This window comes from Taudactylus pleione, unplaced genomic scaffold, assembly GCF_031769625.1.
Source record: "Taudactylus pleione unplaced genomic scaffold, aTauple2 ptg000039l, whole genome shotgun sequence".
Taxonomy (NCBI): domain Eukaryota; kingdom Metazoa; phylum Chordata; class Amphibia; order Anura; family Myobatrachidae; genus Taudactylus; species Taudactylus pleione.
In genome coordinates this window covers 5,933,574-6,077,752 of record NW_028284441.1, presented here as the reverse complement: position 1 = coordinate 6,077,752, position 144,179 = coordinate 5,933,574, and the positions used below count along the sequence as shown (strand labels likewise).

Sequence of the window (144,179 nt, the reverse complement as noted above, 5' to 3'; positions counted from 1 at the left end):
GCACAGGAACTGTCTTGATGTGTATAGAAGTTAAATAGCTGTGCGGTTCTAATAAGTTTTATTGTGGGCTGACTGTGCTGTAATTAGCAGACACAGAGATAGTTTGTGAGTATGGCACAAGAATGGCGTGTCCTAAAAATTAAGACTTGGGGACATATTTAACAAGCTATTTTTTTCCCCTTGGACCCGTGCTGCAAAAATAATGATAACTGTATGCTAATGCACGGATTAGACACACAGTTCTAATCAGATCACATATTGTAAATCACATTTGAAAGAGCTGAAACACTGACTCGCTTTTGCTATTTAGCTTTTACGAGGCTAAACAAAGTCAGCAAACCTGAAATCCTTTTAAATGATCTCAGGTCTATTTACTAAGCCTTGGATGGAGATAAATAGGGGTATTCAATATGGGAGCAAAAACATCGTTTTTGCGTTAATATCGCACCTATGACGTCATTATCGCAGGTTTTAGTTTTACACTGTATTAAATTTCAAAGACTTTTCGCAGGTTCGAAAAGTCTTTGAAAAAAAACGGGGATAACTTTTCACCACTGAATAGGTGGCGAAAAAAAGTGCAGAATTGGGGTTTAGGGGTGCAGGCTTAAAAAAAATAGCCTGCACCCCTGGGAATGACATTTAAAAGATAACTGTGTCAAAAAAAGTTGAAAAAAAATAGGGACACCCCAAAAAATTATTAAAAAAATTGGGGTGAAAAAAAAAATGGGAAAAAATTGTTTAACAATAGGGAAATAGGTTCAGGGCTATTCTGCAAGTATGCGGCAGGTGTTTTCTAGAATAGATTTATAGCGGCAGGTGCACAAGTGCAGAATTTTTAAAAACTTACTTTAGGGACAAAAATAGCCTGCACCCCTGGGAATGACATTTAAGAGATCACTATGTCAAAAAAAAGTTTTAAAAAAAATAGGGACACCCCAAAAAATTATTTTAAAAATTGGGGTGAAAAAAAAAAAATGGGAAAAATTTGTTTAACAATAGGGAAATAGGTTCAGGGCTATTCTGCAAGTATGCGGCAGGTGTTTTCTAGAATAGATTTATAGCGGCAGGTGTACAAATGCAGAATTTTTAAAAACTTACTTTAGGGACATCAAAATATGCTAGTACCCATTTTCATGTACCCCAATTTGATGGGACCACTTAAAAAAATAAAAAAATAACCTAAGTGCTCTTCTGCATCACTTATTCAATGTTGGAAAAAAACACCTGCTGCGGCTATTTAATCCCCGACTTTCATTTACAGGCTAAAACGGGGGTACCCATAGTGATCCCCCATGTTTTTACAACTTTAGGGGGGTCCTACAATTTTTTTAAGGAAAATTTCATAACTTTACGCAAATCCCACTTCGCAGGCTCCCGTTTTCGTTAGTTTTATATGGGGATAAGCGGGCACGCGCACGATACTTTATCCGAGGTAAAAACTCTGATATGAAACGTAAACTTCGACAGCGAAGTTTACGTTTCATATTGAATTCCCCTCATAGTGAATGGAGATAAATTCCCAGCCAATCAGCTCTTAACTATCATTTTTCAAACACAGCCTGTGACATGGCAGTTAGGAGCTGATTGGTTGGGACTTTATCTCCATCCAAAGCTTAGTAAATGGACCCCCTAGTAGCCAAATAACATGTGTTGCATCATAGGGATGGACACCTAGATGTCCAGCCGGCTGTGACACTAGTAAGGTACAGTATGTATTGGTTAGAAATGTCTGTTGGGAACTCTAATGCCTCGGGATTGTATAATAGATTCATGGAAATATGGGACATGGAATTTCTTTTTAAGGATCCAAAGAGGACAAACTCATATTTCTTATTTATAACATACAATAAAATATCACTGTGATATCATGTGTGATAAACAGTATTAAACAGACCAACGCAAAAGGCTATACAAATCTATAAATATAAAGAAAAACGCAAGTTATATAATACTCAAGAGTATGGGGTTACTATGGGTCTTCAAATGGTTTTTTGTCTACTGCTTAATTCATTCACTGAATTGGATGCATCTGCTCAGTGGTAAATCTGTTTCATTCACCTCTAAAGGACACTAGATAGCAGCAGTGGTAACATACAAGCAGGGCCATATCTAGGGGTTATGTCAGCCTGTCATAGTCAAGGACTTGACTAATACCCCTTTCACACCAAACTAATAACCATTATTGCCGGGGCAATTTGGGTCCTGGCTTATTGTGAAAGGGTCAACCCGAGTTGTCCCAGTAATCCAACCCTGGTCGCACTGACCCCAGGTATGGTGAGTAAGGCGCGACCCAGGTCAATTGATCCGGGTCATGTCTAATATGAGCTGTTTGGCAGCTGTGGAGCAGTCACTACCCATTGTTTTATGACCTCATCTTTCTGAGCCTGAAAAAAGTCCATTTGGAATGTCACACACAGGTTGTGCAGGGCTTAAACGAGTTCAGTGTGAATGGGGTCTACTCGGGAATAACCCTGTCCAAGTACAATGTGAAATTGGTCTGACCTGCTTGTGACATGAGTTGATAAAAATCCAGGTCAGACCCAGCATTTTTGTGTGAAAGTGGTATAAGTGAAAATTTTACTTAGCTGCGTTTCAACGTCATGACATCTGGGCTACAACATCATGGTGACTCCATGTCAAAGTCCAGAACCAGGAGCTTGGTGCAAAAGGTGAGGTTGTGTAATTTACAGCGATCCTTCTCTGAAGTTGGCCGGCTCGACCGGCATATGTACAAGGCAGCCATATATGTGTTTGGTGGCATTTGTGCTAGAGACCATATACTCACTGATAGATCAATGTAAAATATCATAGCTATGAGAATAGCTCATAAACTTACCCCTGTACACACCTGCAACATGTATAAGATACACAGGATCAATTAGGTCAGTTGCAAGCAGTCTTGGTACATGCCTACAGACATGCTTGCTCTGTGCCTTACTATATGATCCTAACATGTCCTTCAATGCAGTGTGAGAGCTGTACAATCCACAATACATTCACGTACGGGATGGGTACCGGATGCTGTCGGTCAGGATCCCGGCGGTCAGAATCCTGACAGGGTTAGGATACCGACACCTGTTGGTCGGTATCCTAACCCTCCCTCTCCCTTCCCGCACCCTAACTTAATCCTTCCCCCCTTAGTACCTAACCCTCCCCCTGTGCCTAACCCCTAACCCTCCCCCTAACCCCGCTATTTCCCTTCATGATTCCGGCGGTCGGGATTCCGGCGCCGGCATTCTGAGCAATGGGATCCCCTGCGCCGGTATATTGAACATATCCCTCATGTAATGCTAGATGGCCATGTAATGTCTAGAAAGTGTTTTGTCTCCAAAAGTTTTGACATAAGTAGCAAGGAGCTATAGTTATCAAACCAAACACTATCCGCCTTCTGGATAACCATCATACTTACTCCCAATACTGTTTGCTTGGTAGCTCTGTGGTGTTGTCGTTGGAGCAGGTGAGGTTGTTTTCATGTAGCAATGACACATTCATTATTGCTGTAGTGTTATCCAATGTTACATTGCATAAACCTGGAAAGGAAATGTTATTTTGGTTTCAATATATAAATAGGAATTGGTATGATTTACCGCTGGACGCTTGGCTGTGGTTCGACTCCTGACAGCAGTATCCAGGCAGCAGTGAAAATCCTGATCATCCTAAGGTAAGTATTTGCTAACCTATTGTACCCCCTAACCCTCCCTTAGGGGTGCCTAACCCTAATCTCCCCTCTAAGTGCCTAAACCTAACCCCCCTTCCCCGCTGCCTAAACCTGGGGGTGCCTAACCCTAACCTCCCCGCGGGGGTGCCTAACCCTAACCCCCCCTTCCCCTAGCCTAACCCTAACCTCCCGGGGGGTGCCTAACCCTAAGTCCCCCCGGGGAACCCTAAACCTAACTCTCCCCCCCGCGGCTATCTTTGCCCGGCGTCCCTTCGATCGGGATGCAAGGCGCCGGTCTCCCGGTGTAGGTCTAAAGACAGGCGTCAGCATCTCAATGTCTGTCTTTAGACCCGTGCCAGGATTAGACAGTCGGGAAGCCGGCGGTCGGGATTAGGTCCGTCGGATTCCCGACTACATACATCATAATAGATTTATTTCAATTTGACATATGAAAGAAAAGGGACATTAATTTATATATGTACAATATGTTTCTTCAACTACAGTCACTTTCTTCCATGATACAGAAAATAGGTACTCCCAAAATATAGTCAGCACTATGACAATCACAATGTCGACACCATAATGTAACATATAATAATGTTGACATGGAACACCCTCATCCCACAATAAGCTAATATTTACCTATGATATTATAGCATATAAAACTGTGAGCAAGACTACATCAGAAATTAATTCTGTTTATTTCACAACTTTGCAAATTGTATTGCTTCATGTTATCTTTAATATGAATTATTGTTTTTAATATTTCAATGGTACGGTACACAATTTTAATGAATGAAATAAAGGTTATATTTTACATATCAACTTCTATAGCGAGCCAAACAAAGAGACAATCCTTTTCCTTTTTTCCTCTGCATATATTGTCTTTGGCAGCACCCCCGCATGAACAAGACACATTATGTGTCATAAGTAATAATTTGGGGTTACATATGAATTTTTAGAGATACCTACTAATGCAGAAGTTCTCAAAATATCCCCTTCCCTCATTTACATTACTTTAGCATTAGGCTTAAAATTGGCTGCTGTTAAGGGGAGGGAGCTGGGAACACAATAACAGCAGCGGCAGCAGCAGCACACAATGCCGGCCAGGGAGAGAGCAGAGACCGCTACTGCTATTATTATGTTCACACCTCCCTCCCCTTAGGAGTAGCCCAGCTGTGAACTATACACAGGAGCTGCCACCTGCACTGTGACCTGCAGCTGGCGCTGGCCAATCACCAGGGATTGCTCTCCATGGATCCACCACTGTTTATTGGAGTTTGAGCTTTATGTCCCAAAAGTAGCTGCTGTTACTGCGATCATGGAACAGTAATAGAGCGCGAGCGCTGTGTGGGGCTAATCATGCTGTGACTACTCAGTATCATAGTGGAGGAACGAGCCAGTGAAATTATGTGATGTCAGTGATTTGCTTTGGTAGGATACATAAATGTTCAGCAGTGGTTTAGCAGCAGGGATCCCAATGGTAGCAGCTGTACAAACCTTAGAGCTCCTGGGAGTCCAGTCTTGACAGATATTTATAATATGGGTGTTGGGCTACTTGTTTCTTTGGGTTGGGTATGGGATGCAGGAGCTCAAGATAAAAAACAATTGCTTGTAAGAGTGATTGATCCACAGAATAAAAAATGGACAGTTTTTGTCCATCTAGACAAAACCATTGTGTCTGAAATAGCCCTAACTCTCCCTCCGCATTGCCCAAATCTAACCATAACCCCTAGTGCCTAAACCTAACCCAGCCACACACACCATAAGCCTAACCCTCCACCCTTATTGCCTAACTCTATCTCTCCCCTTTGTGTCTAACCCTAACCCCAGTACTGACTGTCAGGAAGCCGGTGGTCGGGACTCTGACAGGTGTCATCCTAAGTGCCGGCATCCCGACTGTCGGTATTATGACTACATCCAGGTTCTTTAATCTCTTTGCCACCAGTGAAGCAGTAAGTCTTGTAGGAAAATTTATTTTGAGAGATGTGCAACACTGCAATGGTTTCCTGTGACAACAAAGGGCTTCTGTGTTTTGTAAAAAGGCATTTCTAGGAAATACATACGATTTACCGTCGGCTGCATTGCCGGCAGTTCTAATCCCGACAGCAGCATCCCGGCAGAGGAGGAAATCCCAATCGTCAAAGGTAATGTCAGCGCCCGGCTTACCTTCGATTGGTAAGCCGGGTGTCGGGCTCCCGGCATAGGTAAAATCACAGGCGTCGGGATATCGACGCCTGTCATTTAACCCTTTGCCGGGATTAGACAGTCGGGAAGCCGACGGTCGGGATTCCGTCCATTGGCTTCCCGACCGCTTCCCATTTCTAGCAATGTAACAGGTAACAAGGTGGAGGAAGGGGAAATCGGCTTGGATAAGGGTGACCAGGCAGAGAAAAGGCACAAGAGTGGATAACAAATTGTAGACAAGCATTGTGTACAAGACAGGAGACAAAGGAGGTGACATTGTTTTGCATTCTCTCGTTGAACGCGAGGATGAATGAGGGTGTCCTTTGCTGATTGTGGGTTAGATACAGGATGCACCCCAGTAACGTACGTGGGTTAGACATAAGTTTAGTTGTGTGAGACTGATCTATGTAATTGAGATTCAAGGGGTGAGAAGAATATTTTTACCCCCCCAAAAAACTACTTTTTACATGTCCTTAGATGTGGAGTAAAGTGCTGATCTATATATTTGTATATTGCAGGTTCATGTTATACACACTCAGATCTTCTCTCATAGCCATGATTAAATTAAGCTATAAATGAGGATAATCCAAATAAACCCTTCTTAAAGTGGTGTCGGCTAGCTCTGACACTTTTACTCTGCAAAACAGACACATTTCCAGCTGGATCAAGACTTCGGCAGCTCCAAAGTTCAGAATGAGGGTGTGCCGTGGGTATGCTCTTTGTTATATGAGCATACAGTATAGTTGATCTTACAATAGAAATGTAACCATAATACTGATGGATTAAATGGTGCTTCACCCCTTCTCCCCGACACAAGAGTCATCCCATTCCCATGTGCTCCCTTCTCATTCATCCATGACTAAAGTTATCAATAAGACTAAGCCTACTTACCACTTAATCCGCTGCGACAATTACTATCTGCCCACTCAAAGCAGTCAGACCAGGGCAGGTAACTTCGAAACGATGCAAATAAATAAAACAGGCTGTAGGCAATAATCACATTGTAGTAAATAGATACTAGTGTTGATATCAGCACCATAGTAACTCCAACACCTGGAATCGAAAAACAAATAGTACTGTTACTGAAGACAACAAGACAAAAAACTGTAGCTGCATAGTGAGTTTGAAGACTTGTCCATTGTTCAGAAAGTGATTGGTGAGTGTAAGTAAGTAACATATATGGTAATATGACATTAATTAGTAAAGGGTACTGGCAAATCACCACCATCCATCACCCCCTGGCCTCATCTAGCCCCCTCCCAGCTCAGTCCCTCCCATCCCCATACCTCCCCCTCCCCACTCCGTCCTGCCCCGTCCTTGCTGTATACTTGCCCCGGCCTGTGCCTGGTGCAGAGTGCTCCTCCTCTGTCCTCACCAGCTGGTCTGTCCCATCGCTGCAGGGATCGAGTGCCGGTCCCACTGCACATGTCAGAGACTGGACAGACCTTAGCCAATGATTATATAGATAATGTAGGCAGTGGAGTGGTTCAGTACAGGTTATAGGTGAGGAGTACTAACAAAGTTGGTACAGCGGGGGTGAGGATAAACAGCATTGTGCATTAGTTACTGGAGAATACGGGAAATCATGTATTGCATTTACTTAATTACACTACTTTCATATATTTGCCAGTAACTAATAAGTAAGTAATCAATTACTCGCTGGCAGAAGTGTTCAATGTATAGATTTGCTATTTATGAAGGAGTCGGAGCCGGACTGTAATAAAAAAGAGAAGTCAGAGTTGAAAGTTTAATGTGCTGACTCCACAGCCCTGCAAGACAGTGTGTCAGCCATGCAGAAGTGGCTGCCAAACATAGATGTAACTAGGGTGGTGCGACCAGTGCCATGGGCACTGTTTGGGCTGTCAATTTTCCTGTTTATTATCATTGTCACTTGTAGCTTCCTCTTCTTTTATCCCCAGCATCTTCCCTCACCCTTCCCCATGAGGTCTTGGCCCTTTTTCAGGTGCACTATCTTATGTCCCTATCTTATAAATTGGGGCGGGGGGGGGTCACCAATGCTCTCTCTGGCACAGGGCACAAAAAAATCTAGTTACGGCTCTGCTGCCAAACATCACTTTCACCATCAGGTCATATTATGCACCAGGGGTCAGGCACCACAAGTGGTATGTCTCTTGACAGGCTGGTGTGCACTACCTGGGATGCGTTTGCATAAACACACCCATTATGTACAAGACACGCCCCTTCCATCCTCTTTCTGCATCTCTAAGCATACGAAGGTTTTATCTAAAAATGCGTATGAAGCTACATAGGCAAAGATGCCAATACGTTTGTTGTGCTCATGCTCAACACAAAGGAGCATAATCTGCACCCAATAAATGAGTTTATTGTCAACTGAACAGTATATGAGGCCCAAAATGTGTTACGGACAAGTGTGTGCATGTGTGTGGGACAAGCGTCCCATCCTGTGATACATTCCCTCTTTGGTCTGCCTTAGCTCTGCTGTGATGCCTGTCCTGTGCTTACAGTCACAGTATATGACAAATTTTCATTATTTATATAGATTCCAGTATAAGATCTAAGCATGAGAAATGTCATTAAGTGGCTGCCAATGGCCCGTGTTGTAACATGATGCTTGTCAGTGTTACTATTTAAGGACAATTATGACTGCCGTTAACTTGTTGATCCAGTCTGGTAAGGTTGCTCAGTAAGAAGATTCAGATTGTTAACCAAATATAGTCCCTGTAACCATCTATGAGATACTAGATTTATATGAAGATATAGTACACTCTAGTAGAACGTAGCATGATACCAAGATAGGACACGTATAGCTCAGGGGTCGGCAGTACAACTGTCATTCAGTACTGACAAACTAACTACATACAGAGGAGGAGGTGCCATGTACATTTACAAGTACAGTTTAGCAAATAGAACAAAACATGTGATTGGTTGTTATGGGGTACAGCCACATTTTATTCATAGTCACCTGCAGGACATTTTGTGGTCGAGCAGCCAATGAGAAGATGGGGGGAGGGGTGTCACTGTTACTGTTACGGTTAATTGATTATGACAGCCAAATCAACCATCACTACATGCACAGCCTCTGGTCCCAGGGATTTTTAAAAAGGTGGAATGGTGGAAACAAGACGAGTCTGAAGTTTTTACCCTTAGACCCTGCAGACCCTGCAGTCAAGTCAAGAAAATAAAGAGAATGGGCTAGCAGGATCATTATGTTTAGTGTTAGAGCAGAAATGGCATGCTGCTGTTTAATATTATATTATACATGCGACCCTCCCCGGCTTCACACGGGAGCTATTTCATCTCAGCAAAGCCCCCTGAATCTCATTGCAACCTACACCATGTCACCACAATCCCCTGCATCTCACCACAACCCCATGCATCTCACTTCTGCCCCCCTGCATCTCACCAGTGTCACCACAACCCCCAGTGCTGCTGTCCTGAAGCTGGCTGGGGTCTGGCCACTGGGATAAGCAGGAGAATCATGGATTAGACATTTGTATTGCAGCTACCATAAGCATTATCAGCAGCATGTCCACTGGGCTGGGGCAAGGCTGTAACTAGGGTGGTGCAACCGGAACGACGGCACAGAGCGCATAGGCTCTGTGGGTGTAACCGGCCGCATCCACCCGCTATCATCTTTGTCTGTACCGCCCGCTGCAATGTATAATAGTAGCGGTGCGTCCGGCTCCATCTCTGCCGGGGGTACAGCTACTATTACATATGGCATCGTGCTGGGCAGCGCAGCAGCTGCCAGCCCCTTTTGGTCCACCCCTACCCTATCTCCTGCAGTGTCTCTTGGGACTGGGAGCTATGTCATGACGTCTCTAACAGTCCATTCCCACAGTTCCCTGCGCCGAAGAGCTGTTAGGACGGGCGGGGGTGATGGGGCTGACTCTGACAGCTAAGCAGGAGTCAGGACTCAGGAGGTCAGATAAGACGGCAAAGGCAGAGCGAGCTCAGCTGAGTGACGGAGAGCCTACAGTACAGAACCAGAGAACAGCAGTGAAGCAACAGTGCAGCACCCAGTGACAGTGGGGATAAGTGCTGTACAATAGCCACAAAACTTAAAAACCAAGCGCTTAAAAAGAACCACATAGGTTCGAAATGCGTTGGAGAGTGAAGGAGGATCGAAGGAACTTCAGCAGCAAGCGTGTCACCAGATCCTCAAAGCCGCCCAAACGCCTGACGTCATCATCCTGTGCCGCGGGCTCCACACAGCACGAGAGTATTGCCGCGAAGAACTAATCCCTGGAGGGAGCAAGTACTTAGCGGTCCCCCATTAGTGCGGGCCCAACCACGTGACAGTCGTTATCGTCATCAGGTACCGTGGCTACCAACATACAAAAGGAAACCCCGGAGGGAGAAGCCCGTTACGATGCAGTAAGGTAGGGAAAGTTGGAGGCTGGCCATATGGACTTTTTACATCGGGACATTGCTGTTTGAATTTTCTACTCCACAAATTGGTCTGAAAAGACTATAAACATCACTAATTTAATGAATATATGATCATTTGAATAGTACATACAGGGCTTAGAGCCCGTTGTTTAAGTAAAGTCAATGCTATGCTATGATTGATATCCAGAGAAACAGCTATATCTATAGACTTAATGTTGGATATTTTTAAAGTCTGTCTTTTCTAGGAATTTTGTACAAGCGCTTGGTTTTTAAGTTTTGTGGCTATGAATAGTGTATACTGAGCAGCTATATACATATATTAAGCGCAGCACACACATATTGTATTTAAGTGCTGTACAATGTTATTTAATATTACAAATATAAATTGTACTGTCAGTAATATTCACATCTTCATTGAATCATGAGGGGAATTATTAAGGAAGGTTATTTCACAAATGAAATAGAGGCACAGGGAGGAAGTTTGGGTGGTTATTAATGGGCAGGTAAAATTGTTTTAGACAGAGTGAGGCATATAGAGGGGTTTTGGGGGGGAAATAACAACTGAGATTTAGTCACGACCAAGAGGCCATGGCCCCTCCAGTTTTAAAATAAGTGTGGGGCGGCACCAATGTGCTTTTTTGCACAGGGCACTACAATGTCTAGTTACAGCTCTGGGCTGGGGCACCTGTGCATATTTCTGCAGCCTCCATGTGTACCCCTTCCCGGTTGCCGAATATGGCGATGAGCATTCTCCTCTTTGCACAATGTACCCTGTATTTCCTAGGTTTCCTGTTGAGCTTCCTTTCTGTGATGCCCCTGTCTAAAAACAGCGCTGACTTCCATGGGAGGTACCTCCTTTTCAACGAGGGCATGTGGCTGAGCGGGAACTTCACTCTGAAATGGGAGCACTGTGAAGGAGTGGTGGCCGGAGTCTGCCTGCAGGTTCAACGTATGGATAGATGTCAAATCCGATGGTTACTAACCATAGATGTTTTATGTTCCGATGGTAGTGTATTTTCCATTTGATGGTGGTGGTCTGATGTTTTCCACCATCAAATGGAAACCATGTAATGGTGTTCCGATGGTTGTTTTTTTTAAATAAATTCCTGATAGCTATGCATTTCCTGTCTCCTTCCGGGTTACTGTGTCTGCATCAGAGCGTCTTCATGGGTCTCTCATTCTCTGTCTGCTGCAGATGTGACACTGCTCAGTCCCTTACTCACTCTCCTCTCCAGGCTACTGCTAAGCAACAGGGTACATTGCTATCGCTGATTGGCTCAGTTTCAGATGCTCTCTTGCTGCTTCAGCACCATGGCCAGCTCCTATACAGGTATGGTGCAAGATGTGTTTCTGTGACTTGCTTCACTAAAATCGTCACTGCTTGGCTACCTTTTGTCCCAGATGAACAAACCCTTCCTCGAACAATGCTGTATAGAATTGTGAAAACCCCATCAAGATCCATATGGTGGTTCAAGAGATTAGCCCGAATGAACAGGCAGACCCCTAATCTAAAGACTTTATTAAAAGTATATATGCTGTGTGTGTATATATATAAAATAAGAGAAATATGAAACAAATCACCACTGTGGTCAAGCACTTCTACCATCAACGTCATGATCCTAATCACAAATTGAAAGTGTTCTGTTTAGAAAAAATTAAATTGGGTATAAGAGGAGGAGATTATATGAGCGAATTTTTGAGGAAAGAGAGTGAGTGGACCTTTAAATTAGGTTCCCTCTCACCTAATGGTCTCAATGAACACATAAACTACAGTGTGTTTTTATAATGCATATATGCCCTGTATCCTCATTATCTCTCCCTTTTTTTGGTACAAGTCAGTATTATTTAATATTAATGTAAGACTTCTGTTATCAATTTTATTATTTTTGTTGATCACGAGTGTGATCTGACCTATGATAGACCATCTTTTGCCCTTTGCCAATCCACCACAATTATACACTTTATATATTAAGTATTTATCATGCACACATTTTTGCACATATAAGGGTTTTTTTCTGGGATTTTGACGTGTCTTTCATAGCAACATTTATCATTATTATTATTTTTTCACTTTTTTACTTTTTTGCTTTTTCAGTATTATCCATTTACTTTTGTGGTTATATTTGTGGTTATTTTTTTTAGTGTTTGGTTTCACGTCTTATTTTTCACCATTTCTATCACTATTCACATAGTTTTTCAAATTGTAACAACAACGTTTTCATAATTCGACACCTTACACTATTTAGACATATGGATTTATTTACCTATGTCTATAATCAACATACCCTTTAATTGGAGATTCACACTATAGCACTTGGTATTTGTGATTTCACCTTATATGTGTTATGCATGTTGGTATGTGTATACATAATATGCATTGTACTTGTACTAGGTTATATATATTTACATATAGTCACCCTTTCACAAAAAAATGTAATCATTTTTTTTTCACTATATATACGAATAATTTTGATTAATTTTTACATTGATAAATATTGAATTATTTTTATCATTAGAACTCAGCAAATTGAGATAAGTAGAATTAAACTCTATGCCAATTATACCTATCAATTTAATATAAAAGTTATATATTTTAATATATATATATATAGTTTATTATTTCTTATTTTTATTCATATTCTTATATTTACATTTTTTCTAGTATATTGTTTAGTCATTTATAGGATTAATAATATATGGAACATTGTTTCATCTTACTTAACATATGGTATATCAAACATGTGAAATTTAAATTTATGTTGATATATCAATGGTCTGACGTTCATGTATGATTCTGGTTTCAATGGGATTCAAACTGATTATCATTATTACTGTTATTCTTATTTATTTATTTTTATATTTATTTAACATTTTTAATTTTATATATATTTTTATTTATCAGCTGCTGTATAATTGGTGTGTCCTCTCCATTATAGGGTAGATTCTGCATGTACTTTGTTTAAATTTGGCAGTTAAATGATATTTGGTTCTTTCACAATATTAATTAATTCGTTTTTTTTCCCCTTGTGACCTATAACAGAAAGTAAGATTGCATTAGATGCAAATTATATAGTATGTCCAAGAACAGGATACCATTGCAAAACCCTCTACTTGTACCCATGTTTTTGCTTATTTAAACACCTTTTGATCTTCATCGTTGTGAGTGCCGCCTCCTTCTTTTATTTATCAGTGTGATGCTATCAAGCACCACCGTAGGAGAAGTCCTGTGTTTTATATATATATATATATATATATATTTAAAAATGATTCCGAGGTAACATACTTTTATAGGTATACAATCGGGAAGCCGGCTGCCTTAATACCGGCAGCCGGCTTCCCGACTGTCATATCCCGGCGAGGGTGAAATGCCGGGCGTCCCCAGCATCCCCATTGAAGGGATGTCAGGCGCCGCGAGCGGACAGCCGCGGGGGGGGGGAGGGTTAGGTTTAGGGCACCCCGGGGGGGACTTAGGGTTAGGCACCCCCCCGGGAGGGTTAGGGTTAGGCTAGGGGGAGGAAGGGTTAGTGTTAGGCACCCCCGGGGGGGACTTAGGGTTAGGCACCCCCCTGGGGGACTTAGGTTTCGGCAGCGGGAAAGGGGGGGGTAGGGTTAGGCACTTAGAGGGGGGATTAGGGTTAGGCACTTGGGGGGGGGGTTAGGGTTAGGCATCCCTAAGGAGGGTTAGGGGGGTTAGGTTAGTAGATACTTACTTTAGGACGATCGGGATTTCCAGCGCTGTCGGGCTTCCGCTGCTGGGCTCTGCTGGTTTGTCGGGCTGCTGCTGCTGGGATTCGAACTCCCAGCAAAGCGGCCGCCGGCATATCATACCGATACCCTTTTATATGAAGATAGAGTGCACTCTACTAGAACATAGCATGATACCAAGATAGGACGTGTATAGCTCAGGGTGCGATCCAGTGCTGACAAGCTAAGTACATAGTAGCGCAGAGAAGGAAGTGCTTTGTACAATTACTTCTACAGTTTAGTGAATAGAACAAAACATTTAATTTCAAAGCAGAATTGGAATGTTGCTGTTTATATTTATATATAACACATTATTCCAAAGTAACGTAAGTGCATGCTACAGCCACTAGGTATGATATTGCATTGTATTTTAGCTCAGGTTACCAATTGCTGGATGCAATAGCACGGCCTGGCTCCGCTACTGTACTATTTTATTTACTCTGGGTGATGGGAGTGTTAGGAGGTTCTGTGCATTCATAAAGAATATGATATAATATGACTGATTGTTGAAAGCCCGATAATTACATTTTGTCATATATGTAGTATATTAATATGAGTTATGAGGTGTGGCGATAGAGAAAACTATAGTTCCCAGATTTGTAATATGTCACACTGGTTTTTTCAGAATTTAAAATGACCTCAGAGTTGCTACATAGAAGTGGAAAGTTCTACAAATACAGACATCTATCTCTTGAGTGAATTAGACCAAAATGAAATGCTCCAACCAAAATGCAGCTTGAGACATAAAAGAACCAATGAATATCACCAGACTTCACAAAAAACATGGGTTAAAAATAGAAGGCAGTTCAATCAAATAGCGCAAATGGTACAAACATTCAGACATAACAATAAAGAAGCAGTTTGTGGAAAATTCAACCAGCGATAGAGTTTTCAAGTAAAAACTCAAAAACAGTCTTAAAAAGAAAAAAGAAAAAGGAACTTGCTCTCTCTCTCTCTTTTACATTCTTGACTCTTTCAAATGATGCTTGGTGGAATGGGTAGGATCCAGACCAAACAAAACACTGGATAGGAAATAGGATTTCTCCCATCTGTTTTATATTCTCTAGTGTCCCTCATCTTGGATGAGATATTGGCTGGATTTCTGTTTGCAAGAAATGGGTGTTTCTGGGCGCAACATTGTGGTCGCACACAAGAGATCCTTCTTGTGGGAGTGTCGTGGGCGTGTATCTAGGGCTCTTTGCTATTCCTAGTCATGCCTATGGGAAAGGGAAGCCCATTTCTGACGGATCTCTTGCACCCAGCATGGGGCAGGTGCAAGTGCCGATACTAATGATGACGGTTGCAGCTGTGGATAAAAACATGGCCAGTGAGCATGGGCGTAGCTATAGTGGGTGCAGGGGGTGCCATTGCTCTGGGGCCCTGGACTCATTTTCCCAGAGACCTGTGCATGCGCAGTAGATTCTGGCAAAAAGACAGAATCGACTGCGCTAACAGAGAGGATGGGGCCTAAACGGAGGCTGCAAATCGGCCCCCTCCTCTCTTAAAACGCCCCTGCTTCATAATAATCCTAGACCTTGGAGCAGCCCTTAATACAGTAATTACTCTCTTTCTTTACACTATTCAATCTTTAGGCCTCCTTTCATTTTATTGGATTCCCTCACACATCTTGACTCAAACATTTAGGAGCTAATTTAGAGCTGAACATACGAGTATGTCTGTATATTTGTGTAAGATACACATTCTAATACTTTGCATGAACACTACAAATGTGTATGCATGTGTCTTTTTAGCTCAAAGGCGTGGGCGTGAAGTCTCCCAGTAGTAACCTCCCTTCAGGAGGGGAGGTGCACTTACAAAACAGGTCTCCTCAAACCTAGGAACAATGTATAAACCCACGCCAGTGAATTGTAAAGTCAAAACATGCTCATTAAGATTTATTTTATTAAAGCAGAGCAGTCAAACTGGATAATATTTTGAAAGAAGCAAATGTGTTATCTTGTTAGTCTGCCTTGCTTGAATACATTAGGGGGTCTATTTATCAAGCAGTGAAAAGTGTGGAGAAGTGGACCAGTGGAGAAGTTGCCCATAGCAACCAATCAGCTCCTACCTATTATTTTATAGACTGTACTTGATAAATGCTACTTCAAAGCTGATTGGTTGCTATGGGCAACTTCTCCACTGGTTCACTTCACCACACTTTTCACTGCTTGATAAATAGACCCCTAGCTCTTAATGAGCATGTTTTGATTTCACAATTCACTGGCGTGTAGCCAATCTTCTTTTTGGATTTACACACTGCTTATGTCTGTACAACTTACGTATAGCAGACTTGTACCTCCCTATGCCTGAAGAGGCAGAAAGGGGGCAGTCATGGGCAGGCAAATTTAGGGGTGAGTACAGGAAGGACATGTTCATACAATGCAATTATATGTCAATGTATCCCCAGATATTGGACACTTCTTGGATCTCTTGTGGGAGCTGAAGGACTAGTTCAGTATTAAGTGATTATGGCCCTCATTCAGAGCCGCACGTTACCAACAGTACGCTCGTTGCGTTCCGATGTTTGACTAACCGCGCATGCGTCGGTGTTACACTGCGCATGTGCGTACGGCAGATTGCGAGCTTTTTTTCTCTCGTTCCTAAAATAGCATACAGGAAGTGACATGTCAAATGTGATTGACAGAACAGGGCGTTTTTGGGTGTTGACGGGGGTGGAGATGGAAAAACGCAGGCGTGGCGAGGCGTTTTTGGGGCGTACATACATTAGCAGATGCGAACGTCAAATGTGTTCGGACCGTCACATACGTCACTGGAACATCCTCTTTCCCTTCAAAATTCTCGCACAGTTTAGGGTCTGGATTACTCGACCACATTGGCGATGGCCTTCTCCTCCGTCCCGGGACTCCATGATGTTGCAGCGATTAATCGCGGGTGGTCACAAAAGCAATTAGTGTTGTATTGAAAACCGGCTTGGTATGTGTTTGGCAAGCAGTTTATTGGGATAGCACAAAACCGTACGCAGGTGGAAATCATACCTGCTAATGTCAGGATTACACAATCAATTGGCGTACATTTTTTGGGGGTTTTTTTGGCCTCAATTTGTTGTTTATGGCCTATTGTGACAATAATGTCATCATGTTTTAATTAGCTCCCCTTTTTTTTTTAATGTGGAATTTGCATCGTTATGTGATTTTTTAAACGTTCCATCTGTGGGGAAAAATGGAAGCCATTATCCTTTGGTTTAAAATGGGGTTTGTTTTTAGGGGGGGCAAGGGTTTACTTACCGCCGTTTGACATCCCGGGCTAGACGGACATAATCACCCACTCTATTGACAGCAACGGCTACCTCTTCCCACATTCTCCACTTCTGGCTTAGACTCATATTCCTGTCTGCCTGTGGCAGGATGTCCACACACTTCTGGATTAAAACCTCCATCTCCTTTCTTGTGAAATGTGGCTGCCTTTTTTTTTTGGCCGCTTTGGCCGGAATACTGGGCCCAGCAGCCTCTTCCATGTCATCCTCCTCACCTATTTGTGTAAATTTACAGAATTCACAAAATCACAACTTGCCTAATCTTATGTTTCAAATTAATCGTTGATAGAAAATGCATGAAAGACTTACCGCCTGACTCTTGGGCATTTTTTCCCTGGTCTGTCGCCATGTCTGAGGTCCAAACAAGAAATACACCAGAATTTGAATGTGTTTTCGTGACGTATTTATACATGCGTCCTTATTTTGCGGCCGCATCATTGATTGTGCGGCCCTATGATCCCTCCTTAATTTGTGCGGGAAACGAAACATTATTTATGGCTTGGTGTGTCTCAAGTCGAGGTGGCGTTTTTGGATTGTTGGAGGTTATCTTGGCTGGAGTTTATTGATTGCGTAGAAAGGAGTTGGAGGTTGGAGATTCGTTTGTTGGCTAGATTTGCGTTTTTTTTTCCGTTATCTTTGTTGGTTTATATTTTTGGGACCTCGTTTCTTGATTTGGTAAGTTTTGTGAAGTCTAACTTTTGTTCAATTGTTGTTTCATTGTGTTTCGTATATTTTGTAATTTTTGGATCCCTAATTTCTTCTATTTTAGATTTTGTTTATTTTCGACCCCAAAGACCTTTTGATTTTGCATCTTAGATATTTGCTCTTGGTAAGTCCATTTTTTATCTTGTATTTGCAAACTAATTAGCGCATTTTTAGTAGTTACTCTTGTGACTTGTATTAGCGAACTAATTAGCGCATTTTTAGTAGTTACTCTTGTGACTTGTATTAGCGAACTAATTAGCGCATTTTTAGTAGTTACTCTTGTGACTTGTATTAGCGAACTAATTAGCGCATTTTTAGTAGTTACTCTTGTGACTTGTATTAGCGAACTAATTAGCGCATTTTAAACCGCTTAATAATCATTCTAACTTTTTGGTGGTTTATCTTTCGCTTTTTGAGCCAACATTTCGACCCGTTTTGATGTACTGTGTTAAATGTCGCTTTGCGGTTTTGCTAAATGGGTGTTTGGCATATTTTAACTTTGGTCTAGCACAAAATTTATAAACAAAAATGCACAGAGTGAAATGTGTCAAGTAATTTTGGTGTTTATTTTCAGTTTGGACGTATCATGACAATACCCCGGCATGTAAGCAGCAATGGATGGTATCATCAAGCTAAGTTGTTTTAATATAGTTTTGGGGTGGGTCAAAAGCCTTAGTTTGAAATCTTTGAATTTCAGGTTGATCTGGGGCGGATTGTTCTGGCCATGCTCCCGGAAGCCGACCAACCTCAATCTCATCCCAGGCGTAGGCATCGTAGGCATGCAAGGCCCCAGATATTTCGAACACGTGTCACCCTTTTTGGAATGCCCGATGATGAGGTTTTAAGACGCTACCGTCTACCTCCCAAAATCATCATAGACACTCTCTCAATAATAGAAAGTGATCTTGAGCGGCAAATTGACAGTCCAACAGCAATACCACCACTGACGCAATTTATGGTGGTGTTACATTTCTGTGCCTCAGGATCGTTTCAAACAACGGTGGGAATAGTGGCAGGCATCTCCCAATCCTCCTTTTCCCGGATCCTGAGGGCAGTGATGGAGGCACTTTTCAAGCACCTCCATCATTTTATCCAAATGCCTTTGGATATGGGTGCCCTTAGTGTGGCCAAGGCCAATTTTTACCAAATAGCTGGCTTCCCACACATCATAGGGGTTGTGGATGGTACTCACATACCACTTCAGCCTCCAGCACGGCTGGAGGCAATATTTAGAAACAGGAAACACTATCACTCCCTGAATATAATGGTGGTATGTGATGCCTCCCTCCAGATCCTGTCCCTGAATGCTAAATTACCAGGAAGTGCACATGACTCCTTCGTCATCCGGCAATCAGGGATATGGCAGAAATTAACCAACCTACAAGCTGGTGATGCGTGGCTTCTGGGTAAGTGGAGACCTTTAGTACATAACAATGTTAAGCTTGATACACAGTGTTCCTGATGTTGTCTCTTATTTTTCACAGGAGACAGTGAATACCCTTGCATGTCCTGGCTGCTCACTCCTTATTTGGCTCCCACACCAGGCCCACAAAGTGAGTATAATTCCGCACTTACAGCCACCAGGCAAGTGGTGGAGCGCTGTATCAGCCTTTTAAAAGGCCGATTCAGATGCCTCCACCGCTCTGGTGGCGAGCTCATGTATTTGCCGGATATGGTGTCGAAAATTGTGGTCCTGTGTGGGATATTTCACAACATCGCCATAAGGAGTGGTGTCCCAATGCAGCCAGAGGATGCCTTACCTGAGGATGCCCCCCCCGAGGTTGGCCGGAGGTCAGTATGTGGGGGGGCCATACGCGATGATGTGGTGGCCAGATTTTTTAGGTAAGTTTGACCAAAACTACAGTGTTTATACCTAATGTGTTTGTGTTTGTTTGCGAACATCTAATTTATTTTTATTTTTTTCACCATCTTCTGTTTGTTCACATAATCTTTGCCACTCCAACGCTCACTACTTCCTGCTACCCTTACCAAACCTGGATCTGGTGATTTTGGGCATATATTCTGGAACCCATATCGCAACGCCATGTTTGTGGAATCATGTTGGCATGGTCCTTCGTCAACCAGTTCTTGATTGTTTTTTTTATTTAAATATTTTATTTGTATGTGTTGTATTTGAGATTATCACTGTTTTTTTTTTTGGGAGTGACCACTTTGATTTCTCATTTATGTTGTGAATAAATGTTTGGAGAGTGAAATGGTCTTCCTTTTTTTGGACGTTAACAGCAAGTGTAACCAGGTTAACACACCTTACATTTGACTAAGGGGTAATCCAGTACTGACACCAGTTGATGTAAACTGAAATATGTTTTCAGGTTCCCAACCCACACCAAAAGGAAGCCTGTCCAAACCTTTGGATTTTGAAGATTGGCCTAAGCAGCTTGCACACCAACTAGGAACCTGTAAAATGTCGAAATATCTAATTGACACTACAGCCAAAAAGGGAAATGACATTGTTACTGTTATGTGTTTCTTGTGGCTGTTTAACATACAAATACAAAACACAATCTAACTTTTAAAAAAGGGAAATCCTTGCAGGAACAGTCTACTTATGTCAGGGAAAACTATTTTTGTTTTGGAAAAAAAGAATGAGCCAGAACGTATATTAGAACTAAAAAATGTATTTAGAAAACGAAAATAAACAAAAAAAACTACTGGCGAAGGATGCCAGACAGCCGGTCAAGGCCCACAAGAATGCCAATGACATGTTGGCGCATCTGGCCAACACATTCGTCCACCTCTTGTCGACGCCTCTGTTCCTCTGTGGGTGAGAAAAGTGTGTGGATTAATAAAACAATAGGGAATCCACATTAAAAAAACAAAAACACAACGAAATCACTCCTAAACCTAAAAAAAAACAAAAAAAACAAAAAGGGGGTGCTGCCAAAAATACAAGGCCTATGTACAAATTCCCACAGGTGTGATATGTGTATGTTGAAATCAGCAGGAAGGGGTAAAGGCAAACTGCTAAATCACCAAAAGTAAACCAAACAAGCACGAATAAAGGCACGACACATGATTACATACAAACAGTTTGTGGTTAAAAAAAATGTGAAAGAAAAACATACTGGGAGCCAAAACGGGAGCTCCGGAAGTCCCTCCATGTTCTTCCTCGGAGGAGCCTTCATTCCCCAAAGAACGGGGAGGGGTAATGACGGACTCCGGGGAGGGGCTAATTGGAAGAGGGGTGGGTGGAGGAGAGGGGGAAGTGGGACGGAGGGGAAGGAGGCCCGACAGTTCCGGGAGAGGGTCTTGGAAGGCTGGGGAGGAGTGGGGTATAGGGGAAATATTTGGGGTGGAGTGTTGGCTGGGGGTTGGGGATAGTGGCCGGGAACGCCGTCTGGCCGGACGGTGACGGCGTAGTCTTGGCTGTCCTCCTAAAATATGTCAAACAAATTGAGGTTAGTTTCTGGGCAAATCCCGGGGCCCAAATAAAAAAAAAAAAAACACCTACAAAAAACATGCAAATAGGAGTAGAATGAAAAAAACAGAAATAGAGGGAAAACATGCACACGCAGATATGAGGACAAATAATAAATAGGACAGACAGGAAAACATGCACACGCAGATATGACGACAAATACTAAATAGGACAGACAGGAAAACATGCACACGCAGATATGAGGACAAATAATAAATAGGACAGACAGGAAAACATGCACACGCAGTTTGCCCCACAAACACAAACATGAAAACCACAATACATAACACTTACTTTCCAGGATCTGCATGCGAAAGCATGCCAGCAAGCGGGGCGTTCGCCGTTGCAGGTCTGACCACCTGCGCTCCAGCTGCCCGATGTTGCGGCGTGAACCCAAGGACCGCAGGCGGGACCGTGCCTCCGCATACGCGGAGCGCTTCTGCCGGTTGGTGATGGGTGGAGTCTGGCTGGTGATACGGCGATCCATCACCTCCGTAAGCACCAGCAGCTCGCACCTGGTGAATGCGGAGGCTCTCATGATGGCAATGGAGTTTTTCATACAAAACATTTTTGATAAAGTGTGCAAAAAATTTCTGATTGGCTAATGTATTTTGGAAATTAACAGGAGCAATTTTATTGGTTAGTGTATGAGTCATGTGTTCAACAGGGCCAGAAATCTCTGGAGAGTTATGATAGGCTTGATGCAGTGACATGCGTTTGCAAATTTAAATAAAGAAATGAACCCCGGAAAATATGCGGGAATCCACAGCAATAGAACAATTGTTTAATTGTGGTTCACATGTTTTTTGAACAATAAAAGCGAATGTTCCATCCGTACGTATTCTGCGGGTAAACACAAACACGGCCAAGAGTAAAGTTTCTTGCATTGTGTTGAAAAAAAACAAACAATTAAGCTAATTGATACATTGATTGGCATGATACGATTGAGGGAGGTAGGCAGAATAAAGGAGCAGGTAATCGACATCTGACAAGGCCACTTCCGGTTTCACTTGTGCGTGCGTTCCCTTCAAGCCATTTCGGGGATGTACGCTCGCTATTTCGCACGCTCGTTAGTTAGAGGAGGGGTCGCCTGAGTTTAGGGAGGAATTTTAGATGCGAACGAAAATACGAGCGAGCCATTGAATTTAAATAATTTTGTACGTACGCCTAACGTACGTGCGCCCGCTTGCGAGTGGGTCTGAATGAGGGCCTATGATAATAACTATTGGAGGCATTATCTAGATACCGTACTTCTGATTGACTGATGATGTACTGACTGGTCCAGCTGAAAGTATTTAGCTCACTACCTTTTCCACTTTATTATATGAGGTTACACCTGTCTATTCATATTTCTTAATTGACATTTCTATTTGTTTTTTAAAGGGCTAACGCACAGATGTTTGTATTTAATTTAATTTAATTTAACTTCACTGTGTGTTGTGTGTTAGTACTGTATGTAATTATAATTTATATAGGGCATGCAATTTTTGAATTTGTAAATAACTTTAAGACTCGTTCTTGTGTATATGACACATCATTACACTATTACATTGTGCACAAATAGGGTAATGTGACTTTAACACTTACTACTAACACTGTCAAGATACATATATGAGCTATTTGTACCCTTTTTCTAGGCCATAAGCAGTGGTTATTTGAAAGGTGAAACACAGCTCAGAGGCAGGTCAAAGAAGCATGATAGAGTACTTTCAGATTAGGTTGGAGATGTATGAAGGAGTGGTGTTGTTGCAAGCTTTTTAGTGTAACACCCTCTAGGGAATGTTAATAGGATAACACCCCTTTCAGCATTAAATACTGCATGCCTGAGTCCTTGGGAGGGTTTTGCAGAATAAAGGGACATGGCCAAGTAGGAAACGTCATTAAATGGGGAGTGGAACTTTAGCCTCTAAAGGGGAGATGTTTGCCTGTCTTTGTGGAGAGATATCTTAGAGATTTAGAGCACGGAGGGAGCTCCTGTGCTCCTCTGGTGGGGAAGAAGGAAGGGGCCTTTGGCATGCGCACAGGGGTACTGCCAGGGCTGCTTAGCAGCCTGATTCTGTCCCTTGTCTGGAGAGTGAGCACAGAAATAAAGCCTCGAGGGCAGGGAGTCTTATTGAGGATAGGGTGTGCTAGAGGTATAGACACTGAGAGTAGTGGGAAGTGAATTTCTGGTAGCTTATCTACTACATGAATAAGTAAGTTTCACAGTGACGACAGTAGCTTATGCTTAGCCGGGAGATCTAAGATGTTCTGTTAACCTTCCTTCAGATGGGTAAATGTGACTTTTATGGTCTACACCATCTGTAGAAGCTCCCAACTACAAGAGTATGGAATTGCTATCCTTCCTTCTTTTCCAATCATGAAGAAGTAGGGGGTAAAGACCAATATGTCAGGTGTAGTGGTAAGCATGCACCAAGTTCCCAACTTACAGTATCTAGCAAGGTATTGAATAACATATACCAAGTTTTTCTCTGGGTTTATGGAGTAATGCCTCTCTTTCTGAGCAAGTAGATCCAGTAATCCTTTGATGAGTTAACTTTCAAAGTTCCTGTCTTTATCAGAATGTTTACAACAGTGCCTGTAATGCACAAGGAACTTCTACCAAAGTACTCTGGCCACAGTAACAGTCATATGATCCATTGTTAGGTAGGTGAGAGCATAAGAACAAAGCATAATGATTTGCTGCTAACAAAATATTTCTTATTGTACTAGAGTTATTTTCTATGCGGAGAAAGGCCCTGATTCAGAGCCGGACGCTCTGACAGAGCGCTCGCTCTGAATCAGGGCCGTCCCTGCTTCTTTTTGGCTCTATCAGAGCCAAAAGCACTCCCACTGACATCACTAGTTCCCATGGGAACGCCTCCATCTGGGCAGCCACGCCCCTGGCACACCCACCAAAGGGGGCGTGCTGTCAATCACCATCGACAGCACGCCCCCTTTGGTGCTAGACCCTTAACGATGGCTTGGCCGTCGTTATTCGGGTCTCGTGCATGCACACGACGGAGGTGCCTCCGTCTTGCGCATGCGCACTTGGGCACCATCGACCCGCTTGCGAGCGCTCAGCGCTCGCGAGTGGGTCTGAATCAGGCCCAAAGTCCATACACACAAGATCCATTGGATTAGTACTCATGAAAGACTACTCAGGGAGTATAGTGTGTGGTAATGGCTGTAAACCCACCCCACATATCAACTGCATTATAACTGATATCCCCCATTGCCTTGGCAGATGCATTTCATATCATGTGCTTCCTCAGTGACTAGTAGGAGCATTCATACTTAGGGTTTTTTAGATCCCAATATGGTGCAATGTTTCAATTTAAATCATGCTGATACTTAATAACAAGTAAAACTTATTTATTAAAAAACAAATATGTATACAAAAATGTATCCGATGATCACTTTTTGTTGTATTATATAAAAATTAAGCTTATTAAATGCCAGTATATAAATCACAGCCTTAACTCAATGGGGGCAAATCAATTGTTTTGTGGGCAGCAATAATTAAGCGATCAGTGTTGCAATTCTATTGTTCTGGCCGCCTATTAGTTATCGCAGTCTTCACACCCAAATAGACCGGGTTTAGCCGCATAAAATGGCTAAACCCATCTAAAGTCCATGTTGGGACTGCTGTTTGGGCGCCCTAACCACAGGTTTATTGCACATTTTTGATTGCATTCCTGCTTTTGGTGCTGGCAGCTATTGTGCCCGAATGGAGCAACATTTGAATTGCTCCATTGGGTGCCAAAAATAAATAACCGCCTTACAAACAATTGAATCGCCCTCCACCATGTATTTCATAAAACTTTACTAGAACAAGAATGCTGTATACTTATATGGAAAATCTGTATCTGCTGAAAATACCAGAAAATTGCACTGCATGAAATATACTGTATTGGATGGGTATGAAATACCAGCGGCTCAATAGTCGCTGGTTCAAATTCTGACGCCAGAACTCCGCACAGTCAAGATCCCGTCCGCTGGCATTTTAGCTACATCCCAGTGAGGAGTCCTCCCAAAAACTTACCCGGGAATGACTCCAGCATCAAATCAGCAGTAACCAGCTTCTGTACTGTCAATGTGGGTGCAATTTGCACACTGAGACATATATCTTGAACACAAAATTGTGCTTTGTTTTCAAGTAATCCAAAAATTGTCTACAGCACTTTAAAGAATATGGTCCAATAAATTATACAATAACAATACTGTACATTAAAGGTAAAATTAGGGTCAGAACAACATATCGCTGTGTCTCTTAGCAAAATATAATGATGTTCTATCCTCTAGAGGCCCGACCCTGCTCTTCTGATCATGCGCAGTGCCTGACTAGTGTCCAGTAGTGTCCAAATTAGGTTTCACTGTGCATGCTTGGTGCTAATAGTGAGTACAAGCAACAGTTGAACTATCCGTATTGCGGGGGTGCGATGGCTACTCAACCGTCCTCACCTCTGGGCCCTATCACCACTGCATTGCTTGAAACAGCAGTACTGCCACTGGGATAAACATAAAGTAGAGTTACTCAAACTTAGAAAGCCCTCCCAGGTCTCCGATTGCCAGCACAAAGTTTATAATCACAGTTTCAAGTGCTCCTTCAAGGCAGAGATCATGCCTGTCACCCTGCTCTCAGCAGGCATACACAAGAGAAAGCTTAGACGTAAAAGGTTCAGAGATGTATCTTTGGATTAATGTCTCCCATCCAACAGTCATTACTTCCACATTGACCAGTAAAAACCTTTGTGCCCAGCCAGTCCTGACATAACCATATATCTCCTCTCCTGAGCATTGATTTTTATGCCCCCTCCACCTCCAATGATTTTGGTGTCTGGCAATGAGAGGAAGTCACTATTTATAGACCTTATCTCAACTAAAATTTCAGGGCTCGGTCCCCATCCCTCATTTACCCAGATACCCTGCTGAATCTGGGTCCCTGAAGTAAGGTGTGCCCACAATGGTCACTCAGCTTGTTTCACAATTGGGCTTGTTAATGCCAGATAGGAATTTGTTGTGGCCACCTCACAGTACAAGTAATAGTAGCAGTTGGAGACAGTCAGGCAGGGAGGAAAGAGAGATCCATGACAGTTCTTGGGGAAAACCTACCCAGAATAAAGCTGTTTATGGGCATAAGTACATATTTGACCGGAACATGTCTTCTGAAATATACACATATAAGTGCCACATTTAAGAAGTATGGGGAAAGTACCACTGGCATGTTTCCCAATGAAAGGTTTGATCCAGAAGCTTAATCTCTATTAACAATACCTGGTATACCACTCTCATGACAAATAACTGTATACTGTCTTCCTAATATCAGTGACTTTCAATGTCATCACTTACTGTAAATATTTAAATGTGTGTATTACATGGAAAAACCTATCCCAACTATGATTCATTAATATTATTTAAAGTTAACTCCTTGACCTGTAAAAGTAAAAAGTACACAGCATGCAACATTTTCTTTCCAGAGTTATACAGGTCCACCAGAACTTTTTAATGATCAAAAAAATAAACAGCTAAATGACATGACATGAGGAATCAATGACTAAATTGAGCCTTACCTTGGAACAGAGGCACAATCCTCCATATTTCTATAGGGCCCAGACTAGCAAATTGCCCCAGTGAGCATTCCAGAAACAATAATGGTAGGCCTGCCAGAGCCAGCATAATTATGTAAGGGATCAGAAATGCACCTAAAAAAGGGAACACGATTTAAGTTGCTTTAATGTAAAACAATTGCATTATATTTCTGAACACATTTTTAAGCAATTTAATTAGCCATTTTGGAAAGCTCTTTCCTCAATACTGTATCTCAAACCTACCAGACTTCAGTAGGGAACATGAACACATTTCCTTTCTGAAAATAATGCAGGAGACACAGCTGCCCACATCATGCTCTGATACGTCTATATTGCTTTCCATAACATGGGATAACTACTATGGTATCACAGACCAATCACTGTAATGAACCAACTGATATTCCCAAAACTAATCTGCTTCCTTGTGCAGGGCCGTAACTGGGGTGATGGGACATGAGCCTTGGCACAGGGCACCACTGGTCAGGGGGCACTGTTTGGGCCTGTCAATTTTCTGTTTATATTCATTCTCACTTGTAGCTTCCTCTTACTTTATCCCTGGAATCTCCCGCCCGCCCCTATCTCCTCCCTGGCTGACTCCCCTTCCATCTGGCCACCTCCTCAAGCACCTTCAGTCACATCCTCTTTTATCACGCTGTATTTGGCAGTGACACCTGGATAACAGTGGTACAATGGGATCGGTACCCCTTCATCATCATACGGGGCAGATCAGATTTGTCATGGCCTTTACCCATGAGGCCACACCTTTTTTTGGGCATACATCTTATGTCCCTGTTTGAAAAATAGGGGGGTGCCAATGCTCTTTCTGGCCCAGGGCACCAAAAAGTTTAGTTACGGCTCTGTCCTTGTGGATTAAAGTTTAATTACTTGGTTTTAATTTTTTCAGTGCAGCTTTAAAGTAGGCTACATGAGGAGAAGGCAAACAGGGTGGGTACACACTAGAGTGATATAAGAATCATATGTCAAATTGCCACAACATATTTTGCGGATTGAAAAGTGTGCACGCTCTATCGCACACTCCCGCGTGGTGACATTGGGTTTGCTCCATCTGACGTGCTGCATATCAGATAGAAAGACTCAGATGACAACGCCATGCAGGTAAGCTGAGTGGAGGAACTATATATTGGGTGGTCAAATACCATATCGTGCAGTGTGTATGGTCAACCACTAAATCATTAGATTGGGCGGTGGGTCGGCTACGATACACATCGTTCTAATGTGTCACAGAGCTTTTACACATCAAAATATATTGAGTTGGTGACACTGATTGACATGAATGAGATTCTGAGTACATACAGTATGATCAGCAAGCACACGGCCCGTTTCAAGTAAATGTGAGCAAATCCATAAAGATTATTATTCTTAAAATGAAAGCAGCATGTCTCCTTATCTTTCCTTATCTTTGCCATGTTTATAATATTGTAGTTGTACAAGAATCAGATGAAGCAGCACATTGTAAATGAGAAATTGGTGAAGTAACACATTTACAGTTACATTTCATGCTTAAGGGCTCATACCCACTGTTGTTTTAAGATGGAGAACACTAGTAATACTTATGTAAATGACAGGGATGGCCATCTACAGGTCTCCATCAATTATACTATTGGTAGTTTACATTGATAGCAGGAAACCATAAATTAAAAAAAAAACAATCAGTGGAGGCGACTGGAGGCAGGTCTCAGTGTGCTAGGCCAATCAGGGAAGGGGGTGGAGCTTCAGGAATCACATTGGTGGATGGAGTTAAGTTTGCTATTAGCAGAAGTAAGTGTGAAGCTACTGCCTGTGCATGCATTAGGGGACTGGGGGTCACTAGGGGTAGTGGATTTTACTAAAGTGGATGCAGCCCTGCAGATTGTTGGTAAAATCAGCAACTGATATTAAACCAATGTTTCCTAACCTTAGTATGCTGATGTACCAAGGAAGATATGGTTTACCACATTTTTATTTTTTTATATTATTCAATTATCTATGCATATTTAAAAACTAAAAGAGTTTGGAACATTTTTAGATCACAAAGTATTTGTTCACAAATACATAATTCACACTACATTGTTTTAATAGAGACCATCATCCTATTGCTGAAAATTAAAAACCATAAATAGGCTAGCATTGTAATTACTCATCCATTGTCTCTACTTTCCTTTCTACTCTATTCCATGTTTCATGGGACTATCCATTTATTTACTACTGACTATACATCGATGAATGACTAATGATTGGGGGAGGAGCTACTTGCATAGCCATCCTCAATGGTTAATAGAGCACTTAAATTTCTTACAAGAGTTGATCACAGCACTGTACCTCCTCCATGTTTGAAAGCAAGGTATGGAAATCTCCAAACATTTCCGAGTCCCACAGCGTAGCCCACCAAAGATAGGAGGTAGTCCGTTTTACTAGCCCAAAACTCACGTTCTCCGTCTCCATTATTGCTCGTCACACTCACATTGTCCTGAAATACAGTATACATTCATTGCAGCTTGAAACAAACATTTTCATGATATCCCCCTCTAATACTGAAGTCTGCCAGAGATTATGGACCTTATTCAGAGACGGCCGTACAGTCTACGACCGCACGGCCGCCTCAATGTTTTGCCAGTGCGCATGGTCACGAGGGAGCCAGCTCCCTCGTGCGCATGCGTGAGACCCGCTACGACCGACAGCGCCGGTCGTAGCGGGTCTCTTTCCAAAGGGGGCGAGCTGTCGATGTTGATTGACAGCTCTCCCCGTTTGAAAGGCGAGCCGGGGGGGTGGCAGCCCAAACGGAGGCGTTCCCATGGGAACGCCTGCCGTTTGGGGGAGGCCCCACTGACATCACTAGTGATGTCAGTGGAGAGCTTCCGGTTCTGACAGAGCCAGAAGCTCTCCGGGGCTTACGACAAGTGAGACCCTACCCTAGGGTCTCGTCGTAAGCCCCGATGGTCGCGATGGTCTCTGACCATCGCGACCATCACCCGAGCGGTCGTTAGAACTGTGGGTGTTAACCCACAGCCTAAGGACCGCAACAGAGGCGGGCGGTCAGGATGCAAGTGGCCGCCCAGTTTCTGAGCGACCGCTTGCATCCTCCGACCGCCTCTGAATGAGGCCCTAAGTACCTACGCTATAAATGAGTACACATATGCAGCACAGTTTTCAGACGTACAGGGCCAAATGTAATAGGGTGAGAGTTTAGAAAATGTGAGAGTTTTCTCGTACTTTTTAAACTCGGCCAATGTAATAGAGTCCGAGAACAAAGCAACAAAGCAAACTCGCATGTTTTTCAGACTCAAAAAACTCTCATGATTTAAAATCTCATCCGGATGTTTTCCCATTTTGAAGATAAAATTCCACCAATGTTAGAGCTTACTGCTAAACTCTCACATTTTCTATACACTCACCCTATTACATTTGGCCCACAGTGTTTGATTCAGAGATGGACACAATGCTGAAGTTATGCAATTCAGGGATTATCTGTTATATGCATATGCGTCAAGGGAGCGTTTGTGGGTGCTAATGGGGGTTGGCGACTCAATTGCAGGCCTGTCACAACCATTTTAAGGGCATGTCTACAGCCTGCAACTGAGGGCATGTCTCAGAGATGTACGCCATTTCCTCGGCATGTATAAATGAGCTATTGTCATCTGCTTCCCAGCATGAGAGCTCTCTGTGTGTTAGGGGAGACGCTGTGTCTGATACAGGTGAGCCTTTCTGCATATGCTGCGTGGCTGCCCGATCTGCGTCAATGTTACCGATGTTTATACTGGTGCGCAGGGCCGTATATGCTAGGGGTGAGCGGGTTCGGATTTCTGAAATCCGAACCCCCCCGAGCCCCCCCGATCCGAGGCCGATCCGAGTCAGGCTCGACTTTTCCCGCCTGACTCGGATCTGAAATCGAGGCAAAACGTCATCATCCCGCCTTCCTGGTCTCGCGGGTTTTGGATCCTATATAAGGTACCCGCGTCGGCGCCATTTTCTCACTCGGCTGTGGACAGTGAAGAGGGAGGGTGGGAGTTAGGGCTGGCTGGGCTGTGTAGTGTAGTGTAGTGTAGTGCAGAGTAGTGTTGTGCTGTGCTGTGCTGCGCTGTGCTGCTGTTGTCCACTACTTCAAAGTCCATAGGGGCTGACTATGTTGTGCTGTGCTGTTGTTGTTAATAGGGGCTGTGTCCACTACTTCAAAGTCCATAGGGGCTGGCTGTGTTGTGCTGTGCTGTTGTTGTTAATAGGGGCTGTGTCCACTACTTCAAAGTCCATAGGGGCTGCCTGGACTGTGTTGTGCAGTCAGTTCTCCATAGGGGCTGTATCCACTCCAAAGTCCTGTGCAGTGTCCCAGTCCTAAATGGGTGCTGTAGTGTTGTCCAGGGGGTGCTCTGTCCATCAGGGGTGCTCCCCCCAAGTGCTAAAAAAATTATATTTTTTCTGTGTTTGTGAATTGTGTGCGCAGTAGACGCACGTGCATCAACAAAGTAGTGCCAAGCGTGCGCCTGTGTCATAAGTAAAGGGCCGGCTGGCTTGACCTTTAAAGGGTGCTGTAACCCCCAAAGTACACTCCAGTCCAAACCAAAAAAAAAAATATTTTCTGTGTTTGTGAATTGTGTGCGCAGTAGCCGCACGTGCATCAACAAAGTAGTGCCAATCGTGCGCCTGTGTCATAAGTAAAGGGCCGGCTGGCTTGACCGTTAAAGGGTGCTATAACCCCCAAAGTACACTCCAAACCAAATAACAAAATATTTTTTCTGTGTTTGTGAATTGTGTGCGCAGTAGCCGCACGTGCATCAACAAAGTAGTGCCAAGCGTGCGCCTGTGTCATAAGTAAAGGGCCGGCTGGCTTGACCTTTAAAGGATGCTGTAACCCCCAAAGTACACTCCAAACCAAATAAAAAAATATTATCTGTGTTTGTGAATTGTGTGCGCAGTAGCCGCACGTGCATCAACAAAGTAGTGCCAAGCGTGCGCCTGTGTCATAAGTAAAGGGCCGGCTGGCTTGACCGTTAAAGGGTGCTGTAACCCCCAAAGTACACTCCAAACCAAATAACAAAATATTTTTTCTGTGTTTGTGAATTGTGTGCGCAGTAGCCGCACGTGCATCAACAAAGTAGTGCCAAGCGTGCGCCTGTGTCATAAGTAAAGGGCCGGCTGGCTTGACCTTTAAAGGGTGCTGTAACCCCCAAAGTACACTCCAAACCAAATAAAAAAATATTTTCTGTGTTTGTGAATTGTGTGCGCAGTAGCCGCACGTGCATCAACAAAGTAGTGCCAAGCGTGCGCCTGTGTCATAAGTAAAGGGCCGGCTGGCTTGACCGTTAAAGGGTGCTGTAACCCCCAAAGTACACTCCAGTCCAAACCAAAAAAAAAAATATTTTCTGTGTTTGTGAATTGTGTGCACTGTGGCTGCACGTGCATCAACAAAGGAGCAGCGCCAAGCGTGCGCCTGTGTCCCATAAGTAAAGAGCCGGCTGGCTCATTTCTTAAAGGGTGGTGTAACCCACAAAGTGCACTACTCTCCTGCAAAAATAAAAAAATATTTTCTGTGTTTGTGTGCGCTTTAGCCGCACGTATATATCAATATAACATAAATGGAGGACCAAACTTTCTCCGATAAAAATAAAATAGGGAAAGATCAAGAACCACTTCCTCCTAGTGCTGTTGCTGCTGCTGGAGTTGTTCATCATCCCAGAGAGGAAGTAGGAACACCACCACTTTTACTAAACAATTGACCCTCCAACAGTCCCTAGCGATGAGGATGAAGTACGACAGCAGTCATCCTGAAGCAAAACGTATACCTGAGGCCTTGACTGCTATGTTGGTGTTAGACGTGGGTCTGGTATCCGCCATTAATGCAGTGGGATTTAGACAATTGATGGAGGTAGTGTGTCCCCGGTTCCAAATCCCGTCTAGATTCCACCTGCATCCTCAAAGCAGCAGCGACAAGCGTGCGTCTGTCAGTTAAAGGGTGGTGACACCCTCAAAGTGCGCTCCACAAACAATAAAAATATTCTTCTTTTTTTTTCTGTCTTTGTGAAATGTGTGGGCTGTAGCCGCACCTGCATCCTTAAAGCAGCAGCGACAAGCATGCGTCTGTCTGTTAAAGGATCACATCGGTGACAGCATCCAAGTAGGCATGTCAGACAGTCCGTACCTGTACTGGCAGGAAAAAGAAGCAATTTGGAGGTCCCTGTACAAACTGGCTCTATTTTACCTGAGTTGCCCCCCCTCCAGTGTGTACTCCGAAAGAGTGTTTAGTGCAGCCGGGAACCTTGTCAGCAAAAGGCGTAGGAGGTTGCTTCCACAAAATGTGGAGAAGATGATGTTCATAAAATGAATTATCAACTCTTCCAGGGAGACCAGCCTCCAAAACGTACAGAGGGACCTGTGGTTGTGGATTCCAGCGGGGACGAATTAATACTCTGTGAGGATGAGGATGTACACAACACTGAAGAGGGTGAGGAATCGGAGGATGAGGACGACATCTTGCCTCCGTAGAGCCAGTGTGTGCAGGGACAGATTAATTGCCAGCTTGTTTTGTGGGGGCCCAAACGAACCAATCATTTCAGCCACAGTCGTGTGGCAGACCCTGGCGCTGAAATGTTTGGTTTGTTAAAGTGTGCATGTCCTGTTTATACAACATAAGGGTGGGTGGGAGGACAATTCCATCTTGCACCTCTTTTTTTTCTTTGCATTATGTACTGTTTGGGGCCTAGTTTTTCAAACTGCCATCCTGTCTGCCACTGCAGTGTCACTCCTAGATGGGCCACGTGTTTGTGCCGCCCACTCGTGTCTCTTAGCATAGTCATCCAGCTACCTCGGTGCAACCTTTTGGACATAAAAACACTATTGTGAGGTGTGAGGTGTTCAGAATAGACTGGAAATGAGTGGAAATTAAGGTTATTGAGGTTAATAATAGCATAGGAGCAGAAAAACCTACAAATTCTGTGATTTTAGCTGTTTTTATGCTTTTTAAAAAAAAATACAGATCCAAAACACAAAACCCAGAACCCAAAACACGGAAGGGTGGTTTTTGCAAAACCAATCCAGATCCAAAACACGAAGAAAGTTCCAGATCCAAAACACAAAACACGAAAAGTGGCCGGTGCACACCCCTAGTATATACCCATTGGCCAGAATGGCACTCGCCAGGGGCGCCGATCAAAGGGGGGGTGCCATCCGGCAGTGTCTCCAGCAGCCAAGGGGTGGACTACCCCCGCTAGTCTCCTGGCCCCACAAGTGTAGGGCAGACCGCAGTGAGAGCGGTCTGCCATACACAGTTTACAAACACACAGCCGCCAGCTTGTTTGTTATAGCAGCCAGCCAATGAGAGTCAGACAGACTCTCATTGGCTGCTGCGTCGTCCATAGAGGGAGCCGGCTGGTGCTCACTCGTAAGCTCCGTCTTCCAGCTCCCCCTGCAGCGGGTGATGGGAGAGACTTCATGACGTCTCTCCCATAGTGCAAGAGAAGAACCGGGACTCGGAGCAGCCAGCGGCGGTCGTGTCAGGAGCAGGGATCAGGTAAGTTGTTTTTTTTTTTCTTCTGTGTGTGTGTAAGCCTGGCACAGCAGGGGGGGGGCACTGTATAGGGGGTACCCGCTACTGGGGGCACTGTAACATAGGGGGGACCACTACTGGGGGTACTGTATAGGGGGGACTACTACTGGGGGCAAAGAATCATAGGGGGGGACTACTACTGGGGACACTGTATAGAAGGGGGGCGCCAGTCCATTACATTGCCAGGGGCGCTTGGATCCCTAGATACACCCCTGCTGGTGCGTGACGTTAAGAAGGCAGCAGTCAGTCTATGCTCAGGTAATCTTTGAAAATCATATTAGCAGGCCTGAGTTACCAAATGAGGTAAAAATAGCTCCAGCGTCTCAGTTCCCGCGGCCATTCTGCGTGACCATAAGGTTACTCAAAAGTCCGATAATCGACTGATCTGTGACTGATGCTGCGTTTTTGTACACAGTTGCTTGAATTTGCGAAGCCGCCAATGGCCGTCTCAGTACAAATCCAGGCAGCTGCGACATTTGCATATTTCCGCACAGCTGATGTGTATAACATACATCTCTTACCAGGCCCAAAGTGCAATCCTCCCCCCTGGACTGTGGTTAGACAGCACCAGTCACACTCCTGGTTTCGTGCTGCAGAGGGGGATCTAGGACTGGTGCTTCTATCATTCAAGATATTACAGTGTAGTTGTTTTTTTGAATATTGCAAAGAGTATTTCCCCCCACGGGATGCAATCGGGAAGCCGGCTGACATTATACCGACAGCCGGCTTCCCGACTATCATATCCCGGCGAGGGTGAAATGCCCGGCATCTAGATGTAGACGACGCACATTTCACCGACGCCGAAAGACAGGCGCCCAGCATCCCAATTGAAGGGATGCCGGGCGCCGCGAGCGGACAGCAGCGGGGGGGGAGGGTTAGATTTAGGGCTTCCGGGGGGACTTAGGGCTAGGCACCCCCCGTGAGGTTAGGGTTAGGCTAGGGGGAGGGAGGGTTAGGGTTAGGGTTAGGCACCCCTAAGGGAGGTTAGGGTTAGGCACCCCCACGGGGGACTTAGGTTTAGGCAGCGGGGAGGGGGAGGTTAGGGTTAGGCACTTAGAGGGGGGATTAGGGTTAGGCACTTGGGGGGAGGTTAGGGTTAGGCACCCCTAAGGGAGGGATAGGTTTTGGGGGGTAGGTTATTTTAGTTAATACTTACCTAGGGATGATCAGGATTTCCAGCGCTGTCGGGCTGCCGCTGCCTGTTCCAGTGTTGGGCTGCTGCTGCCGGGAATCGATTCCTTCCCCACTAAGCAATAATGTTTTTGGAACATTATATTGCTTAGTAAAGAAAAATAATTGCACTTTAAGTATAATGACAACTGGAGCATTATCTGCTGAAGTCTATGGACTATGAGCCTGATTCAGCAAGGATCGCTATTGCGACCGCAGCTGCGATTACGCACACAGTTCAGCTGCTAATGCTAATCCATTGCAATCACTATGCTGTCGCAGCCCACTTTACCTTACACACATCCGTAATGTTTAGCAAGACTGCGAAACCATCGGTACAATCGAGTACCATCGCAGCCTTGCACACTTGTACAAGGTCAGACCTTACACAGAAATTGCTAACTTCGTCACACGCTATGAAACCTCAGGCTGTGTAGGGCATCACAGTGGATAATTTATGCATGCCCCTGCAACGGTGTTGAAACGCACTGGAACGGCTGCGTTTCGCCGACCACTCCCCTTGTCACCACCCACAAACAAAACTTCCTATCAATCACTCTGCGATGGGTCTGCATAGTCACTGCGATCGCAGTCCCAATGGCAGTGGCCAGTTCGCGCATGCAACTGCAATGCATCCGCATCTGCAGAATGCAACAATCGGCCGATTGCGTGCATTTTAGCAATTGCGATCCTTGCAGTGTAAGTGATGCTCTGAACTCCATTGCCAGTGATATAACTTTACCAGTGTACTGTGTATTACCACATGGCTGTATGTGCTACTGAAAGCTCTCAAAACATAAAAGTAAAATAGAGACTAATGTGGTATAATGTCATCTAAGCCAAATGTGCATTTTCTTCAGTAATCTTTGCTTTATGCTGTAGCCCTTTCATGAAATGAAGACATATAGGGGCTGATTCAGAGATGGGTGCAGATGAGGCCATTGCAGCGTCTTGTGCCACAGTTATGGCTGTGGGGGTCATTCAGACCCACTCGCGAGCGGCAGTACGCTCGCAAGTGGGTCGATGTTCCCCACTGCGCATGTGCACGACGTGACGCCCCTGTTCGACCACACTGGTTGAACATGCCTCATGCCGGTGCCGGCCCTGCCTGCATCTTTATGCTAATCCTGCTTCAAAGTCCTTCCCTGGTGTAGATCTGTGTCCAAGGGGGAGATGTACTAAGCCTTGAGGAGTGATGCATTGGAGAGAGATAAAGTACCAGCCAATCAGCTCCTAACTGTCATGTTACAGGCTATGGGCCATATTTCTCAATGAGTTTTATCACTCTTGTTGCGTATGATAATGGTGCTCCAGCCAATCTGTTTGAAAAATGACAGTTGGGAGCTGATCGGCCGGAGCAACATTTATCATGCACAGTGGGTTTTATCACTCACTGTGAGTGATAAAACTCATTGATAAATAAGGCCCATAGCCTGTAACATGAAAGATAGGAGCTGATAGGTTGGTACTTTTTCTCTATCCACTTTATCACTCTCCAGTGCTTAGTACATCTCCCCCAAATGTGCAAGGACTGAGACGCCCACTGTCACTGTCACCGTAGACGCTGAAATACCACTTACAGTATTACAGTACACCTGCCACGGTGCAGTATCTCTGTCTGAGTGTGGCTTCCTATGTGTGTGGTTTAGCATCTTTCTACACAACAGCTTTCAGTGATGTGCCCACGACACACCGCCGACACTCTCATAACACGCAACATCTCTGTGCGTCTTTCAGCTGGGTTGGGTATGAAATCCCGGCTGTCAGAATTGCCGCTGGTCAGAATACCGACAGTGGAATCCCGAGAGCCAGAATCCCAACACCCATAGGGAAGATAGGTAAGTATTTTTCTAACCCCTACCCACCCCTATCATAACCCTAACCCTCCCTCCCCAGTGCCTAACCCTAACCTCCCCCTCCCCGTACCCTAATCCTAACACTCTCTACTCGGTGCCTAACCCTCCCCCTAATGCATAACCCTAACCCCACTACCTAACCCTAACCTCACTCTAACAACCAGATACCTACCTATGGGAGCCGACAATCGGGATACTGGTGACGGGATCTTGACCTGTCAGGATTCCGGCGCCGGTATTCATGCCAATCACATCCCTTTCAGCCAACCCCCCCCTGTTACCTCCCACTCAGCATCCCGGAACACCCCTTACACTACTGATACTGCACGTCCAAATCTGTACTGCGACTCTGTACGTACAAAATGAAGATGCATGCACAGTGTGACTCAGAAGCATGCTCAGACACTGCGTCCACCTCTGAATCATGGGCCCAAATTTTATAGTATACAAGATTTGCAAAGTGATACCTGTTTGTGCATTGTAAGAAATTCCTGCTTTGATTCTTATTGCTAAATAACCAAAATCTTAGCACTTTGAAATCTTGCACTCAGTTGGGCCATAATGAGTAAAGAAGAGTTTGGAGTTGATTAACAAAGCAAAAAGTTTCCAGTTGAAGGAAAACATAAAAAAACATAAATTTTTTGTGTTTTTATGTTTTTATAATCCATGGAAATGCACAACACGGAAATATACAAATCATCACCCACATGAGATAAAGGGAATTTAAGAAAGTGCTGACAGTAAAATCACTTTTAGAAAAGATACATTATATATAAATAACTTACATTAGTTTGTGTCGATTTTTTCCTACAGCATCTCATAAATCCTGGTAAGGCTATATTTCCCATGTCTTGTATCAGATAATGTTCTTAGTAAATCGCTCCTTGTATTCTCTGTCTTACGCTGTCTTTGAATGAAGTGAGATGTAAGCAGACACCGTAGTCCTGTCTGCAATAAAGGAGAGCAACAATTGACTCCCTGTGATTACTCAATGAGACTATCACAGTCTGCACAGAGTGTCTTGGTAATATAATTAACTATGCTAATATTGAACCTGTATGACTTTGTGGAAATGTACAAACCTGTAAAACAGCATGATAGCAGAGTATTTATTAAATTATTTATCCTAAATATAGAATGTATCATTTGTCACAAGAGGTCCCTCCTGCACCAGGACCCCATAAGGCTTTAAATAACATATTGACAGAGCTGGAATGAAAATGGGGGTGAGAGCACAGGGGACAAGCACCTCTGGACCCCCCTCTATCGCAGGGCCTCCCCGCCTGTTGCCCACTGCCTTTAATAAATGAAACAATAATAATGGGAGAAGAGGGTGTGGCGGTTCATCCCTACAGCTCTATGACACTACGGAAGTGGATAGATCCCCTTCAGTATCTGAACCCTGACGTCACCAGTTACTGTTCAACGTCATTCCCTACTATCCACGTTGGCATAGAGGGGGAATATAATCCTGTGGCGAGTGAAGTGAGCTACCGTGCCTGAAGCGTGGCAAGCAAAGCAAGCCAACGACGGGACAAATTTCTTCTTTTGGTGGCCTGTATGGGCATGGAACCACACTTCCGCCCTCAGGAGCCCTGATTGGATGAGCCCATCACATGCTCCTCTGACCCCCCTGGTGCTCAGCATCATGGGACTGATTAATAAAAATAAAGTTGCTGGCATGTAAAGGGTAAGTATGGATGGATTGAGGGGAGGGGGCCAAAAACTGGTACTTTACCTAGGGACCAATGGAATTTTAAACCAGGTAAGCCACCACTACAGGAGTGCACGTAGGACCTGCGCTGCTACTGCCTCATAGAGGTGTGGGGGGAGGAGGCACACACATGGCAGGCACAGTTAGTGGGGTGGTGCTGACCAGAAAGGAAGGGTCCCCCTGTCTTATATGCCCCAGGCTCCATAATCCATATCCTCTGCATTAGTAAAATTCCATCAAAAAAAGAAAAAAGCATTAGGCTAACTAACCCCTTTGCGACTGCCACTCTTTCCAACCGTGAGCCAAACCTATTTTGTGGGCTGTCACCTTCAACATCAGTATCTGTAATTTTTTTGGGTTGGTTACGCTATCCGGCACCAATAATGCTGGCATCAGAATCCCGGCAGTATAATCTGTCCGGTGGAAATCCTGCCACATGTGGGTAAGTATTCTGATCCTAACCATACCCCTAACCATAACCCACCTTTCCTGCAGCCTAATCCTAACCCTCCCCTTCCGCAGCCTAACCCTAGCCAACCCCCCCCAGCCTGATCCTAACCCTCCCCTCCCGCAACCTAACTTTACCCCTAACCATAACCCACCTTTCCCGCAGCCTAATCCTAACCCTCCCCGCCTACAGCCTAACCTTAACCAACCCCCCTCCCACAGCCTGACCCTAACCCTCCCCTCCCGCAACCTATATCTCCCCTTAATGCCTAACCCTAACTCTATATCTAACCCTAATACTCAACGTTGGACTCACAGCCGTCGGGATTCTGACTGTCGGCATTGTGTGCGCCGGGATGCCGACTACATCCCATTTATGCAATACCCCCACCCATAATACCTAAATAACTATCAAGTAAATTCCCAACTCCAGTTAGCTAGTCACAAATAATCCCCAAAGCAATTAAGCATATGCACGTAATCCAATCTATTACAAAAAATAAATTAAAATAACATTGTTTACACATTTTTGTCTGTTTTATTTTAATAATATTATGAAATATAAATAAGGGTTAAATAATGAGGAGGAGCGCTGAGGGTATGGTGATTACCTTCAGTTTCTACATTTGAAGCTGTGATGATAATGTAGATAGACAATGGACTTTCTCAATAGAATGGAGTCTGGATGGTGAAACTCTTCTGCTAATAACTCCCACTGACTATATAGACGGAATGTAGACCAAGCATTAGCATGTGGGCAGCAGTAGCAGGGGAAGCTGCTTGTTGAATCTGTGACAATATGACAATATGCAGAGGAAATAGCTCATTGTAGGGATTTGGATAGATTAGACGGATGGGCTAGTAAATGACAGGTAGCATTATATGAAAACAAAGGAAACATTATATACTTGTGGATTAAGGACAATCATTCTACTTACCCATACAATGTATAACATCACTTTAGGTTTCTTATTGTGAATGAGGGTTAGAGAGGACTCATTGATAGACCTCTATCAATAAAGCTTTGTGTTAATCAGCATCTAATAAGTTTTTATTTCATGTAAAAAGTATATTCATCTAGAGCCGGCCTGGTCAACCTGTGGCTCTCCAGCTGTTGTGAAACTACAAGTCCCAGCATACCCTGTCATAGTTTTGCTTTTAGTAAATGCTGAAACTGTGGCAGGGCATGCTGGGACTTTGTGTATCACAACAGCTGGAGAGCTATAGGTTGGCCAGGCCTGATGTAGGGGCTCACGCAGTTGGCGCCATGGGTTTTTTATTTTTTTTTATTTTAAATACACATTTCTGTACTGTACATACTCACCAAAAACATACATCTACATTACATACAGTATCCAGGCTGTGTGCTCCTTACACTCATGGCTTCTTACACCCTACAGAGGTGGGACGGGGTAGGGAAGGGCAGGCAAGCATAGGAGAAGTGGATGCAGATTTGCATGCCTGGAGGTGTATCTCTTGTGGGTGCAGTAGTCCTCTCCTACCATACACCATGATGATTATTAATTTTAGCAGCAATGTTACTTCTTCTCTAGTAGATATCTGATAGTACTTACAGTAAGTCATTCACTTGGAGACTATATTGTAGGAAGTTTTGGCTATCTATTACTGGAATGACTCCCATTTGAGCTACTGTACTGCAGATAAGAAGATTCCTATACAATTGTTAAAAGTTTGTATTTGCATGTGTATCCTCTTACACTTTTGTGGAACTTGCAACATTCGTATTTATTAATAGCACTACATACAGTATTATATTATGTACACATACAGTACTGTGCTTACTATTTACACTGGTTATGTTAGTATTGTACAGCTGGATGCATGTTGAGATGCAACTGACTGAACATACTTTATGTAAATGTGTCTTCTCCTACCTATGTTAGGCACAAATATATTCAGTTCTACATGTGCTCCTCAATGTGGATGGAGATACTTCTGCCTCTAACAATCTCTGGGTAAATTGCAAACTCATCTTGCATTTTGTATAAACAAGGGTTTATGGACCACAGGGCCTGATTCAGAGATGGGTGGATTTGCAGAGCTGCATACAAGCACCTGTGCAATTCCGTCCATCTCAGATGCAATTGCAGAACGAGGTTTCAGACACTGCATTTGTGATCCCAGCACTGCGACAAACTTCGTAGGCTGGCATCACCAGGGCCGGCTCTAGGGGTGTTCAACCAGTGCGGTCGCCTCCCGTAGAGGGCAGCACCCCTCCCCAGCCTCCCGATGACATCGAAGTGGCCTGCGGGTGGTCAAATCAGGAGGCTGGGGACCCCCATCGCCGCAGCTGTGCGGTAGTGCCGGACCTCCAGAGAGTGATTGGATGCCGCACACATGCGCACGGCAACCATTCACTGACAAAAGAGGGCTGGTGGAAGCCCAGCCAGTGACGGAGTGCTGGGCTTTATCCCCAGCCTGACGTTATTTGGAGGTGTGCCATTGCATATGACAGTGTTCGGCACAGGAACAGTGCTTATTGCAGCCATAAGCAGAGGTTGGTATTTATCTCAATGAGACTACACAACCCATATAAGGATAACTATAAAAATGTCTTGGGGAAACATTTCATGACATGAGCCGTCCTTGAGACTTTATAAAAAGTAAACAACACATCTTTAGACCAGTGTTCAAGTTATGAATTCCCTCGAGTGTTGACTGCGCTCATGGTCAGAGGTAATTGTTGGGCGAATGTAGCAATACATTTTACATTACTTTTATCTTTACTAGTATCAATTGATTGTTTGTTTGCTTTTTTTTATTATCAAATTGATCAGAACATAATTAGCTCCTATGACTCTTACATAATATGGTCTTACATCCTCCAGGGATTTCACATTTGAAGTTACTTCATGATTTCATTTTTACTGGTATAAGTTCTCTCTCCATAGGAAAGCTGGTGACCCTTAGAGCCATGGGCGTAACTACAATAGGTGCAAGGGGTGTAACAAGGTATTTGAAGGCCCCATAGCAAAAAGTTTGTAAGGGCCCCTATGTACCACCCAGTGGTGAAAAATGTATGTAACACATTTAACTTTGACAGTTCTGGGCCCCATAACAGCTGCACCCTTTGCACCTATGGTAGTTACACCAATGGGTGCAGCTGCTATGGGGCCAAGAGCTGAAGGGGGGGGGGCATCTTCCTTGTCAAAGTTACATGTGTTACATACATTTTTCTCTATAAGCACACAAGAAGGTGCTTATAGTGTAGTATAGGAAGTGATAATGTATCCAATCAAAGTAATGTGCTTCCTTTATAGTAAATATTTGAGGATTATCTGTTAGATTCTTGTTGGAATATAGGGCATGATTCATTATGGATCGCAACTGCGATTGCAATAGCGATTATGCATGCAGTCTCACTGCGATGATATGCTAATCCATTGTGATCGTTATTCCACCTCAGCACTACATAGGGACGCCCTCTTTACCTTACACACATCCATTTAGCAAGACTGCAAAACCATTGGTGACATCGAGTACAATCGGGGCATCACTCACACTTGCACAAGGTCTGACCTTACTCAGAAATTGCTAACCTCATTGCACACAGTGAAAGGCCAAGTTGTGTACGGCATCGCAGTGCCTAATTTATGCACTCCCCTGCAACGGTGCTCAAACGCACTGGCATAGCTGCATTTCACCAACCACCCCCCCTGCGATGGGCCTGCTAGTCTCTGTGATCGCAGTCCCAATTGCAGTGGCCGGTTCGCGCACACGCATTGCGATGTATACGCATGCAAAGATCGCAACAATCGGACAATTGCGTGCGTAATCGCAGTTGCGATCCTTGCTGAATCAGGCCCATAGTCCTCTTCTTAATCCAAATCTGGACATGATTGATCTTCCCTCTCAATCTGCAATCTGGTCTGCTTATCTCTGAACACCTTTTAGATCCTAATCATCGGCTGGGAGCTCACACTCTTCTAGAATGCTCCTGTGAACGGAGTCAGTATGTATTACCACCGGCCGTATGGTAAGTAATACTAACCCTACCCCCCCTAACCCTCCCTTAGGGGTGCCTAACCCTAACCTTCCCCCCTGGTGCCTAACCCCCCCTAAGTGACTAAACCTAACCCCCCCTCCATTCCCACAGCCTAATCCTAAATCTCCCGGGGGGGTGCCTAACCCTAACCTCCCGTGCCTAGCCCTAAGTCCCCCCCGGGAGCCCCTTACCTAACCCTAACTGCCCGCAGCTGTCCGCGCCCACCGCCCTGCTTACCTTCGTTCGGTATGCCGAACGTCGGGCTCCCAGCGTAGGGATAATGATAGGCGTTGGGATTTTGACGCCTATCATTAGACCCCTGCCAGGATTAGACAGTCGGGAAGCCAGCGGTCGGCATTTCAACCGTCGGCTTCCTGACTGCATCCTCTGTGAACATTGGATGATTTAATATTCCAAGGCTTGTTGTGTTCTATTGTATAAGGATTTTATGTATGTGTTTTTAATCTTGTGTTATTTATGTTAAGTACCAAATTGACTGTACTATGAGAAGCTTTAGGCCATTTTTGGGGTATTTTGGTGCTGGGCTATGATTACAGATTGAAGCCACACAGAAGCCTCCTATCCTCTTACCTTTAGTGAGTGGTAATTTTACTCTTAGTAAGTGAAAATCTCACACTTGTATGTTATACCTGATACAATATTTACATATCCTATGTCCCCTCTTACCTTAATTTGCATTTAGAGATATTGTTATTTGATTACACAGGTTTTCACAAAATCAGTACCCTGATACATGTTGACATATGGTGATTGATATTTATTTATAATATATTGTACAGATTGTAACATCTAAGATATTTGTTATGTTATGAACTTATATATTATGCCCTTCATTCTGGGCAACTGATATCTTATGTTGAGGTGGACTTTTGATGGTAAATATCAATTCTGTTTAAATACCATCTATATGTTTTTGCTGCGGACTGATGTTCCAGTGTTAATTCAAGAAGTATATCTGTTTATTAATATATCTACTTACTGAGATATTTCACCTAGAGTTTTCACTATATAGAGCTATGATAGCGCATACACTTTTGATGTGATTCAATCACATGTGATCACAAATATATGCTTGAGTGACTATATGATTCACTAATAGATTACTACTAGATGGTGACACTCACCATTTTAGTTTTTATATCAGTAGGGCAATAAATGTTTTTCTTTTGTTGTCACTATATGTTGTCTAGTGTCTTTGTCCTCCTTTTTACATGTATTCATTCCATTTGTTTTTAAAGAATACTTAATAAAAAGTTATATTTTATAGAAATAAAGGTAGAATTTGTGCCCCAAACAAAAGAGAATACTTTCCCTCCCCCTTTTTTGCTGCATATTTTACTCTCCAGGGTGCGCCTCCAATTGACATTAGATCTGGTATATCTCACCCAATTATGGTATTTCCCTATCATTTTGGAGTCTTTTCTGCCTTATTATCTGAATAATTGAAACAATCTTTGGCACCAGTGCCTGTGGTCTCCCCTTAACCCTATTCCCTCTATTTGTAAACTACCATATACGTAAGGTGTATTTTTATTTAGTACATACAAAAAAAATGTATAAATTTTTTCTCCCTGTACTCTATGTTGTTTAGTATCGGCCCTGCAAGTTGTGATGCACTTGTATGACAAGCAGCTCACTGGCGTCTCATAGCAAGCAGAGCAACCTGTGGAGGATCTCTTAGCATCAAGAGATGAAGCCATCCTTGTCAGGGCCGGCTCAAGATACATTCTGCCAGTGCATCCTCACAAGGGCACCACAACCACAAACTGGCCGGCTACATTAAAACCCGTCCTTCACCCACCCACTGGCGTTATTGGTATACGTTCAGGGGGATGGAAGGAGCGACAGTGCACCACAGGACAGGGCTGTAGGCTTAGAAACCTAGCGACGGCACTAATCCTTGTCTTGTGAGACAGCGCTCCCCCCCTCGTGGGGGATTGGGAAGTCCCCTCTCACTTGCTGCTCTGTTTAGCAGAGCAAGCTGTATATACTGTAGATGGAGTGCACATGCACTTTGTGTCTATTCACTGGAGAGAGGGACTGCCCCTTGTCACAAGGCCACAGTCCCTTTTACTTAGGAACATGCAAAGTTCCCAATCTCCAATGTACACTTTGTCCATTGAAGAGTGTGACAGACTAGTACTCTTGTGTACTTTACGGACTCATTGCAGAAAGAACCCAATGAATGTTTTATATGGTACTTGAGTACTTTACGTACACAAGTACCGAAAGTTGTCCTCACCTAAAGAAGAAAGTTGTTCCCACCTAAAGAAGAAAGTTGTTCCCACCTAAAGAAGAAAGTTGTCCACACCTAAAAGAAGAAAGATGTCCCCTCGCGTGCAGGCTGCGCTCACCACGCTTAGGGCTCGGTGGCTTGCTGCGCTCGCAAAAAGGTTATATTCCCCCTCGATCCCCACTTGGATGGTAGGGAATGACACTGGCTAATGACGTCAGGGTCTTCTCCGTGAAGGGGATTTAGACATTACCATGATTGATAATAATAAGAATGAATGTAGGACACTTGGGTTCTCTCTACAATGAGTTTGTAAAGTACACAAATACCAAGTGGCCTAACATTTGCGTCTCAGTTGGTGTCAGAAGTGCAGAAAATGCCTCTAAACTTAATTTCACACAATCTTCTACTGTAAATTTACATTCTGTACCAGCACTTCTACTTACTAACTTCAGTCACTGAGCTGCTCGAAATATAAGTGGGATGTTAATTTGCTTTACCATTTGGCACAACAACTTTAGGTGGATGTATGAACAGCAGGTGTGTGGGGCCACATCCCCACTCCGTCTCCCCCGCCTGGCCAAACCCCACAACCATGCTTCCCCTATCACAGTGCCCACAGTGGTGGAGATAAAAATACTAAGCAAAGTCCTTACATAATCACTAGAATGATGCATTGTTCATTCTATACAATAGAGTACCAGGCAAGGAAGTGTACAAAGATAAAATCAACAGTAATCAACAGAATACCCACTGCATAAATATACCAATTTCGACCAAAATCCCAGGTCCAACCTGGGTTTTCGGATATGGTTCCAACCCAGGTTAGACCCCGTTTATACTGCACCTTTGATCCGGTTTATTCCTGGGTCAGCCCCATTCACACTGAACCTGGGTCTGTCCTGCTAAACTTGTGAGATCATAAAAAGTGGGAGATGACTGCTCCACAAGCACCAATCAGATCATTTTAGGCATGTCCAAGTTTAACAGATTTAACAGTGTTATTTTCACTGGATACATTATTTACTTGGCTTTGATAATATCTATCTTTTTACTGTGATGTTTTGTATAATATTTAAATTTTATTGTTATTAAACTATTTTTTTTTGCTCATCTACTGTTCTTGACCTAGCTAACAACTCTTTTGGCACTTTTAGTGGATTGCAGAGCCCACTTTGTGAGCTGCTGGCCAAATACAGGGTAATATAGGGGGTTGCGCCATTGTGTTTGTAATTTGTCAATATGGATCTACCTTTGTATTCGGAGTTGGCCGCATCTATACATCCACTTGTGAAAGTAGCTGCCATCAGCATATATTTGCAACAGCCCTATACTTTTGGTGCTAAAGATAGATTGGAAATGATCAATATCGCTGCATGCATTCATCTCTGAGTAGGTGTGGCTTGCCTCTGAATAGCCTGCAATTCCGTCTATACACCCATGACACCCACAGCACACTTGTCCTATGTGAGAACACCCTGAAGCCCCGTTACACGCAGTTGGTGACATTTGTAAGATCAGACCACGGAGCCAACTTGTGCACAACTAGGAAACATTCCCTGTTTATTGTTATTTTCTATTTTTGGATGTGGAGAGCATCTAAAGAGAGAGACCCTTGTAGTTTCTGATTTTATGAACACTGCAGGTGAGCACACTAATAATACTATATATTGCTGATATACTCTAAACAAACATAATATACCCTTAATAATCACACAGGGCCTGATCCAGAGGTGCATGCAATGTCGATGCCGAACGCAAGTGGCTGATGTTTTCAGTCTGCGCATGTGTCCAAATCACACTGCACATGTGTCCTGATGGTTACCGCTCTAAGCAGCAACGTGATTGAGTCGTGGTCAGTGACTACCTCCAAAGATGCCGCTGCTCTGACCCCTGTGGCTGTGTTCAGATGGAGAAATTGCATCTGCCGTAAGGTAGGTGTAATCTCCGATGCTGCAACCGATGCATCTGATGGTGCGTCCGATGGTGCATCTTAATAAGCACAGTGGCCAATTAGTGCTGCAGCCAGTCTGTGTCTCAGTATGGACATCATTAGCAGAAAGACTCAGCCGCAGCTGTAATAACGTCCACCTCTGAATCAGGCTGACAGTGTGTACTGTTTTGTTATTTTTCTTTATAAATATCGGTAATGAGCAACTGGGTTGGGCCACACAAAAACATCTAATCACCAGATACAAGAAACTCGGTGACCACGACACAGTTATTCTGAGATTTATTTATTTTTTTCATATTAAGTAGGATGAGCATTTACACATTTTCATTTTCTGATTACCGAACACCTTCCTTTTGCTGCTGATCTGCACCAATGTAACCGGTTACTGTAGGAAGATTTTGAATGATCAGAAAACATACAAATTGTAAAAAATATAGGGAAGAAGGTAATTGAAATTGTAAGAAAAATAACTAAAAGAAAATGTTTTTTTTTCCAACCATTTCCAAGAAATATTTTGTAGCTCTTGATTCAGCATTACTCCTCCTTTCAGAATTCTATTTATAGGTTTTCATAACGAAATCTGCAATTACAAATCAAACATGTAAAGTGTTTATGAAAAACAGGTCAACCCAACAAGGGTGCCCCCCGACCAAGTGTCTTCCCAACTCCTGTTGTTGCTGTGGAGATACACCAGGGTCCCCTTTCCATATTTGGTGGACTTGTCCTAAGCTATGGGAGTTCTGGAAAACGATTATTCAGATCACTAAGGTGGTTGTCGGAGACTGAGCGCTATCTGACCCTGGGTCCTTAACCTAATGGACTTACCTATTTCAAGTTATAAGAAGTCTCTACTTAAACTTTTTGTCAATGCAGCAAAAAGCTATAATCCCAGATTTTTGAAAGGCCCCTCACCCCCCTCTGATAACTGCTTGGTTTCTGAGAATAGACATGTATATGGATATGGAAGATCTATCCCTTTCCAGCCGGGACAGACAACAGGAGTTACCACCATGTGGTTTGTCTGGCTGGAATATAAAGAATCTATTGAGCATCGGACCCATCTGTCCAGGTAGACTGGGCAGATAAAGGTACAGTACTACTTTCTTTTTTCTTGGTGCTATATTTTCTACCTAACTGTTCTTATATATAGGTTATGCAATTGAACTCTTTCCCATTTCCCCCTTGGGCCTCTTTCCCTTGATGTGTTTTCCTACAACCCCTGTGCTAACCTCTCCCTCTCGGTTTCAGATTTTCTTTTTTAGGTTATTTTTGAAAACTACATTCACACTGTAATTGATTTTATGCAACTTTTTATTGTAGTCATTGATTGGCTGTATTTGTGATTGTTAATAAATATTAATAATGCAAAAAAAGGGGTGTCCCCCAAATGTGTAGGTGCCTGGATGGGGGAAATTGGGCATATTTACCTGTTCTGCGCCCCTCCCTCCGGGTTGGGTATGCGTTCCCAGCGCTGATAATGCCGAAGGTCAGGATGCCGGCAGTGTAATCTCAATGGCGGAAATCCAGATACATGGTAAGTATTCTAACCCTTCCCCTAACCCTACCCCACCTTTCCTGTGTCTACAGTGACTACATCCCCTCCCTCCATCTCCTGCATCTGCAAGTGTTTCTGCAGTGCTGGGTGATATTGTCTGGTGATCACAGTTGATCACCAATCACAAACGTCTAATGATTTCTGCAGTGTAGTGGTTATTCTCTGGTGACCACAAATAGCCACCAGAAAAAAAACTCATGCTCCCCATCATATAAAAAAGAAGCCAAACCCTCATCCAAATGAGGGTACCCATGAGTCTGTTAGTGTTTTTAATGTCCCCCGTTGAAAGGAGTGCTCTCCCCCACTGCCTCCCTCCAACACTATCCAGGTAGAAGAGAGCTGGTGGTCACTAGGACACACCAGTACTCAGCTGGGAGATGTCTGACATCTGACATGTGCTACAGTGCATGCGGAGCATCTCTGCACATTACTCCCTAGCGTCCATGAGGACCAGTTGGTCGAGGAGACTCTCACCACCAAAGAGCCCTACAGTGCCCTAATCTATGCCTGCAAGTACATTATACCACCACTGTTGTGCACTAGACCATCAGTGCTGGTACTGGTGTTAGAACAACAATCACGCCTGGCACACTATAACGCCCATCAATACACTGAGCTTCAGGCTGACGCAAATAGTGCATTACATCTACCGCTGTTACACCTGTGTAATTCACTGTGTCACATGCTACTTTTTGTTCTACCTGATGTATACTGTAATCTAAGAACTGGTTAAGCTGTAATCGCCACCAGCACCAACTACTGCATTATACATTTAATCTTCCCTCACACTCTAGAGAGTTATATATTTCTCTGTTGTATCAATTCATCTTCAAAACTAATGCTCCCTGCAAATTCCGCATGTGCATCATTGTGACAATTTATTCTATCACCTACTGCCACCACCATCTCTGCTAATACCCCTCCTGCCATTTCCCTACACATTGAGTTCAAAAGTAATGTGTTGGTTCGAGCTTAATGTTAATAATCACTTCCCCCTGTCACACGGAGTTATCAAGCCCTGACTCCGACATGGCTATAACAGTAACAAGCACAGAAACAGACAAATCTCAGGTGCATAACTCCAAATTATTAATAATATATATAAATGCAATAAAATTTTGCAATCAATAGAGGTTTTTAGCATAATCATGGCCTGGATATGGCGGGTGGGCCCATAACCTTGGCCATGATTATGCTAAAAACCTCTATTGATTGCAAAATTTTATTGCATTTATATATATTATTAATAATTTGGAGTTGTGCACCTGAGATTTGTCTGTTTCTGTGCCTGCAATTAGTCTCATCAGGTAGCACCTCCCATTATATATATATAGTCAGGTTGTGCAGTCCAGAAATCTTTCCCATATGCTCCATTTAATGTGCTTTATTGCACTTCTGAGGGAAAAGAGACGCCCTCATTCTGGACTAGCACCCTTCCTTATTGGTTTAATGGTAATGTATATGCACACTGTATTAGGCACAATTCTAGATAAGTCCTACAAGTTATATACTGTAGTGCAACTTCGGTTCATTTTTGGGGTGTGGGTCCCCCTGGATTGCATTGGTTAATCTGTCTCAGGGCACCGCATTATAACACATTTTCCTTTATAACACATTTTAACCCTTCACTGTGTGTGTTTAATATATATGTACTTCACTTTTTTATTTTCATTCTTTATATGCAGCTGCTCTTAACTATCTCTTTACACTGCACTTTTCTTACTATGGTGGTGCCCTGGGGCAGCTTGGCTGGGCCAGTTTTGGGGGGTCCTGCGCCCTGGATTTGAACCCTAGTATGTTAGGGACCTACCCGAAAGAGGTTACCTGGATATGGTGGGTGGGCCCATAACCTTGGCCATGATTATGCTAAAAACCTCTATTGATTGCAAAATTTTATTGCATTTATATATATTATTAATAATTTGGAGTTGTGCACCTGAGATTTGTCTGTTTCTGTGCCTGCAATTAGTCTCATCAGGTAGCACCTCCCATCATATATATATATAGTCAGGTTGTGCAGTCCAGAAATCTTTCCCATATATAACAGTAACAAGAAAGAATAGAAGGATATCTAGGTACATGTTGTCACCAGTTGTACTCCTGCACTGCTTGCAATTCGAGGGGATAGTCATTAGCAATTTGAATGTACATTTGAAGGATTTTTGAGTCCTACTCGTCCTTAGCACTGAAGAGGTTAATATACAGAATATTATACATTATGAGGCCTTTTGAAATTTGGAAGCATTTACAGTACAAACATAAAATAAGTATAGATGTGCAGGCTTGTTTCGATTTGGATTTTCCCGACACATTCCGATTTTTTTCCACCAAAAATCGGGTCTCAGAAAGAGGGAAAACGTCATCTTTCATGGACAAACATCATCTTTCGTGGACAAAAGTCCATGAAAGATGATGTTTGTCCATGAAAGATGACGTTTTGCTACTTTCTGAGACCCCATTTTTGGTGGGAAAAATCCGAACTTGGCGGGAAAATCCGGACCAAACCGAGCCTGCAAACTCTTTTTAGGGGGCACTCTTATTTATCATGTAAAACATAGTTCTTATTAGATATGCGTTAAAAAAGTACTATATTGTTATCTTTCTGGTGAAGAATAGATACACCGAGAGGCCCTATCAGTATTATCCTTATTATACAGAAAAATCAAACAACATATACAGTAATTTTAACAAAGTATGTAGAGCGCTTAATTCTACTGTGTAATTCAATATATGGGCGAGAATATCTCTATGGTAGCACCAATGCTTTGAATGCAAGTGCTATGTCAGAATCATTTTTAGGTGTATATAAATAAATAAATAAATAAATTGATCAAATTTGTCAAAACCCACCCTTTAAGTTGAGTTACAAGCCCTGGGGAGCACCACCACATATTGTATATTTTTGGATATTATCCTAATAAATATTCCCATTACTGTTGGTATACTACATTGTAATACTGCTAATTGTGTCATGTTAGATCTTGTGCAGGATCACTCGTTCCTCTTTTTTTACATGTTTACACATTATACTATTTCTTAAAATACACCGAAACAAACACACTTTCCTAAAGAATGGCTTCTTGCTTATATAAAGGTATTTATTGATTTTTTTAAAAACAGAAAACAAAAAAACAAAAAACAGATTTATGCACAAACATTTTTAGGCACAGTTTGATGAGACAAAGGGCCTGATTCAGACCCGGTTGCAAGCGCTGTGCGCTCACAAGCAGCCCGATGGTCTGCGTACGCGCATGCGCACGCATCATTCTGCGCGTGCACAAACTACTCTGTGCGACCGCAAACCGCTCGCTCGGCCAGCAAAGCCAGCTCAGTGTAATGAGTGACAGGATAGGCCATTTGTGGGTTGTAACAGGGGCAGTCCAGTAATAACGGGGGGTTGGAGATGCGAACACAGGCGTGCCTGAGTGTTTCAATGTCGATTCAGAGGCATGCATAATTAAGAGGCAGCGTCATAGTACACGTCACTTGCCATTTTTTTACACTGATGTCCTTGCAAAGCTTGCGGGAGGGAAAAGGCTACCACAAGCACTGCATTCACATCTGATGGTGCTCGATGTACCAATGTTTTAATACACTTCCTGGAGATAACGTGTGCTGGTGGGCGCCTCTGCCTATGCGATTGGGCGTACGCTTACACAAAGTGGCCGCTCGCTAATACATGGTGGGCGTGCTTATGCCTTGGCGAGCGATCGCTTCCAATGCCGTCACTTTGAAAAATTTGCATATGCATCTAGCAAGCATACGCAGATAGCAGCCGGGTCTGAATCAGGCCCAAAGTGACATGTGCATAGCTGCACTTGGCTGACAATAGGCTTTGAACCAGGGTCTTTAGTATGTTTCTCTAACCTTAATCTATACCATAGATTTTCAAGGATAGAACCACAGATGTAACTCAGGGTACAAATAAATAACTTTATTTTCATTCTGCCTGAAAGGAAGTGTTATCAAAGCCTTTAATGTCTGTAATTTCCACCCCTTTGGAATCCTCCTTTACAGCGGTGTCTTTCATATTTTGGTACCTCTCACCACGATTTTTCGGCAGAGCAGGACCCCAGTTTTCAGTTGGTCTACAACAACTTGCTATTCGCTGTAAAGGCAAAACATGAACATTTCAATATTTTTTTACACTTTGAAATTATTATCCATTCTTGGCCTGATGCTTTCTACACAACCATCAAGAAAGGCAAAGAAAACTACGTGTAAAATTTTAATTTACATAAACAGAAGAAACTGCTCTCATAAAATGAAAGTGCAGGCAGTAAATTATCATGGTGACAGATTGGTAAAGATGCAATTCATTTGTTGTAGTGTTGGGTACTGTTTTGGGGTGGAGCAGATTTCCGTCTGTAAAAGTGAACTTGGAATAGTAAAATCATATTAACATTTTTCAAGTTATGCTCCAGACTTTCTATATTAGAGCGTATTATCACAAAACAGCATTTAAAAGTCATAGAGCCTCAGCTGATATGTTTAACTCCCTACTTAAATGAAAACACTTTCATTTAAAGTAAATTATCCCAGAATTATGGATATTTTTTAACTCCAAAATTAAATTTTCTTACCATACAATGGGATGCCTGATAAATTATGTATATGATAAAATCAACTGCTGATAAAAAAATTATGTCATCACGTTGGCATGCAATGACAGTTTGTAGGAACTCTGACACCTCTCACCAGGGTCAGTGATGCTACTTCCAGAGAGTTACAGTATAACACATATCTAGAGTCGCCAAACACTTCTGTTATTTCCCATACTTACTCAGCACATGCCTGAAAATCATCCAATAACAACATTACAACATTATCCACAACCAAAAAATACAACAGTATAGAAAGAAAAAAAGCTGAGGATGTCCCAAAAAGTACCAAAGTAAAGATGAAATGAAAAAAAAGGTTATACTAAAGATAATCTATAAAATAATTCTAGAGACAATAAAATTATGTAATCACGTTGGTGCGCACATTGCACCTAATGTGCAGGTCTCGCACCTACCGCCGAGTCTTTAAAAAAAAAAAAAAAATCACACATTGAGCACCCAGTAACCCTACATCCTCTCCCCCATAAACTAATACAAAATAATTACGCTAGCCCACTGTAAAGATTAAAAACACAATACAGGCACTCTAGTGTGCATGTTAGGTCCGCAGTGCACACACATCTGGGTCAAAACAGTGCAACAACAACTGGAAGACCTGAAGAAGGAGGTATTGAAGTCTAAGAGAAGAGAGATGTGGGAGAGAAGAGTAAGAAACAGAGTGGCAAGAAAGAAACATAAACAGACACAGAAAGGCAGGAGAGGGAGAAAATAGAGAAAAAAAGAGCAAGACAGAGGAGGGGTGAAGAGAGGGAGGATCCAAGAGAGAGAGAGAGAGAGAGAGCGTGAGCGAGAGTGTAGTAAGAAAGAAAGAAAAAGAGAAAAAGGGGAAATTAATATTGAAAGAGTGTCAGAAGGAGAAAGAGTAATAGACAGAAGTTGAGAGAGGGGGTAGAAAGAGGAGGAGATAAAGAGGGAGGCAGCACTGAGAGTGGAACAGAAAGAGACAGCAGGAAAAAGAGAGAGTGAGAAAAAAGGAAAAAAAATTGCAGGCAGCAAGGGACAACAGGTAGTACAAAATAAGACTCATGATATTATTGCAGATTTTATTTCTTTACTATGACCATGATTTACATAATATAACAGTATAAACATTACTATAACTATATTAAAGCCAATTACAGCTATATATAATTTAAAAAAAGTGTCATTGACCAATTGCAAAATACAGTTACCTGCAAAATGTTTCCTGGGGCTTGAATGATCTTTACAACAGCAATAACAGGAATCCATATCAAGCAGAACACAACCATAAAAAATCCAAGTGTTATAGACCATTTAGGGTACACCACACCACCATATGTAGAGGCTTCATATGTGACCAAAGACCAAATTAAAATGACCTGCAAAAAACAAGAGCTAAAATAAAATAAAAACATACAAAAACATATGCAAAAATAGAATATAATCTATATAAAATTGAGAATGGCAAGTCTTAAGATGGAGATGCTTATTTTGAGTGCTGCACTCCTCCCTCCCCACCAATGGATCTCACTGCCACAATGCAAAGTGAATTGCGAAGCAGACAAGAACCCTGCACAGGCAATGGAGGGAAACATTACAGGGGGTGGAGCAGGGTCAAAGGACCATTCTGCTAGTTAGGTACAACCATACTTACCAACTCGCCAGAAATTTCTGTGAGGCTCACAAATTTGGGGGACCTCTCCTGGGTCCCAGGAGAGTAGACCAGCCTCTTGGATCCAGCCACTTCCCTAGTGAAGTTGGCGTCTAGGGGCACGATGACGGGATTCACATCGAATCGCGTCATTGTGGCACCACCCCCTCCGGCACAATGTTGAAAATTTCAAAATAGCACATTACTTTAAACTAGACATTATGATTTATATCAGATTTTTTTTTTATATATAGAACATAGCACAGCAATAGCACTTACTGCTAGTAATACAGGAGATACAAAATACCAGCATGCTCTCCACCACAGCCAAAAAATCCAGTGCTTCTTTCCAATCATCATCTCTATATCCATGATTACCCTATTGCCCCCTGTTGAGATTAAACATCGGTGATATTATTCATTTAAGGATGTATCCACAGAACATTCTAATACAGATAATAATTTAATAATAATAATAATAATAATTTTATTTATATAGCGCTTTTCTAATAAAGGACTCAAAGTGCTTTACATTTGCCTTTACAGTACAAAACACAAAATAAGCTCAAACAATGGACATTAGTGAAATGCTTGGGTGAAGAGGTCAGTCTTGAGTCTATTTTTGAAGGATTCTAGAGTGGAGGCCTCTCTAACTGTGCGGGGAAGTGAGTTCCATAAGGTTGGAGCCACAAAACTGAAAGCTCAACCCCCAGATGAATTCCGGTAGATTCTAGGTACTGTTAATAGCCCTTCGTCAACGGATCGCAGTAATCGAGTGGGACAGTAAGGAATCAGAAGCTTTTATAGGTACCTTGGGCCATGGTCATGTAGGGCTTTGTAAGTTAGTAATCCAATCTTGAAAACAATTCGCCATCTGACAGGCAGCCAGTGAAGGGAGTAGAGAGTGGGTGTTATGTGGCTGGAACGGGGCTGGTTGACTAATAGCCTGGCAGCTACGTTTTGTACCATTTGCAAGCGGTGCAATTCTTTTGATGGGAGTCCAAGGTAGAAGGCGTTGCAGTAGTCTAGGCGTGATGATATAAATGCATGTATGACTTTAGGCAGATCTTCTGAGGGAATTAAGTGCTTGATTCTGGCAATGTTCCTCAGATGAAAGAATGAGGATTTGATTGTGGCTGATACCTGATGTTTAAGTGTCAAGCCACTATCCAGGACAACACCAAGATTCCACACATGTTCAGCGTTTTGTAATTTTGATCCCCAAAGCGTAAGTCCTGTTGGTTGGCTATGCTGTAGCCCTGACTTGTGACCTATCATAAGGACCTCTGTTTTATCAGGGTTCAGTCGCAGCCAACTGGTACTCATCCACTCCTGAAGCTCTGCTAGGCAGCCATTTAGGGTTGTTATGGGGTCCTTTGTACCTGGAGCAAAGGACAGGTACAGTTGTGTATCATCTGCATAGCAGTGATACACCAGGCCATGACATCTGATTATTTGACCCAATGGTAGCATGTATACTGCAAAAAGCATGGGAGAGTTTACTCCAGAAGAAACTCTCTGTGACCTGCCGGTCAGAAATTATTTGAACCAGCTAAGGACTGTGCCATCCAGTCCACAGAAATTTTTCAGGCACTCAATTAGAATCCCGTGATCCACATGTATGTTATACTAAGGGTACACAGTTACCTTACTGCATAATTTCACTGTACACTATGAGCTGACCCCCTCTTTTTTATTTTTTATTTTAAAAAGTGAGGTGTTAAATAATAACATGCCAAGTAGGTGGGTAATGTGCGCTATTATCCTAAGCTTACCAATAGGAAAGTGTTGCCAGACAGAATACTAGTTAGTAGAGATGTGCTTTTCGGTTCCCCAGAAAACTGAATCCGCCCGGATTTCGTGAAACTGGGTAAATCCGAGTCGCGGTTCTATTCTCCTGAGGAGATCTTGGTAAATCCGTGTCACGGTTCTGATCCTTTTGTGGTTCGGAATTCGGATTTTAAATTCGAATTTCGGGTTTTGGATTGCATAAATTACATGATTTTAGCTGTTTTTAACACTTTTTATTTAAAAAATCCAGATTCAAAACCCAAACCAAAACACTTGAGGGTGGTTTGCAAAACCAAATTCAGATCCAAAACCTTGCAGGAGATACAGATCCAAAACCAAAACCAAAACATGGGGGTTGGTGCTAGAGATGTGCGCGGAGCCGCTGACCCCCGTGTTTTGGTTTTGGACCTGGATCTCCCCTGGTTTTGGATCTGGATTGGTTTTGACAAAACCTTATCTGCGTGTTTTGTTTTTCGGTTTTGGTTTTGGTTTTGGATCTGCTAAAATCACATAAAATGGGCCTGTTTTTGTTCCTACAGTATTATTAACCTCAATAACATTTATTTCCACTCATTTCCAGTCAATTTTGACCACCTCACAGCTCACTATATTGTTTTCATCCAGTTTAGGCCCAAAATTTGCACCAAGCTAGCTGGCTGACTATGTTAAGCGGCAGCAGCGGGCGGCACAAACATGTGGCAGTTCAATTTCCAACATGGCACATCAGGAAACAAATGTTTTTTTTATTCAAGAGAGGCCTGGGGGAGTTGGAGTATGTAGTTGGAGTATGTAGTTGAAGGCAGGGCAGGGACAGGAAGGGTTGATTGGAAGTACATTTCATTTAATTTTTGAATTCAAAGAAAATTTATGAGGGAGAAGGGGAGGGAAGGAGGCATTTACAAAATAAATTTGACATATTCACATCAGTCCTTGCCCCAGAAGAATCCTTGAGCGCCATGCCTGCTACTGCTGGGAGTGGATTTTCTCATCCCAGAAGGGGACCAGGAAGGCTTCTAGTAGTGCTTTCCACATGAAAAAGCATTTCCCAACCTGTACAGGGACATTAAAAAACATAGTTAGTTAGTGGCCTCAAAGTGCCACTTAACCAGCATAGATATGTGGACATAATCTACGATTTAAGGCAGGGGTAGCCAACCCTGGTCCTTGAGAGCTACCAACAGTGCATGTTTTCCAGGTCTCCTCACAGAATATAGTAATAAATAATTAAATGTGTTGGTGAGTAATGAATACACCTGTGCACCAGCAAGGTGGTCTGGAAAACGTGAACTGTTAGTAGCTCTCAAGAACTGAGGTTGGCTACCCCTGATTTAAGGCCTTATGTTGTGTTTTTCTTTAGAATGCTGCACCTGCTTCTGTGGCTAGGAGTGGATTTTCATCCCAGAAGGGGACCAGGAAGTGTGCTTTTCAAAAACAATTGACTTAAATAATCCTTTGCAAACCTTCTATAAAGGCATTTCCCAACCTGTACAGAGACATAAAAAAAAACAGAGTTAGTTAGTGGCCTTCAAGCTGCCGTTGTTCCCACTGTCCACTTAACCATATCAGATATGTGAAAAAGCGGAACAGAGCATTAAATGCAACATTTCAGATTTAAGGTTTAAGTCTCACGTTGTGTCTTTCTTGGGAATTCTTGAGTGCCATGCCTGCTTGCTGGGAGTGGATTTTCATCCCTGAAGGGATGAAGACATTGTTTTTTTTTCCCAATGGACACAGATCTGAAGACAAAGAGATACATGTAAATAACTACTGGCAGGAAAAAGAGGCAATTTGGGGGTAATTTTAGTTTTACTAAAGTTTCTAAAAATTAAAAGTGTTCATGTTGCCCATAGCAACTAATCAAATTGTAGTTATCATTTCTCTATTGCATTCTAGAAAATGATAGACAGGATTTGATTGTTTGCTATGGGCAACATGAACACTTCATTTTTAGAAACTTTACTAAATAAATATACCCCTTGGAGGCCCTTACACAAAAAAAAACTGCCTTTGCTTTACTTGAGCTGCCCACCTTCCAGTGTGTACTCAGAAAGAGTTTTCAGCACAGCCGGGAACCTTGTCAGTGATCGGCCTGAGACTACTTCCCCAAAATGTGGAAAAGATGATATCCATCAAAATGAAATACAAAGTCTATGAGAAAGACCTTTGCTGTCAATTATGTGCAAAAATTACAGAGCCACCTGTTATGGTGGATTCCAGCAGGGACAAATTAATATTGTGTGAAGCCAAGCCTATATCGTCATCCCATCCTGTGTTGTGTATAAATTACAGCTGCGCTCCCTGTTAGATTGGGGATTCATTGTCCACTTTAGTGGATGTGAGCTCCATTTTAGTCCATATCATCACCACACCCCCTACACATCTTCTGACCTGAGCTGCAGTAGAAGCAGCTGCACTCTGGAATACGGTTGCATGGGGTTGCACCTCTGACTCACTGAAAGTCAGGTAGAGGGGCCATGGGTAGGGAGTAGGGACACTATAATCAGAAAACACTGTTTTAGCTGCTTTATTCCATTTATTCCTCTATTTTTATCTTTGAAAATGTTTATGCAAATCTCAGGAGAGGCGTTTGTGATGCCATTGCTAACGTGTACACTCACACACAGAAAAAAAAACACATTGATTGATTGAATTATTTTTGGGGGGGCACTCGGGGGAGCACCCGAACGAGGCAGCAGCCTCTTGATAAACGACACAGGCAGCACAGCACCCCTGCCCACCTATGTTGCTGACAAGTGTGGCTAACACACGCACAGAAAAAATTGTATGGTTTTTTTTTCACACTGGGGGTGAAGAGCACCTCTGATAGAGGCAGCAGCCCCTTGACAGATAGAAGCACTGCACCCCTGTGCAACTACTTTGATGACAAGTGTGGCTAAATGCACACAGAAAAAATGTTTTAGTTATTTTTCATACTGCGGGTGAAGAGCACCCCTTATGGACAGAGCACCCCCTGGACAACACAGTAGAGCAGCCAGCCCCTATGGACAACAGTCAGCCAGCCCCTATGGACTAGAGCTAGCCAGCCCCTATGGACAGGACAACAGACAGACAGCCCCTATGGATGAACAGGACAACCTCAGTCATAACAACAGCTAGCCAGCCCCTATATGGACAACAGCCAGCCCCTATGGACATTAAGCAACACAACTGTAGCCAGCCCCTATGCACAGCAGCACAGCTCCCAGCTCCCTCCCTCTTCACTCTTCACAGCCAGAATGAAATATGGCGGCGATGGCGGGACCTTTATAGAATCCAAAACCAGTGAGAATCCGACAGTGGGATGATGACGTTTAGCCTCATTTTCAGATCCGAGTCAGGCGCGAAAACCCGAGCCGACTCGGATCTGACTCGGATCCTCTAAGTTCGGTTCTCAGGGAACTGAACCCACTCATCTCTAGTTGGTGCACATCCCTACTAGTTAGTACCAGTGGCAGATTTTACCTCGGGACTGCTTGATTGCAGCACCCGCAGTAAAATCTGCCACTTCTAGGGAATTAACCAGTGTGTCTGTACACTGGGTGTCTTCCCTGGCAGTGACAGAGGTTTCCCATTGGAAGAACTACCTGCAAATTAAACGCCAGACAGGCAGTCCTTAAGGGGATTTGTTTTTTTCCCCTGAGACTACCAGTCAGGATCGTGATTAGCAAACAGAGCGCTTCCAATAGGAAGACACTTGCTGCATTTCCCCCAGTGCCAGCCGGTTTCTAGGGGCTGCAGCTGATGCAGACCTGAGAATCTGGTGTTTGTGCACAAGCGCCGGTTGATGCGCCTGCCAGACCCATTGCACATAGGCAATGCACCTGGCAGGCACTGCTAGTACAACAGTCCGGGCCTTGCCGTGCTCACTCTGACCGGGTGCAGACAGCCCCCCTCATGGAACATGGTAAGAGCCGCAACTGGTTAGTACGTTTCGAAAAAAAACTATACAAAAGAAAAATACAATGAAATGGATTTGAGGTCAGGCAAAAGGGAAGAAAGGAAAGGGAAGATCTGTTGAGGTATGAAGCAGAAGATGAGTGGGGTAAAACAGCTGGCATAGTGGAGGGAGGGGAAATAATGAGACCATTTAATAAAAAAAGAATAAGAAAAAAGGGAAAAAAGGAAAAACTGGAGAAAGAGGAGGAGAGTGCAAGCAGAGGTCTGACAGGGGGGAACACAGACACATATGACTAAATGAAAGGACAATGGAAAATTGGGCGGTTGTCCCGGGGCCCCCACACATAGGGGGCCTCCACACACTGTCACCGACCCCTGGCCACATGCCCCAGGTCAGGCTAAAAAGGTTGGTCACGATCTACTGGAAGCTCGCGGAGCTCCTGCATGTAGATCGCGACCAACTTACTGGAAGATAACAGTGATGCATTGCGCGGGTGATGTCATGACATCACCCACAATGAGAGGAGCCTGCGCGCCTTTACTGGATCAAGTTAGATCCAGCAGGCAGCGAGCAGCAGCAGCAATGGCGGGACCTGGGAGCCCTGACAGCGTGGAACGAAGACAGGTAAGTTTTTTCACAGCGGCGGGGAGGGGGAGCTAGTACTGGGGGCACTACTTTAGGGTGCATGATTACAGGGGCATTGATGAAGAGGCACAACTACTGGGGACATTTCAGGGGGCACAACTACTGGGGGCATCGGAGAAAGGGCACAACTACTGGGGGCATTGGAGAAGGGGCACAAATACTGGGGGCATTGCAGGGGGCACAACCAGTCAATTTTGACCACCTCACAGCTCACAATATTGATTTGTTCATCAAGATAGCTGGCTGACTAAGCTAAGCTGCAGCAGTGGGCAGCACAAACACATGGCAGTTCAAATTCATACATGGCACATCAGGAAACACTTTTATTATTCAAGAGAGGCCTGAGGGACTATGAGTATGTATGTAGTTGAAGGTAGGGCAGGGACAGGAAGGGTTGATTGGTAGTAAATTTTTTGATTCAAAAGAAAATTTATAAGGGAGAAGGGGAGGGGAGGAGGCATTTACAAAAAAATGTGATACAGTACATTTACATCAGTCCTTGCCACAGAAGAATCCTTGAGCATGGCTGTTGATGCTGTGAGTTGATTTTTTTCATCCCAGAAGGGGACCAATAAGAGTGCTTTCCAAAAATAAATAAACAATTGACTTAAATAATGCTTTGCAAATCTTCTATAAAAGGTATTTCCCAACCTGTACAGGGACATAAAAAAAAGATAGTGGCCTTCAAACTGCCGTTGTTCCCACTGTCCACTTAACCATATGAGATATTGTGAACAAGTGGAACAGAGCAGCAAATGCAACATTTCAGACTTAAGGTTTAAGTATTACGTTGTGTCTTTCTTGGGAATTCTTTCTTGAGCACCATGCCTGCTTGCTGGGATTTGATTTTTTTCATCCCAGAAGGGCACCAGGAAGCGTGCTTTCCAAAAATAAATAAACAATTAACTTAAATAATGCTTTGCAAATCTTCTATAAAGGTATTCTCAACCTGTACAGGGACATAAAAAAAACATAGTTAGTGGCCTTCAAACTGTCGTTGTTCCCACTGTCCACTTAACCATATGAGATATTGTGAACAAGCGGAACAGAGCAGCGAATGTAACATTTCAGACTTAAGGTTTAAGTATTACGTTGTGTCCCTCCTGGTGAATTCTTTTTTTTTCATCCCAGGAGGGGACCAGGAAGCGTGCTTTCCAAAATTAAATAAACAATTGACTTAAATAATCCTTTGCAAACCTTCTGTTCTGTAACAGAATTTCCAAACCTGTACAGGGACATTGAAAAAAAACAGAGTTAGTTAGTGGCCTTCAAAATGCCATTGTTCCCAATGTCCACTTCTTAGATATGTGAATGTTAGAATGTAGAAGGCCAAAAATTGGGTGGACCACAGATGGCTGATTGATCAACCATGGCGACTGTATTAGTGTCATAAGGAAGAGGAGGCTGCAAACTGGGTGTCATGTTATGAGTTGGCCATATGGGGTATGTTGCTGTTAAGGGATCAGGCTAGTTACCATCAGTGGACACATTATTAAAGTTGTTGTTATTTTGGGTTGCCATCTTCTGAAGGGTGTTTACCAACAGACAGAGACTACCTACCTATCAGCTCAGGCATAGACACTTCCTGAGGAACAGAGCTCTGTTCTCTGGAGGGATGCCAAATAGGTGGGAGCCCCTGTTCCAACATCTAAAGCTCTTATCTCTCCACATCATCTATTATAGAAGAAAAAAAATGTCATCGGGGACATCTAGCTCCTCTTTCTGTACCCTGCTCACCCTTTTTGGACAGGAAGTCCAGGATGGATGGTTTGGAAGAAGAAGGCCTAGCAACAGATGGGGATGGTCATTATCAAGACCTGGTCCCCCCAGTGGGTGTAGTCTGGGAGTTATTAGTTGGCATGCAGGCAGCGGAATAACAAAGACCTCCATGTTGTCTGTGCTTACTATTCCGTATTTCAGTTTGCGATTCAGGTAGGAATAAAGTCAGCTACAGAACACAGTGACAGAATCACTGGATGTCTTAGTACATTAAGGCCAAATACGATCCATGAAATCCCAGACAGATTCCGGACAGATGAATCCTTTGCTTGTAATCATTTTTGGTAATTCCTGGCAAAGGTGGATGTTATAGCCAGACACTTTGAAGGCTGTAACTTTAAACTGCTTTATAGAAAATATGTGAATGAAACCTTTCCACACTGCAGAACATGATGGAGAAATCCCTTGAAGTTCAGCACCTAGAGCATCTTTTTTCATGTTCTCTGAGGCCTCTCCTGACTTTTGTTTACGTTTTTGAATAGAACAGTTTTAGGTTTAGGATGTCTATAGGTTTGTAAATAAATATAGGCTTTAGTTTTTTAGGACATATAACTTTATAAGCTGTTAGGATAACATTTCTGCTATGTTTAAGATTTAAAAAAAAAAGCTTTTTGTAACCCAATAACTTGAAAAAAAAGTTTTCATTACAATATTCATGCAGCCCCTTGACAGACAGCACCCCTGCGCAGCTACGCCGATGACAGGTGTGGCTGACATGCACACGATAAAAATTGTTTATTTATTATTTTGGGCAGCAGCCCCTCGACAGATAGGAGCACAGCACACCTGCATACCTACGCCAATGACAGTGACAGCCAGGTGTGGCTGACATGCACACAATTTTTTTTTTACAAAAAAAGACAATATATATATTTTTTTTTTCAGCTCCAGAAGCACAGATTAATCATGACTGGAGTCGGGCAGCACTAGGTTGCAAGTTGCGTTGCTGGCTGGATACATGTACACACACAGACAGTTAAAGATAAAAAAAAAAGACAATTGATTTAAAAAAATGTTATGCTCCAGAACTTGGGCCCAGAGCACAGATTGATCACGACTGGAGTCGGGCAGCACTAGCTTACGTTGCCGACTTGCTAGAACTTGTGCAGCTAAGCCTAACACGCACAGACACACAGGCAATTATTAGAAAAAAAGACAATTGACTTTAATTTTTTTTATGCTTCAGAACTTGGGCCCAGAGCACAGATTGATCACGACTGGAGTTGGGCAGCACTAGCTTACGTTGCCGACTTGCTAGAACTTGTGCAGTTAAGCCTAACACGCACAGACACACAGGCAATTATTAGAAAAAAAGACAATTGACTTTAATTTTTTTTATGCTTCAGAACTTGGGCCCAGAGCACAGATTGATCATGACTGGAGTTGGGCAGCACTAGCTTGCAACTTGCGTTGCTGGCTGGATCTTGTGCGGTACTGCTGTTAAGCCTAACATGCACGCACACACACACACACATAAAAATATAAAAGACACTTTGATTGATTTTTTTTTTTACTATATATATATATACATATATATATATATTTTTTTTTTTTGAGTCCACAACTTGGGCCCAGATGGACACAGCACCAGCCCAGAAGTATCTACAGTTCTGAATCTGCACCAGCCCAGATGGACACAGCAGACATGAAAAACACCAGCACAGGACACAGCAGACAGCACAGACAGCCCAGATGGTCAGCAACAGCCCAGATGGACACAGACAGCACAGTGACAGCTGTCACAGGCACCAGACCAGAATGGATCAGCAGTCACCAGCACAGGACACAACAGACAGCACAGCACCTCTCCCAGCCCTACACTACCCACCCTCCCTGTTCAGTCTCCACAGCCGGAGTGAAATGGTGTCCGTCGCATGGTCCCTTATATACTACATTGATCATAGAGACGAAAGCTCGCGAACAGCGAGATTTCAGACTCTATCGTTTTGCCTCGGTTTTGAGATCCGAGTCAGCGGGAAATTCCGAGCCTACTTGAATCCGACTCGGTTCTGCTAAATTCAAGTGGGTTCGGATCTCTGGAAACTGAACCCGCTCATCTCTAATATAAATATATATATATATGTATATATATATATATTGTGATAGGATCACTGGTAAAGTGGTCTGTGGCAGGTACATTTGTCCCAGATTCCTGTCTTTTGTGTTTTAAACCCCCAGGAGAAAGTCTGCAGTATAGCAGGCTTGAGTTTCGGTTTTTTGAAAAGCCGGTTTGGGACCTGGGGGTTGTGGGTGAGAGGAGAGGGAGGGCTCCACCCACGGCCACTCCAGGTTTTGGTTCTCTTAGCCTGGTAACAGGCTTGATTGGGTTCCCACCTGAGAGTAGCCAATATAAGCCTAGTGTGTTGAGGGCTGATTGTCTCACCTGGGAGAGCAGACAGGGAGTTTGCTCAGAGACACTTGGAAAACCTATCTGTGAGTACTGTGCTGTGCTTTGTTGCTGGCGAGGGCATTAGGCCCTGCCAGGTTCTGGTAGTGAGGGAACTACCCGTGAAGTTAGTGCCCCGACAGGGCTAGGATTTACGTTTATGTTTTCTTTGTGTTATTTCTGACATTGTACAATAAAGACTGGCGCCGACCAGCTTGTACTCGCATCCAGACTGGTGTGCTGCTTCCCTGCTGCTGTGTGTGTGTGTAAGGAAGGAGTCCTCTACCCAGGAGAGGGACCCCCTAACCTAACTGTGTCACAATATATATATATATATATATATATATACACATATACAGTTCAAGAGGTCCGGCACTCCAAAAAACGATACATATCCTGCAGGGGTGCCCGTACAAAAAGGATTGAATATGCAGCTAAGGTGCAGCACTCCCTTATAAAAAACCACACAGACCACCAGGGAAATAAAGGAACGTTTCAGTACTTTAAGTACTATCTTCAGCCATATAACAATTACAATAACAGCTTACCTTAAATACATCCCCCACCCAATGTGCATAAAGTGTGGCAATCAGGCCATGCTGGACTAAAAGTGGTGATTGCTGATGACATCAGCAAAGACCGTGTCATCAGTAAGAGACACAAATATCACCATAGTAACAAATACACAAATAGGAAATATACAAAAATGACACTGCTAGCATAAAGATAACAATACAGGTAATGAATACACAGGCAAAACCATGCAATATCCAATACTCATCACAATAATATGTACATTTTTAGAACAGAACATGGGTGCATTAAAATAATTCACCTAATATTAGACTCAAACACATAGCAGTAGCCATGACAACCAGAAATGCTATGGATATATATAAAGGGTAACAGACATGCATATCAACAACAGGATAATGTTAATGATTCATATCAAAAACAGGACAATGTTAATGATTTGTTCAATCCACGAGGCGCGACCACATCTAAACGATGGATCCACCGTGCCTCACATTGTAATAATAAACGATTCCTGTCACCCTGTGATTCCATTTTTTGTTTTTAGGTTTTTGTGTCAGTTATTGTTACACCGTGGACATTTGGTGCACATGTTTTTTACACATTGGTTCTTATCAAGATTATACTGCTGATGTTAGACAAATTGTAGATCTATGCTGGCTGGATTAATTCCTTTCACTTTGTGGTATATTTTTTCTCTATACTTGGTGTATCTGGATTCTTGTTTATCATGGCTGAAAAGCATGAACAGGGACTATCATTTAATCTGATGTTATTTGCTGTTGGTGATATCTTCAGTTATTCTGAATCAGATGCGGATGCTATTTTGGAGAAGGAATGCATTTCTGAACAAACTGAATCTTTATCTACTGATGCTTTATTTAGAGAACCTTTTAAAATAAAAGAAAAAGGAAGTAGATTTTCAACTCCATAGCATCTCATTGAGCGATTATTATCGATCTAAAATGATTCCCCGTGGTTTCAGAATGAGGAACTGCCTGTGTATTCATTACCTGTATTGTTATCTTTATGCTAGCAGTGTCATTTTTGTATATTTCCTATTTGTGTATTTGTTACTATGGTGATATTTGTGTCTCTTACTGATGACACGGTCTTTGCTGATGTCATCAGCAATCGCCACTTTTAGTCCAGCATGGCCTGATTGCTACACTTTATTCACATTGGGTGGGGGATGTATTATTTAAGGTAAGCTGTTATTGTAATTGTTATATGGCTGAAGATAGTACTTAAAGTACTGAAACGTTCCTTTATTTCCCTGGTGGTCTGTGTGGTTTTTTATAAGGGAGTGCTGCACCTTAGCTGCATATATATATATATATATATATATATATACATATATATAAATAACTTTTATTGATAGGGCCCCCACAGAACTTAATCCGGCCCTGCATTTGACTAAATATGAATAGAGGGAAAGGATATGTCAGTGATAATGGATACTAGCCTAAAATCAGGTATTATCTGTGGTATCTCCTGTGTGGTTAGTCTTTAGTAAATTGCACGTATACTTAAATCAAGCGTAAACTGCTGTTTTACATATGATTTAAGTGGCAGGATAAGCTTGAAAAAATTTTGAAGGTTAGAAGACCACCCCATGCGGCCCCTGAAGAGTCATAGTTGTGCAATATTAAGGTTTCAGTACATACATTTGCTTATCTACAGCATCTACTATAACACACAAAGATTTAAATTCATGTTCATGCTTTGTTTTATTTTGGCAGTCACTTTATTATGTTGTTTATTATTTTATCTATGGTTGTGTGGAATTGGTTACATACAGAGACTGTTGTCTCAGGATACCACCGATGTTAATCATTGTGTTTTGTTTTATCACTTTCAAAATGCAATACACATTAGTTACAGTATATTGGTCAGGGCCGTAGCAGGGTGGTGTCCGTCCTGTGCCAGTTTCGCTCCCTGAACCTGTGACATCATGGTGTCCCCTTATGGGGACTTGACTGCTGGGACCCGGATCAAGAGGAGTGCCCGGAGCAAGGATACTCTGGGCACCCATAATGGCTACAATTCAAATGCAGGTGCCATGAAGTAACGATGGTCCTGCCTCCTAAGCTCTGTACCCTGGGCGTTGGCACCACTCGCTCACTCCTAGTTACGACCCTGTTATTGGTAACTGCTCTGGCCAGACAGTTATAGACAAGCTTATCCTCATTGTATCACAGCATCACTAATAATTGCTAGCCCAGTGTCTGGACTACTTCTATATTTGCAGAGATCAGAAATTGTTGACTTAAATTACCTGTAGGTATGATTATCACTTAATAGGTCCTTACCATATATCCAGATCACTGCCACTAACTCCAAAACAGCAACGAACAGTAGAGCCCATCCCCCGCAAAACGAGTCAATGAGATTTACCCAATATATTCCTGCCTGCAGATGGGGACAAAGACTTCAGTGTTTATATTGTATTACAGAACACAGCATCAGTCTTGCTTAATAAAATAAAGTTAGCTGCTCACAGCACAGAGTAGGGACTTACATATTCTCTTTCAGTGGTCTACCTTGCACTAGACATTAGACAAAGCTACCTCTCTGATTGCTATAGGTCAAGGGGTATATCCTAATTTCAGAACCCAAGTAGGTTAGCAGAGTCTGTTTTTGTGGTCCTCCAAAATAATATGCAAAATATTATTCTAGAAATGCATCACATGGGCTCCCAAAACAATGATACATGGGAAACGATGTTACAACTAAAAAAATGTGGAGCTTCCATAGTCTATAGCAGTATAGCAGTGGTTCCTTCCTAAACTGTGTGCCGTGGCACCCTGGTGTGCCTCGGGACACTTGCAGGGGTGCCTCAGTTTAATGGTCCAGCACCAAATCAAATAATTTATGGTCAATGTAATGTAAATATGTGAACAAACAGAAGCACAAACCTGTCCACCACCACATAACTGACCCTAAGAATGACAGGATTTACTACTTTACTACATTTTCTTCTGAATTTTTTAATAACAAACTTTTGGCATAGGGGTACTGTGAAAACAATGCTGATGCTCTAGGCCACCGTGATTCAAAAATGTTAATAAATGTGTAGTACAACAAGCATGAAGGTGCTTATCTTTGGTAAAACAACACATTTACTGTAAGTCTGTAGACTGTTTTTAGGAGACGCCTCAGGATTGTTTGGGAACCTTAGGTTGGAAATTCCTGCACAGTAATATTTCTCAAAGAAGGAGTGTGCAACTAATAATCACTACTCTGTCTTTTAAAATGATTTACTAATGAAAACAGGCGAACGAAAGTTGGGTAGGGCAAGTCAAAAGTACATATAAAGGGTAGGAAATAGCTAGTAGAGCTCAGGCCTCCGGTATCTCAGTACGCACAGTCATTCCGCGTGAGGAAACAGATCCCTGCCTATGGCTGGCTGCAGGAGCTGATCCTGTCAGAAAATTATCTATTCTCTAGGATTTTATGTGAACTCAAACCATATTACTTAAAGACCGTCCCATCCTTAAAGGCCCAGACATACAGAAAAGGCAGAGAAGGCAGAGATAATAAGACAGAACAGAGAATTGGAGTCTTAATAATTGTTACATGATTGTGGCCCTGCAGTGGGGTCCTGTAATAGGCCATCGAAGAGAGAATAACAGAGGCCTAGATCAGACTGACCAATTATGGGCCTTAATAACGATATCGTTCAACCAATCACAGTATCGGCCAGTGTGTATGCGGTAAACGACCAACGATGCGCGCTCCCGCTGGTTGTTTACGATATCCCCAGTCGGCTGTACATGCAGCCCAATCTGGGATATTGTGAGCGATGCCATGCTGCTGAATGCAGCATGGCCCCGCTCCTCCCCCCGCCGTCATCCGTCGCTGGTCGGCATCGGCAAGTGTGTATACACTTGCACCCCCACCAGGACCGTCGTTGACGATATCGCCGCATACACACATCATCTAGTGTGTATGAGGCTTTATTCAGCATTGCAAGCGATTAAAAGTAAGCTGCACATGCGTCTAAGGCCTGTATTCATTTAGAAGCAAAAAGCCGAGATCTGCAAAAAAGTATCGCAAATTGCGACTTTTCGCCTGTTGGAAACTTATCTCCGTATTCAATTCCATCGTTTTTCGCATACGAGTAAGTCAATGCAATGTAATAGGTGAAAAAGTTTTGCCTGTGAATAGCAGGTGGAAAAAATGCAGAATTGCAGTTTTGGGGTGCAAAGGTGCACAAACCACTCAAAACCCTTGGGACAGCCCCCCAAAGGCTTACTGCATTAAAAAAAACTTAAAACGAAGTGAGGAACACCCCAAAAAATGCCATTCAAAAAGGGGGCAAAAAAGTACATAGACTTTTGGGGGGTCTGCAAGTATGGGGAAGGTGTTTTTTTGATTGCAGGTGTTTGCTGAAGGTGCATTTTTAGCGTCACTTCAAACTTCACTTTAGCGATTTTAAACCATGCTTGCATTCATTTTCAAGTACCCAAAATTAGACAGGACTACTTAATTTCTCCCAAAAAAACTGCTGAATGCTATTTTTCACCACTTGGGCAAAGTTGCTAAATAGAGACAATAGAAAGCACTTAAGTACCCCAAATAGCTCCAGGGGGGCTAATCGAGGACATCTATACTGATCTATACTGACATCACCAGTGATGTCAGTAATGAACTTCCTGCTCTATTAGAGCAGGAAGTTGACTGGGGCTTGCGTTGGACAAGACCCAACCACAAGGGTCTCGTCGCAAGCCCGATGGTCGCGATAATCGCGACTATCGCCAGGCCACCCGCTAAAGCTGTGGGTGGTCACCCACAGCTTAGCAAGCGGCATGGAGGCCGGGGAAAAAAAAAAACAGCCCGTCCTGATTCAGAGCGAGTGCTCACATATAGCGAGCGCCTCTGAATCAGGCCTTAGTCATTTTTGGACCTTTAGTACCAAATCTTAACACTGCTGCAAAAATATTATTAAATATCAATACATATAGCGACACTTAAAAGAAAATTATATATATATGTATGTATCATACCTGAGTAACACATGGTAGTCCAAGTAAAAATAACACAGCACATATGGCGGCTGTAAGGGGAATCCTCATTTTTTTCATTAATTTTGGAAACACATCTTGTATTGTTGTAGTGAGAGTCTCTGTCAAATACAATATATACATGTGAGTCACAGCGCATAAAACTTGAGACGTACCTTACACATAACCTATTGTTAAGCATTTAAGACTATTAGTAATTGCCAAAAGGAGACAGATTTCCTTGGGGGAGATATTTATAAAAGTGCTCCCTGTACTGTATTTAGGGCCTGATTGAGAGTCACAGATGTAGCCACGTTCATACATCCCGCGATGCGAGCGCATCGTGGCATGGATGGCGCGACTAGTGTGCCCTTGTCTAGGGCACGTGCACGCCATAGACTTTAATGGGGAGAACGCTGGCCGCGCCTAGTCGCGGCTCGGCCAGAGGTCCGCTATGCTGTGATGCGTGACATTGTGCACGCACATTGCGTTGACGATGAGAGCGGTTACAGCTGTATATGCTATGCTGAATTTTTGCTACTGCGCATGTGTCTAGGAACACAGGGTGCATTTGGAGGAGACAACAGGTTGTGTCGGCTAAAAATGTAGGCGTGTCTGGACCGTTTTGGGGGCGTATCACATCCTGCGATCCCGTATGCAGAAAACATGGCTCCAATGTCTCAGTTATGGCGGCCATTCTGAGTTATCGTAGACTCACTCAGAAAGTCGATGTATGTATGTGTACGCAGTTGAGGACAGCTGCGATGGCTCAGGTGGGCATCTCAGTACAAGTCCCGGCCACAGATGCATTAGCATATGCCACAGCTGGGAGCATTACAGTACAGCTCTAATCAGGCCCTTAGTTCATTGCCACCATTATCCATATACATTAGACTTTATTTGTAAGGCTCCAAAAATGTCTACAGCCCTTTCCCTCATGCCACTGTTCTACAGAAATGACGCTACTCAACGCATTTGTTATACATGACTTATTTTTACTTAGTTTATTTATTTATTTTTTTTTTCTTTTCATTGGGGACATTGGATGAATTTTGGTCTCTCATCATGCCACTAGCTGCCATGGTTAGCATGCCAGCTACTGATAGATTTAAGTCACATTTGATCTAGTGGAATCGGTATGATATCCCGGCTGCCGCATGGCCGGGAGTTCGGTCATTTATCCCACGCTGGGATAAAGCAGTCAGGAAGCCAGCTGTCGGGAATCCGGCAGCCGGCTTCCCGATTGTATACCGATCTAGCAGTGTTTGGATGCCTGCAAGGCATGACTTTAGTCTAATATTATATGATACACTAAGCCACACATTAGCTGTGCATTCCACCTTTGCCATTGGTGTATGGTGGAACCAGTATGATCTGTTCAGCAGAAACAGTGAACCTGCATTGTCACTAATAGACTAGTACCAAAGGTATGGTGCATAAAGCTATAAAAATTACAGTATTGTTCCATTGTGATGCATTGGTGCAGAACAACAGAAATTACTAATGCTGTAACAAACACTACAAAAACTACAAGAACAATACCTATTGCAGCTACATAACATAAAAACAGCAACTATGACAACAAATCAAGTGCAACTACAGCTACAGTGCTACAGTATAACAATTGTAACATGCATTTAGGCTACTTACCTACTAGTGGTTGTGTGAAACTGCATGTCAAGCACGGTCATATCTTGTATGCAGTGATAACCAGCATTTGTACTTTTGTTGTTTTGGTTGTGTTGGAATAAATGCATTGAACCCAATGCATTCACTTGCTGTAAATGCATGAAGATAGAGCATACAAAAAATGCAGCTGTGCCACCACTTCTCCCGGAAAGGGCAAATGCACATGGTTATGGGGTGATTGGAACCATCAGGCTCCATTCTCATATCATGATTTTTGAGCCAGTGGCTAAGGGGCCAAAGACTGATAAAACAAATTGTTACCGAATGGGCTAGTTCTATGCAGCTTACCTATTAATGCGAATTGTGAGTCAAGTCCTAAGGCCAGCAGCATGCAGAAGAATAGGATAGACCAGAGCGGAGATACTGGCAGTTTTGCCAGGGCATCAGGATAGGCAATAAATGCCAGTCCAAATCCTGCAAAAGAAGGCTGCATTGTTATCAAATGGCAGGATTTAGTGAACAGGGACAATATGTAACATTATTATTATTCCAATGTAGAATATTAAATTGCATGAGGTTGAATAGCAGTTGCATACACTTATACAGTCATAGAATATATTATCCAAATAGGTTACAGTAAGTGATGCATCACCCCCAGTGATGTGTGGTCAGGTGAGGCAGGTCATACTTAGGTATACTCCATAGTTTTAATTATAAGAAAAATTGAAAGAAAATATTTTATTATTCTTTGTATTATTCTAATCATTTTTATAGTCAAAACTCTGGAGTCAAATGTATATGGCAGTTGAGGCACTGCCTCCCCTGTCTACCTTTTCCGTACATCCCTGATCAAAACACACCAAATTTCCTGCACTATATACTGCTGCACCTTTGTATAACCCCCACATGAACCCTCGGGTTCATATATGTACCTGTAAATGTGGCTCTGATACAAGCCAATGCCTCCCCAGCCATTTACCTCACTGCACGTCACTGATCACCCGATATCAGTGACGTGTGGTGAAGTAAATGGCTGGGGAGGCACTGGCTTGTATCAGAGACAGATTTACAGATACTTATATGAACCCGAGGACTCATGTGGGCATTATACAAGGGTGCAGCAGTATATAGTGCTGGAAATTTGGTGTGTTTTGATCAGGGATATGGGGAAAAGGTAGTCAGGGGAGGCAGTGCCTCACCTGTCCCATACTTTTTACTCCAGAGTTTTGACTATAAAAAATTATTAGAATAATACAAAGAAGATATTTATATTTTCTTTACATTTTTCTTATAATTGTTGTAGTCAAAACTATGGAGTATACCTAAGTATGACAAGAAAGGCTCTGTCTCACCTGACCGCACATCACTGGTCCATATTGGTGAAATGTAATAGAGTATGGTTCTATGAAGGTTCAGAATTTCCTGCAAGACCAACCTGGTTTCTCCTTTAAAAATATCACCGCTTTAAATCTTGCAGCAAAATCACAAAAAATTTTTATAAACTCATACCCTTTTACATTCCTCCCTTAGTCTCTACTGTCACCATTTTTGTATTATTAAGTTGACATTATATTTTAGCGCTTCATGCAGTTTTACTAATCTAAAGATGACAGTCTATGAATACATGTGTTACCTTCATCCACCACATCGGAAACCTTTTTCCCTGACACAAAGGCCATGTGTCCAAGGATGGAGAAGATGGCAAATCCTGCAATGATGCTGGTCAAGAAATTTACAATGGAGACTGCAATGGAGTCCCAGTAACAATTGTTCTGGAACTTATTGTACGATGAGAGAGCAATCAGTCCTCCCCAGGCTGTGCTAAGGGAATAAAATATTTGGGTAGCAGCATCTCTCCAGACCTAGAAATGAAGTCACAAGAACATCATTGATACTAATAAAATTAACATTTACAGGGCTGACAATTAAATTGTATGACTGCTAGATTTCTTATTTGATTTATCTACCTACTATGAAGATAATACATGAAGAACCACAAAACTTAAAAACAGAAATGAAGCAGCACATCACTGGGCCCGTAGCAAAATGAAGAATGGGGCCTCGGAGGAGGGGGAGTAACCCACGTGTGCAGCTCTCACATCTAGGCCCCATAGCAGCTGCTTCCACTGTAGTTCTGCCCTTTATAGAATTTGTATTTTATGCTCAGTGGTCATTTAATAGGATGTAACACATTTTAACCCAATGCAAAGTGGTAGACCAATATATTGGTCTGTACAGTATGCAATATGAAATAAAGACGTGCGGTTCAGTCCTCCAGAAATCCTAATCCACCCAAATTTCGTGAATCGCGGTTCTAATCTCCTGAGAAGATTCATCATTCAGATCATTCCGAGTTGCACATCTGATCTTCCAGCGGTTCAGAATTCAGGTTTTAAATCCAAATTTCAGGTTAATTGCAAAAATTAGATGATTTTAGCTGTTTTTTAAAAGCATTTTATCATTTTTTAAAAAACAAAATCCAGATCCAAAACCAAAACCCGAAGATGAATCCAGATCCCAAAATCCAAATACAGGGGTCAGCGCGCATCTCTAGTATGAAGGTGTACCCACAAAGGTCTATAGGACTATTATTGTTAGCCATAGTATTTTTTTTACAGAAGAAAATGTATTTACTAGAGTTACAGATGCAAGGCACAAGTTATATCACCACAGAATACAATACTTTCATATAATAGCATTGCTTCCATCCCACATCAGAGAAATGCTCTTACATATACTATTAAGAAAGCTGAAATAAGAACTAGGTCAACCTGAAGGACAAACATTTATTTAATAAATTCTGATATATGGTTAATGATAAAAGTAGACATGGAACAATCATATAAAGGGGGGTAAGTGAGACCACAAAAGGATGCAGAATCGTGGAAAACCAGCCTGAGGAATGGGCTCAATTAAGTTTGGATAAAGACAAGTAGAATACATTAAGGGAGACACTGGCTAGGGTGTTTAATAGGGCCCATACATCTGCAATTAATAGGGGCAATTCCTCTTTCTGCAGATGACTGGGTTGGGGAATCGTGAAAATCATAAATGTTGGACAATTCCGATTCACATATTCTGACCCAAAAATTATCTGAATCGGAGAATCAGGGATTTTTTACATGTTGTATTTTTCTGATCCCCTGAGAAATCACCCATCATCAGAATGCGCTGATCGGGGGTTTGACATAGGTGAATCACCCGGCAGATATATGACGTAACCAACTACAAAAATTCTATGAGCAATAGTGTTCATCTGCTTTGTGTATATTCGGTATGTGACTTATGATTTGCAGAGTGTTTTAGTTTAGTAAATGAAAAACATGTACAGGAAATAGCTCCTGGTTCTGCCTGGTACATTTAGATACAGGTTGAGTCTCCCATATCCAAATATTCCGAAATACGGAATATTCCGAAATATGGAATATTTTTAGCATGACCGAGATAGTGAAACTTTTGATTTTTGATGGTTCAATGTACACAAACTTTATTAAGGCACACAATTATTAAAAATAAAGTATAAAATGACCTATAGGCTGTGTGTATAAGGTATATATGAAACATAAATGAATTTCATGTATATACACAAACTTTGTTTGAGCCACAAAATTATTGAAAATATTGTATAAAAGTACCTTCAGGCTGTGTGTATAAGGTGTATATGATTCATAAATGCATTCTGTGTTTAGATTTGGGCCCTATTCCTAAGACATTTCAATATGGTATACAAATATTCCAAAATACGGAATATTCCGATATCCAAAATACCCTTGGTCCCAAGCATTTTGGATATGGGAGACTCAACCTGTATAACCAACAAATCAATTAATTTGGTGTCACATTGCAATGAAATACTCACTTCTCCATTGCTGAGCTTTGTAATGTCTGATTGTTGTCCAATATAATATTCAATGCCATCTTTTGCTCCTTCCAATGTAGCTCCTCTGATAAGAAGGATAATTAGGACAGCATACGGGAACAACGCTGTGAAATATACCACCTAGAGAAGGAAATATGTATCAACGTTCTTACATTACAGTAAATCTCATTATTACCTATCCTTTCCTTTTGTTGTGTTATGGTGCAAATGCACATTGTAAATCTGATGCTGTGATAAGGCAGTTATAGATTGTGGAAGATACCAGAAGTAGATAAGAAAAGTAATTATAATTATGTTATTCAGGCAAATCACCCAGATTGTTTCTGAAATGGTCACTACAGTATTTTATCTAATGAAAAACCAGTATTAAAGCAACATAGAGGACACTGTATTCTCCAGTACCCAGTAGGGGGATATGTATCAAATCTTGGAGAGAGATAAAGTGGAGAGAGAGAAAGTACCAACCAAACAGCTTATGTCATTTTTCAAACACAGCCTGTAACATGACAGTTAGAAGCTGATTGGTTGGTACGTTCTCTCTCGCCACTTTATCGCTCTCCAACGTTTGATACATCTCCCCCTTATATTTTATTAATTAATTTCTTCTTCTTATAGTTTATGAAATTAGCATAATAGTGTTAAATTTTTCTGAATGGAGCGTAATCTTTGTTTCATGATGAAAATATATGTGATGTCTATAATGCAAACACCGTAGGAATATTTAGAACTGTTGGAGCCATTTCTTACAGCCGCATATTCCCATAACTACGTTTTAAGCATGATCCTTATTGCATTGCTATTATCCCTATAACTTATGCTTTATGTTTGTACTGTATGTTTTATATCTCATGCTCTTGTCCAGTAATCTGAGAACAAAAGGGTTTTGTATTCCAATTTCATGCAACTGTGTATTGCAACAATTTATTTAGCATTGTCATAGCATATAAGAATGATTATGTTCATTTGGAAATGTTGGCAATTGTTTAATAATAAGTGATAGCATTAAAAGTGAATTATGTGTTTGTAATAAAATTCATCTATATATATATATATATTTATTGGAATATTAAGTATCCGCTGAATATATGTATGGGGGACCGCATCGGATATCGCAGATGAACATCACTAGGGCATGCTTCTATTGAAGCCCCTGACCCTGGATGCGATTTTTCATCCATAACAGTGATCCTTAATTTCTTATTGCCGTGATAATCGTTGATAAGAAATTATAATTATCAGGATCAAGTCCCAATAATTAATCCCTATGTGTCCCTATGTGACAGTGTCCAGATTGTTACTCCTACTCTTATCTATTACCACAGTATATGGTGGCACCATTTGCAGCAATTAGGCTGCATTTACAGGAGCACATAAAAAAGTAAATGTGTATATTGTAAACTATAGGAGGCAATTCAATTTGCTGCAGTAATTTGCCATGTGCTAATTGATCCCCTGGGGCTATTCAATTAGCCCTGAAGGCAGCCCGCAGGCTGCATATAACAGGGATTTTTTGGAGGATCTGATCAGACACAAAACGAAATCCCCATTAAATAGACTGTTAACAGGTGAAGAGACCCCGTTAACGCATACAGTAGGTCTGTGAACTTATCACAGATTCTATGTGTTAATTAATGCTTGTCATCTTGTGATAATGCCTGTTAATACGTTAATTTAATGGGCTGTAAAAAGGGCTTGGGTGAAAAAAGGGTCTGGAATTGAATTGCTCCAGGTGTTAAACCCCAAGGCTACCACCCTTCTTCACCCCTGTTACATTAATGGGGCTAATTGAATTTGGCCCATAGCGTTGCCCAAAGACAGTCAGGAATTTTTATGAAATGGAGAAAATGTGGATCAATGCCGCTAGTTAACTGAGGATGTTTGTATTTTGTGTGCACTCATTCCTGTGCCTAATATGCACTAAGATAAGGAACTCCCCTGATCGGCCCTACTCCTCCCTTTAGACAGAGCATCCTCTAGCACCCATGCATATGTTGCCAATTTGAACTACAAGAAAAGATGCATTTGTGCAAAAGTAGGGATAGGACATATATACAGTATTGTATGTCCTATCCCTACTTTATATGTATGACAATATATATGTATGACAAATGGGAAGCAAATTATCTTTGTCACTTTCTAGCAAGGGTGAGGTACTAGATACTGTAATGAAAGATATTGTTATCTTAACCACTAATATAATGTAAAATGATGAAGAATATCTTTCAGGCAAGTTTACATAGTTAAGCTCGTATACTTCAATGCGCTTAATTTAACAATTTCTTAAAATGTGGCAGCTCTCTTATATGATCCCAACCAGCAAAGACCTAAATAGACAAAATGACAAAGACAACAAAAGATAGTGCTGATAGTGTAGTATGTTATTAAAACTGAGAATAATTCCAAATAATATGTGTACTTTAAATACATTTCTTAATGGTTTTATATGATGTTTCTAAAGGTTAAATCTTCCTTTTAATCCCAGATAGAATGGAGGCAATTTCCTATTCAGAGATTGGTACAGGCCGAACAGCCGTAACTGGACGGCTGTGCTCACTGTGCCAGCTCCGCCCCAAAACATGTGCCTTATGATGTCATGCCTAGGGGCGGGGCCGCCAGTTCTAGAAAGTAGAACAATGCCCGATGCATCCTAAGGACTCTTCAGTCAGCTCCACAGACTGCAGCGTGCCTGGCCAAAGCATATTAAATTGGGTGCGAGGTTTAGCAAGGAAAAAACCTTGCGCCCAATTTTGGATTACTGCGAGGTTTAGCAAGGTAAAAACCTTGCCCCCAAATAAATATGCCCCATAGTGTAGTATATGGTAATATACTTAAATAAAGATACAACATTATAAACTCGTACATAAAATAAAAAATAATAACGCATGGCATAATTACCTTTTCTACACCAATATTAAGAGATAAAATTCAAAATTTGCCCTTAATTAAAAACTAAGAAAACTATAGAATAAATGCTTTTTTGTTTACATGTTGTTTTCTGGACCATAAAGTACTGGTACAGTCTATTCCACCAGCAATATTGTGGTATGCTTTACTAAAGTATTTTTGATTTTATGTGCATATTTATTAAATTACCATATACACTTACGGGTATATTTGCTAAAGTGCGGGTTTTTAGAAGTGGAGATGTTGCCCATAGCAACCAATCAGATTCTACTTATCATTTATCTAGTTCCTTCTAGAAGATAATAGCTAGAATCTGATAGGTTGCTATGGGCAACATCTCCACTTCTAAAAACCCGCACTTTAGTAAATATATCTCTATGAGTATATTTTGTGGTGCATTTGGTGTTGGGCTATAATTTCACAGATATACTGTATATGTATCACACCACTTATATACAGTACTGTACTAGTCTATAGCATAAAACTACATTAAGCCTTTTGGAAGGTGTAATTAAACCACAAAGTAAGTGGTGTCTGTTTCAGTATTAGAAACCTACAGCATATTATTGCAGTAATGCATATTTACCTTTCCAGAAGACTGTATTCCTTTCGCCAATGCAGCAACAGTTATAATCCATGCTAGCAGCAGACATAGGGCTAAGTGCCAAACTATCTGACCTGTCTCGTCTATGCCACTCGACCGCTTTAGAGCCACTTTACTGAAATAATGAAAACAAGTCAGTTGAAATCTAAATACATGCCCACATATATTGTATTCCCTATTGCATACTATAATGTTCATATTGATATTGAAGAATGATGTATTATTGTTTTACCTATTTTTTTCTCATGTATAAAACTCCAAATTTCCAATAGATTGTATAATTGCGAGCCAGGCCCTCCTACACCTTGGCCGCGATTCAATTCAGCATTATGCTGAATAGTCCCGGGAGGGAGCTCCCGGAGCTATGCAATTCAGCGCACTGTTAGGTCGGAGAATGCCAGTTCTCGTGCCTTAACCAGGGTGTTTAGTCACGGGAACTGGCATTCTCAGACTAAAGTGCTAGCCATGCAGCTGTTAGCGATGTGCTAAGCAATCAAATAGCCGCGCGGCCAGCACTTTTGTTGGATTTCTCCTCACATCCCCAGGAGGGTGCGAGAAGAAATCCTTTAGTCGGGCCAAACATTGCACTGAGTTATATAGCTCCGGGAGCTACCTCCCAGGGCTATTCATCATCACTCTGAATTAAATTGTGGCCATTGTCTGTCTGTTAGTACCCAGTCTTGTTTTATTACTGTGTTTGTTCCGATGTCTAATGTGCTGACAAGTCTATTTGCACTTTTAATGATACTGCTAATGCTGTACTTTAATTTAACTTCTCAAATTAATTGAAGCATTTCCGGGCATTTAGTATTGTAAATTGTATGGTAGACTGGGCCTAATACGTTGCTTGGTGTGGCATCTGAAATGATTCCCTTCTAGTTTCTGGCACAAAAACATTTATTTAAGAATATTATAAGTGACAGATATTGTCCCTGTAAGTTGCACCTGCCAGCTACATTGATGGAGGCTGCATTTTATTGAACACAAGAGAGAAGAAATTATCTGTTGCACTGAGGAACATTATTTGAATAATGATTTCCTAGGTATCACAAACTTATTGTAATTCTGTGTCCATTATTGTATGGGCAGTGCTACCACAGACAACATGTAGTACACTTTTGGAAGAAGAGAGAAAAAAAGAAGTCTGCATTTGGTACATAGAAAATAACGAGTACTGAAGTCATAGGATAGACTCCGAGTGTCGTGTAAGACCCCCTCTAGCCTGGAGCAGTGCAGCAACTGGATGTGGCATTGATTCCACAAGTGGACGAAAGACCTGTGGAGAGATGATGACCCATGTCATCTGGATACCTTCAAACAGCTTCCTGATATATGTAGGTGAAGGATTTTAGGTGTGAATGGACGTCTCCACCTTGTCCCATAAATGCTCAATTGGGTTCATGTTGGGTGATCGTGGTAGCCATGCCATTCACTGAAACTCTCCAGAATCATCTTCTATTGTTATGAAATAGTTAATATGTGTATTGTACCGCATCTATTGGTGCTAGTGTATGGTGTAGTTGAAATAATCTAAACTGCCCAAAGTTCCAATGAAATAGCTATTAATTAGAGTAGGTAATATTACAACAGTATAGTAGTTACAGTATTTGAATTTTACTTTGTTCAGGATACCATGTATATTTGTGCAGAAACCCATACATATTAGGTAGTCTCATAACTCCAAAGAAAATTCTTGTAAGAGTATTCGCTAGTCCATTGAAATAAGGAGGACTTTATATATAGAAGGCAGAGCTATACATTAGAGATGAGCAATGCGGTTCTTTTCCGGTTTATCCCCCACCAAATTAACGCAAGTTCGGATTTTTCATAATGGCTATCCAAAATACATGAGAGCCAGATAGCTAATAAGATAAAATTTTCCAGATCTAAGTGTAACCAAGTAAATCTGAATTGCTCATCTTAGGTCGGAGAATGCCAGTTCTCGTGCCTTAACCAGGGTGTTTAGTCACGGGAACTGGCATTCTCAGACTAAAGTGCTAGCCATGCAGCTGTTAGCGATGTGCTAAGCAATCAAATAGCCGCGCGGCCAGCACTTTTGTTGGATTTCTCCTCACATCCCCAGGAGGGTGCGAGAAGAAATCCTTTAGACGGGCCAAACATTGCACTGAGTTATATAGCTCCGGGAGCTACCTCCCAGGGCTATTCATCATCACTCTGAATTAAATTGTGGCCTTTGTCTGTCTGTTAGTACCCAGTCCTGTTTTATTACTGTGTTTGTTCCGGTGTCTAATGTGCTGACAAGTCTATTTGCACTTTTAATGATACTGCTAATGCTGTACTTTAATTTAACTTCTCAAATTAATTGAAGCATTTCCAGGCATTTAGTATTGTAAATTGTAAGACCCCCTCTAGCCTGGAGCAGTGCAGCAACTGGATGTGGCATTGATTCCACAAGTGGACGAAAGACCTGTGGAGAGATGATGACCCATGTCATCTGGATACCTTCAAACAGCTTCCTGATATATGTAGGTGAAGGATTTTAGGTGTGAATGGACGTCTCCACCTTGTCCCATAAATGCTCAATTGGGTTCATGTTGGGTGATCGTGGTAGCCATGCCATTCACTGAAACTCTCCAGAATCATCTTCTATTGTTATGAAATAGTTAATATGTGTATTGTACCGCATCTATTGGTGCTAGTGTATGGTGTAGTTGAAATAATCTAAACTGCCCAAAGTTCCAATGAAATAGCTATTAATTAGAGTAGGTAATATTACAACAGTATAGTAGTTACAGTATTTGAATTTTACTTTGTTCAGGATACCATGTATATTTGTGCAGAAACCCATACATATTAGGTAGTCTCATAACTCCAAAGAAAATTCTTGTAAGAGTATTCGCTAGTCCATTGAAATAAGGAGGACTTTATATATAGAAGGCAGAGCTATACATTAGAGATGAGCAATGCGGTTCTTTTCCGGTTTATCCCCCACCAAATTAACGCAAGTTCGGATTTTTCATAATGGCTATCCAAAATACATGAGAGCCAGATAGCTAATAAGATAAAATTTTCCAGATCTAAGTGTAACCAAGTAAATCTGAATTGCTCATCTCTATTATACATTAATAAAACACTGGGGATCCACCCTCAATTATTGTGTTTTTGTATATTCCAATTAGTACAGAGGTATCTGAGGATCATAAGTGGTCACCTGTTGTATGAGGTATATAACCTTATATATACACAGGCAGAACTATGAGAAGTAAACCTTCATATATTTCCCAAAGGAGGCACAAGTATTTATATTTTTCTTATATTTTTAAATGTTACGATCCAATTCAAAGATGATAGTACTTATATACAGTATGGTGATTGAAATTCAAACTACTGATGCACTGTTCTAATTTAGTTCTGAAGAAATGTTGCTATCAGATTGTAACATATCAACTAGTTTTTTTTCAACATTCTCTATACATTGTAGCTGTGTCTCTTGTGCAGAGGTAGGAAAATGACAATTCATTCCCCAGCAAACTCCTAACGTGTTAATCCAGTATAGCGAGTGTTTGTCCGATGGAATACTGTACAAGCCAGACACAATTATCACAGTATAATGCTTCACTGTATGTGCATTATAGGGTTATTTAATACCAGTTATTTATATAGCACACACATATTCCTCAGCGCTTTACAGAAAATATTTGGCCATTCACATCAGTCCCTGCCCCAGATCTACCTTACAATCTATGGGCCTGATTCAGACCCACTCGCGAGCGGCTGTCCGCTCGCAAGTGGGTCGATGTTAGGCACTGAGCATGCGCACGATGGAGGGAGCTCCGTCATGCGCATGCGCCAGACGCGACGAGCGAAGGAAAGTCCTTCGCTCGTTGTGTCCGATCAAAGGGGGCGTGCTGTCAATGTTGATTGACAGCACGCCCCCTTTGGTGGGCGTGCCTCCCTGACGGGGGCGTTCCCACGGGAACGCCTCCCGTCAGAAGCCGGCCCACTGACATCACTAGTGATGTCAGTGGGAGTGATTTTGGCTCTGATAGAGCCAAAATCACTCCGGAGCTTGCGGTTGAAAACCTCAACCGCAGGCTCCGGCTCGCAATTTCGATGGTCGCGATGGTCTCGACCATCGCGGCCATCACAAAGCACGCTCGTATAGCCTGTGGGTGGTGACCCACAGCTATACGAGCGTCCAGGAGGACGCTCCATGAAAATGGAGCCCGGCCCTCATTCAGAGCGTGCGCTCTGCTCAGAGCGTACGGCTCTGAATGAGGGCCTATGTTCCCTATCACATGCATTTTTGTTGGGAAACAATTAACCTACCAGTATATTTTTGGAATGTGGGAGGAAACCGGAGCACCTGGAGGAAACCCACACAAGCACAGGGAGAATATACAAACTTACACAGTTAGGGCCTTAGTGGGAATCAAACCCACAACCTCAGTGTTCTGAGGCAGTAATGCTAACCATTACACCGTCTGTGCTGCCCTAATTAATTTTATGTTGTCAGGGAAACTCCTTATTAATTAGAGTTGGTGGATAGATCATGCTCTTAAGGTGCCCACACACATAACGACTTGCTCCCAATCAGCCGATGTACACGATTTCCCTTTAACTCTCCCCAGGCAGTCGTGGTCACGATTTGGAGTTAAAAATGTCCAATCTGACTTAAGATCTATCGTGCAGCCAGTGCATTGTATCCCAGATTGGCTAATCTGCCCTACAGCACGGCAGATCTGAAGATGCAAGGTACAACGAGTGGGGACTCACATCGGCATCGTGATCAAGAGTAGAAACTCACGATTTGGCCATTTTTAACATGATCTGTCATCACGATTCGTCGAAATCGGCCAGATTGGATGAAAAGTCAGTATGTGTGTGGGCACCTTTAGTGGAGTTTCTGTTTATGAGTGAACAAATTATTCAGTCCCTCTGCTTTGGCAATAAAAAATACTCCTGCTATGGATTGTAAATATCTAATCTATATGTAATTTAACTAACATGATGTGGCACTCCTATATACTCAGTTTGCTATATTTAGCAGGCATATTTGTGAGTAACAGTGGTAGTAAATTGCCATATAGCAGAATTCTAGATTCTGCACATAAGTGCAGCTGGTATTTATCAAAGCTTAGAGAGAGATAAAATTGTGAGAGATAAAGTGCCAACCATTTAGCTCCTAACTATCATTTTTCAAACACAGCCTGTAAAAAGTAACTTAGGGCCGAATTCAATTAGGGAGTGCAAAGTCCGTGCTGGACTTATCGATCCACATTGCAGCCTTTCCGGGGATAAAGTATTGGGTGCGTGCCTGCTTTATCTCTGTATTCAATTAGAAATCAACGAAAACGGGAGCTGGCGGAAAGGTATCGCAAAAATATGGAATTTTCAGGAAATATTCCAGGGACCCCCCCTAAAAATGTCTAGACATGGGGGATCTCTATGGGTACTCCCAATTTTACCTGCTGAAGGAAGTCATAGTTTCTAATAGCCGCAGCAGGTGCATATTTGCGGCCATGTGATGACGAACAGCACTTAGTTTTTTTTTTTTTTTTAAATTAACTATTCCTATCAAATTTGGGGTACATGAAAATGGGAGTAAGCATATTTTTAAGTCCCTAAAATGATTTTTAAAAATTCTGCAAAAATGCCCCTGCCGCTACTCTGCAATGAAGAAAACACCTGCCACATATAAGGGAACCCCTTATGGATTTAATTTGTCGGCCGACTTTTCGCTCCCTAATTGAATACGGCCCTTAGAAGCAGATTGGTTAGTACTTTATCGGATCTATTAATCATCACTTATTTTACACAAAAGCAGTTGAAAATTAACACTTTCACATACTGATGTATAAATTAAGTGTCAGGGCCATTCATCAAGTTCCCATCAAGTTCCAAAAATGCATTTGTTTTTGGAACTTGGTGATGTTACAGTACGCCATCCTGAGATGGCATACAGCCCCCGATAATCTGCACAGGCTGTCTGTGAAGAGTTACATAGCAGCCTCTATAGCCAGCACAGGAATCTATTTAGATCCTTTCCTGCTATATCTGCAGAGCTCAGGTGGCACTGCAGCCCATTGGACAGCGGCGATGACACATGCGCAATTTGAGAACAATTCCAAAAAGCTGACTCCACAAAAAGACCAGCTATCGGAAGTGATACTTTAGGCAGTGAGTTTAAAACATAATTATCACTAGTGATAATCATGTATTGATGAATAGACCCCTATCGCTCACAATTTTATCTCTTTCTTTGATAAATACCTGCGAGCCCCGACTGACTTAATATGTACAGAAACTGAGTTGCTGTGCACTTTCAGTATATTATACTGTGGCTTTGACTTGTTAGAATTTACTGTACAAGCACACAGATAGTTTGTGGGTGCAATATTATAATTAGCTGCTGTGTAATGAACCCACTGTAGATTACCAGCGCAGGAACAATTTTGATGTGTATAGATGTTCAATTGCTGTGCGGTTCTAATAAGTTATATTGTGGGCTGACTGTGCTATTATTAGCAAACTCAGAGATAGTTTGTGAGTATGGCACAAGAATGACATGCCCTAGTAATTAAGACTTGGGGGCCTAATTAACAAGCTTTTTCCCTGTTTCCTGTTATGTACTAATTAGCACTGCAGATCACAGTCCCCATTATAATCAATAGGGACTATGATCTGACCCCTGTGCTTATCTGTAACAGTTTGGCCCCATTAGTGTACACCATCTTCAGATGTAACCAGCATCTTCCGATCTCTCTTCCACAGCCTCAGACAAGTGCCAGCTTCCCCCGCAGAAGTCTTTTACAAATGTGAAAGACTTCTACCAAATGGCAGACACATAACTGTCTTAGCACATAACGGAGATATTTCCATTAAAAGTTAAAACATCCACCACAAAATGTATACTTAATAATCACTGCAGTTCTGCGATTTTTACTACATAGGCCCCTTGGACCCATGCTGCAAAAATAATGATAACTGCATGGTAATGCATGGATTCGACACACAGTGGTTGATTTAGACCCGGACGCTAAGCTGTGCTCTCTCGCAGCCACAAGGGGCTGGGTATGCAAATTCCGCAATTGCACTGTCTGGTGTAAGGACGCCCTCTATGTCTTAGAGAGCAATGGCAGAGCGAACGCACGCCAGTCTAAAGACGCCCACTTTTCTTTCTTAACACACGTAATCTCCAGGAAATGTATGATTAATCAGAACCATCGTGAACCATCGGAGCTGCTCGCAGCCCTTGAGATCGACCCTACCCCACCGCAAGCACTGCGATCACTGCAGGCTGAAATACAACTAAGTGACGTGTACAATGCTCCCATGCTAATTATGCACACCCATAAGACACCGTTTTGAGGCCCAGACACGCCTGTGTTCACAGCACCACTCCCCTGTTCACAAGCACCTTCCCCTGTTACCACCCACAAACGGCACTATCTGTCACTCAAAGTAGCGTCCAGTCTGTGTACTATGAGCACACGATTCCCGGATGCAATGACTGGTTCGCGCATGCGTATTTTGCCACATACGCATGCGCAGATGGGCGACAATTGTCCATAGCGTGCGTCCCCAGCTTAGCGTCAGGGTCTGAATCAGGCCCACAGTTCTAATCAAATCACATAATATCACATTTGATAGAGACAAGAGGCAGACAGCTGAAACTCTGAATCACGTTTAGATTTATGAGGCTAACCAAAGTCAGGGAGCCTGAAATCCTTTTAAATGATCTAGGGGTCTATTTACTAAGCCTTGGATGGAGATAAATTCCCATCCAATCAGCTTCTAACTGTCATTTTTAAAACACAGCCTGTGACATGGCAGACAGGATCTGATTGGCTGGGACTTTATCTCCGTTCACTTTATCTTCATCCAAAGCTTAGTAAATAGACCCCCTACTAACCATTTAATATGTGTTGCATCATAGTGATGGACACCTGGATGTCCAGCCGGATGTAGTAAGGTACAGTAGGTAGTGATTAGAATTTTCTGCTGGGCACTCTAATGCCTCTGGATTCATGGAAACATGGGACATGGGATTTCTCTCATTGCTTTTAAAGGATCCAAATAGGACAAACTCATATTTCTTAGTTATAACATACAATAAAATATCACTGTGATATCATGTGTGATAAACAGTATTAAACAGACAACCGCAAAAGGCTATAAAAAATATTTAAGGAAAATGCAAGTTATGTAATACTAATACTAATAAAAAGTATGGGGTTACTATGGGTCTTCCGATGTTTTTTTTGTCTACTGCTTAATTCATTCACTGAACTGGACCCTTCTGCTCAGTGGTAAATCTGTTTCATTTACCTCAAAAGGACACTAGATAGCAGCAGTGGTAACATACAAGCAGGGCCATATCTAGGGGTCCTGGCAGCCTGTCATAGTCAAGGACTTGACTAATACCCCCTTCACACCAAACTTATACCCTTATTATTGGGGCAATTTGGGTCCTGGCTTATTGCGAAACCGTCAACCCGAGTCGTCCCAGGAATCTGACCATGGTCGCACTGACCCCATTAATGGTGCATTATGTAAGGCGCGACCCGGGTCTTGCCTAATATGACCTGATTGGCGGCTGTGGAGCAGTCACTACCCACTTTTTATGACCTCATCTTTGTGAGCCTTGAAAACGTCCATTTGGAATTTCACACTCAAGTTCTGCAGGGCTGAAACGGGTTCAGTGGGAACGGGGTCTACCCCTGGGCCCAAGTACAGTATGAAATTGGTCTGACCTGCTTGTGACATGGGTTGGAACTGTGTTAAAAATCTGGGTCGGACCCGTCATTTTGGTGTGAAAGTGGTATAAGTGAAAATTCTACTTAGCTGCATTTCAACGTCATGATGTCTTGGCTACAACACATTGGTAGCTCCATGCCAAAGTCCAGAACCAGGAGCATGGAGCAAAAGGTGAGGCTGAGGCAACTTACAGAGGGCCTGATTCAGACCCGGTCGCAAGCGCTGAGCGCTCGCAACTGGGTCAATGGTGGCCCACAGCGCATGCGCACGACAGAGCCAGCTCCGTCGTGCGCATGCGCGAGACCCGGCTAGCGACTGGCAATCCGTCACTCCCGGTCTCGCACCAAAGGGGGCGAGCTGTCGATGTTGAGTGACAGCTCGCCCCCTTTTGTGGCCGGGCCAGGGGGCTGGCTGCCCAAACGGAGGTGTTCCCATGAGAACACCTGCCATTTGGGGGCGGCCCCACTGACATCATGAGTGATGTCAATGGAGAGGTTCCGGCTCTGTAAGAGCCAAAATCTCTCTGGGGCTTGTGGCCACGAGACCCTATCACAAGGGTCTCGTTGCAAGCCTGATGGTCGCGATGGTCTTGACCATCGCGACCATCAACCTGGCCGCTCGCTACAGCTGTGGGTGGTCACCCACAGCTATGCGAGCGGCCAGGAGGCCGCACGAAAAAAAAAAAAGTCCCTGATTCAGAGCGAGCGCTCTATCAGAGCATCCGGCTCTGAATCAGGGCCAGAGATCCTTCTCCGAAGTTGGCTGGCTCAGCCGGCATGTATACACGGCAGCCATATATGTGTTTGGTGGTATTTATGCTAGAGACCATATACTGACAGACAGATCAATGTAAAATATCATAGCTATGAGCATAGCTCATAAACTTACCTTTGTACACACCTATAACATGTATAAGATACACAGGATCAATTAGATCAGTTGCAAGCAGTTTTGGTACATGCCTACAGACATGCTTGCTCTATGCCTTACTATATGATCCAAACAGGTCCTTCAATGCAGTGTGAGAGCTGTACAATCCACAATACATTCACGTACAGGATGGGTACGGGAAGCAGGCCATCGGAATTCTGGCGGTCAGAATCCCAAAGCCGATATCCCAACAAGTTGGTCGATATACTAACCCTCCCCCTTTCCCTACCGATAACCCTTCCTCCCCGGTTCCTAAACCTAACCTCCCCTCTCCCCGCACCCTAAACCTAACCCTCCCCTTTCAGTTCCTAACCCTAACCCTCCCCCTTGTGCCTAACCCTCCCCCTAACTCTGCTACGTACTGGCATTCTGAGCGCCGGTATCCCCTGTGCCGGTATATTGAACATATCCCTCACGTAATGCTAGATGGCCATGTAATGTCTGGAAAGTATTTTGTCTCCAAATGTTCTGACATAAGTAGCAAGGAGCTATAGTTAGCAAACCAAACACTATCCGCCTTCTGGATAACCATCATACTTACTCCCAATACTGTTTGCTTGGTAGCTCTGTGGTGTTGTTGTTGGAGCAGGTGAGGTTGTTTTCATGTAGCAATGACACATTCATTATTGCTGTAGTGTTATCCAATGTTACATTGCATAAACCTGGAAAAGAAATGTTATTTTGGCTTCAATATATTATTATAATAGATTTATTTATATTTGACATATGAAAGAAAAGTGGCATTAATTTATATATATACAATATGTTTCTTCAACTACAGTCACTTTCCTCCTTGATACAGAAAATAGGTACTCCCAAAATGTAGTCAGCACTTTGACAATCACAATGTCGACACCATAATGTAACATATAATAATGTTGACATGGTTAAAATGTTGACACCCAACATGTTGACACCTGCAAAATGTGACACATAGAAATGTTACACAATAACAGCAGTGGCAGCAGCAGCACACAATGCCGGCCAGGGAGAGAGCAGAGGCTGCTACTGCTATTATTATGTTCCCTCCCCTCAGATTGTCCTCAGTGGATCCACCACTGTTTATTGTTTGTTGGAGTTTGAGCTTTATATCACAAAAGTAGCTGCTGTTACTGCTATCATGGAACAGTAATAGAGCGCGAGCGCTGTGTGGGGCTAATCATGCTGTGACTACTCAGTATCATAGTGGAGGAACGAGCCAGTGACATCTCTATGTGATGACAGTGATTGGTTCGGAAGGATACATGTATGTTTAGCAGTGGTTTAGCAGCCGAGATCCCAATGGTAGCAGCTGTGCAAACCTTAGAGCTCCTGGGAGTCCAGTCTTGACAGATATTTATAATATGTGTCATGGGCTACGGGCTACTTGTTTCAGTTGGGTAGGGGATACCTGCGCTCGGGATCCTGAAAGTCAGAATCTCAACACCGGCATCCTGACAGGGTTAGGATACCGACACCTGTTGGTCAGTATCCTAACCCTCTCCTTCTCCCTAACGATAACCCTAAAGGCTATTTCAGACACAGTGGTTTTGTCCGTACAGGAAAAGATCTGTTATTTTCCATAGAGTGGTTGTAGTCAAACGGAGAAATACATGCATGCTTCCAGATGACACGATTACTGCATGGTCGCCGTGCTACAGCCCTGAATAACCACTGACAAGGACGGCCGCCATGCCGTGCCGTGCCGTGCCGTCACCGTAAGATAGTGAAGTACATGATTGTAGGCATGCTTTCACACACCACAGTATTTAGTTGTATGTTGACCTTCTACCCATCCACAGTCTTCAGTTTTAAAGATTGAAAAGAGCACCCAGCATTAATATTACACCTGGCACAAAGTCGTTGCTTGTGAGAGTGACTGATCCACAGAAAAAAAAGGACAGTTTTTTCTGTCTGGACAAAACCGTTGTGTCTGAAATAGGCCTAACCTTCCCTCCCCACTGCCTACACCTAATCCCCCCCTATACACTCTAAGCCGAACTCTCCCCCCTTAGTGCCTAACTTCAACCCTCCCCCTTGTGTCTAACCCTAACTCCAGTATTGGCTGTTGGGATGCTGGAACCGGTATTCTGGCAGGTGTCGGTATTCCAGTGCCGGCATTCTAAGCGCCAGCATCCCGACTGTCGGTATTATGACCACATTCAGTTTCTTTCCTCTTTTTACCAACAGTGAAGCAGTAACTCATGCAAGAAAATATATTTGAGAGATGTGCAAAACTGCAAAGTTCTCCAGTGACAACAAGAGTATTTTGTAAAAAGGCATTTCTAGCAATGTAACAGGTAACAAGGTGGAGGAAGGGGAAATCAGTCTGGACAGGGGTGACCAGTCAGTGAAAAGGCAGAAGAGTGGATAACAAATCGTAAACGAGCATTGTGTACTGACAAGACAGGAGACAAAGGAGGTGACATTGTTTTGGATTCTCTCGTTGAAGAAGGAGGATGAATCAGGGCGGCCTTTCTGGAGTGTGGGTTAGATCCAGTATGTACCCCAGTAACATGCCCAACTGTAAACATAAGATTTAGTTGTGTGAGATTGAACATATTTTGAGAATATTTTTTCCCCCACAAAAACAACTTTTTACATGTTCTCAGTTGTGGAGTAAAGTGCTGATCTATAGTGATGGGAAATCTAGTTCATTCATTAGGTCATTATGATCTAGTTCACTCAAAAGAGTAGTTCATTTAGGTCATTGCATCACTGGCTCTGATACACTGCTGATAGAAGTGATTGGAAACAGAACTAGTCTATTACACATACAGTACAGTGTTTCTACTAGATGATTCTTGTTCTAATGACCAGATATGTTTATTATGTCTGATCTTTAATATTTCAAAAAGCAATCACTTATACAGCAAAGTAATAGTGACATGTTTAGCTCTGCAAAGTTAATTATTTTTGAGAAAGACCCAAATTAAGAATATTGTGATGCGTCACTTGTTCTTGCTTTTAAAACACAGTAATTGAGAAGAAAAAACAGTAATTGGAAAAAACCCATACCCTTACCCCATCTTATTTTTTAATTGCACCCATTAATGTCACTGAATGCACACCTGGGCTAGATTAAAAATGGGGTGGATGGGACTACAGCTCCAGGCCTCCACATAAACATAGGCCCATCATTACCGCATTATGATACCCAGCTGCCTCGCTGCCACACAGTTTGCTATAAATCATAAGTATTCTAATTGCAATTCTATTTTCCTTTCAAAATTATACAATTTTTCTATTTTTCTGTATTTAGGGAGATAATGGGTCTGATAGTGTAGGGGTTGTATAAGCCAGCTTCTGGCATTTATCTAGCACTTTCTATAAAATGACAGAAGCTGATTGGTTTCTATGGGCATCCTTTCCATTTGATCACATTTCCCCCTATGTCTTGTGGAATAAACAAAACAGTATACAGTATTTAACATGCAGCACTCAGCACTGTGCCTTGAGCTGATGGGGAATGTATCATGTGACTTGTGAGCTACATGATCCACTCACTAGACTAAACGAACTACTGACCTATATGTCAGGAGAATAATGACTCATGAGCTCTACAGAATCCTCACAATGTCTGAGCATAGCAGTGCCACCTGTGGTAGTTTAGCAGTACTGACTCAAGATGAATGTATGAGAGAGCTGATTGGGAATGTATCATGTGACTTGCATGAGTCACTGACCTACTTGAACTAGTGAACTAGATGCCAGGAGAATGACTCATGAACAGAGTCGTAACTAGACTTTTTGGTGCCCTGTGCCAGAAAGAGCATTGGCGTTCACCTCATTTTTCAAAGGGACATAATGCACCCAAAAAAGGGCCATGGCTCATGGGGAAGGACCAGGGAAGCGATAGGAGAGGCCAGGAGATGCTTGGGATGAAATAAGAGGAAGCTACAAGTGAGAATGATAATAAACAGAAATTTGACAGGCCCAAACAGCGCCCCATGCCCTGTGGTGCCCTGTGCGATGGCACTGGCCGCACTACCCGAGCTACGGCCCTGCTCATGAATCATCATGACAATCAGTTCAATCAGTTGCGCATAGCCCTCACAAAGTCACATAGCAGTGCCACCTGTAGTTGTTTAGCAGTACTGACTCATGCCTAATGGAGCTGCTGTGCTCTCTCTGGGGCCTATTCATCATAACTAAAATGTATCTGGAGGTAATTATGTTTAGAACTGGCATGGAGTTCTACCTAATTACAGGAGGAATTCATCATTCCTCCTTCCCATAACTATCTATTTCGAAAAGCTGTCATTTTTGAGATGACAGCTCTTCAGGAAATATGTAGTTTTCCCTGTCTGCTCTAACTTACTGCAGCTATAATCAGTTCTGCGCATGCGCTATTACATCCATAAAAGCAGCGCATGTGCAGCACTGCCTACAGCTGCGGTAATTCTGTGTGCCCCTCCTTACTCCGCTCACCATTTTACTCTGCGACGCATTTTCAGCTGGACTTCGGCAGCTCCAAAGTTCAGAATGAGGGTGTACCGTGGGTATGCTCTTTGTTATATGGATATATAGTTGATCTTACAACAGAAATGTAACCATAATACTGATGGTTTAAATGGTGCTTCACCCCTTCTCCCCGACATGCAGAGTCATCCCATTCCCATGCTCTCCCTTCTCATTCATCCATGACTAAAGTTATCAATAAGACTAGGCCTACTTACCACTTAATCCACTCCGACAATTACTGTCTGCCCACTCAAAGCAGTCAGACCAGGGCAGGTAACTTCGAAACGATGCAAATAAGTAAAACAGGCTGTAGGCAATAATCACATTGTAGTAAATAGATACTAGAGTTGATATCAGCACCATAGTAACTCCAACACCTGGAATTAAAAACAAATAGTACTGTTACTCCAGGAAATAACACATTGCATGCACTATTAACTATGGGCCTAATTCTGCATGGATCACAAAACCGCGTATACAGATCGGCCGATGGTGCGTACTGTGCATGCGTATGGACGGCAGTGGGCATGCGCAGGTTAGCATTGCGATCGCATTGCAATCAGGCATGCAGGTACAAAGCCATCACAGAATGAGTGAAGGGACGTCAGCATTTGGGGTTGGTGACGGGGGAGTGGTCAGAGAAACACAGACGTGCCTGTCCGTTTGAACGCCGTTGCATGGGCATGCATAAATTAGCCACTGCAACAGCATACGCAGCTTGTGTACTCACTGCGTGCGACGAGACTTGCAATTTCTGAGACAGATCAGAGCTGCTGTAATTCTGCATGAGGGTCCGATGTTACCGATGTATACACAGAACTGCGAGGTCTTACAAGTGTGAGAAAGTGGTAGTGGGTGTCCCTATGCTGGCTGAGTGGTTGCAAACATTAGCATATTTTCACAGCAAAACTGCGTGTGTAATCACAGCTGCGATCGCATTTGATACAACTGTATCTAGGGACCAGGTTTGCTACATACTGTGACAATAAAACTGTGGCTATAATGTATTTGTAGTGTAACTTTACAGCTATTATTAATATGTAATACAGTTAAATGTGTAAAATTAATGTAAAAAAAAAAAAAATACTTTACTTTTATCAGTGGTATGGTTCTTTTATTCCCAAAGAGCATTAAGCTGCATATCTATATTTAGTCCATATGGATTCAAAGTTTTCATAATGTAGATCTACTTACTCTCTGATTTCTTTAACTCAGTGATTATATCTCCCCATCTCCAATTTGGTGTGATTTTTTTGTAATTCCTACAAATATCAGACCCACCGCTGCAAGAAGAAGCCACAGAGGACCAGAGGGAAGCATTAGGGCAAGGATAGGCCCTGTTGGGCTCACAAAGCCTGCATCACCTCTTCCTGCATATGCTCAGTTGCCGTTCACCCAGGCTCAATCATTTCATAAAAGAGCTTAAACATTGTTTCAAAGCAAGGTGCGTTTAGGTTTTATATGGTTTTCTTGCCACATCATATATTACATACATTACAGTGCTTGTCTTTTTGTTAAAGTTTTGTTGGAGACAGCAAGAATAAAAAACTGTAGCTGCATTGTGAGTTTGAAGACTTGTCCATTGTTCAGAAAGTGATTGGTGAGTGTAAGAAAAGGGGCCTATCCATTACACGACTTTTTGAACGATCCAACCAAAACCAGGATGTTTTGGTCGCATTGTTCACAAAGTCGTGTAATGGATAGCCGGCAAGGACCAGCGATGCGCGTGCACGCTGGGTCCTTGCCGACCCCGACTATCTACGGAACATGCTGGTCAACCTGATGACGCTCGTCAGGTTCCCCATGTTCCGAGATAGGGGGTCAGGATCCTGCACTGAAAGACGTTCAGTGAACGCCGTTCAGTGCGGGCATCGCACCCGGCGACCTGAAGGACTGAACGCTAGAGGTTCAGTTTTTCAGGTCGCCTAATGGATAGGCCCTTTAAGTAACATATGCAGGGGCGTATTAAGGGGTCTATTTACTAAGCCTTGGATGGAGATAAAGTGAACGGAGATAAGGTACCAGCCAATCAGCTCCTAACCAGTGATCGCAAATATTTTACCCACTAATGAGGACCAGAGACTCACTTTTTCAGAGTGGGTGAGTCCCTGGGGATGCGCTCCGCAGCTTGTCACTCTCCGGCTTCTGGTTACATGATTGATGTCCCCCCTGCCCGGCTGCAGGGGAGACATCAAAAAGGAGGTGGAGCCAGCCGTTACACGCCCCTTGATGCTGCAGCTCACTCAGCAGTCAGCGTGACTCGGAGTGGACTGCCGCGGCGTGGAGAAGACTGCGGCCACCTCTCTTCCCCCGGAGTTTAGAAGTCTGCGGCCCAGCCCCCAGCTTGAAGACTACACCCGGTACCCTAAAGCAGGTATCGCTGCGGGTGGGCTTGGTGTGGTGTGGTGCAGGGGTGGGGGCTGTCAATGACGCTAAGGAGCCCGTGCCCTGCCCTGCACTGCATTGGAATCTGCAGTGTTAGGGCAAGCTGGAGGATGCCAATGAGTGATGGGGTGTACCGGGTTCTGCCGAAGTACAGGAGAGATAGGAAGCAGCCGGGGCAGATGCATCTGGTATGATGGTAAGTGTTGGCTTCCTGTTTAGAATAACCATCCCGTTTAAGAGGTTCTTGGTTTCCTAGCTAGTGTCTTAGCGGCAGCCCCATGTCTCTGCACAGCCTGGCATGGAAGGGTTACGTGTAGCTGTCAGCACAGACACTGAGTGCTGTACTCTTGCCTCACTTGCTCTCCAGCTTTGAACACCATGTGTTCTCCTATATATGCATGCACTGCAACTCCTTTCTCCCTCTAATACCGAGTGACACCCAGCCCCTTCTCTTGTCTCTGCCTACCCCCCTCCACCTCCTGTCTGCAGCTCCTCTCCCCCTCTATTACCCAGTGGAACCCAACCCCTTCTCTTGTCCCTGCCTACCCCCCTCCACCTCCTCCTGTCTGCAGCTATCTCGCCCATTCTCTAATACCCAGTGGCACCCAGCCCCTTCTCTTGTCTCTGCCTACCACCCTCCACCTCCTGTCTGCATCTCCTCTCCCCCTCTAATACCCAGTGGCACCCAGCCCCTTCTCTTGGCCCTGCCTACCCCCCTCCACCTCCTGTCTGCAGCTCCTCTCCCCTACTGATACCCGGTGGCACTCAGCCCCTTTCTCCTGGGTAGTTTCTAGATGTTCTTCACCGATTGGACCCTGACGTCATCAGTTACTATCCACATGGGAATAGAGGTGAAATAGAAATGGAAAGGTATATTTCCCCTTCTGTATTTGTACCTGGAAGTGACGTGCAGTGCGGGTGGAAGTGCAGTTCCCTGCCCACACAGTTCCCTAAATAAAGAAACCTGTCCACTCGCCACAAAATTATATTCCCCCTCTATGCCCACTTGGATGGTAGGGATTGACAGACAGTAGCTGATGATGCCAGGGTACAGAAACTGAAGGGGATATAGCTGTAACCAAGTAGAAGCCTGTGGCGAGCGAAGTGAGCCTACGAGGGTACAAATCTCTACTATCGGTAGACAGATACTCCAGCTGAGACAACATATCATCGCTGTGAGGGCCTGGACCTGTACTTCCGTCCTACTTCACATCACACCCAGGTCCTTAGGATGAAGGGGAAATAAAATTAACCCTTACTCCTGTCCCTGCCTACCCCTCTACCTCTAATACCCGGTGGCACCCAGACCCTTCTCCTTTCCCTGCCTACTCCTCCTGTCCCTAGCTACACTCCTGCTTCTCCTGTACATAGCTCCCCTCCACATCCCAGCCCCTTCTTCAGTTCCTGCCCTCTCCTCCTATCTCTAGTTCCCCTCACCTATAATCTGACTCCCTGGATCCTCCTGTTCTCTGCTCCCCACCTCCTACTCCTGTTCCCAGCTCCCGGTTTTTCGAAAAACGATGCAAAAACTACAGTTTCTGCATAATTTTATGTATCACTGCTAGGTAAGAACAGTCTAATGCAGAAGATTTCACAGAAATCTCCTGCACAAGGCTAACTACCGCAGCAGACTGCAGTCCCCATTATTGTCAGTGGGTACTACAATCTGACCTCTGTGTACAAAACTGATGCTATTGGGGGTATCAGATGGGCATTCTAGGGGTATGTGAGAAAGTGTGGTGGCATATGGGGATCTCTAAACTATAAATTATGATGGGACCGAGAAATGATCAGGTAGGACCCCATTTTTTTAAAGTGGTGGGTCCCTGGGACCCACATATTTTGCCGCTCGGCGCGATCACTGCTAACTGCCATTTGACAGGCTGGTGTTTAAATAATGACAGGAGCTGGTTGGCTGGTACTGTATCTCTATTCACTTTATCTACTTCCAAGGCTTAGTAAATAGACACCTAAGAAAGCATGGATCCCATGTGCAGTCTCCATCCGGGGCCCCCTTCTCTCTCTCTCTGGCGGTCGGCAATGCACTGAGCGCAGCGCTGCAGTAGTAGACTCTGGGCACTAGTTTGTGCCCAGAGTCTACTGCACACGTGCAGGTCACCAGGAAAATGTTGCTGTAGCCATTTTCCCGGCAATTTCCCTACTGTGCATGCGCAAAATGCCGGGAAAATGGCTGCTCTGACCATTTGCCATGCGATTTTTACAGAGCTGATAGCGCCGATGTGGGACTACGGAGAGGTAAGTATTAAGAATATGGGTGCAGGGTGTGCGGTGTGTGGGCCCCCCTAGCCCCAGGGGCCCGTGTGCCCTGCACCCATTATAGATACGTCCCTGAACATGTGTTATTATGATATTAACTAGTAAAGGATGCCACGTCACCATCATCCACCACTGGCTGAGTCCCTCCCATCACCATACTACCCCCTCCCTACTCCGTTCTGCCCAGTCCCAGCTGTATACTTACCCTGACCCGTACCTGGCGCAGAGTGGTCCTCCTCTGTCCTCATCAGCTGGTCTGTCCCAACGCTGCAGGGGTCGGCCCACTGCACAAGTCAGAGACTGGACAGACCTTAGACAATGATTATATTGATAATGTAGGCAGTGGAGTGGTTCAGTACAGATAATAGGAGAGGAGTACTAACACAGTTGGTACAGCGGGGGGGGGGGAGGATTAGCAGCATTGTGCATTAGATACTGGAGAATACATGACAGTAAAATCATGTATTGCAAATACTTAATGATACCCCTTTCACACAGGAAAATTAAAATCCCGGGTAATTCACTTTTACCTGGTAATTTGCAAAACAACCTGGGTTTTTTCCCTGTGTGAAAGGGTCAACCCGGGACTTAATTCCCGGGTCTACGACCCGGCAAAAAACCAGGGTCGGAGACCTGGGAATTTAATGCTGGGATGACCCTTTCACACAGGGAAAAATCCCGGGTTCTTTAGCAAATTACCGGGTAAAAGTGTATTACATGGGATTTTCATTTTCAGTGTGAAAGGGGTATTATTCAGAGTAAGAGTTTCCAAATGATTTGCATACTACTGGCAATATCAGCATACCTCCCAACATGACCCTCTCCAGGAGGGACACAATGCTCTGGTCCTGGACTTCCCTGGTAAGAGGTTGGGCTGCTGCGCAGTTCAAAATTCAAATAGGGGAGTCACACCAACTGTAATTTCACACACTGCCAACCATCACTGGCTTGGACTCACTGGCAGTTGGTGTGGCTCCCCTATTTGAATTTTGGACTGTACTACAGGCCCGCCTCTGGAGCCGCAACCAATCATAAATTACCAGGGAAGTCCAGGACCAGAGCATTGTGTCCCTCCTGGAGAGGGTCATGTTGGGAGGTATGTATCAGGGAACTTTGTGTCTGTGCCCAAGATGGCATCCCTGTGAGGATTTATTTATTTATTTTTAGTGGGAAGTGCTGGTCTGAACCTCAGAAAATGGTTCATTATGAAACAAAAACCATTTTACCTCAGAGTCTGGGGATATTTTTTTCTCACAACTAATACCCGAGGAGAAGGATGATTATGATTACACAGTGACAAGCCTTTATAAGGTTTTTTAGTAAGTTCAAGCCTGCTACAGTCAGAGGCTTAAATATGCCCTATATCTGTGACAGAAACTAGCACTGTATCTTCCATCCTCATTTTCTTACAGAAAACTCCTGAGTGCCCAAAGTGACTTTAAAGTAGCGATGTGTCGGCTCGGATTAGTTTTCATTTTCCCCCAAATTCTGAATTTTCCCGCCAAAAATCAGGTCTTAGAAAGAGGCAAAACGTCATCTTTCATGGACAAACATAATCTTTCATGGACTTTTTTCCAGGAATCATGATGTTTGTCCATGAAAGATGATGTTTTGCCTCTTTCTGAGACCCGATTTTTGGCGGGAAAAATCAGAATTTGGCGGGAAAATCTGAACTAATCTGAACCTGCACATCCCTACTTTAAAGACACAGCTGTCCCAATTACTTCCTCAGACTCCTCATCTACCACAGAAGAAGGACTTGAGGATTATTCAATATGGGAAGGACCAGCAATGGGTTTATCATGCAAATACCCTTATCAAACTTCCGGTTTCCACTTGATGCCAGCACCAGATTAAGGGCCTGATTCAGAGCCGCTCACTCTGACAGAGTGCTCGCTCTGAATCAGGGCCGGGCTTTTTTTTTTGGATCAGCCTCTTGGCCGCTCGCATAGCTGTGGGTGACCACCGACAGCTATTGCGAGCGGCCATGATGATGGTTGCGATGGTCAAGACCATCGCGACCATCGGGCTTGTGACGAGACCCTTGTGGTAGGGTCTCATGGCCGCAAGCCGCAGAGAGATTTCGGCTCTAACAGAGCCAGAATCTCTCCATTGACATCACTTGGGCAGCAACCCCCCTGGCCCGCCCACCAAAGGGGGCGAGCTGTCACTCAACATCGACAGCTCGCCCCCTTTGGTGCGAGACCCGGAGCGACGGAGTGCCTGTCGCTAGCCGGGTCTCTTGCATGCGCACGATGGTGCCGGCTCCATCGTGCGCATGCACTGTGGGCCACCATCTACCCGATTGCCAGCTACGGTCAGAACTGTTCTGTAAGAAATACATAATATTTTTATGTATTTATTTCTAATACCAGTAAGTTTTACCTCAGAATCTGAGGTAAATTGGACATCAGGCATTACAACTGAAGGCTCTCTCAGTAGAATGCACTTTTCCATTCAGATTCTACCCACTTCCAGGTGAAGTGGGCAGAATTTTCTCGGGGATCGGCAGGTCTGTGACTAGGGGGCAAGACCTAATGAAGCGATTCTATATGAATCACATCTTTTGGTCCCGTCCACTAGTCAAATATGAGAGATTCCCGGCATTTTACAGTGAGGGGCGGGGCTTAATGACGCTGATATTTTGAACCCCCTCGCATCTCATCTCCGGGCAACTCCCGGAGAGGAAAATCTGAATGGGGAGTAGTGGACACTGATATAGCCTTTTCCAAGGTTTTACATTTTAACAACATATGAGAGAAAAAGAAGTGTGATCTATGTACTAAGCCTTGGAGAGAGAAAAGTGAATGGAGATAAAGTACCAACCAATCAGCTCCTGTTATTTTTCAAACACATTATGTGACACGGCAGTTAGGAGCTGATTGGCTGGTACTTTATCTCCGTTCACTTTATCTCCACACAAGGCTTAGTAAATAGACCCCTGTGTCCCCCTCCTTCAATGCTGAAGAGAAACCTGCTTCAGTGATCAGTAGCCCCACCCAGCTGCTAGTGTGAGTGTGACCTGTGCACAACCTAGCCTGCTGGGCAGGTGCAGCCTTGCTGTTAGCGTTGGCAGGTTAGTGATGGGAAGATGTCACTCCCCTGCCTCTCAGCGGAAAATCAGGATGCTTGCTGCTCAAGCCTCTCTCGAAGAAGAAGAACAAATATATGTGCTTAGAGAACAATCTATATTATTTTCAAATTAATAAATAGAATAGTCGTTTACATGCTGGGAAAAAAATGTCACATGCCTGAGAGATTTCCTGTTCAACGTGGGCGCAGTTTGGTTGTAAGGTTCTGTGATATCTTCCTGTCATATGCATCTACTACCTTTGCATGGAGGACAGCATTTCGTTCAGAGCTGGAACTTGGCATATCATCAGAAATTCGCACACTTTGTGTAATCTGTTTTTTTGCTCATTTAGCATCGGCCCCTGTATTTACTTTTGTAAATGATAATAAGCCTGATTCAGAGTTGAACACTATACCAATTTCCAGGCATTTGAGTGATAATCAGTGGTCTGCACATGTGCCACAGGCATAAACACACCCACAAGACACGCCCCCTCCATCCTCTTTCTGCATCTCTAAGCATACGCATCTGACTCTACATAGGCAAAGATGACAATACGTTTGTTGTGCTCATGCTCAGCACAAAGGAGCATAATCTGCACCCAATAAATGAGTTTATTGGCAACTGAACAGTACATGAGGCCTAAAATGTGTTAGGGACAAGTGTGTGCATGTGTGTGGGACAAGCGTCCCATTCTGTGATACATTCCCTCTTTTCTCTGCCTTAGCTCTGCTGTGATGCCTGTCCTGTGCTTACAGTCACAGTATATGACAAATTATCATTATTTATATAGATTCCAGTATAAGATCTAAGCATGAGAAATGTCATTAAGTGGCTGCCAATGGCCCGTGTTGTAACATGATGCTTGTCAGTGTTACTATTTTATGATGCTGGGCATATAAGGACAAGTATGACTTCCTTCAACTTGTTGATCCAGTCTGGTAAGGTTGCTCAGTAAGAATATTAGTATTGTTAACCAAATGTAGTCCCTGAAACCATCTCTGAGATACTAGATTTATATGAAGATATAGGACCTCATTCAGAGGCGGTCGTTAGATGCAAGCGGTCACTCTGAATCAGGGCGGCCACTTGCATCCTGAATGGCCGCCTCCTTGTCGATCGTTAAGCTGTGGGTTACCACACACAGCTTAACGACCGACCAGGTTGATGGTCGCAATGGTGATCACCATCACAACCATCGGGGCTTACGACCAGACCCTAAGGTTGGGTCTGGGCACTCGTAAGCCACAGGAAGCTTTCTACTCTGATGGAGCAGGAAGCTCCCCACTGACATCATTGATGATGTCAGTGCTGACGCCCACAAAACGGTAGGTGTTCGTAAAGGAACGCCTCCGTTTTGGATACCACCCCCCCGGCCCGCCTACCAAACGGGGGCAGTTGTCGATCAACATCGACAGCCACCCCTTTGGTAGCGAGCTCCGGAGCGACAGAGTTTCTCTGTCGCTCTGGGGCTTGCGCACAAGCAGTGCGGCCACTGCACGTGCGCAGGCCAAACCATCGACCTTCGGTTACGAGCGCATCGGCGCTCACGACCGACTCTGAATGAGGTCCATAGTGCACTAATAGAACGCAGCATGATACCAAGATAGGACATGTATAGCTCAGGGGTCCACAGTACAGCTGTGATTCAGCACTGACAAACTAAGGCCCTCATTCAGAGCCGCTCGCAAAGCTTGTTTTGAAAGCCGGCCTCCTGGCCGCTCGCTAAGCTGTGGGTATCCACCCACACCTTTAGCGAGTGACCAAATGATGGTCGCGATGGTCGAGACCATCGTGACCATCGGGGCTTGCAACGAGAGCCTTGCGGTAGGGTCTCGTCTACCGCAAGCCCCAGGTAGCTTCCTGCTCTAACAGAGCAGGAAGCTCCCTACTGACATCACTGGTGATGTCAGTAGGGCCGCCTACAAACGGCAGGCGTTCCTTCAGGAACGCCTCCATTTGTCCGGCTATCCCCGCACCCCGCCTACAAAACAGGGCGAGCTGTCGATCAACATCGACAGCCGCCCCGTTTGTAGCAAGCCCCGGAGCGAGTTAATTTGTCACTTGCTCCGGGGCTTGCGCACGCGCACTGCGAGCGCTGTGCGTGCGCAGGCCCTCATCATCTGAATGAGGGCCTATATACATACAGAGAAGGAGGTGCCCTGTACATTTACAAGTGCAGTTTAGCAAATAGAACAAAACATTTGATTGGTTGTTATGGGGAACAGCCACATTTTATTCATAGTCACCTGCAGGACATTTTGTGATCAAGCAGCCAATGAGTAAATGGGGGAGGGGTGTCACTGTGACTATTTTGATTAATTGATTATGGGACTGACTCACTACCGATTGCAACTGTAAATGCAATAGCAATTACGCACGCAGTTCAACTGCGATAGTATGCTAATTAATTGTGATTGCTATGCCGCCAAAGCACTACACAAGGACGTCCACTTTACCCTACACACATCCATAATACTTAGCAAGACTGCAAAACTATCGGTACCGTCGAATACCATCGCAGCCTTTTGCACACTTGCACAAGCCCTGACCTTACTCAGAAATTGCCAACTTCATTGCTAACTTCATTGCGCGCTATGAGGCCTCAGGCTGTGTAGGGCATCACAGTGGCTAATTTATGCATGCCCCTGCAACGTACATAGGTAATTTTCTCTGTCCGATATGTATATAGCCGGAACCAGAAAAAAAGGGGGGAGGGGGATCAGATGGTGAAGATAGTTCAACCAAATAAGTTTATTAAAGGAAAAGTAGGGCAGAGACATGCAAAATATATATGAAAAACATATAATCCACTGCAGAAGATGGAACCTGGGTATGTCAATACAGTGGTAATGTAGGTCAAAACTGGTATGTAGTACCCCAAGTAAAAAGACACTCTATCAACACGGTTCGACGTACTGCGGTGTCTTTCTCAAGATGAGTGTCTATTGCAAGACACACACAGAGAAGCATGTTTTTACATGGCCACCATTTTTGTGATGGTGGAATCAGGGATGTCAGCTTAGAACAAGCTTTATTCCAACATCACAAAAGGGTGGTGATATCAGGAAACAATACATTGCTGTTTGTTTATGCTCTTACATACCCAACCATATGAGCATGAAACAAGCAGATAAATTACAGTACATTAAAGTGTAAAGTTCTAGAAATACAGACATCTATCTCTTGAATGAATTAGACCCTTCTTGTGTTACCTACAAAGAGTTGTACACCAAAATGAAATGCTCCAACCAAAATGCAGCTTCAGACTAGAACCAATGAATATCACCAGAATTCACATAAAACATGGGTTAAAAATAGAAGACTGTTTAGTCCAATAGTGCCAGGGCCATAACTAGGGATGTGCGAGTGGTGTGGGTGCACAGAGCACATCGCTCTGTGGGCAGCAACGCTGCTCACCCACAACTCCTGCATCTGGCTAGCAGGGTGCCTGTAACAGCACTCTGCTGCCAGAATCTCTGCAGCAGTGCTGCCTGGAGTGTCTTTAGGACGCTCCAGATGGTCACAATGCTGCTCTTACAGCACCCTGGAGCATCCTGAGGATGCTCCATGCATTTCTGTAATCACTCGCTCCCAGCGCCAGGTGCAGGCTACGCCCCCTCCACATGAGGTCATACGGAGGGGATGTGGCCTGCACCGGGCGCTGGGAGCAATAGCTACGGCACTGAATAGCACAAATGGTACACAAGACCTAAACATTCAGACATGCCAATAAAGAAGCAGTTACTTAGGAGGCCGCCTGGTCTTAAACTCGGGATTGTAGGAGCTTACACGGTTATACTAAGGCCACTGCATGTTATGCAACTGATGTACCACTGACAAGGATAAGGTGCGATGTTCAAGGTGAAAAGTCTTTCAAGATACGGCTGAAGAGCCGCGGTGCGGCTTTGAGAGCTGAGATGTGGCTTTGAGAGCCAAGGTGCGGCTTTGAAAGCTGCAGCCGATGTGTACTCTGGCTGCAAGGTGCAGCCTTAAGTGCTGAGGTGCAGCCTTGAGGGCCGATGTGTACTCTGGCTGCAAGGTGTGGCCTTGAGGGACGTGGCGTGTACTCTGGCTGCAAGGTGCGATAAGGCCAGATGGAGTGCTGTAGCTATATGAGTGGCAAGGCCGCAGAGACAGATCAAATGGGGGAACCCCGGTGCTCGTAGCTCAAACAATCTCTATATTGAGGAGTCAGAGTGCGGGTAGAGATTCAATGATGCGGAGGTATACACAGGCACAGACAGGCAGAGACACGACTGGCAGTAACCGGAAGGATACGTACAGATACGCTATAGCCGGCAAGCCGGCGTTGAACCAACAGGCTTAAAAAATGATAAGGAACCAATGAACTTGCAAGGCAGGTAATTGAGGATAATCCACAAGTGAGAGAACACGTCAGCCAGTATTCCCAGTATCACGTGCCGCAGTCCGGCATTCCAGTCTCCTAGCAACTGTGAGCGCCATCCCAGTACAACATGTACATTGCACAGAAACTGAGTGATCAGTCCAAATGTGAGGCTGCAGGACAGGAAGACCTGGACGAGGGGAGACAGCTGGGACATGGATATGTAACAAGATACGCTGGCGACTTGTGTTGTGACATAAACAAAGCACTGGAAGGGATATAGAATTTCTCCCATCTGTTTCATCTTCTCCAGTGTCCCTCATCTTGGATGAGATATTGGATTTGAATTTGTATTTCCAGGTGATTCTGAGTCGGGCGGATGTTGACTGGATCTCTCTTTGCATGAAATGGGTGTTTATGGGCTGCAACATTGTGGTTGCCCACAAGAGATGTGGGAGTGTAATCGCTGTGTATCTAGGGCTCTGTGCTATTCCTAGTCATGCATATGGGGAAGGGAAGCCCGTTTCTAACAGATCTCTTGCACCGAGCATGGGGCAGGTGCAAGTACCGATACTAATGATGACGGTTGCAGCTGTGGATGGAAGAGTGGCCAGTGCGCATGGGTGTAGCTATAGTGGGCGCAGGGGGTGCAATTACTATGGGGCCCTAAGACTTAGGGGGCCACGGACCCAGATTATATAGTTGCATACCAATTTCTTGGATTTGCCTGCTAAGCAATTGGGTCTGACCCATTGCCCAGCCTGAATGGGGTAACATTCTGTTTTCAAAGTGAGGTCTGTAATGTGGCATAATGTGAACTGGAGGGCACTGTAATGTGGTATAATATGATTTGCTCATTGTAATGTGGTATAATATGTACTGGAGGGCACTGTAAGGTGGAGTACAGTATTTCCTGTACTAAGCCTTGGAAAGAGTAAAAGTGCACAGAGATAAAGTACCAACCAATCAGCTCCTAACTGTCATATTTCAAACACAGCCTATAAAATGGCAGTTAGGAACTGATTGGTTGGTACTTTGGGCCTGATTCAGAGCCACTCGTAAGTGGCAGCTCGTTCGCTCCGAGCGATGTTTGCCCAACTGCGCATGCGTATGAATCGTTATACGCATGCGCGAACCAGTCAGTGCGGCCGAAATTCATGTGCTCGCAAAATAGCGAATGCCTGCTAATTTGAGTGACAGGATGAGGCGTATGTGGGTGGTAACAGGGGAAGGTGCTTGAAAACAGGGAGTGGAGATCCGATCGCAGGCGTGCTTAAAGGTCAAAACGGGCGTTTTATGGGTGTGCATATTTAAAACAGCAGCGTCATTGACCACGTCACTGGGTTATTTTAGAGCCAGAACTGCTCGCAAAATTGTGGTAGCAAAAACCAACCACAAGAATAGCGAGCAGTTCATACCCTGGTCGATGTACTCGATTAATCTAATAAATAGCGGACATGACGTAGGATGCGAGCGGCCAGGGGGCGTAGTTTCCCAAAAAACGTCCACAAGTTTTGTTAGCTCGTTCAGACCTTGAGGCGTGAACAGACCGCAAACAGCGAACGGTTGATTTGAATAGCCACCCCTATTTTCTGGACGAGCGAGCGCTAATTGCGTCCAGCTCTGAATCAGGCCCTTTATCTCCGTACAATTTCTCCTATATTTGCATCAGATTCCACTCACACACGACCTGTGGTCAACTGAGTACTTGTGAGCACAATGGGGGAAATGTATTAAAGCGGCACGTCAAGTGCCGCAATATCGCTTCCTGCTTCGCCTCTTTACCGAGGCAAAGCTGGAAGCACTAACGATGAGATGTATGAACATCTCATCGGCCGGAACGGGGGGGTGTTAACTCCTCCCTCCGGCGATCCCTGCCTGAGTACACAGTGCATTGGCATAGTGCCTTAGTCCTGGCCGGCAACACTGTGCATGCGGGGGATCACGCACATATCGCGAGATCCCGCGTGCAGCCCTGGAGCCGGCAGCCACCACAACAGGGACAGCACTGTATTCATAGCATGCACAGAAGTTAGCAACTTCTGAGTAAGGTCTGACCTTTTGCAACTGTATGTGAGGCTGCTATGTTACTCGATTGTACCGATGGTTTTGCAGTCTTGCTAAGGATTATGGATGTGTGTAAGGTAAAGTGGGCATCCCTATGTAGTGCTGCAACGGCATAGCTATCGCAATTGATTAGCATACTATCGCAGTTGAACTGCGTGCGTAATTGCTATTGCATTCACAGTTGCGATCCGTAATTGAACAGGCCCACTGTCAAGACACATATATGAGCTATTTCTACGCTTTCTCTAGGCCGTAAGTAGTGGTTATGTGAAAGGTGAAACACAGCTCAGAAGCAGGTGAAAGAAGCATGACAGAGTACTTTGAGATTAGGTTGGAGATGTATGAAGGGGTGGTGTTGTTGAAAGCTATTTAGTGTAACACCCTCCAGGGGATGTTAATAGGATAACACCCCTTTCAGCATTAAATACTGCATGTCTGAGTCCTTGGGAGGGTATTGCAGAATAAAGGGGCATGGCCAAGCAGGAAACATCATTAAATGGGGAGTGGGACTTTAGCATATAAAGGGGAGATGTTTGCCTTTGTTTGTGGAGAGATATCTTAGAGCTGGGGAGCATGGACGGAGCTCCCGTGCCATACTTGGCCGCAGACCCGTCCAGCCCTTTACTATAAAACCCCCGCAGCGGGGGGGCCGGTGACGCAATTTGCGCTGAATCACGTCATCGTGGCCCCGCCCCCTGCTACACAAAGCCGATAATCTCGGCATTGTGCAGCGGGGGCGGGGCCAAAATGACACAATTTTCAGTCAATGCCCCTGCCCCGCCCTATTGCCAGCTAGTTTCCCCTGCCACGCCCCCTCTACCGCGCCACGCCTCCCTGCTTGTCCGACCTGGCAGTCCCCTCCCAGAGGGGGCTGCCAGGATATCAGCAAGCCTGCCCTGTGCTCCGCCGGCATGGAAGTAGGAAGGGGCCGTGGTGGCTACCTCAATGCCCATCTGGAGAGGGACTACAGAGATAAAGCCTTGAAGGCAGGGAGACTTATTGAGGTTAGGGTGTGCTAGATGTATAGATGCCAGTGGGAAGTGAATAAGGAAAGTCCTGTGCCACAAAGGCTAATGGAGTAAAGGATAATCAATGTTGTTGACGAGCAGAAAGTGCCAGGAAGCTGAGTGTGATTAAATAATTGGTCACTTTTGTGAGCCACAAAGGCTAATGGAGTAAAGGATAATCAATGTTGTTGACGAGCAGAAAGTGCCAGGAAGCTGAGTGTGATTAAATAATTGGTCACTTTTGTGAGGGCGTTTTTAGTGCAATGATGCCGCGTCCACACTAGATCATATGCTCCATGTGCGATATCGTCTAGTGTTTCCCCTGAACTGCAGGGCTCAATGATATCGTTCAGTACAGGCACCCTCTCTCATCCCTGAACATGCACAGCCTGACGATATCGTCAGGTTGGCCTGCATGTTCAGTTGATGAAAGATATTCGAAACGATCCGCGGGAGTGCACATCGTTGGACGTTTACCGCATACACACTGGATGATATTGGACTTGATGAACGATAATGATATCGTTGTCGTTCATATCCTCCAACTTATCATCTAGTGGGTTCGCGGCTTAAGTCTGACTACAGTGAGTCTGGAAGGGAGTATAAGGAGAAGGAGAGGAAGTGATTTCAGTGGTTGTAGACAAGCTGCTCAAGAAGTCTGGAGGCAGAAGGGAGGAGAGAAATAAGGTAACGATTGGAGAGAGAGACTTGGTTATTTTGCTGAGCAAAATGTGTGTTTAAAAGAGAATAGTAATGTGCTCAGTGGAGAGCGACAGATAGAAGAGGTGAGACAGTGTTGCTATACAGTGCAAGAGACTGAGAAATAAGTTTTTGGGTCTGACAGGCACAATTATGCTTTATCTTACAGCTATATTTTCCTATGTGCATAAAATGGCATACTGTATGTGTCCACCTCTAAATAAACTCCATTATATGTAAACACACATCAGAATTGTCCTGAAATAACATCTGAGTCTTTGAAGAATAGGGAGAACTTAGGACATGGCAAAAAGGGGCTTTCAATAGCAGGAAATCTCCAGTCTGCTCTTTTTATCCTATGAATATAGGAATTCCTGATAGCTTATCTATGTCAGGGTTCAACCTAGGATCAGCCATCTCGTACCCCCGTGCTGGCTTCCCCTGACTTCTCATGCGGTCAGACATCTGGTGCAAGTGATGGGCGAGGTGCTGAGCATTCTGCCTTAGGTGCTTGCGGACTTCCATGGTCGGTTGTGTGTGTCGGGCATCGGAGTTCCCATCATGGGCACCGCCATGACAGTTCCTATAATGTGACAGTGGGCCTGATTCAGACCCGCTGGCGAGCGCTGAGCGCTCGCAAGTGGGTCGCTGTTGGTCCAGTGCGCATGCGCACGACAGAGGTGGCTCCGTCGTGCGCATGCGCGAGACCCGGATAGCGACGGGTCGCTATGGGTCTCGCTACAAAGGAGGCGTGCTGTCGATGGTGAGTGACGGCACGCCCCCTTTGGTGGGCGTGCCGGGGGCATGGCTGGCCAGATGGAGGCGTTCCCATGGGAACGCCTACCATCTGGGGCCGGCCCCACTGACATCACAAATGATGTCAGTGGTAGTGCTTTCGGCTCTGATAGAGCCAAAAGCACTCCAGGGCTTGCGGCAACGAGACCCTACCACAAGGGTCTCGTCGCAAGCCCGATGGTCGCGATGGTCTTGACCATCGCGACCATCTTTCTGGCCGCTCGCTATAGCTGTGGGTGGTCACCCACAGCTATACGAGCGGCCAGGAGGCCGCTATAAAAATTCAGGAGGACGGCCCTGATTCAGAGCGAGCGCTCTACAGAGCGTCTGGCTCTGAATCAGGGCTAGTATCCCAACCAATGGAAGCATGATCTCAGTCAGCTGACGCTGTGCTCCAATCATCTGCTACCCCTGGGTATATATCCGGCTCCAGAACTCCAGGAAGTTGCCTGATCAAGAATTGTTACTCCTAGTGTGCTAGTAGAGTCTTGTTCCAAGTTCCCTTGGTTTTCTTGTTTTCCAGTGTTTCCTCGAGCTACAGTGCCTGTGTGCCTAGTCTCCAGTGACTCCTTTGAGCAACAGTGCGATTACATCTATGCCTGTGTATTAGTTCCAGTGTCTCCTTTGAGCAACTGAGCGACCAACAACCCAGCCTGTGTATTATTACCAGGGTCTTCCGGAGCAGCAGTGCGACTATATCTTTACCTGAGTGCTTCATTTCCAGTGACAGTGCTATTTCATCTCTGCATGTGTGTGTGTTATATGTGCCATTCCTTGGTGCAAAAGTGCATCCACATGCCACTACCTGTGATTCCCTTGAGTGCCACCACGTGGTACAAAAGTGTATCCACACGCCACTACCTGTGATTCCCTTGAGTGCCACCCCGTGGTACAAAAGTGCATCCACATGCCACTACCTGTGATTCCCTTGAGTGCCACCCCGTGGTACAAAAGTGTATCCACACGCCACTACCTGTGATTCCCTCGAGTGCCACCCCGTGGTGCAAAGTGCGTCCACACTCCACTACCTGTGATTCCCTTGAGTGCTACCCCGTGGTGCAAAAGTGCGTCCACATGCCACTACCTGTGATTCCCTCGAGTGCTACCACATGGTGCAAAAGTGCGCTGCACGCCTTTACCTGTGATTTCCTTTAGTACCAAAGGTGCGTCAGCATGCTATTTCCTGTGTCTCTCTCAAGTGCCAATTCTAGTGTACCTCTCAAGTGCCAATTCCAAAGTACCTCTCAAGTACCAGGTGATACCTCGTCAAAGGACTGCAACCTGCCTGCGGGTGCAGCTAAGCCCATATCCCACTTGGAAGGGTCACTGGCGAACACCTCCCTGCAGGTTAGACTCCGCACCTTTGACCAGGTCTCGTGAACGTCCAAGATCTGTGGATGTGGAGTTCTGATATCCAGGCCTTTCGCCTCAAATTCTTCCAAACTCAAGATTACCACCCCTCAGTAGGGGATTCCACAAACGGCAAACCTGACATCTACTACATGAATAAGTACGTTTCAAAGTGACCTACAGTTGTTTCTGCAGCTAAACTTTGTACCCCTGGACTAACTAACTGGGGGGTATTCTGGCATCAAACTTCATGTCAGGATCCGGCCTGGGATCCGCCTTGCTCACCACTGAACTGGTGTCTTTAGGCTGCCAGTTGTAGTGATGGATTAGGGCTGAGGACTCTTCCCGGGGTCCGCTAGGACTTCTATGCATGTATCCTGACTTCCGTGTTTGCGGGCATGGGAACAGCCATGTTGGTTCATTCACCTGATCAGTCTCCTCCAATGGCAGCCCTGTGGTCTCCTAGCTGATCTCATGATCCAATGACCAGCTACCTAAGGGTATTTAGGTCCAACTCCTGCAACAGGAAGTTGCTGATCAACATCGCTGTATGACTGCACGTAGTCATTCCCTATGACAACCATACACTGTGCATCCTTTCAAGTCCTCTGCCGGTGCGTAAGGAGTCGCACCTTTGTGTACTGCTGGTGCGTCCAGAGTCGCACCTTTGTGTACAGATTACACACCATCTGCTTCAGTACAAGTTCAGTTCATATCTCCAGTGTGTCCCAAATGGCATCTTCGTGTACTCTGTTCTGGTATCTCAGTATACTGTAACTCCATCCTTGCACATCCAGTACCTTTCAGGAGCATCCCAGTGTATTCAGTCCCTGTATCTCAGTACAAGCCATTCCTCCGTGTTATTTCCAGTGTTCCCTGTGTTAGTTGTGTTTGGTATATTATTCAGGTCTTCTGTCACTCCCAGGTACCTGTCCAGAGGGCCGCGACCTGCTCACTTGGTGTGGCGAAAACCAAATCCCAATTGGAGGGGTCACTGGAGAAAACCACCAAGTGGGTTAGACTCCGCGCCTCTGGGCAGGTCTAGCCAAACCTGGGTTTGGACGCAATTAGGAGACTTAGGCCCTCATTCAGAGCCTTACGCTCTGAGCAGAGCGCACGCTCTGAATGAGGGCCGGCCTCCATGAAAATGGAGCGTCCTTCTGGACGCTCGTATAGCTGTGGGTCACCACCCACAGGCTATACGAGCGTGCATTTTGATGGCCGCGATGGTCGAGACCATCGCGACCATCGAAATTGCGAGTCGGAGCCTGCGGTTGAGGTTTTCAACCGCAAGCTCCGGAGTGATTTTGGCTCTATCAGAGCCAAAATCACTCCCACTGACATCACTAGTGATGTCAGTGGGCCGGCTTCTGACGGGAGGCGTTCCCGTGGGAACGCCCCCGTCAGGGAGGCACGCCCCCGGCACGCCTACCAAAGGGGGCGTGCTGTCAATCAACATCGACAGCACGCCCCCTTTGATCAGACACAACGAGCGAAGGACTTTCCTTCGCTCGTCGCGTCTGGCACATGCGCACGACGGAGCTCCCTACGTCGTGCGCATGCTCAGTCCATAACATCAGCCGCTCGCGAGTGGGTCTGAATCAGGCCCTTAGTCTGTCACTCCTGTCATTTCCCTACAGCTATCCTAAACCCCCCGGTTCTTAACCTCATCCGAGGTAGTTTCAGTGGCCGGTTGTGACACTTCATTTATTACCAACAATCACTTAAGAGGTTCTGTAGACCTCCCTTCAGATGGGTAAATGTGACTTTTATGATCTACACCATCTATAGAAGTTCCCAACTACAAATGTATTGAATTGCTGTCCTTCCTTCTTTTCCAAGCATGAAGAAGTAGGGGTTAAAGACCAATATTTCAGGTGTAGTTGTAAGCATGCACCATGCACCTAGCAAGGTATTGAATAGCTGATACAAAGTTTTCTTCTGGTTTTATGGAGTAATGCCTCTCTTTCTGAGCAAGTAGATCAAGTAATCCTTTGATGAGGTAACTTTCAAAGTTCCTGTCTTTATCAGAATGTTTACAGTAGTGGCTGTAATGCACGAGGAACTTCTAATAAAGTACTCTGGCCACAGTAACAGTCATATGATCCATTGTTAGGTAGGTGAGAGCATAAGAACATAGTATAATGATTTGCTGCTAACAAAATATTTCTTAATTTACTATAGTCATTGTCCATGCCGAGAAGGTCAATACACGCAAGATCCATTGGGGTAATAATCATGACAGACTCCACAGGGACAGCTCAAGCCGCTAGTGTCCATTGCAGCTTTGTACAATCTGTGCAATCAGTGTGGAGTATGGTGTGTGATAATGGCTGTAAACCCGCCCCACATATCAACTGCGTTATAACTGATATTCCCTTGGAAGACGCATTGCATACCATTTGTTCCTCAGTGACTAGTAGGAGCATTCATACTCAGGGCCGTAGCTAGGGTAGTGCGGCTGGTGCTATCGTACAGGGCACCACAGGTCAGGGGGCGCTGTTTGGACCTGTCAAATTTCTGTTTATTATCATTCTTGCTTTTGCTTCCTCTTATTTCATCCCCAGCATCTTCTGGCCTCTCCCATCTCTTCCCTCGCCCTTCCCCATGAAGCCATGGCCCTTTTTTTGGGTGCATTATGTCCCTTTGAAAAATGAGGGGGCACCAATGCTCTTTCTGGCACAGGGCACCAAAAAGTCTAGTTATGGCTCTGTTCATACTTAGGGCTTTTTAGATCCCAATATGGTGCAACGGTTCAATTAAAATCATGCTGCTACTTAATAACAAATACAACTTATTTATTAAAAAACAAATATGTACACAAAAATGTATCCGTAATCACTTTTTGTTGTTGTATTTAAAAATCAAGTTTATTAAATGCCAGTCTTTATATAAATAACGACCCTGACTCATTGGGGTCAATTTAATTCTTCACGCCCAATTAGACCGCGTTTAGCCACATAAAATGGCTAAACCCATCTAAAGTCCTTGTTAGGACGCCTAAACTGCAGTTTGGGTGCCCTCACCACGGGTTTATTGCACATTTTTGCTTGCATTCCTGCTTTTGGGAACAGAAATGCTGGTGCCGGCAGCTATCGTGCCCGAATGCAGAAACAATTGAATTTCTCCGTTGGGCGCCAAAAACAAATAACTGCCTTAAAAACAATTGAATCGCCCCCCATCAAGTATTCCACAAAACTTTATTAGAACAAAAATGCTGTATACACATATGGAAAATATTTATTTGCTGAAAATATGAGAAAATTGCACTGCATGAAGCATATTGTATATACTGTATACACAGTATCTGCCCCAATGCATACTGTATATAGACATGAAGTCTTTATTCAGAGTAGTCAGATTTGGAGTAATCACTTCACATCACTAAAAAACCCTTTTGTGTTCCTATAAACATGCTTTGGTGCAGATCTTTCTCATCCAGAGTGTCTGGGTAAGTGTTCTTGGTTTTGTATGCCATTCTCCTATTTAGACACATATTTATGTATGTACATATTTCTTAGCCAATAAATACATATGAGTTATTCTTACTTATTTCTGAGTGCCAAAAATGTTTAATCAAATCAATAAGCAATAACAGATTGTAATAATAAATCCCTATGGATCATTGGTAAGAACAAGACTAAGTAAAAAAATAGTAGCAAGGCACTGTGAGATACCAGTTAGAATGAAGGTGACACACTGGGAGGACTCCCAGTTTCCAATTTCTTTCTCACTACCCATACCAACTGGTGAAGAGTACGCCCATCAAATCAGCATTATACAGCTTCTGTGCTAAACTTATCTTCATTACACTGTACTGTCGATGTGGGTATAAATTACACACTGAGGCATATATCTTGTGCTTTGTTTTCAAGTAATCCACAAATTGTCTATAATACTTTTAAGAACATGGTCCAATAAACTATACGATAACAATACTGTACATTAATGGTAAAATTAGGGTCAGAACAATATATTGCTGGGTCTCTTAGCAAAATGTAATGATGTTCTATCCTCTTGAGGCCTGACCCTGCTCTTCTGATCATGCACAGTGCCTGACTAGTGTCCAGTAGTGTCCAAATTAGGTTTCACTGTGCATGCTTGGTGCTAATAGTGAGTACAAGCAACAGTGGAACTATCAGTATTGCGGGGGTGCGATGGCTACTCAGCTGTCCTCACCTCTGGGCCCTATCACCACTGCATTGATTGAAAGTACAGCTGCAGTACTGCCACTGGGGAAAACATACATTACAGTTACTCAAACTTAGAAAGCCCTCCCAGGTCTCCGATTGCCAGCGCAGAGTTTCTGATCACAGTTTCAAGTGCTCCAGCAAGGCAGAGATCATTCTTGTCATCCTGCTCTCAGCAGCCATTCACAAGAAAAAGATTAGACGTACAAGTTTCAGAGATGTATGTTTGGATTAATGTCTCCCATCCAATAGTCATTACATCAACACAGACAAGTAGAAACCTTCATTCCCAGCCAGTCCTGACATAACCATCTCTCTCCTCTCCCCAGCATTGATTTTTATGCCCCCTCTGCTTCCCGTGATTTTGGTTTCTGGCAATGAGAGGAAGTCACTATTTGTAGACCTTATCTCAGGTATAATTTCAGGGCTCAGTCCTCATCCCTCCTTTGCTCAGATACCCTGCTGAATGTGGGTTCCTGAAGAAAGGGGTGCCCACAATTGTCACTAACCTTGTTTCACAATTGGGCTTGTATAGGAATTTGTTGTGGCCACCTCACAGTACTAGTAATGGTAGCAGTTGGTGACAGTCAGGCAGGGAGGAAAGAGAGGTCCATGACAGTTTTTGGGGATAACCTGCCCAGAATAAAGGTGTTTATGGGCATAAGTACATATATGAACCGGAACATGTCTTTTGAAATATACACATCAGAGCCGTAACTAGACTTTTTGGTGCCCTGTGCCAGAAAGAGCAGTGGCACCCCCCCTATTTTTCAAATAGGGACATAAGACCCGAAAAAGGGCCATGGCCTCATGGGGAAGGGCCAGGGAAGAGATAGGGGAGGCCAGGAGATGCTGGGGATAAAAGAAGAGGAAGCTATAAGTGAGAATGATAATAAACTGAAAATTGATAGGCCCAAACAGCGCCCCTTGCCCTGCGGTGTCCAGTGCCATGGCACTGGTCGCACTATCCTAGTTACGGTCCTGATACACATACAAGTGCCACATTTAAGAAGTAAAAGGAAAGTACCACCGGCATGTTTCCCAATGAAAGGTTTGCTCCAGAAGCTTAATCTATATTAACAATGCCTGATATACCACTCTCATGACAAATAACTGTAAACTATCTTCCTAATATCAGTGTCTTTCAATGTCATCACTTACTGTAAATATTTAAATGTGTGTATTATATGGAAAAACCTATCATAACTATGATTCATTAATATTATTTGAAATTGACTCAGAGTTTCCTGCCATTTAAAAGTAAAAAGTACACAGAACGCAGCATCTTCTTTTCCAAAGTTATACAGATCCGCGGGAACTTTTTGTACCCGTAAAGTTTGCTGTGTGTTGCACGTTCATTTTATCATTGTACCACATTTTCATCCCTTTACAGTACTTATTTTATTGTCCAATCACATTTGGGTAATGAACCAAAAATAAACAGCTAAATGACATGACATGAGGAATCAATGACTAAATTGAGCCTTACCTTGGAACAGAGGCACAATCCTCCATATTTCTATAGGGCCCAAACTAGCAAATTGCCCCAGTGAGCATTCCAGAAACAATAATGGTAGGCCTGCCAGAGCCAGCATAATTATGTAAGGGATCAGAAATGCACCTAAAAAAGGGAACACGATTTAAGTTGCTTTATTGTAAAACAACATTTTTCAGCAATTTAATTAGCCATTTTGGAAAGCTCTTTCCTCAATACTGTATCTCAAACCTACCAGACTTCCAGTAGGGAACATGAACACATTTCCTAGTGTAGAAATTGACATTTTCTGAAAATAATGCATTAGACACAGCTGCCCTCATCATGCTATGATAAGTCTATATTGCTTTCCATAACATAGGATTACTGCTATCAGTTTGTGTTATGGCACCCTTTTTTCAACCACTGCTGCGAGCGGTTGTCAAGGGTGCCGCGGCAGTCAGCTCAGCCCGCTTGTACTGTAGTGTGTATTGAGGAAGACAATGTAGTGTGATTTATTCCTTTGGAGGCCAATATGTGTGTATATTTTTATGTGGGAGCCAATGTTTATGTTTTTTCATTGGTCACTCACACCGTATAGCCGGATAGTATGCCTTAGCAATTTTAAAATCTTCATTAGTGTGCCTCGAGGTTGAATATAACTGTGCTATGGTCAGGGGAGTAGTGAGGGTGGCTCCAGTGGAGCACCTGCTCCAGGTGCCTGCTCCAGCCAGGGCGCAGGAGATCAGCCACCCGACGAAGGGTAGAGCACCTGCTGAGCTGAGCGTGAAACACATAAAGAGATCAGTGCCTTCAGAAATTGGGCATAGTGTGTATGGATTGGTGCTTGTGGCTCCGCCCACACCACACCCCAGTATGGATGCGCTGATCTCTTTATGTGCTTCAGACTCAGCTCATCAAAAGGTGATTCCCCCCCAGTTAAATGGCTGATCTCCGGCACCCTGCAACAGTAAAGAGCGGGGAAGGAGATCTGATTAAGGGGGAATATCTGTGTGTATGAAGGGAAGGGAGCTTTGTTAAGTGGAAGAGCTGTGTGTGTGTGTGTGTGTGTATGAGTGTGTGGGGGGTTGGTCTGTGTGAGGAGGGGAAATCTTTGTGAGGGGGAGAACTGTGTGCGTGTCAAGGGGGATATGAATGAGGAGAAGATCTGAGTGTGGGGGGAGCGCTATGTGTGTGAGGGGAGGCTGAGTGTGGGGAAGAGCTGTGTAAGGGGAGGTGATCTGTGTAAGGGGGATAGCTGTGGTGGGGCCTGAATGAGGGGGGATCGTTGAGTGTGTTTGAGGGGAGGAGATATATGTGAGATGGGGAAGATCTGAGTGAGTGGGGAGAGCTGTATGAGAAATTCCTACACTGTATGTATTTATATATACATTAATATGGAGCCACAAGGCAGTATTTTGCATAGAGCCCAGTGGGATCTTAATCTGGCTCTGGGACTGAACAGAAGGGAGGAAGGGTGGAGCTTTGGGCAATAACACAGAGGGAGGAGGAGACGGTCCCCTCCCATCATCACCCCCGGATTCTCCTCTTTTCCATCTCTGAGGTGGTTCCTACCTACCACCCTGGCTCTGATGTCAGCTTGCCCAGTTTGCATGGAGGAGAGAACATGGCAGCCGTGTCTCTGCTGCTGAGGGGAGGCCTGAGCCGGGTGCTACTACTGAGAGCCTGTGTCGCGACACCAAATGCCAATAAGGGGCACTACTATGGCATGTGTATAAGGGACACTACTGTGGCATAATGTGTAAAAGGGACATTACTGTGGCATAACTTAAATAAGAGGCACTATTGTTAGGCATAATGTGAATAAAGGGCACTACTGTGGCATAATGTGAACTATGGACATTACTGTGGCATAATATGAACTGTGGGGAAAACTGTGTAGCATAATGTGAAAAAATAGCCACAACTGTGGCATAACGTATATTAATGGGCACTAATGTGTGGCATAAGATGCATTGTGGACATTATTTTGTAACATAATGTGAATAAGGGGCACTACAGTAGAGTAACATGAATAAAAGATACTACTGCATGTCGTAATGTGAATAAGTGGCACTACTGTGTGGCATAACATGAATTGTGGCACTACTGTGTGGTTTAATTTTAATTGGTGGAGTTACTTTAGTGGGTTGGAATATATCTAGCCTTCTATGTCCTAGTTTGATACTGCCTCTAATGTTTATTTTTATTTCCCTCTAATTTGCTCCTACATGGTGGACACGCCACCTACGTGGCACACTTGGGGGGGGCACAAACATGCTCTGGGCACCTTGGCTACACGCTACACCCCTGACTATGGTATCAAAGACCAGTCAGTGTAATGAACCAACTGATGTCCCCAAAAGTTTTGATGACTTGGTTTTCATTTTGGCAGTGCAGCTCTAAAGTTGGCTACATGAGGAGGTGATTTGGCAAACTTAGGGTGGGTACACACTAGAGCAGAGGTTCCCAACCGCAGTCAACAACGCTCCCCAACAGTTCAAGTTTTAGCGATATCCATGGTTGAGCACAGGTAGTTAAATCATATTGGCTGAGGTACTAATTTAGTCACCTGTGCTCAACCATAGATCTCTCTAAAACCTGATCTGTTGGGGAGCCTTGAGGACCGCGTTTGGGAACCTCTGCACTAGAGCGATATCAGCATGATATGTAGAATTGGAATTACATATTGTGTGGATCGTACAGTGTGTACCAGGGATGTGCAGTCATGGTAGGCAGAGCCTCCCCTGTCATACTCCTGAGATAATATATAAAAATTATTAGAATAATACAAAGAAGATATTTATAACTTATTATAAACATCTTCTTTGTTTATTGTAATCGTTTTTATAGTTAACACTCACCAGCTTTGTGGACTCTCTGGGACTGCATGGAGACAAGAGATGAGGCAGCAACAGCTCAGCCCTGCTTCTGTATAGTTAGACACTGCTTGCAGAGCTGGGGCCACACCATGGGCAGTAAGATGCACAGACAGAGAGCTAATAGAGGCATGCCTCTGAGTATGGGGTGTGTGCCTTGAGCACTGATGGACACCTTGGATGTGTCATGTGACCAGGAAGTACACTGCATTGTTTAGAGATAGTTGCTCAGTCAGCAGGAGCAAGAGAAGACACAGTGATGCAGGTAGGAGAATCAATGGACACTGAAGCTTAGTGTAGTGAGGGGAGAGTTACAGTGAGTAGGGGGTGAGACAGATTCCCAGCACTCAGACCCAATTCCATGTTTGCCTCCCCAGCCACTGACCTCACCTCATGTCACTGGTGTGTAAGCTCTATCGCCCACTCCAGCTTGACGACATTGGGGTCTTCCATCTGATGTGCTACATAACAGATGGAATGACCCAGGTGACAGTGTTATGCAGGTGAGTGGAGTGGGGGAACGATATATTGGGCAGTTGTACACCACATCGTGCAGTGTGTACGGCCGACCGCTAAATCGTTAGATTGGCTGGTAGGTCTGCTACGATGCACATCGTTCTAATGTGTATTTAGCCTAATACATATGATAATTTCTGGAGTGTCACAGAGCTTTTACACATCAAACTATATTGAGTTGGTGACACTGATTGACATGAATGAGATTCTAAGTACATATGATTCAGAAAGCACACGGCCCCTTTCAAGTAAATGTGAGCAAATCCATAAAGATTATTATTCTTGAAATGAATGCAGCATTAGTCTTCTTATCTTTCCCATGTTTATAATATTGTAGTTGTACAAGGATCAGATGAAGCAGTACATTGTAAATGAGAAATTGGGGAAGTAGATACCCACTGTTGTTTTAAGCTGGAGAAGACTAGTAATACATACTGTATGTAAATGGCAAGGATGGCCATCTACGGGTCTCTATCAGTTATATCACTGGTGGTTTACATTGATGGCAGGAAACCATTGATGACAAAAAACAATCAATGGTTTACACCATCGATGGTCATCAGTGGAGGCGGCTGGAGACAGGACTCGGTGGGTGGTGGATCAATCAGGGAAGGGGGTGGGCTTTATGCATTACATTTATGGATGGAGTGCAGTTTGCGATTAGCAGAAGTGCTCCCAATGTGAAGCCAGCCACTGCCAGTGCACGCACTAGGAAACTGGGGGGTTCACTAGGGGTAGTGGATTTTACTGCGGGGGATGCAGCCCTGCAGGACTTGGTAAAATCCGCCACTGATATTAAACCAATGTTTCCAAACCTCAGTATGCTGATGCACCACAGATATGCTTAACCACATTTTTAATTATTTTTTTTTTTAATTATCTATGCATATTTAAAGACTAAAATGTGGAACATTTTTAGATCACAAAGGATTTATTCACAAATAAATAATTCACACTACACTGTCTTAGTACAAACCATCATCCTGTTGCTGAAAATTAAAAACCAAAAATAGGCTATTTATTTACTACTGACTACACATTGATGAATGGAGGAGGAACTACTTGCATAGCTTCCACAATGGTTAATAGAGCACTTAAACTTCTTACAAGAGTTGATTCACAGTACTGTACCTCCTCCATGTTTGAAAGCAAGGTATGGAAATCTCCAAACATTTCCGAGTCCCACAGCGTAGCCCACCAAAGATAGGAGGTAGTCCGTTTTACTAGCCCAAAACTCACGTTCTCCGTTTCCATTATTGCTCGTCACACTCACATTGTCCTGAAATTACAGTATACATTCATTGCAGCTTGAAACATAAATGATATCCCCCTCTAACACTGAAGTCTGCCAGAGAGTAAGCAACTACGCTATACATCATACTTGCCAACTCTCCCTCATTGTCTGGGAGACTCCCTGAAATAGTAGCAATCTCCCTGTCTCCCTGAAGAGTCTAGCAATCTCCCTCATTTCACCTTACCCCTATTATAAAGCTGTTATATTAAAAAACAGAGATATATACATTCAAATGGGATCATTAGTGTCATTTCCTTGCATTGGTTATTATAAGGCACAATGATCCCTATGAATTTCTGAAAAGTATTAGTGTGTTTTCATCAACAAACAGATCTTACTAACTGCTTTTGGGCTGGTTGACATTTGAATGTAAGTCAGGTTTAGGACACGCCTCTCAGATTTATCAGTACATGCCCACTGTAACACGCGCTCATAGGTGCTGCTTTCACAATCTCCCTGAAATGCTTTTTCAAAAGTAGGCAAGTATGCTATACATGAGTACCCAGATGGCACACGGGGCCTGATTCAGAGACGTACGCAATGGCGATTTTTATGCAGAAAGGGATTTTTTGCTACTGCAAATGCGTCAAAGTCACACTGCGTGCTCAGTGATAGTCTTGCGATTCCACACACACAGAGAACCCATTTGCAAAATGAGGGTCAGCGTTTGGGGGAGGTAACGAGGGGGGTGGCTAGATAAACATAAGTATGCCCTACCATTTAAACGCCGTTACATGGGCGTGCATAAATTATCCATTGCGATCGCATATGCAGTATCAGAGCTCTCTGCGTGTCAGGAGAGCCGCTGTATTTGATACAGATCAGACCTGCTGCAATGGCTGTATGGCTGGTCGATGTGCATCGATGTTACCGTTATTTATGCCGGCATGTGACGTTGGACGCAGATGAGAAGGCAGCAGTGGGTATCCCTATGTACGGGTGAGCTTTGGAACTATTAGCATATGTTCACAGCTGCAATTGCATTAGCGTCCATTTCTTAATCAGGCCCCCAGTTTCCAGGGATATAGGGCCTGATTCAGAGATGGACACGGTGCCGATGTAGACGCAGTTGAGGGATTATCGGTTATATGCGCATGCATCATGTTTCATTTTCATTGTCGCTCATAGGATTATTCCTAAAGTGATTGACAGGCAGAAACTGATTGTGGGCGGCAATGGGGGGTGCCGGCTCCTACGAAGGCTTGTCACAACCGTTATCAGGGCATGTCTGTGAGATGTACGCCATTTTATGGGCGTGTATAAATGAGCTATTGTCATCTGCTTCCCAGCATGAGAGCTCTCTGTGTGTCAGGGGAGACGCTGTGTCTGAGACAGGTGAGATTTGCTGCGTGGCTGCCCGATCTACGTCAATGTTACCGATGTTTATACTGGTGTGTGATGTGGGACGGATATGAGAAGGCAGCAGTCGGCGTCCCTATGCTCGGGTAAGCTTTGGAAACATCAGCATATTTTCACAGCTGCGTTCTGTGCGAAATCGCAAATGCAATTGCATTAGCATACATCTCTGAAATAGGCCCTGAGTTACCATATGAGGTAAAAATGGCTCCGGCGTCTCAGTTCCCGTAGCCATTCTGTGTGACTATAAGGTTACTCAAAAGTCCGATAATCGACTGATCTGCGACTGATGCTGTGTTTTTTGTACACAGTCGCTTGAATTTGCGAAGGCGCCAATGGCCGTCTCAGTACAAATCCAGGCAGCTGCGACATTTGCATATTTCCGCACAGCTGATGTGTATAACATACATCTCTGACCAGGCCCAAAGTGCAATCCAGCCCCCTGGACTGTGGTTAGGCAGCACCAGTCACACTCCTGGTTTCGTGCTGCAGAGGGAGATTTAGGACTGGTGCTTGTATGGTTCCAGAAATTACAGCGTAGTTGTTTTTTTATAATTGCGAAAAGCATTTCCAGTCGTGGAGGATGGCAACATGTACCCACTAAGCAATAATGTTTTTGGAACATTATATTTCTTAGCAAAGAAAACCAATTGCTCTTTAAGTATAATGACAATTGAAGCATTTTCTGCTGATGTCTATGGATTATGGGCCTGATTCAGACCCACTCGCGAGCGGCTGTCCGCTCGCAAGTGGGTCGATGTTCTGCACTGAGCATGTGCACGACGGAGGGAGCTCCGTCGTGCGCATGCGCCAGACGCGACGAGCGAAGGATTTTCCTTCGCTCGTAGTGTCTTTTCAAAGGGGGCGTGCTGTCGATGTTGACTGACAGCACGCCCCCTTTGGTGGGCGTGCCGGGGGCGTGCCTCCCTGACGGGGGCGTTCCCACGGGAACGCCTCCCGTCAGAAGCCGGCCCACTGACATCACTAGTGATGTCAGTGGGAGTGATTTTGGCTCTGATAAAGCCTAAATCACTCCGAGCCTTGTGGTTGAAAAACTCAACCACAGGCTTCTGTACGCAGTTTCGATGGTCGCGATGGTCACGACCATCGTGCCCATCAAACTGCACGCTCGTATAGGCTGTGGGTGGTGACCCACAGCTATACGAGCGTCCAGGAGGACGCTCCATAGTTATGGAGGACGGCCCTCATTCAGAGCGTGCGCTCTGCTCAGAGCGTACGGCTCTGAATGAGGGCCTATGTTTTAATTTTACAGTGTAAGTGATGCTCCAAACTCCATTGCCATTTGCCAGTGAGATAACTTTACCAGTGTACTGTGTATTACCACATGGCTGTATGTGCTACTGAAAACTCTCAAAACATAAAAGTAAAATAGAGACTAATGTGGTATAATGTCATCTAAGCCAAATGTGCATTTTCTTCAGTAATCTTTGCTTTATACTGTAGCCCTTTCATGAAATGAAGACATATAGGGGCTGATTCAGAGATGGGTACAGATGAGGCCATTGCAGCGTCTTGTGCCACAGTTGAAAAATGACAGTTGGGAGCTGATTGGCTGGAGCATCATTTATCATAGAGTGAGTTATTATTACTAGTTGTGAATGATAAGACTCATTGATAAATAAGGCCCATAGCTTGTAACATGACAGTTAGTAGCTGATTGGTTGGTACTTTGGAGTCTATTTACTAAGCAGTGTTAGGAGACAGAGTGAAAAGTGATAAGAAAGTGATAAAGTGCCAGCCAATCAGCTCACAACTGTCATTTTTCAAACACAGCCTGTGAGATGACAGTTAGGAGCTGATTGGCTGGCACCTTATCATTTTCTTATCACTTTTCACTCTGTCTCCTAACACTGCTTAGTAAATAGACCCCTGTATCTCTCTCCAATTTATCACTCTCCAGTGCTTAGTACATCTCCCCCAAATGTGCAAGGACTGAGACGTCCACTGTCAGTGTCCGTAGACGCTGAAATACCACTTACAACAGTGCAGTATCTCTGTCTGAGTGTGGCTTCCTATGTGTGTGATTTAGCATCTTTCTACACAACAGCTTTCAGTGATGCACCCACGACACACCGGCAACCCTCTTTTAACACGCAACATCTCCGTGCGTCTTTCAGCCACCCCCTGTCACCTCCCACTCAGCATCCAGGGACGCCCCTTACACTGCTGATACTGCACGTCTAAATCTGTACTGCGACTCTGTACGTACAAATCAGGTTGCATGTGCGGTGAGACTTAGACGCATGCTCAGACTTAAAATTTTGGCCAACTGCATGCGACATCAACACTGCGTCCACCTCTGAATCATGGGCCCAAGTGTTATAAGCCGTCTATGCCCTGAGGAGTTAGATCCTTACACAGATGTTTATTGCCTTAATTAACTTGAATGAAGATACAGACAACTAAAGTGGAATCAAAATTGAACAAAGATTTATTACAATGAGAGACAATCTTTTTGGTGGCGAAGAAAAAACATTGCTTCCCAAGCTCTAGGACATGTTAAACTAGTAAATCAGGCTACCTGAAGGCCTCTGATGCAACCTGAGTTATGATAGGCTACACCCCCTTTATTTGGCTTAGTACTACTGTGCCCCACCTCTGGAAGAAGCTCAGGTCCCCCTTAAGGGCAGAGACAACTTGCCCTGGGAAAGGAAGACTACCACTTTCGCCCTGTTGGGCCACTGAGAAGCAATGCTTTTCCGCCTCACAATATAACTGAAAAATAATTTAATAAACAAAAACAATGCAACAAACAATTGGGTAGGGACGGTTGGAAATTTTCCAGTCACAAAAGAGAAAGTGAACCATGTTTCCTCTCTTTAAATATGGGAGCTAAGACCCTCCCCTACCAAAACCTGTGATAAGCTGCTGAAACCAGCCTAGACCTGTCAATCACAAGGCAGGTTGACAACAAACCACTGAGCTTCTCTAACCCACATAATAAGAGTATTATGTAGCATCAGGCATACGCTGCCTTCAGCTACCTTAGTATGCAAGATTTGCAAAGTGATTCCTGGTTTTGCATTGTAAAATATTCCTACTTTGATGTTTATTGTTAAATAGCCAAAAGCTCAGCACTTTGAAAATCTTGCACTCGGTTACACTAGGGCCATAATGGGTAAAGAAGAGTTGGGAGTTTCTTTTACATTTCACTTTGGAGAAAATATAGTATATTACCAAAGCAAAAAGTTTATTTGAAAGAAAACAAAACAAACATAACTGTTTTGTGGGTTTATTTTTCTTTAAATCCGTGGAAATGCATAACGCAGAAATATACAAATCATCACCCACATGAGATAAATGGAATTTAAGAAAGTGCTGACAGTAAAATTACTTTTAGAAAAGATACATTACATATAAATAACTTACATTAGTTTGTGCCGATTTTTTCCCACAGCATCTCATAAATCCTGGTAAGGCTATATTTCCCATTTTCTTAGTAAATCGCTGCTTGTATTATCTGTCTTACTCTGTCTTTGAGATGTAAGCAGACACTGTAGTACTGTCTGCAATAAAGGAGAGCAACAATTGACTCCCTGTGATTACTCAATGAGACTATCACAATCTGCACAGAGTGTCTTGGTACAATAATTATCTATGCAAATATTGAGCCTGTATGACTGTGGAAATGTACAAACCTGTAAAACAGCATGATAGCAGAGTATTTATTAAATTATTTATCCTAAATATGGAATGTATAATATCTGACAAAGAAACACAAGAGGTCCCTCTTGCACCAGAACCCCACAAGGCTTTAAATAACATATTGACAGAGCCAGAATTAAAGTGGGGGTGGGGGCACAGGGGGCGAGTATCCCTGGAACCCTCTCTATCTCAGGGCCTTCCCCACCTGTCACTCACTGCCTTTAATAAAAGAAACAATAATAAGGGGAGAGGTGGGCAGTGGCGTAACTAGGGTACTTGGAGCCCAGGGCAAATTTGAAAAGGGAGCCCCCCCCATGTGCGTGGTCACTTAAAAATGGGGCGTGTCAACATGACACACCCCTTTATTTTCAAACTGAACATTCCTATCCATATGCACCTTAACCCCAGTAGTACCCCTTATACAGTACCCCCAGTATGCAGTTGGGGTCCCTCTCATGCAGGCCCATAGTAGTGCCCCTTATACAGTATTCTCAGTAGTGGTCCCTCTTATACAGCCCCCAATTAGTTCCCCTTACTCAGTACCCCCAGTAGTGGCCCCCCCAAATGCAGTGCCCCACGTAGTGTTCCCCCTTATGCAGTGCCCCCAGTAGCAGTCCCAACAATGCAGTGCGCCCAGTAGCGGTATCCCCTTATGCAGTGCCCTTTTATATAGTGCCCCCAGCAGTAGTCCCCCCCATGCAGTTTTCCCAGTAGTGGTCCCCTTATGCAGGCACCCTGTAGTGATCCCCCCTATCTAGTGCCCCCTGTAGTGGTCCCCGCAGTGCCCCTAGCAGTAAGCCCCTTATATAGCTGCTTTGAGGATGCAAGTGCGGCTACATCGCACACAAGTCACAAACACATTAAAAAAATAGTTTTTTATTTTTTGGAGCACTTTGAGAGTTACACCACCCTTTAACAGACAGACGCACGCTTGTCGCTGCTGCTTTAAGGATGCAGGTGCGGCTACAGCCCATACATTTCACAAAGACCAAAAAAAAAAAGAACAATATTTTTATTGTTTGTGTAGCACACTTTGAGGGTGTCACCACCCTTTAACAGACAGATGCACGCTTGTCGCTGCTGCTTTGAGGATGCAGGTGGAATCTAGACGGGATTTGGAACCGGGGACACACTACCTCCATCAATTGTCTAAATCCCACTGCACTAATGGCGGATACCGGACACACGTCTAACACCAACATAGCAGTCAAGGCCTCAGTTATACATTTTGCTTCAGGATGACTGCTGTCGTACTTCATCCTCATCGCTAGGGACTGTTGGAGGGTCAATTGTTTAGTAAAAGTAGTGATGTTCCTACTTCCTCTCTGGGATGATGAACAACTCCCAGCAGCAGCAACAGCACTAGGAGGAAGTGGTTCTTGATCTTTCCCTATTTATCGGAGAAAGTTTGGTCCTCCATTTATGTTATATTGATATATACGTGCGGCTAAAGCGCACACAAACACAGAAATTTTTTTTTTATTTTTGCTGGAGAGTAGTGCACTTTGTGGGTTACACCACCCTTTAAGAAATGAGCCAGCCGGCTCTTTACTTATGGGACATAGGCGCACGCTTGGCGCTGCTCCTTTGTTAATGCACGTGCAGCCACAGTGCACACAAGTCACAAACACAGAAAATATATATTTTTTTGGTTTGGATTGGAGTGTACTTTGGGGGTTACAGCACCCTTTAATGGTCAAGCCAGCCGGCCCTTTACTTATGACACAGGCGCACGCTTGGCACTACTTTGTTGATGCACGTGCGGCTACTGCGCACACAATTCACAAACACAGAAAATAATTTTTTTTTTGGTTTGGACTGGAGTGTACTTTGGGGGTTACAGCACCCTTTAACGGTCAAGCCAGCCGGCCCTTTACTTATGACACAGGCGCACGCTTGGCACTACTTTGTTGATGCACGTGCGGCTACTGCGCACACAATTCACAAACACAGAAAATATATATTTTTTTGGTTTGGAGTGGAGTGTACTTTGGGGGTTACAGCACCCTTTAACGGTCAAGCCAGCCGGCCCTTTACTTATGACACAGGCGCACGCTTGGCACTACTTTGTTGATGCACGTGCGGCTACTGCGCACACAATTCACAAACACACAAAAAATATAATTTTTTTAGCACTTGGGGGGAGCACCCCTGATGGACAAAGCACCCCCTGGACAACACTACAGCACCCCTTTAGGACTGGGACACTGCACAGGACTTTGGAGTGGACACAGCCCCTATGGAGAAATGACTGCACAACACAGTCCAGCCAGCCCATATGGACTTTGAAGTAGTGGACAACAGCAGCGCAGCACAGCACAGCACAACACTACACTACACAGCCCAGCCAGCCCTAACTCCCACCCTCCCTCTTCACTGTCCACAGCCGAGTGAGAAAATGGCGCCGACGCGTGTACCTTATATAGGATCCAAAACCCGCGAGACCCGGAAGGCAGGATGATGACGTTTTGCCTCGATTTCAGATCCGAGTCAGGCGGGAAAAGTCGAGCCTGACTCGGATCGGACTCGGATCGGGGGGGGTCGGGGGGGTTCAGATTTCAGAAATCCGAACCCGCTCACCCCTAATAAAAATATACTTACCTGATTCCACGCTGCTCCTGCTCCTGTCCACGATGCCGCTCCCGCCCTCCAGTCCGCCCGGGCTGGCGCGCTCAGCATTATGGGACTGACGTCATGACATCAGTCCCATTACCCACTGCAGGAGCCGGACGGCAGTGGGTGCTGCAGCAGTCAATGAGAGTCTATCTGACTCTCATTGGCTGCTGTTTAACACACGCATCGCCGCCAGCGCTGGCGGCGATGCGTGTGTTATGCACAGCCTGAGCCCGCCTCCTGGCGCTATTGGGCAAGCACTCAGGGGGAGGCAACGGGCTCAGGCGTGCAGCACAGGACCGGCGCTGGAAGCCTAGCTCCGGTCCTGTGCAAATGTGTAGCGCTGACCGCACTCATTGCGATCGGCGCTACACTGGCTATCTAGGGCGGGCGGGCTGGTACCGTGGCCGGCGGCGCCCCCCCGCGCTGCCGGTCCAACGGCGCCCAGGGCACGAACACCGCTCGCCCTGCCCTAGTTACGCCACTGGAGGTGGGTGTTGCAGATGCTGCACTGCCATTACACCAGCACAGGCAGTACAGCAGGAGAGGTCCGTCCCTACAGCTCCATCACACTACAGACAGAGAGCAGAGGACATCACAGATCAGGTTGAGGTGCATCAGGGGTCAGAGGAGCTGAGCCCTGATTGGATGAGCCATCAAATGATCCTCTGACCCCCCTGGTGCTCTGCATCATGGGACTGATTACACCAGTGTAGGTTTTGCCATCGGTAGGTTAACCATGGATAGTCACAATAGATTGTACCATTTGTGGTTGTGCGATCAATGGTGGAGAAGCATTGGGTCTCCATAATCGACAGCAAAACTATCTGCCATATATATATATATATATATATATACACAGTGTATATATATATATATATACATATACAGTGTGTGTGTATATATATATATATATGTATATATATATATATATATATATATATATATATATAGTGCTTCCGTAAAGTATTCAGACCGATTCATTTTTTCAACATTTTATTATGTTACATCCTTATTCCAAAATGGAATAAATTCATTTTTGTCCTCCAAATTCTTCACAATACCCCATAATGACAACCTGTAAAAAGTTTTCTTGCGATTTTTGCAAATTTAATTAAAAAAAAACTAAGAAATCACACATACATAGGTATTCACAACCTTTGCTCAATTTGTTGATGCACCTTTGGCAGCAATTACAGCCTCAAGTCTTTCTTTTTGAATATGATGCCACAAGCTTGGCACACCTATCTTTGGGCAGTTTCGCCCATTCCTCTTTGCAGCACCTCTCAAGCTCCATCAGGTTGGATGGGAAGCGTCAGTGCACAGCCATTTTCAGATCTCTCCAGAAATGTTCAATTGGATTAAAGTCTGGGCTCTGGCTGGGCCACTCAATGACATTCACAGAGTTGTCCTGAAGCCACTCCATTGATTCCTTGGCTGTGTGCTTAGCGTCGTTGTCCTGCTGAAAGATGACCGTCTCCCCAGTCTGAGGTCAAGAGCGCTCTGGAGCAGGCTTTCATCCAGGATGTCTCTGAACATTGCTGCATTCATCTTTCCCTCTATCCTGACTAGTCTCCCAGTTCCTGCCACTGAAAAACATCCCCACAGCATGATGCTGCCACCACCATGCTTCACTGTAGGGATGGTATTGGCCTGGTGATGAGCGGTACCTGGTTTCCTCCAAACATAACTCCTGGCATTCACACCAAAGAGTTCAATCATTGTCTCATCAGACCAGAGAGTACTTCAGGTGCATTTTGGCAAACTCCAGATGGGCTGCCATGTGCTTTTTACTAAGGAGTGGCTTCCGTCTGGCCACTCTAATATACAGGCCTGATTGGTGGATTGCTGTAGAGATGGTTGTCCTTCTGGAAGGTTCTCCTCTCTCCACAGAGGAATGCTGTAGCTCTGACAGAGTGACCATCAGGTACTTGGTCATCTCCCTGACTAGGGCCCTTCTCCCACGATTGCTTAGTTTAGACGGTCAGCCAACTCTAGGAAGAGTCCTGGTGGTTCCGAACTTCTTCCATTTATGGATGATGGAGGCCACTGTGCTCATTGGGACCTTCAAAGCAGCAGATATTTTTCTATACCCTTCCCCAGATTTGTGCCTCGATACAATCCTGTCTCGGAGGTCTACAGACAATTCCTTGGAGTTCATGCTTGGTTTGTGCTCTGACATGCACTGTCAAGTGTGGGACCTTATATAGACAGGTTTATGCCTTTCAAAATCATGTCCAATCAACTGAATTTACCACAGGTGGACTCCAATTAAGCTGTAGGAACATCTCAAGGATGATCAGTGGAAACAGGATGCACCTGAGCTCAATTCTGAGTTTCATGGTAAAGGCTGTGATTACTTATGTACATGTGATTTCTTAGTGGTTTTTTTTTATTAAATTTGCAAAAATCTCAAAAAAACTTTTTACACATTGTCATTATGGGGTATTGTGTGTAGAATTTTGAGGACAAAAATGAATTTATTCCGATTTGGAATAAGGCTGTAACATAACAAAATGTAGAAAAAGCAAAGCGTTGTGAATATTTTCTGGATGCACTGTGTGTGTGTGCGTGTGTATATATATATATATATATATATATATATAAAATGTAAAATAAAAAAGAAGAATGTTCCTATGCGCTCCAAATGGGATTTTCTATTATAGAATGTCCATAACAATAGAGTCCATAAAGATGTTTTTATATATAAAAAACACTGTAATGTCACTGTTCAAAGAAATCCGCTGATAGATATGGGTGGCTAAAATATCCACCTGCGACGAATCACTGAACATCGATGGTCCCCGGTTGGTGTTTCCGCTTCCATCGCTACATCTCGACGATCCGTCGCAGATGTATGGTGACCTTAATTCTAAACTAGGTATGTGCGCCGACCCCCATGTTTTGGTTTTGGATCTGTATCTCCTTCAAGGTTTTGGATCTGAATTTGGTTTTGCAAACCACCCTTAAGTGTTTTGGTTTTGGATCTGGATTTTTAAAATAAAAAAATAGATAAAAAGTTTTAAAAACAGCTAAAATCATGTAATTTATGCAATTCAAAACCTGAAATTCGGATTTAAAATCCAAATTCCGAACCGCAAAAGATCAGAACCGTGACCCTGATTTACCCGGATCTCCTCAGGAGATTAGAACCGCGACTCGGATTTACCCGGATTCACAAAATTCGGGTGGATTTGGATTTCTGGAGAACCGAATCGCACATCACTACTCTAAACCAAACCCTAATATTCACCATCGGGCTCACAGCCATCGGGATTCTGACTACCGGCATTTTGTGTGCCGGGATGCCGACTACATTCCATTTATGCAATACCCCCACACATAATACCTAAATAAAAATCAAGTAATTCCCTACTTAGCTAGTCATAAATAATGCCCAAAGCATTTAAACATGTGCACATAATCCAATCTATTACAAATTATAATAAAATTGTTTGCACTCTCTATTGGTGCATACACACGGTCAGACTTGCTAGACCAACAATGAACGATTTTACCAACTATTTCATGAATGATGAACGATTTCTGACAGTATTTAAATGAATGAAATCGTCCAAATCTGACTGCAAACACAGCCAATTTCAGATATCGTTATCTGACATGCGGGCACGTGCATCGTTCGTCGATGCATGTCAAACATGTCAACGATAATAACATTGTAACGATTTTTACAATCATTATCATTCATATCTTCCAGAAAATTTGACCATGTGTACCCTCCATATGTCTGTTTTATTTTAATAATATTATGAAATATAAATAAGGTCTAAATAATGAGGAGGAGCGCTGAGGGTATGGTGATTACCTTCAGTTTCTACATTTGAAGCTGTGATGATAATGTAGATAGACAATAGACTTTCTCAATAGAATGGAGTCTGGATGGTGAAACTCTTCTGCTAATAACTCCCACTGACTATATAGACGGAATGTAGACCAAGCATTAGCATGTGGGCAGCAGTAGCAGGGGAAGCTGCTTGTTAAATCTGTGACAATATGACAATATGCAGAGGAAATAGCTCATTGTAGGGATTTGGATAGATTAGACGGATGGGCTAGTAAATGACAGGTAGCATTATATGAAATCAAAGGAAACATTATATACTTGTGGATTAAGGACAATCATTCTATTTACCCATACAATGTATAACATCACTTTAGGTTTCTTATTGTGAATGAGGATTAGAGAGGACTCATTGATAAACCTCTATCAATAAAGCTTTGTGTTAATCAGCATCTAATAAGTTTTTATTTCATGTAAAAAGTATATTCATCTAGAGCAGGCCTGGCCAACCTGTGGCTCTCCAGCTGTTATGAAACTACAAGTCCCAGCATACCCTGTCACAGTTTTGCTTTTAGATAATGCTGAAACTGTGGCAGGTCATGCTGGGACTTTGTGTTTCACAACAGCTGGAGAACTATAGGTTGGCCAGGCCTGAGGTAGGGGCTCATGCAGTTAGCACCATGGATTTTTTTTCCTTAAAATACACATTTCTGTGCTGTACATACTCACCAAAAAACATACATCTACATTACATACAGTATCCAGGCTGTGTGCTCCTTACACTCATGGCTTCTTACACCCTACAGGGGTGGGACGGGGTAGGGAAGGGCAGGCAAGCATAGGAGAAGTGGATGCAGATTTGCATGCCTGGAGGTGTATCTCTTGCAGGTGCAGTAGTCCTCTCCTACCATACGCCATTATGATTATTACTTTTAGCAGCAATGTTACTTCTTCTCTAGTAGATATCTGATAGTACTTACAGTAAGTCATTCACTTGGAGACTATATTGTAGGAGGTTTTGGCTATCTATTACTGAAATGACTCCCATTTGAACTACTGTACTGCAGATAAGAAGATTCCTATACAATTGTTAAAAGTTGTTTGTATTTATTTTAGTTTGTATTTGTATGTGTGTATAGAAGATATAGACAATGGTTTGAGAGACTAGCTTGGGACAACCCTTATTAGACCTGAATAACTGTGTCACTTAAATGTAACAATTCTAGTTTATACAATATACAAGGAATACTTAAGAAAACAAGAATACAGATGTATGGTAAAATAACACAGCGTTCTCTTTACTTTTATTTACCAGGAACTCTTCTTTCTTTGTGATCTCAGTTGAGGACAATATTAAAAGGTAAAGTAAGAACAGTATATAACTACAATGTCGTTAAGATGACAATATATTATAATATTAGACAATATTATATAAGCATAAGATCAACAGCTGTGCATAAATATTCACATAAATAAATATTACAGTACCTGAAACAGTTGTTTAAACACATTAAACAAATTTTAAAGCTTACACCTAGCAATTACTACTAATACAAATATATATATATAATATATATATATATATATATATATATATATATATATATATATATATATATGAAATATAATATGAGAAAAGGGGGCGCTCTATAGTGCATGAATCAGTTTATTCACAAAGAGTAAAACACATATAAACTCCTGGTTAGAAGCTTGTAGTTCTCGAACCACATTAAAAAACTCTGTGGGCTGGATACCACATGATAATACTGCACCACATCGGCAAACCCCGTCTCAGCCACGAGTCTCCTCAGTCCCTTTGCCGCACTGCAAGCCCGCTCACATGCTGCACTCGGTGACCACCGGAGCTCCGCGCCAGTCCGAGGACACCTGGGTGTATGCATATAGCGTCAGTCAGGCCACACCCTAACGCGTTTCGTGTATTACTTCATCAGAGGGTTGGGCCTGGCTGACGTGCTGACCTCACTAAAACTGATCAGCAGCCAATCACTGCCCGATCTTACAACTGATTTGCATATGTAAACAATAGCCCTATTCCTGCATGTCTGAGCTCGTCAGAACGCAGGATCCTCTATCGGACTCCAGGTCATTATAGCCCAGGCTCACAAATACAACTTATACATATATCAAAAGCCACATACGTATGTCACTATATTTCACACAGTTACTTCCTACATCAAAACACAATTTATACATTAAAAATCCTCTAAAATTATACTCCTTGGACTCTTATTTTTATAGCAAGCTATTATAATTATATCTTAATATGACTCTTTGTTGTCTGGCCCAATGTACAGAATAGCTACATCTACATATTTTATAGTTATTTAGTGCTCCAATAACTGCATATCATGCAAACTAGAATAAACGAACCATACTTATTTCACATTCTTATTAATCTATAAAGGGGGTGATTTTGTACACTTCAGTCAGACATGTGGGTACTAGTGTATTGAGGGTAATTATCCAAAAGGTCTCCCTCTTGGTTAATTCTTTCTCTCTATCCCCCCCCCCTGAAAGGTTTAGCTACTAATTCTATGCCTTTAAAAGTAAGGCCTGCAGCATTACTATTATGACATCATTTGATGTGTCTCAGTAGGATATGATTTAAAACTCCATTTTTTATATTATATGTAATTTTAGTATTCTTTTCGTTTTTCCGATGTATACAAGTTTACACGGACATGTAATCATTTATACAATATACATCGAATTACAATTAATATAGTTGTTGATACTGTAATGTTTCTTAGTATCAGTTCCATAGAATTGTTTTGCATTTTTCTCTCCTTAATTGTACATTTTACACCCCCCACAGGTATAAAAACCTTTTACATCACAAATAATACAACTAACTTGTTCTTTAGGGATAACAGGTTCTAATAGGCTTTTAGATATACATGATTTAATATTTTTCGCTCTCCTGTATACTATATTTGGCTGATCAGAGAGATGTGGAGCCAGAATAGGATCTAACTTCAATATATGGCAACTCTTCCTAAACATGTTCTTTATCTGCTTCTCCTGGCTAAAGCACGCGAATGCTAGAATAAGCATGAGAGGACATAAGCACCCTGTTTTTTATTGTGCTAATACTGGTTAAAACTGGTTTGGGGGGTTGCAGTCTCGTTATAGGTTAGGTTAGTTGGTCAATCAGTAGTGACAGCCTATCAGGGACCTGTTTGGGCGGGCTCTGTTTATGAATATTAGGACGCTGGGAGGAGTCAGCTTTCTCTTTTCCAGTTGTGATCTCCTCTGGATAAGTACCTCAGTACCTGTGTCATAATATTTATCAGTTATTCTTGCCACTGTTTTGTTTTACCTTCCTTTGCTATCCTATATATTCTGCCTCTCCTGTATTGCATCTCCTCTATCTTTCATCCCTCCTCTGTCTCCCCCCCCCACACACGCTCCTCAACTCCCTCTGCCTGCTCTTTGGTTTTGCATCTCTTGATACCCCCACTCCTGTGCCCCATCCGCCATGCCACGCCCGCGCCGCAATGCCCCCCCCCAGGAGCTGGCAGATGCAGCCAGGCCGCTTGCATTAGCCGCTGCCTCCCCTTACACGCGCGGTGCGCGCACTGTGCCCACGCGTGTGTCATCGCGGACGCCGGGGGCGCCCGCTCCCAGCACGGGTAACGGCGTCCTTGCGCCCTCACCGTCGGGCCTGCAGGCATGGCTGGCCCGCGGTGGGGGGCCTTCCCTGAACCCATCCCAGGCATCAGGGGTTGGCGGCGGGAGCGCAGCTGCGGCAGCCGCGGCTCCCAACGCTGGCCCCGCTCTGTTGGCGGCGGCGGCCATTTTAGGTGCGCAGGGCTTGCAGAGCCCTGCGTTAATGGCCGCCGGCCGACAGGACCCGGCTGGCAGCGCTGGGATGGGGGAATTTGTGCCCTCACCGCCGAGCCCACAGGACTGGCTGTACTGCCGGGGGGGCCCTTCCCCCCATGCTTTCAACGCAGCAGGGGCTGGCGGCGGGAGCGTCGTCGCGGTGGCCGCGGCTCCCGTCGTTGGCCCGTCCCATATTACAGCGACGCCCATTTTAGATATGCAGGGCCGGCAGAGCCCAGAGTTAATGGCCGCCGGCTGTCGGGATTTGGGGAGGGCGGGATCGCTGACCACAGTACCCGGCCCCGCATGCTTTAATCCACAGGCGCCTGCAGAGCCACAGTATCTGCGCAGCCCTTTTTCCGCGACCTCCACTGCTTTAGGGGCAGGGAGGACAGAGCGCAACACCCCTAGCAGAGCGCAAACCCCCTCGGGTATTGTGCTTTTTTCCAGCCCGGCTGGGCTGCAGGCGTCTCCTATTAGGCGTTGTGCTGCGGCGCATGGACGCGGTGGTGTCTCCGCTCGCAGCACCCCCATTAATCAGCAGTATGTGCTACCTCTCGCTGCGCCATTGCCGCAGGCTCCCAGCGTCGCGTTTTATGGCCCTGCGCGGCATAATTTGCCTTTGCACAGCCCGGCATTGGGGGCGCAGTGGTCCCCTTATTTTGCTCAGGGCCTAGCGCAGCAGGTGCTTCCAACCGTTCCGCCAGCGTTTACGCAGCAAGGCTTCGACCCGCGACTGTCTCAGGCCGCGGGTCAGTTCATGCATCAGGTGATGCCGCCCTATGCGGGGCAGCATTTTTATTCTGCCCCTTCATGGTTCCGCCTGCAGCATCCGGTTTCACATCAGGTGCCAGACTATTTTGTAAGGCAGGAGCCAATCCAGCAGCCCCCTCTGCCGGTGGCTCCTCCTCCGGTTAGGCCACCCACCCCCCTATGCTCAAACCACGCGCAGGCGAGGGCTTCCCCGTCAGCAGTGGTCCCAACCCAAGCCCCTGCAGCGACCGCTGTTGCGCACAAGATCGTGTCTAACGCTGTCGTTCCAAGTCCACAGGGTTCATCTACCTTGGCCGTCATTGCTGGTGATGCTGTGTCTACAGAGGATGCCCAGCCGTCGTCAACCCCGAACGTGATGGGCGTGCCATGCGACGCAAGCCAGGAGGCGGTTTCCGCCATGGTGTCAGCTACCCCGTCGACTTCTGGAGCAGGTGAGATACCATTGCACCACAGCCACATTGATTTGTCACACTCGGAGGATTCCTCCGACTCTTCCAGTTCAGCTGATAAACCGCGTAAGCTAATGCGCTATTTCGTTCAGCAGTTGAAAGGGAAGCGTAAAAGCCCGAATAGAGCGCGTAGTTCTGCAAGCAGCTCGGTTCCGGATGCGACGGGTGATGCCGTGCACTGCTCTAACACTGCCATTTTAAGAGGCGTTAGGTCGAAAGTGAGGGAGCGTATTAGAAAGGGCAAATACGTAGACATGTTTGCCATTACGCATGACACCAAAAAAGCGTTGGATACAGCTAAATCTGGGGGGGCAGCAGCGGAGGAGGCGCGGCGCAGCTACGCCAATTGGCTTTGAGGGATGTATATTTTTGCGGCTTGCTATACCGAAACTAGGCCTGCCGAGTTTCTGAACATCCTGAAGTACTTACACCTCGTGCACAGTATTCAGTTGTCCGCTAGGCACAATGTGTGGCGGCAGTATGACGAGGCTTTCCGTAAAAAGCAGGATGGTCAGAAAATTCTTAGCTTCGGCTTTAAGGACGTGGAGGTATGGCCTGAGGTCACTCAGCATGGGATTCGTGGCTGGCTTTCTTAGCCAAAGTAGATCGGGGTAAGAATATTGAGGATGTCATGTTGCAATTTGATTGGATGTGGCATGAGCGGGGCCGGTCTAAGGCCGCAATGTCCGGCGCCTTAGCCAGCATCTCGTATTTTTCGCGCTTGCGGGGATTGGTAGATCCAGCCAAGTCGTTCCTTCTGTCCAAGGTTTTAAAAGGATGGGCTAGAGAACAGGCAGGGTCAGGCGATTCTCGGAGGCCGGTTGACACCGGTTTGTTGAGAAATCTACTAGTGGCAGTGGCGGGAGTAGCCTTGGGACAGTACGAGGCATTTTTGTTTCAATTAGCTTTTGTTTTGGCTTTCTTCGGAGCGCTGCGGGTAGGCGAGTTAGCGTCCGCTAGCAAGAGGGCAACAAGCTCGGGGATTCTGTTGAATAACGTGATGGTTAAGTCGGATTTGATCTTGCAAAAAATTCAAAGATCAAAGACCGACCAATTAGGTAGGGGGCATTGGCTGTCGATCCCTGCGCATCCGGACCCGAGCATATGTCCAGTAAGCATAGCTAGGCATTACAACTTGCAGCGTCCGCAAGGCGGTTTGCAATGGCTTGTTCATGAGGACCTTTCGCCACTGACACGTTTTCAGTTTGCTGCAATTTTTAAGCGATGTTTGGTAGCGCTTGATTTGCCGGTTGAACTTTACGGCACACACTCGTTTAGGATTGGCGCGGCTACTTGTGCGGCAGCAGCAGGCTCTTCCAGCGACGCAATCAAACGGTTGGGTCGTTGGAGGTCTTCCGCTTATAAAGGTTATGTGAGAGGCGACATGCTGCCAAATTAGACAGCGCTTCTGGCGAGTTTGTTTTTTGGGAAACCCAGTGCCTTAAGCTACCCGCTGCTAGGGGGGGTTGGAGTTCTTTTCACCTTTTGCCCTCCATTGAGGTTTTGGTGTTGTTCACCTCCATCTGGGTCACTCAAATAACTCAGTTTCCCTGACCTGTTGTTTGTTATTTGAGATTCGACTTAAACACTAATGTTCTTTTAAATAATTTCCCCTTACAGGTGGTGGTAGGGTGTTTGATAGGGTGTGGATTGTAGGCCATTTGTATGTTTTTTGGGCTTGCAGGCACCCCCTTGCTCGTGATAGCCCCGGTAATGTACGCTGGATTGGGGTGCGAGGATTTCGTTGGAGTGGTCTTTTGTCTCTTCTTTGGGACTCAGAGAAGAAATGGGGTGCCCCGAATTGCTTGATCATACATCTAGGCGGCAATGATTTGGGCACTTGTAAAGGCGTTGAGGTTATCCTGGCCATTAAAAAGGATTTCCAAGTAATTGCCGAACGTTGGCCGCAGGTGCATTTGGTGTAGTCGGAGGTTATTCCTCGTAGGTTTTGGCGAGGGGAGCAGGGTGGCGCGGCTTTGGATAGGGTGAGGAGGAAATTGAATGCCGCAGTGTCTCGTCATGTAGAGGGTTTGGGAGGGCGTGTCATTAAACACCCCCGTATACGTTTTGAGGAGGTTGATTTCTACAGAGAGGATGGAGTGCATTTGGCAGGGGAAGGTTTGGCATTGTTTGTTTCGGCTCTTTTGTCGGGCATTGCTAGAAGTTAGTGGTCCTGTTAGCTGGTGGCGGTTCGTTTGATGTCATGTTATCAGCCTATCTCGTAAGTGTTTACGTAATTTAGTTTCTATTACTTTTTCTTCTGAATTCATAGAATACTTGATCAATGCTCTACAGCATTAATGAAGCTACTAATTTTTGGAAAAAAGAAAGTTTTAAAAGAAGTTGAAAAAGAAATGGTAGTTATTGAAACCAAACTAGAAACGGTTAAAAATACAGACCAATTTATTAAAACCAAGGAAGAAAAAGATAAAAAAGTCATATATACAAAAGTAATAGAAACTAAATTATGTAAACACTTACGAGATAAGAATGATTATGATAAAGATGAGGTTAGAACATGGCATATGAAACGAGATAAGAGGAGGTTCAATGGGTACCCCAGGAAAATACTCCATATACTAGGGATAAGGCTAACTGGAGGGACCCCAGACAATCTAACTATAAGTCTAGACAGGCTGATAACATGACATCAAACTTTGAGGAGAAATTGGGCACTTCCTAAAAAATGGGGAAGACCAAATGCTAGGAAAATCACTCCAGTTAATTATATGCACAAAAATAGATTTGAAGCGTTAACTAGGGTTGAAGATGATTCTGAATCATCCAAACATTTTTTAGGTAGAAGGTTCCGCCCGAGATATCATAATCAGATGGCATCAAATCAGACACCCTTAGGGATAAAAAGAAGATGGGGAGAGCATGAGGTAAAAGAGCTACCAAGAAGAGCCCCAAAGAAAATGACTTTATAATTCCTAATAATAAGAATGGCATCTTTAATATATCCAAATATAAACTTACACCTGTACAAAATAAAGTATTGGGTAAATGCTTATCTTATGTACCATTGTGTGCTATTAATAAATTTAAATTGTATATAGATTTAAACCTTTATATAAGGAAACTTACGCTTAAAAGGCATTTCCTAAGGAAATCTGATGCTGTGATAAACAATTGGGAAGATAATCAGAATAAGGAGGTCTCAGGCTCAGGATTAAGACCTAAAAGTACATTCTATCTGATAGAATCAAAGGGCCCATATGCTGAACTATTTTCCCAGATGGTCAATAAAGAGATAGATGGCCTAGATAGTAAATTAGCCAACACACAAAGGAACTTAAATAAACAGGAAATGAAAGCCCTCAAAAATCTAGCATCAAATAAAGAAATAATCATAAAAAATGCGGATAAAGGAGGAGGCATCATTATAATGGATCGGGATTATTACGTCGCAGAAGCTAATACATTATTAATGATAAGGAGTCCTATCAGAAACTTAAGAAAGATCCAACTGATGATTATCTAAAAGAACTTAACATCTTGTTAAAAAAAGGTTTAAACAGTAAATGCAATACCAAAGAAGAATACAATTATCTGTTTAATGAACATCCTAACATTACTACGTTCTATCATAACCCAAAAATTCATAAACATGTAACTGAGCCCCCGGGACGGCCAATAATCGCAGGGATTGGCTCTCTAACTTCTAGGATCTCAGAATACGTAGATATATATATATATATATATATATATGTAAAAATATATGTGAGTCAGCTGGACTCCCATGTAAGGGACTCCACTCATATACTGCAAATTCTAGATCAAATACAATGGAAAGAAAATTATAATTATAAATGGTGTACTATAGATGCTGCATCATTGTATACATCTATTCCCCATGAGAAGGGTATTAGTACAGTTAGAAATATCCTGAAAAAAGATCCTGGCTTGCAAATGAATAAGATTAACTTTATCTGTGAATGTTTACTATTTGTGCTAAAGTATAATTATTTTACGTTTCTTGATAACTGGTTTGTCCAGACGTGCGGGACAGCTATGGGCATGATTTGTGTGCCAAGCCTAGCAAATATTTATATGGGTGAACGGGAATCAGGTACCCTGAAGGGAGAAGATGTAAAGCATGTAATAATGTTAAAACATTTTATAGATGACATACTGCTTATCTGGGATGGAGATGAGACCCAATTTGCAAATTTTATGACATTAATTAATAATAATAACTATAACTTGAAGTTCACCCATATGATGGATACTAAGAGGATTGAGTTTCTTGACTTGGTTATAAGTACAGGAAATTTTGAAACATATGGTAAAATACAAACATACACACTTTAAAAGTGTTGATAGCAATAGCTATCTGGATTTTACTAGTTCTCATTATTCACAATGGATAAAAAATATACCATTCTCCCAATTTTCTAGATTGAGGAGAAATTGCATAAGTATCGAAAAATTTGATACACAAGCTACAGTTTATGAGGAGAGGTTTGTACAGAGAGGTTATCCTAAAAATCT

At 43.8% G+C, this 144,179-nt stretch overlaps 2 protein-coding genes across 2 annotated transcripts in view; both read right to left on the bottom strand.

Annotated features, from left to right (window-relative positions):
* Positions 1–38,359, bottom strand: part of LOC148538577 (sodium- and chloride-dependent neutral and basic amino acid transporter B(0+)-like) — a 71,625-nt gene extending 33,266 nt beyond the window's left edge. The window contains exons 1-5 of the mRNA XM_088452596.1: positions 38,297–38,359; positions 29,271–29,418; positions 26,934–27,065; positions 6,737–6,898; positions 3,410–3,530 (exon numbers count right to left, since the gene is read on the bottom strand). Coding sequence (XP_088308722.1) covers positions 3,410–3,530; positions 6,737–6,898; positions 26,934–27,065; positions 29,271–29,418; positions 38,297–38,359 — 626 coding nt within the window. The remainder of the gene's footprint in view (positions 1–3,409; positions 3,531–6,736; positions 6,899–26,933; positions 27,066–29,270; positions 29,419–38,296) is intronic.
* A 15,022-nt stretch (positions 38,360–53,381) lies between these two features.
* LOC148538576 (sodium- and chloride-dependent neutral and basic amino acid transporter B(0+)-like) lies at positions 53,382–127,988 on the bottom strand. Its single transcript, XM_088452590.1, has 14 exons — positions 127,926–127,988; positions 123,017–123,164; positions 118,506–118,637; positions 95,041–95,202; positions 90,924–91,044; positions 80,714–80,846; positions 77,203–77,343; positions 74,977–75,205; positions 73,692–73,817; positions 71,718–71,836; positions 69,021–69,120; positions 55,955–56,064; positions 55,236–55,403; positions 53,382–53,549 (listed from the first exon to the last, which is right to left on the bottom strand). The coding sequence occupies exons 1-14, from the start codon at positions 127,986–127,988 to the stop codon at positions 53,382–53,384; spliced, it is 1,920 nt and encodes a 639-aa protein (XP_088308716.1).
* Between the last annotated feature and the right edge of the window lie 16,191 nt (positions 127,989–144,179).

Bases quoted from the DNA above. Each gene is read 5' to 3' on its own strand.
- LOC148538576 (XM_088452590.1), bottom strand. From the start codon at position 127,988: ATGGGAAATATAGCCTTACCAGGATTTATGAGATGCTGTGGGAAAAAA. The intron at 91,045-95,040 runs GTAAGTAGGCCT...TTTCTTTTCCAG, and splicing joins TTGTCGGAGTGGATTAAGTG to GTTTATGCAATGTAACATTG. The intron at 77,344-80,713 runs GTAAATATGCAT...TTCCTTCTCTAG, and splicing joins GAATACAGTCTTCTGGAAAG to GTGGTATATTTCACAGCGTT.